This window comes from Cinclus cinclus, chromosome 5, assembly GCF_963662255.1.
Source record: "Cinclus cinclus chromosome 5, bCinCin1.1, whole genome shotgun sequence".
Classification (NCBI taxonomy): Eukaryota; Metazoa; Chordata; class Aves; order Passeriformes; family Cinclidae; genus Cinclus; species Cinclus cinclus.
Genome location: NC_085050.1, coordinates 50,923,777 through 51,035,214, shown reverse-complemented (window position 1 = coordinate 51,035,214; position 111,438 = coordinate 50,923,777). Strand labels below are relative to the sequence as shown.

The 111,438-nt window shown below is 40.8% G+C and overlaps 3 protein-coding genes across 5 annotated transcripts in view; 1 reads left to right on the top strand and 2 right to left on the bottom strand.

Annotated features, from left to right (window-relative positions):
- Window positions 1-22,245: 22,245 nt before the first annotated feature.
- Window positions 22,246-57,299, bottom strand: PPA2 (inorganic pyrophosphatase 2). Of its 2 annotated transcripts, XM_062492974.1 has the most exons (13): window positions 57,167-57,278; window positions 55,506-55,570; window positions 53,806-53,850; window positions 48,289-48,388; window positions 45,376-45,429; window positions 42,802-42,921; window positions 40,317-40,403; window positions 38,891-39,017; window positions 30,958-31,085; window positions 29,128-29,213; window positions 28,010-28,079; window positions 23,470-23,509; window positions 22,246-22,435 (listed from the first exon to the last, which is right to left on the bottom strand). In XM_062492974.1, exons 2-13 carry the CDS (start codon window positions 55,565-55,567, stop codon window positions 22,407-22,409), a joined length of 948 nt encoding a protein of 315 aa, XP_062348958.1. In that variant the 5' UTR covers window positions 55,568-55,570; window positions 57,167-57,278; the 3' UTR covers window positions 22,246-22,406. The 2 variants fall into 2 exon arrangements, with proteins under 2 accessions (XP_062348958.1, XP_062348959.1); XM_062492975.1 differs by lacking the exon at window positions 48,289-48,388 and having other exon boundaries at window positions 57,167-57,299.
- Window positions 57,300-67,380: 10,081 nt separating this feature from the next.
- On the top strand, window positions 67,381-103,886 carry ARHGEF38 (Rho guanine nucleotide exchange factor 38). The gene is made up of 14 exons (XM_062493807.1): window positions 67,381-67,570; window positions 78,307-78,563; window positions 80,995-81,118; window positions 85,422-85,569; window positions 88,534-88,551; window positions 92,538-92,737; window positions 93,238-93,371; window positions 95,057-95,161; window positions 96,336-96,458; window positions 98,907-99,227; window positions 100,994-101,134; window positions 102,269-102,467; window positions 102,647-102,906; window positions 103,638-103,886. The coding sequence occupies exons 1-14, from the start codon at window positions 67,384-67,386 to the stop codon at window positions 103,821-103,823; spliced, it is 2,403 nt and encodes an 800-aa protein (XP_062349791.1). The 5' UTR covers window positions 67,381-67,383; the 3' UTR covers window positions 103,824-103,886.
- A 6,146-nt stretch (window positions 103,887-110,032) lies between these two features.
- Window positions 110,033-111,438, bottom strand: part of INTS12 (integrator complex subunit 12) — a 16,933-nt gene continuing 15,527 nt past the window's right edge. For both annotated transcript variants that reach the window (XM_062493805.1, XM_062493806.1), the window contains one exon: window positions 110,033-110,936. In XM_062493805.1, coding sequence (XP_062349789.1) covers window positions 110,358-110,936 — 579 coding nt within the window. In that variant the 3' untranslated portion in view covers window positions 110,033-110,357. The remainder of the gene's footprint in view (window positions 110,937-111,438) is intronic.

The following is a 111,438-nucleotide window of genomic DNA, read 5'->3' as shown; positions in this document are numbered from 1 at the left end:
AGTGCATCTTGCCACTGGCTGACAGCTCTACAGGCAGAAAGGTCCTATCCCAACTCATCAGCAGTGACCTCGAAGAGCTGATGGGGATTGCAGATGGCCCCGGGGCACAAGGTGTTTTCTACTCAAATGCATTCTTTGGCCCACTGGGATAAGCAGAGGTGAAGATACTGAAATTCTCTTCCTCGAGTGTAAATCCAAACGGGCAGAAATCAAACCCCCCCTCCCACCACCACTGTGGCTGAAGGGCTGTTAACTTTAGAGCTGGACTTGATGGTCACTTGGTGGGATTCTGCAAAAGAATGAAGCAAATCTTGAAGTCTATAGAAAATATGTGGCCAAATACACTACAAACTCTTGGAACCTTAAAAGGTTTCAAGCTGTGCATGCTGAAAACCTTGTAAAGCCACCTGATTATTGGAATATAAACAGGTACTTCAACTTCTTTTTAACATCTCACATTAACTACCCAACACTCAGCTGGCCACTTTGAGAAGTATTTGAGTGCAGACTAACTGTGGATCAGATTACAGTAATCCATTTTCATACTTATTGAAACATCTTTTTTTTCTTCCCCCAATTAGAGATTTACAAAGTAAACATTTTTATACAATTTTTGATTGCTCACAAAACAGTCCAGATACATCCCAAAATTTAGGTTTTGCAGTGTAAGTAGTAGGGAGTCTGGGAACTCGTTATGAAATGCAGAGCTTTCTCAGAGCCTTGCTTTACAAGGCTGAGCTCAGCAAGTGCGAGCTGTTTCAGACACTGCTGCTTTGACCCTCTTGCCCTTTTAAGATCCAAGAAACTCTTGCGAAGCCTAGTTCTCCTAAGGTCCTTCCCAAAAGGCAATTCATAAAGTTAGAAAGCACAAAGATGACAGTGGATATGGGACTTGTGGGAAAGTTCCAGGCAAGACAATGCATCCATTCTGCAGAGTGCTACAGAACAACCACAAAGGTGTAAGAACTGACACAGGGGCGAGTGAACTGCACTCACCCTTGCCCATTAGTCAGCAGTACAACAACTGGGCAGTTTTTGCACAACTCCAGCCAGGCTCACCACAGTTTTTACTGCAAGATGCACACAAGCTACACTGAACCAGAAGCACCATCTGATAACTGCTACCAATCACAGTAAGACATGGACTGGGGATTTCTCAATGGATCTTATGTGCATGAGGAAAGGCTGGCTTGAAAGAAAAAGAAAAAATGCTTCATCTCATTCAGTATTTTCCTTACAGAAAAAGAAAAAATAAAACTGTAACAGGAATAGTGAAAAAAAAAGCACAATTCTGGCATAACACAGAAAGGGGAAGGAGAGAGAGGACAGTCTGAGGAGAGAAACTATGACTGTGTTTTGGGGTGGATGCAATTTCACCACTGCCTGTTACAAGCTGCAAGAGTCAGGCGGAGACAAAGAGGATCATTTACAATGCAAAGGCAACCTCCTGAGTGTCCGGTTTCTCCATGGGCCCCATAAGCAGGGACCTGAACACAAACTATGACTAGACAGCACTACCTACAGAGCAGCCCCTGGGAACCAAGCTCGGTGTAAAGTGCATCCATGGGAACGGCAGAGAACTCGATCCTGGCAGCCAGAATTCAGTTTTCAGAGCTGCAGCACGGGACTACCAGGAGGTCAATAAAAACCACAAAAATCTCTCAATTCCATAGAGAGCTCTAGGAGTTTCTACAACTTGTAAATTCCGCCAGGGATTTGACGATTTCCTTCTTTGCATCCATTTTCAGGTGCTGAAGAGATCTGTTTGCACAACAGGTTGGAAACAGATTACTCCTAACAGAGAAGCAAAAACCATTTCCCAGGTTGTTAACTTCTGCTTGGGAGACCCAGACATTTATGCATCAGTTACAAGACCTCTTACATCTTCTAAGAAATCCTGCATTCCTCATCCCTCAGTAGTCTCACCTCTAAACCTCACTGCACTGTGACTGCACTTCTGCAGGAGCCTTTCAGAGCCGTCCTGTCTTCTACCAGGCTCACCACTTTGACTCAACACCATCAGATGGCAAAGAAATTTTAAGAGCAAAACCAAAATGCTATTCTGAGAACTATTAGGTGAATTTTACTTGTCATTGTGCTATTTTTCTGTTCACAGTGGAATATTTTAATAAATTTTATGCTGTGCACTACCTTCCATCAGTCAGAAAAAAGCCCAGCTGTGGATCTTTAATACTATGGCCATCGATAATAATCCCAGGAAAGGAACAAAAGCCTTCAACCATCAACAGAAGCTCACATAGGACTCTAGAAGGGAACATCATACCGGCTTTTGCAGCCACCAAAATGCTTGTCAGTCAGAGTTTCCAGAAGAGTCATACCTATAAGCTCTCTTCATTCCCCTCCTCTCTTGTTGTTTAATCCCCTTCTACCCCCATTCACAGCAACTCAATCTGTTTACCAGGCCTATAGAAAATTATTATAAAAAGAATACTTGTGACCTGTAAAAAAATTAATAAAAAAGTTTATCTCACAAAGTGGCAAGAAATGGGATCTAAATCAAGATGCTATGCAGGACTCAAAACATGCATTGGGACCCTCTCACATCTTCCATCTTAAGGGAAACAAAAAATATGAACAATTAAACCCCTAACTTCACATAGTTTGAAAGGAGTCAGTGAACAACATTCTCTGGCAGTCCTCTCACATTGAAGCCACACGCAATAGTAAATTTTTTAATCTTAAGCCGTCTCAAAAACGAGAAAGTTAAAATGGACCTGGGGATGACTAATTCCCTTGGGCCAGAAGATGGCATGATGACTGGATCACTAATAAAAATAAATTATATTCAGAAAGTCTAGGGTAAAAGTAATACACGCTAATGTAACTAACAAACAGGAGGTAAGGAAAGCCAAGGAGCAAATGCCAGAACTTCCTCACACGTTAGAAGCAAGTCACTCTTCTTCAATGTCCTTCACAAGAAGAAAACACCTACACTTCTGTAGCCAAAACAGACCTCTTGTAAAACAGCCTGACTCATTCTGGATACAATCAGCAGGGAAGTTTATTTATTTGGTCAACTGGCAGTAGGTTGTGTAAACAGTGTAAGATCACCAAGCTTCTTCACCTGCTCCATGCCAGCTTTGCTCACATTGGGCTTGTCCCCCTTGGAACAGGAACATTCCGTTGCTTATGAGCACTCCGAAGTCTCCACCCTGCCCAACTGGGAGCTTAGTTTGAATCGTGCACTTCTAACACGAGGTGCTCCTTATCAACTCAGGGGAGAGGTTTCACCCTCCAAAGTAAATGCTTGCAAGCTCCACAGGAAGAGAACCTAAGCTGTGATTCCTTCTGCAAGGCACAGAAAGCATTAACAGTGTGAGTAAACAGGAGAAAGGTCAGTAGCAGACAGTTAATAAACTAATTCATGCTTCTTAAATGGAACTCAGTCCCAGAGTTAGTAAAGATCTAGCTGAAACCTGAAATATTTCCACACGCAGGCTCAGATTTCTCTTTGGCAACCTAGGATTCAATGGCATAATTGCCCTTGACAGTAGGTTTTACCTGTTTTCTTGGGGCCCAAGATACTAACCTAATTTAAACACACAAGTTCCTGTGGTCCACCAGGTGTTTACTGCCAAAATGTATTACACTAACAAAACAGTCTTACCATTGCTGTACTAATCAAAAAACAAAAACAAACCCAGACAATCATTAGCTGTAAGAGCATTTAATCACAGCCTGAAAAAGGTTAAATGCAGGAGCAGACTTGTCCATACATCACAAAAGTCCTTTTCAGTTTCCAGTGACAACACACAGACAAGCCTTCCACTTTCTCACGGCCCATTAGAAGAGCCTTAATCACAGCCTCACACTCCTTCCCTCGCCCAACAAATCACAACAGATGTCACACCCCTCATCACGCCCATCCTTGGGTTTGGTCACGGAGCACCTTCAGGCAAGGAGCCTTTGACGATATTACAGACCCTCTCCCAGACTATTCTATCACATGCGGAGCACAGAAAGAACATGGAAACACCACACCACAACCCAGAGTGATTTTATCACTTACCTGCTGGGTTATGTTTTTATTTAATGGGGTTTTTGTTAATTTATTTTTTTTTTTTTTAGAACTCATATAATCAAAACAATCAGCCAAAAAATAAAATCCAGCTATCCTTTATCAGTTACCAGGCGCTTTATTACACAAAGTATTTTCACATGTTTCAGTGATTTCTTTCCTGACAGTGCTCAGGGGTAACAGCAAGGAATTCAGGCACAGCAGGACCCAAGCAGCTCCAGGCAGCCTTGCAGAGTCTAACCAAAAACTAGGGCTTGAGTGGAAGTCGAGACTGTGTCAAAAGGATCACTGAGCTTACCCAAAGTCCAAAGACAATCAGGTTCCTCAGGAGATGCAGGCAAATGGCAGAGCCCAGCCTCCTGGGGGCTTCATGTCTTTATGAAGAAGCAGGATCACTGGTCTATTATAAGCATCCTCTGATTACAAGAAAACACCTCTAGACCTACTTTAAAGGCAGAAATCATTGCTTTTAGACCACAACTAATTTGGCATTTAGCTGAGATGTGGTAGATTAGGCCTTAAACCCTCTCCATTTGGGAAGGGATACAATTCTATAATTCTTAGCTCTCAAGAAAGCATCCTAACGCTTAAGCTAACAGTATCCCAGAGCCTGAGCTTTCTCCTCTTTTCCAGAGGCTGCTCATGCATTTGTCATTACATGGAGAAGAGCATGAAACACTAGAGGCTCCCTCTTCACTTCAGATACAGACACTCAGACTACAGATCTCTCAGACTGCAAGATTAATTCAAAAAGTTGGATGAAGGCTGCTCCCACTGAACAACCAATTGTTTCTACCTCACTGGAAAACTCCTACCATAAGGCACAAAGCAAGAACTTCAAGCCCTGAGCCCAAGGAAGGAGTTAAATTGCTGCCTTCTCACAATTACCTACTATCATAATCTCCTTTCCCCTTTTATTGAGCTTTGCATTTCAGCCACAGCTGCCATTTCATGATGGGAATTACACTTCCACAGCACCAGAGCAACAATACTCGAGATGGCCGTAAAGAACAAGTCTTGCTAAACCCTGTCAGAGCAGTCAAACTACAAGGAAGAGGAACACACACTCTGAGCTGCCAACATGGTGGAAAGGATAAGAGACAACAGAAAAGAGAGTTCTTCCTGCTCTCCAATACACTCTTAAAATCCTTCAAATTTTAAGCTTCAAGATTTCTTGCCAGTTACATTGCTCAATGCCTTCCACACATACCAGTAGTAGGTATTAAACTGAACTCACCTCCTTAACTTGTTTTCCCATAAAAACGACCTTGGAAAGAAGCCTCCCCTCCTTCACTCTAATTTTGTAACCTCACTTAAGAGGCAGCTGGTGCACCCTAGAAAGGTAAAACCCTCCCCTCCCTCCTGAAGAGCAGCCCCCAGACCAGCTCTGGACTAATCCCAGTCACACCCACTCTGCCCAGCTGCAACCCCTCTAAATCAGCTTAGGGAGAGCAGGTGAATACATTACTGAAAAGCTCTAGTGTTGTATCAAAACCAGAGCAGTTTCAGCTGGATGCTCTCCTCCTCAACAATGCCTGTCATTTTCCCCTGTAAACTGAAATACTGTGCCCTTGATTGATTCTGTCTCATAGGTGTGCCAGTTTACCTTTAAAAAAGTGGAAATGACAAAACCTGCTTTTTACATTCCTCACAGTTAATTGGATTTAACTGGGTGGGGAGGAAGGGAAATCTCTCTGCGCTGGTATGGTTACTTTCCATGTAATGGTGTAATTCAGCTTTTCCCTGACACTACAGAACGCAGCTGTGCCTTGCTTAGCACTGAACTCCCATTCTGGGAGTCCAGACGGTTTCTGTGGCTCCACAGCAGACTGTCTGAGACTGCTGTCTGGGGCACAGAAGCATAATTATACTAATTATGAGAGAGAAAAGATAATAGATACAGAAGTTCTTTTCCCTAATCAGCTCTAGGTCAAAGCTTTACCTACAGCTAACAAGGAAATAATCTATTAATGAGCCCACATCAGGAACCAGCATAGTCACAGCAGTGCAAACACAGAAAGTCATAATTTGCAACAGATGGGTTAGAGCTACATTTTAAAAAAAATTGCAGTCTTGGGCTTATTTAGCTAAAGACATTGTTATCTTTAAACTGCAACTGCCTTGGTTCATGGTCTTAGAAAGAAGGGATCCACCTAAAGCAATGAATACATTATACTGAAATTTTAGAGTTAGGGCTACCAGAATAAATGTTGAAAGTCCAAATCAACCTCTGAAAATGCCAATGCATTATACCAGGTATATGGAAGACAGTTTTTGTTATTTCTCCTGCTAAGCATGTTGCTTATTCAAGAGAAGGATGCTGTCTATTCTTGAGTGATTCTAATGCATTTATCACAGGACTCTGGGTGTTAGACCATCCCAGGCAGCTTAGAGCTTTCTAGAGAAGGACTGTTATTTTCTTGTACAACTTTTTTGTGTTGTGCTCTATACACAAATAGAAGACTAAGAAATTGATTGACAAAAGTATCAGTGCAGACTTTGGATACGCTACAGCTGGATCTTTTTTTGGTAACATCTGGTAGACATCCCACCAGCAGCTGAAGTGCAATGTGATGCAAGATGCTGACTGTCAGTGCTGTCACCTGTGCTTCTAAGAGCATGGTGATGCACGCATTAGAAGCTATCCTGGCTATGTCTCATAGCTGTTGCTGTGACTGATAAGCATTTCAGGGCAGCTGGCTGTAAGCAAGCCTGCTTTTTTGTTTGTTTGGGTTTTTGTTGTTGTTGTTGTGGTTTTTTTTTGTTTCAGGGAAGAAACAATGGCACAGATGCAAATCACAACTGACAGGTGTTCTGCAGGCAGCCTGTGGTGAGGGTGGGACATGGGGTCTGGGCTTTATGGCAGCTCCTCTAATTCTATTTCAACTGTCATAATTGAGTAGCTATTGGGAAAGTTAATGCATATTTAATATGCAGCCTGCTGGGAGAAAGGTTTGGGAAGAAAGCAGTGCCAAATGCTGCTTTTCCTCTGTACAAGCCCATACTTCCAGAGTATTGTGGTGTTAATATCCCCTAAGGAACAAATTGTTCATCTATTTGTGGACCTAGGTTTTTGGCACAGCAGGGCTGCACAAAAGGACATAAAACTATTGCAGTCTCCATATTTTGCAGCAGAAGCAACAGTTGTGATTTCAGCAAGTAAGTTCCCCCTGCAATGTGCAGAAAACAGCACAATCCAACAAACTGCACTGTGAGCTAGTTCAACCAGCACAGGGGAGCACCAAGGAGGGAGAACCTCCTTAAATCCCCCTCTCCAGGGAGCTCAGGCTATTCATGCAAGGCAACAGGAGGCCTTGTTTTTCATCTGCATTTCAGCATGCTGAGCTCTGCCCTGCCTACCCCTTTGCTCTCATAAGGAAGGGCAACATCTTTACTACACAGCATGAGCAGAGGAAGCAGCAGTTTCCTTGTCCTGCCCTAGTGGTTACGGCACTCATTCAGGATGTGGGAATGAAACATAGTTCCACGTGTACATGCTGGAACTCAGATCCATCTGTTCAGTTTTGCAAGGGCTGAATTTCTTCAGAAATTGGAGAACTGAACACTCTGAACCATTGTGTAAAATGACCTGTCTGGAAGCTGCTTGGATGGAGCACTGCAGGGAGAGAAGTTTGTGGCTCAGGTGACACACATGTGCCACAACACTTAGCCATGAAGAAAAAACAGAGGTGTTTCTGACAGTGGCAACACCAGGATTGTCCAAGGATTTATGTATGAGAACCAAGGATCATATAGTTTCCAAATTTAGATGGCCACAAGTGGGCTGCAACAGGAGCTGTATTAGTTCTTCCTGCAGACAAGTGCTTGTGAATTCCATGGTCCAGATCAGAGGCAGGACAGACAGCATCTCATGTCCATAATAATCAGGCCCAACAGAACAGAGCCCAAGCACAGGGCTTCCCAACCCATACATAAATAAATCATAGGACTCTCTGTTCATTCAGAAAATTAAACAAACAATATCCAAGGTCATGCTTGCTTCCCTGTTACTTACTAAAATTTCCCAAAAAGAAACCATGCTAAAACTGTGTATCTGCTAATAAGTTGCCTGTAACTTCCCATGTTTTTTGGCTGTCCAGCAATCCAGGATTGCAACCTGAGAAACACTTGAACAATGATGGTTCTTCAAATACTACCATCATTTTTTTAAAAAAGATTTAATTCTGAAGATAATGGGGAACAACTATCCAAAGCCAGGCAAGGCAGTATCTCATCTTAAGAAAAGTCTCACAACCTCATGTCAAAGCCAGAGGTCATACCTGTTTTGTTTGTGATCACAGTTAAGAGTTCAGAGACAAATAAGGAAAGCACTCACTGTAATGGAATTGTTAGGTTCAGCTGGGAGAATGGGAGAACTAGCTTACACTCTAAACAGGATAAACCAGCTCCTACCGGTTTACATAAAACACCCTAAATAACAATGCCAACACCACGTGTCAAATCACTGAACCAACAGAGAACAAGATCAAATTGCTGTTGGATAATCAACGGGGCCTCTGAGCCAGACTGTGCTTATCTTCAAAGAACTGGTATTCACCTACTGATCCTTTAAGGCATCTCATGCTCTTACACCCTTACTTTCATTATAAAATCTTAGAATGCCAAAAAGATGGTAGAGGGAAGGTACAAGCACAGTATGGAGAACACCTAATCTTTTCTGTTCAAATGCACTTTTTGTGGCTATCCACAGGACCCTCAATATACACAGGATGGTGCTAAGCACTGCACTCCTCGTGAGACCTCTTCTCACACCTCTGCATTTCTAGTATTATCTTCTAGACTCTCATCCAGCTGACGTGACCTTGGCTGGTGTGCAGAAATTACTTTATATTGCTACATACTGAATTTAAACTTATCTGCAGTGTGTTGTGTTTCTGGTCTGTCTGGCTCAGGCAGTGCCTCAGTATGTTACTATGCTTTTATTTCTGTACTGCAGCAACCATTCAATCACTGTACTATTCTTAAATATGATTCTTGAAATGACACAGAAGTCCATTTTTATTTGTACCAGCAACTACTGATCACTGCCTGCTTCTCAGCTTTTGGAGTGGTTTGCTTGTTCCTGAGTTTTTGGTGCTTTTTAGGGATAGGATTCTCTTTTGATTTGAAAACAGGAGAAAGAGAAGGGAAAGTAATTGTTAAGCTTAAAAATCGTTGTACATGAAAGCTGTGTGTTCTTTTTTCAAGTAATGCAAGTTACTTCCTGCCTTTTTATTTGTGATTGCAATTATTCTTATGTTGATAATGTAGGAGTCAGAAGCCATTCTGCTTGCTTTTAACTATGTTGACCATGCAAAGCAGATTTTAATCTAAACAATAAGCAGATTGAAGCCAGAAATAAATGTTGGTTTCCAAGTAAAGGAAGCCTACAGGATATTCCCAAAGTAATATTTTTCAGGATTGGTTCCACTGATATTTGTTAAGTGAAATAAATTTGCAACAGTTTCCTTATTACAATAATAACAGAAACTATTGTAATTCCAATCATGATTTCCATTTCTTAACTTTTATAGAGACCACCAGTTTTTTGGGCTTTCTGGCTTTTGTTTTTTTTTTTCGTAAGTGATTACACACCATAGATGTAGTTAAACAGAGGATCCAAAATGCATCTGGCCCACCATTGTCAGTGCTGCATTTCCCCTGACTTATTTAGTAGAAAACAAATTACATTCCAGATTTATGGGGTCTGAAAAGAAGCCATTAGTGAGAATTTGATTTGCATAATTAAAGTATCACCATGGAAAGTAAATCTTATTTATTATCATAAAAAAGCAACAAAATTAAAGTGGTGTTATTAGGTGTTCACTTGCATTGCAATGGGGAGAAAGGTCAAAAGCATTTAGCATTGAAAAAAAAAATCTTTAAAGTCGCTGACTTCCAAACACCTAATTCACTCCTAACAATTCACTATAGTTCCCATAATTTATGTATCCCAAGGATGCACTAAAACATCTGCAATTTCATTATTTCATATTTTATCCCATTAGCTTAAAATTTTGATGAGTCGTTGTGCAGGTAACAAGTCGAGAAGTTGAATATTACTATTGCAGGAGAAGCAATGAACCCAGCTGTTCAGCATGATCAAGAAAGGATTATTTCCTGTGAGAGGTCAGAGCAGAAGATTTTCTTGCTGTTGTTTAATACCTGCAACAGCTGAAAAAAACAGCTGCTTGGTTTGAACATTTCAAAATTCCCCAATGAGAAAATAACATTTGTTTTTAATGTCTTTTGTTTTTTGAGGCTTTTTGAGGAGGCTTGTTTGGTGTGTGTTTTTAAAGAAAAAATACAGAGTTCACAACCAACTCATTTGAGATCTTTGAAATTCATAAAATCCCATTCCTCTTTTACCAAAGCATAGCAGTCTTTCAGAAAAAACAGCAGGGTAGACATACATATCATAATAACCTCATGAAATAAACAAGGCTGGTTTATACATACATTTTATAAATACAGCAAAAGGTACTGAAAATCTGGAGTGTTTCCAGAATGGCAGTGAAATATTATGCAGCTAATAGTGAAGAGCCCCTCTCCTGCCCTTCCACAGAAGTGGCCACAGCCACCAGTAGGGCAGCATCCCTTGAGGATAACCTTTGCTTCACAGGACTTGCCTTTAAACAGGGTCTAACCCCTTATTCCAGTTTGCTCTCCCCTTGTAATTACAGGAAGTGAAGCTGATGTCTCAACTACTCTGTGGCTTTCAAATTCACACACTTTCTCTGGGAGTTGCTCCATCACAAGTCATACGTGCCTCTCACAACCTTTCCTGATGTGTTCCATGAAGCCAAAGCATTACAGCATCAGAACTAAATTAGCCACTACCCTGCCTGCTTCTACCTCCCCTACCCAATTTCTGCATTTAGTGTTGGACTAAGTTTAGAGAACGCAAACACGTTGTCTCATTCAGCAGTTCTGCTAATGATCACACAAGGAACACCACTACTGGTTTACTGCACCTAAATGGTAACAACTCATCTTAGAAGCAGCATTCACTTGTGGCGCTGTAGTTTCAAACAGGCTGAGAGCAGTAATTCACTGGCTTCCCTTCATCTAGGTCAGGACTTCCCAACCCGTGGTTTCCACACCATGCATGATGTGCAAAGCCAGTTCCAAGAGATATGCACTAAAACCAGACCCGCCCACAGTTGTTTCTGTGGAGGAAATAAGGACAGTAAATACTCCCCATGCAGCTCAGTACTTCCTCTTGTGCCTGCCAGCAGTCCCAGACCTGCCACCACGCCTCTTTGTGTGAAAAAAGTCAATGCTGAAGGTGGAAGTTCACAATATTTGAGTGTTTACTCATTTGGACAAGACTTCTTTTGCTGACCTCTAGGCCTGGGTTTTCACAGAACCAGGCTTTGTGCACAAAGGTATTTATTTCACCGTTCACTGTTTTCACTACCCAACATGAAGCATAGCACCAGAGGTTCTCCCATGCCACAGGACAGTGTGTCCCAGCAGTCCCTTGGCTTTCTCCTTCCCTGACTTTTCCTTCTGAAGTAACCAACAAATTACTTAGTGAGGATGTGAATAATGTGACCATGCAGCTATGCAGCTGTGCTCAGTCATCTGACTGCCATGTGGCATTAACTTGGAAGCTAATCTGGATGAAGTTGTCATTTGCTTTCCCTCACCTCTCCTTCCTTCCTTCCATACCTTACAAAAGTCTCCTATAGATTCAAATGGCATTTTCCCGCTCAGGGTATTGCAGCATTTGCCACAAACTCGTTTCAACATCAAGAAAGCAAACTTCATCAACCTAGTCCTGCACGGGGGTGGGAGAAAGAAAAGACAACGGCAGTAACTCCCATCTCCGCACACACCTCCATAGACAGCAGCACGCTCCCAGAAAAGCAATCCTGCGAACTGACACCCCGCTCAACTTCCCCTTTCCTCGCCGTCCCCGCACAGGCAGCGAGGGGGTGAAGCTGTGTGGTTGCTGCCTCGGCCCCTTTCTGCCCGGGAAGCAGGAGCGAGGCAGGGAGGGGAGCGGCTGCCGGGAAGCAGCGGCTGAGCTACCCCTGCTGCCGGCGGGCAGAAGTGCGGGGCGCGGCCGGCGCTGCCCCCGGGAGCGCGGGGAAGCGGCTGCCGCTCCCCAGCGCTCCGGGAGACGCTCCGGGCGTGTAGGGTTTAACCGGGAGGCACCCAAAGGTCACTACATGACTCCGAAGGCAATAAAACTTGACAGTCCTGACGCCGCAAATCTGCCGCTTGCCGAAACCGCTAAATCACGCATAGAAATCAACATCTGTAGTAAGTCTTCAGTTTCACAAAGCATAATCACACTTCAAATTTGGGAATGCAAGAGACAATTTTCCAAGTACTTCAGGAGAGAAAATTACCCCAGATTTGAGCCCGCTGTTCTTGATAGTTTTAATTTGGACTTAATGTTTATGCAGCTCCCTCCCCCAAACATATTTCTTTTCATTTGCCTGCACCACTGAACTGTGCAGGCCAACTCCAACCAACTTCCATAAGTGATCACCTTAATGAAATAAACCATTGTCTGTTATTACCTGATACAAGGAATTGGACCAGACCACTGGATATAGGGCAGTAAAAAAAACAAACAAAAAAAAAAAAGCCATTAACAAAAATTTGAAAAAACATGGTGAATGCATGATCAAAGGCTTCTGCAAACATGGAAGTGCTACTTCTGTTCCATCTGACATTTCCAACTGCCATTTTTCTTCCTGGGTCAGTGCCTGCATCCTACAGGATCTTTTCTTAAGACACTGTAACTAGGAAAATAACAGAGATTGAGAGCTTGATGGCTTGCAAGAAATTAATGAATCAACTGCTCCCCCTAAGATCATCCTCCTTTCAGAAGTGGTTGGGCCCTAAAATAATTGGTGAAGTTGAGGCTACCACCTCTCTAACCCCTCACCACAGTCTGACCATGTTCTCAGAATGAGAAACAAGCTGCTGTGGCCAATGTGTGTCATGGGGTTTTGCAAACGACACAGAGATGATGATGGGCTCTGAGACACAAATCTGGGCAATAGGGCCTTCTTTCATTCACTCCCGTTCACAAGTATCAAATCAGAACAGTAATGCACAAGATGAGAAAAAAATCCTTCACAAAATCTACTTCTTTCAACTCCACAATCTCTTGTTTTCATATATATCACCTTCAGCACCCAGACGACTCCAGTTCCAACACTTCCTACAAATCTATGTTCCCCAAAATGGAGCGCACAAGTCCTCACTTCCCTGCACACTCACTATCCCCACTCTCAGAAGCATCAGCTCAGCAAGGAGAAAACTCTCTAGAGCTCTACTGCTGCCTAATCCACAGGGCAGATCACTTCTTCCTCTGTGTAAATTCCTTAGCTTTTCATTCTCCACTGTGCAGCTTTTCTGCTGCCTTCTTGTCTAAAAAACAGAATGCCTCTGAAGGCAGACAGATTTAATACAAAATACACATGGGATGCCAAAGGTCCATCTTCTGTAGAAATCACTTGTGACTGGATCATACTATGGAGGCTAAGTCCCTGTCAGCCCTCTCCAAGAACATCTGAAATGAGCCTACCTAGAATTAACAACTTTGGAAGGGGAAAAACACAGAAAGAAAGAAAGAAAAAAAAAATGGCCTAGTGTTTGCCAACAAACCAACCATAAAAGTTCCGTTGAACTTCTCCTTTCTGCCTTCCTCACATGGTTCTCTTTTTTCAGATGGAAAGGGGAACTGTATAAAGAAAGACTTTTCTGATCCTCTTTCCAAAAAGGCTTAATGATCATCCAGGGTTTGAGGCTATTGTTAGGAGTTGGGTTTTGGTGTTTTTTTGAAGGCTGAATGTTTAATCAAATTCTGTACTTTATGGTCATATCATCCTACCACTAGCTGTCACCCCACTAAGTGATGCCCTATTTCTTACTATTTAAACCAGAGATTTTAATTCCTGCATTGCAGTTCCAGTTCTGACACAATCTATGAACAGATCATCTCCTCTGGCTGCAACAGGGCATAATAGATGTCCATCACTACCTGTTCGCACTATGCTTTGCTCAGTTACCACTTCCTTAAATCTGCTGACTTGTTTAGTCTGGTTATCCCTCTGATAGACATTTCTATCAAAAAGCCCTTGCCTCAGTTATACAATCAAAGCTATGAAACTTTGAAAACCTAATCTGAGAGGTGGAAAGCACATGAGGCATTTGCTACTAGTTGCATCAACAGCCTTTTGGGGACAGTCTACTCAACTGCCTCCATCTCACCCATAAAATCTCTCTTCCAGAACTACTGCTTAATTTAACATAGCTAAATTGTGCATTGTCAAAAGAAAGACACATAATATTTTCTAGTCCCCTAACAAGAGGGAGGAAGGTTGGAATAAAATTCTGGATATATACTCACCTTCCCATCCCTCCCTCTCAGGAGCTTCAGGTTGAAGCAGGATGCCTCTTGGCATTCCCCCTCTATACTGCTTAAAGTAGTGATTAGAGCATAATTTCTAACAAGGACAGATCTGCCTCAGCCCATTTGAAAAATCAGAGAGGAAAAAAAGCAAGATATACTCAACTGATTATCACAGCTGGTTTTTTTTTTGCTAGTAATACTGTAATTCAGACAATAAAGTTGCAACTGAGTTTAACTTGGCTCTATGTCCTTTAATGTAAATAATATGCTGCTGGCATTAAACATGTTAACATTTGAGCATATGGTTGAAACACCACATGTCTACTGAAACAAACATCATCAGCTTGAATAAAAAACCAAATACACGGACTCCTACACCAGAACATCTGATTAATGGAAAACTGCTAAAAAATATAGTTACTTATTGGGACTCTATGAATAGTTCAGCTTGGATGGCTACAGTCTCATAATACAAATATTTTCAGCCACCTTGCCAAAGGAATTGCCTCTAGTTTATACTTTCATTAATACACAAGATTGGAAGTAAGATGAAAGGACTGCAGTAAGTCTGCATTATGTGCAAAAGTTTGTGTATTAAAAGATTTTAACTTCCCAACCCTTCCCATGTGTGAGGTGTGAGTTCTCTGTCAGTGCTGTACAAGTATTTTACAGTAACACAGGCTAGGTAGGTCAGTAATGTCCAAGCCAGCTCAAAGGGTTTGCAAAAACAATTTAAATGATGCTATCTTAACCCCTGGAAGGCAGTGACTCTTCACTCACAAACTCTTCAGTCTGGTTGCATGTTAGAGAAATACACGAAGGTTGGTGTCATTCCTGAAAGCTCCGGGACTCAGCTGAAAAAACGATACAACAGATAGGGTTTAGTTCCGGGGAAAAGAACTTCCTCAAGGTGAGTCACACTTTTACCTCCTCTATGAACACAAGGCTTCCTTTTCTGGAATCTATGCAACATGTGGCATGTATGTCAGCAAGACATTAACATACAACAGCATGCATTTAAGGTCCCAATATCCTATATTTTTACTATCTAAGGTATGCTAAATTTATCCTGCTTACATGGCTGTTTTGTGTTACAAGCAGCAATTCTCCTCTACATAACACAGAACTGTCAAACAGTAGCACCATGGCACTGCAGTATGGAAGCTGAGGGGACAGGGTCTGTTTAGAGCTCTTTCACATACCAACCTCCGCCCCTGAGTGGTGGAACCAACTGGTGTTCCAGTTGTTGCTCCTCAAGTCCTCTCCACGGCACAACAGGAATAGCATTTAAATTTTCTACCATGTCTTACCTTTTTCTTATGAGTGTTAGCTCTTTGAGGTGCTACGTATATTTTGATGTACCTACTACAATGATCTCTGATCATGATTACAAAGTTCTAGTTGATGCAGAAAATGGTTACGGCTGCAAAATTAGGTTTCTCCATTATTCATATTCTGGAAAATCTCATCTTTAAAATCAGAAAAAACAGCTTTCCAGATGTTATACAGAATAAGCATTTCATTTTTATGGATACTCTATCAATGGACACTGTATCATTTGATGGGTCAGAATACTTCAGCGCAACATGCTTTTGAATTGAGTAATTTAAAAATAGGCATTTTTAAATAGGAAGATGTATAATTTAAAAATTCAGAAAGCAAAACCCAAAGAGAACTAGGAATGAGTCAGCCTCGTCTATTTCCTATGTAACTAATAATCATAAAGAAAGCATTTCTGCTAAACTTATTTTAATAAACTTACATTTAGAAACAGATTAGACTTTAAGTTAAAAGGAAAAAATCCTCAAGTTTTAGGAGCTGCCATGCATATGTTCACTAACTCCACAGCTTGCTTAATCCCTACTTGGAAAAGGACATATCCCCCATCCCACCACTCATCCCTATTTCACTCCCTTCTCTGAAGAGATTTCTTTTACATTGAGATCACCAGATCACACATTCAGTAAAAAATATCACGTGCTGTGTAACTTGCATACACCACACTTTCGGGCAGACCATAAGGATATTGATATGATTCAGATTAGCTATACTATGTATGCAACAAAGAGCCCATACGTCACAGAAATATCACTGTATTTTCAAGAACTTTGTCACTTCTTCCAAGAAGTGTGAATTGAAGAGAGAGATGTAAGACTCATTTGCATTTCAGTTGGAGGTACCTTGAGCCATTCCAGCTCAAGATAAAGTGCTAAGTGAATCCGAGAGCAGACTTTACAAAGCAGATTAGTAATCGGGGAAGAACACCCTTACAGGGCTTGTAAATAAGGGACAAAGAGGTTCCAGGGACACTTAGGTCCACAAAAACACATCTCCAATCTCTTCTTGTATTGGGACAGGAGATGCCATTTCCTTTACCACGAATGAGTCCCCGTGTTCTCTCCTCTTGTTCTCCCAGTTGCATGACTAGCTACAACTTTCTTTTCATACGCACTTCACAATAGCACTTATCCTGACTATTTTCTCTTGAAAGATTTCCCTTCTATGTACACACAGTAATAGAAACTTTCTTTGACAGGATCCTAAAATGCCTGAACACTTAGAAGCTTTGTGCTGCAAACCTACAGTGTCAGAGAGACATCTGTTAGTAATCAGATTTCTTTGATCTTTAAGGATTTCAAGCCACTAATGTCCACAACATTACTGTAACACAAACAGATACTATCCCTATTTACAGACACAAAAAGTGATTGAGAGGTTGGTGTGGTCTGTCAGTCAGAAAGCTCTTGATTCCAAAATCATAACATACAAGGAATCTAGATAAAGCAAGGCAGTATGAGGCAAAAAAGTGAATTTCAGTGAACATCTGTCAGGGGAATTTTGTCCTCACCTGACTGTACTTTCCCTCTCATTCCAGCTCTCCAAGGAAAGCAGGTTAGGTGTGATTTTTCACTATGCTATATATTTTTAGGTAGCAGGGTATTTTTGCTTTGACTTTTAAACCAGCTTTGTTCCCAGGTCTTCTATAATTTTAAATGCTCAAAACTCCCAGGTGGTCAGGAGTTATACTTTGAATTTGGTATTTCTGCACTCCAAAAAAAAAACAACAACATTAATAGGCCCATCAAGGGACTTAAAGGCCTGCTTAAAAATTGAGTCTAGTTTCCCGAAGAACTCACAAGAACAAGATGCTAATTTACACCTCGAAGTTCCATCACCACTAACGCGTCTTCAGTCAAATCCTGCAGAAAACATACCCCACTCCTCACTGTAAACAAAGCTGGAAGAATCCTGTGTTTGCTGAGACACAGGAAGGAGTTCCCCTCTCAATGCTGGGACAAGTCTCTATTAAAAATCAGACTGCTCATAAAAGAAGCTTTTCTACCCATTTAACAGGTAGAATAAAGATGACTTGGCCTGCTCAAGCCCAGGATGTACGCCCAAGCCCAGTATGGAGAAGCAGAATTTAATTCTTTGTACTCCAATGTAAAGCTTATTGACTACACATAAATGTTTACTCTTCAGCAAATTAAAAATGTGAAATATAAACTGCTTAAGAGAATCCCCAAACTTGTAGCTGGTGTAACAGCAGCAGGCAGATTACATAGCAGACCAAGCAGCTGCATAACATTCCACTACTCCTACCCTCATACACACACCAATAAATGAGAACAAGACAAAAATAGTTACAAAATGCAACCATTTCAGTGACTACATTTAACTCTCTTCATCCCAAAAGCCTACAGGCTTCATCCAGTGATCTATTAGAACCGGACACTGAACAGAAAAACAGATTTTCAGGTCTGAAAAAAACCCCCTTAGTTTACAGGCAAGTTTTACTACATACACAGAAGCAAACCACTAGGTGTGCAACTCAGCACACAAATTTGCTTATGTGCTGTAACACCTGAGTAATGCAAGTATTTTTCTTCCAAAGCTGATTAACAAGAGAGTTAGTATTAAACTTGGTGACATCTGTAAAGAATCTACAAACTTTATGAAGATGTTCTAAGAGAAAAAGCTAAAGGGCAGCAGTGCTCTGGCACATAAGAAATATTCTTCATGCACAGAACAGTGAAATTATTTTTGGCTTCTGCATTTTCCCTTATTAAGAGAAACCCTTTTTTGACCTTGCAAGTAGAGCAAATCAAGAGTCTTACATACTGACTTAGCATACTGAATCACTGACGAGACTCAGTTGTAATGTAGCAGATCTATAATGAAAATTTTTAAAAAACATGCAGCACTACTTCAGTTCTGCCTACAGCATGAGAACATTTTAAAATTTCTGCTACAAGTAGTGAAGAATTAACTAGCCAAAACTGACAAATAATTGCAAAGTGATAATCTACTGCAGTGAGCTTGGCTTTTTTTGGTCTACTCTCCAGATCCCATCTGTAGCCTGAGCAAGAGTGCAGCAGTAACAGTGAGCTGTGAGAAATCAGACACCGTGTGGGTGCATCAGTCAGTCAACTCTGCTGAGCACCCAGGTCGTATCTGCATAACCCAACAGACTCCCAGGAAGTCAACTCAACAGTACATACAGTTGCTACTTTGCATTATCTTCTCCCACTCAGGGTGGCCAAAGATTAAAGCACTATTCATGAGCACTTAAGGGATGCAATTACAGCTTTTATGTGGTAGGTAAATGTTCTTCCTTGACAAGTGCATCCTATTGACCGCTCCAGTTGCACGAAGCCAGCATTCCGTATTGCCCATACTTTTTAGGTGTGTTTTAAAGCATTTCAGTCACTTCTATTTAGAGTTCTATTCATTATTTTTATTTGCCCAAACCTCTTAGATTCTTTGTGTTCTCTTCCAGTGAGCTTTTTTCCTATTTGTTCTCTAAATCCCAGAACTCCTGTCCATAGGAAGTGGAACCTCGGTTGTCAAGCCTGATAGGAAATTACCTTACGCTTTACAGCAAGGGCAGAAAAAACAAACCCTTTGTACCCTACTGATGTAACACTGCTCTGCCTTTTCACTGGGAAAAACTGAACTACAAGACATTAAAAAGATTCAGTCCCAGTAAAAGCAAAGGGAAGCATGAAATACTTCAATCAGTTTAATACTGCATTATGCTGTAGCTCACAAGTGTTAAACACAGAAAAGTTATGGCAAGGCATAAGATCTCCTTACATAGTATCTATGAACAGTTCTCCCAAACATACCTCAGAATGACTTCCTATTCTTCTGGAGGTTTTCTGAGTAAATCCATTATTACTAACAGCATGAAAATAACATCCTGACAGGGACAATACCATCCTATTTTCACCATTCTTTTATTTTCACACTTTAAAAATAATGAACATTATTTCCACATAAGTAAAATTTAAACCCCACTTTCAACTGGGGGGATTGACGTGTGAACTCCGTGCCAGTGAAAGGTACTATTTTGAGCAGCAGCTAATAATTTACGTAAGTAAAAAGAACCCTCACTGTCACAACAGCAAGGGGAGAAAAAAGTAACTTATTTCTCTGCAAAGAGGAAATCAAGACAAAAATGTATCTTGAAAGAAGTTATGTACGTGTGAGTATTAGATATTCAACACAGAAAGAAATACAGTTAAGATGGATTTATTTCCTGAAGGAAAAAAAAAAGTTTCTCCTCATGTCCTCATTTCCAGGAGATATTAATATCAGATATAAAAAAGTTCCTTTCACAAAACTATTGAAAAGTGGACACTTCTACACTTACTTTCCTGCTAAAATGAAACCAATTTTAAATACAATACACACAAATAAATACAAACAGAAGACCTAGCCTGTGAAAAAAAGTGAAAATAAAAGAAATGCTTGTATCAGACTTTTTTCCTAGAATCTGAAAAACTAGATATTCCAGTTTCTCTGTTCCATCTCTCTGCAGCTCCTTCATTACAGCTAATTTCTGAAACCCGTTATCAGTGGCATTCAGTGCATTCTCACAGCAAGGCTACATCTAACAGCACATCTTTATATCCTACCTGAGAAAAATCTTCATAGAATGAACATGAACGTTTTCCTTTCCTTCAAATTACTTTCACCATGACAGTCATCTGTTTATATATTCAATATGAAATACTTAAAACATTTTCACATTTATGGTAGTATTAGGCATCTCTGATCACTTCAGTTTCCAGTTCCCCCAAGTACTATTTGTTATTTCCCTGAATAAAGCCTTATCTGATTTAGAAATTTACTTTTGGTTCTGAGATTCATAACTACATTCCATAAATACCGAGAGAAATTAAAGAATACTGCAAAAACTTACTTGAAGTAAAAATGAAGTAACTTACAGCCTACTCCTTATAGTTCAGCATGGGTACATTTGTAATCAATACTTGGTTTTCACATGGGTACAACTTTTCACTCTATGTCTAAAAAAATAGGTAAGAAAAATGACACCAGTGACTATGAAGATAGAAAATAATTAGATTTTGCATCGTGCCCTTCATTATTCAGCTGTCCTTAAGCACTTCACAAAACAGCAAGCCTCCTAGGTATACCACCATATGAGCAAATACAACAGCTGTTCTGCAAGCTACAAGAGCTCACCTCTGACCAGAGGAATCTCATCCTGAGAGGCTGCATGCGAACACAAGGCACTTGAGAAACATTTACGCTGTTTAAGAAAACCTGGGGGTATAATGCTGTATGTACTTAGAATTCTAAAGTACAAAATAAAGCATGGGAAATCAGTTCTGTAAGTGCATGTTGGATGCAACGCCTCTTGACTACAACAAAATAAAAGTAGCCTCTAATATCTGAGGTTTATGTTGCATTTCTCCTATCACACCTAAACCCTGTATATAAAACAATGCAAACCTCTATGCAGAGGGGAGAACTTCATCTCCTCCTAACTCCTGAGGGCCAGACTGACATCTCCAACTTAACTGGTGCTTTTATACTAAGCAGTATACTAGAGGAGTCTAAAGAAGAGAAATTGTACCCTAAAATCAAAGAGACTTTCCCAAAGGTGAAATCTTTCTTACTAAAAGCTTACTCTTTGTAAGGAAAAGTTAATCCTCTCTGGGAAGCCAACAGCCTAACTTTTGCAGCTGTCTTCCTTTTCCACTGAATGTCAGCAGTGCTAACTTTCTGTTTCCGTCACTGGACAAAGCAGACAATGCTCACCTTTGGTCTCAGTAACAAGTTGGATAAAGCTGTCTGTCTATATTATCATTTCCTCTCTGTCTACTTAACAGCTGCCTTTTTTGTCTTTAATGAACACTCTGGTAGAGATAGGCCAAGCATAATCCTGTAGTAGGAAAAAATGGCAGATATTTGTACCATGAAAGCACAAAGCCCAGTTCTGTATATTTTATTAATCTTGTCTCATTGAACAAATAATTATCAAAAGCATACACAGTTCTAAAAATGGAAGCTTTCCATAAGGAAAATCCTTCCTGTGTGATGAAACACAAGTTATCAAAACAGGATGTAGAACAGAGAGCACACGTGCATCCTTACTTCAATTGTTATGGCATTAGTCCTTCCTAGTTGAATTAATCTTGGAGGAATGCTGTATTTTTTTTTTTTAAAGCAAGCATGCTTGGTTCCTAACTCTATGAAGTCTGCAGAGACATCTGGGCACATAAGTGAATGCAACTCAGGAAACAGTCACCTATCAAAGAACATGGTAAACTCCTAAGCCTCTTACATAAAGATTACTGTCAACTTCAAACAGATTACAGTCAGGGTGGCCAGAAAAGCTCTGAGACAGAAATTAACACCCAATGGCTCAATTATTGCAAAATATGGAGAACAGGGTTGAAGACAACTTATCTCTCATCTCATTTGGTACACTTCATGAGTGGATAAGAGCAGTTCTGAGATTCAGAAACAAACAAGCAAACAAGCCCCTCCTCTTCCCTCTGCTCCACCCTACACAGACATAAAAAGGAAACATTCATTTTAAAATGGCAGTTTATTTACATGAGAGAAGGTTTACAGAAGTTGAAAAGTTGTTTCAACAGGAAACAATCAGTGCTTTTGTCTTCAAAGAAAGGGATGATTTTTAAGATTTGATGATGCACCTTCAGAAGATCTTGATCACTTGGGAAAAAAGTACCAGGAATCAACTAAAACAAACAAAAAAATATGAGAGTGACATTAGTTCTATATAAACAGTCATACACAAGCACTTGAAAAAACAACATTCTGCCCTTTCAGCCACCTTCCCTCCCATAATAATACTAATACTGCCATGTTAGCTCTATTCCCCAACCTGTCAAAGACATGGCCTCAAAATAATCTCTGGTCATTCTAACAGTTCAGCTGTACCAATCTTGCAACAAGTTACAACACTGTTGTCACCATCCTTAGAAAACATCACAGATCAGGCAGATGATGTTCAGTTGCCTGTCAGAGGTCTGAGATCTAATATTTTGGTAAATAAATGCTATTTATTGGCATGCCATATAAATGCAAATGGAATGCAACTTGCTTTCCCATGACATGGGATACACAGATGTTGCTTCTTCAACAATTTGGCACTTGGCTCATTACTAAGTTTAACTTAGTATTTCAGTAACTCCCTCCATCTCAAAAAGCACATATGTCTTCTCTATAGTTCCCACCAGTAGAAAAATCTGTTTTTAAAGTGGTTAAAATTGAAAATGTAGAATGCATTCTTATTTCTGAAAGAAAAACACATGTTCTCTTAACATGAAAAACAGTCATAATAGTGAAGGGATAAAATTTTGTCTTTAGAACTTACACTTGAAAAGTAGGTATGGTTACATCAATTTCAGGAAAAGGAGCTGTTTATCTGGTTAGTTAGCTACTGTGAGGAATGCAGAAAAACTAAGGAAAAGCAACCTATCTCCTTTAAAAAGGATAATGTCATACATTTGCCTTGCATGATCAGTAAGTGAAAAATTTTGTCTTCTTATCTTTTTATGTGGACTACACTTTCACTCAAAAGTAGTCTTCTCCCACAGAGCATCCATGAATTTCTGTTCACATTCTATTTAACAGGAGACAAGCAATACTATATGACAGGATATAACTATTATAATTTTCATATACACAAAACTGCCTTTTTGCAACAAAATAGTTTTCATGTTAATTTTTAAAGCCGGCAATAAGAGAAGTCATATGAGAAAAAAACTACCTTCTGAGGGAACAGAATCTCCGTTCATAAATGCTGGTGCCTAAAAAAGAGAAAAAAAAAACAGGCAAAAAACCCCAAACCAACATCTCAGTATTTACTCAAGGTTTCAGAGAGAGCACCCAAATTCAAAAGTATTTCAATGCTCAAGAGATATTAGCCAGAATTATCTGTTGCCCCACAGGACAACATTCTACCTTACAGATGTCACAACCTTAGTGTACAAATTACTTTGTTGTTCATAAATGACAAAACAAGCACAGGAACAATGAGTGATAGATTAACATTTTACCTAATGCAAAGGGGATTTTTGATGACTGTATCATCTTTGATAATAACAGGATTTGTTGCTTACATCTAAAGAGTAAAAATGTCTTTCTAGTTACTATACATGTTTCACTGTCAGGTATGTATGTGAATACATACACACACACAATTTACATTAAATACATGCAAACAACTTAAATGTGTGATGATACTCTTTTACAATTCCATTTTGACAGAATAATTCAGTTCTGTGGAAAGTGACTATTTGTTTTAAAATTCAGGTCTGGCATTTCAAAGCTGGATATGCCACTACTCAATCATAGGAGTGCACAGCCTATCTTGTCCTGTAACTTAAAGAACAAAATTAAAGACACTTTTAACACATCTGGAATCTCCCTGCCTCATGATGAGGATGTAACAACTTTCCACTGCCATTCCTTAGCACAGCAGCACTCAGGCTGAGCTGCACTGGCATGTCAAAGCCTTCCTGCATCTGAGCAGGCACAGGGCTCTAAACACTGAGGAGCAGAACTAACCCTGTGAGGAGGGAAGGAAGAAACAGGATTCTTCTTCCCACTTTACCCAGGATAATTACCTGAATGGGAGGTTATGTGACTGGTCTGAAAGGAGGTACCAGTATGACAAACATAACCCAGGTCATATGACCAGAACATCCCCTCTCTTTCCAGTAAAACCCAAGCTTTATCTCATAAGCAGGGAGAACCAGATGTCACCATTTATAAGCAGGTGCCTGCCACTTCTGGAATAACTGCTCAAAAAGCTCGAGCTGAAGACTCAGTACTTTCCCAACATGACTAGATAAAAATCTCATTTCCACTGAACCAGGAATCTCTTCACTACACAACACTTTCATCTGGAACACCATGTAAAAACCAAATAAATAAGTTAATTAATAAAAACAAACCACAGACTAACAACCCCAGTAACCTTTTGTTTCACAACTGGCAACTGCACAGAAAATTCTACCTTTACTAAATCCCAAATGGAAATGCCCTCAAAAAAAGTGTGTAGGGAGAAAGGCAGTCAACAAACTTTCCTGCTTAGATCTAATTATTCAAAACACATCAATAAATATAGAGATTCAAATGTGCTTGGAGATTTTTTTAAATTATCAGGAAAAGTCAAATATTTTTCCCTGTAGAACACTGCTTTGCATTTCATCAAAAGAGACATCATCTAAAAGCTTTCCTAGTTCACTTTCCAGTATTATAAGGAAAGAATTATGTGGTAAGTCTGAGAAACACTGCTCTACTAACTATATATAGATTATCTTGGAGATTTTCCAACTTGCAAAGTCCTAAGCAGCTTCTTTACAGACTAAGCAATTTTTAGGATTAATATTACACAAAGGCTTGGTGGTTCTGGTCAGTTTTACAGATGGCAACACATAAAAAACTGAAATAAACAGTGTTTCTTAGCACTAACACGTTCATCTACGAAGCTCTATTCCTCCCGGGTTTAATGTACAACACAGACACTGGAGCTAAGACACAGATGAAGCAACTTTCAGAGTCTAGAGAACACTAGAAATTTTCACTGTGTAGCGTTAAAATTCATCTAGATTTGTAGTTGCGGGGGTCTGGTGTAATCCTGGCTGGTTCAAATGTTCAGTATGTGCTCTTAAATGCACTGATTATCTTCTATCTCTTTGGAATTGACTGGTCATGGCAATTCACCTGCTGTTGAATCATTCTTAGTTTGCCCCCAGTACAGATGACAGTACACATGCCAACCATCTAGAAACTCACTCAGTGAAGTGGAAATTCCCCAACCCAGACAAGCCATTTTAGTTCCTCATCTGTAAAGCAACAAAAGGGCAAGTAATTCTGAAAACAACTGGACTACCTTGGGAACCACCCAGTCAAAATCTACAGGAAATTCTGATTAGCACACACTTGGTAAGCATTTGGTAAGGATTTGAATGTTTTCCATTTGGTTCTGTTACAGTTCTCTTGCTCACCACAAAAACTGTTCTATACCAATAGTGAATGTTGCCTTTTGCCATCTTCTTTGGGGCTTTTTGTTTTGTTATGGGGTTTTTTTGAGAACTCAATATGTATGATTTAAGGCAATAATCACTCACTCAAAAATGCTGCAACTGAAATCTGATGCTGGAAAAAGAACTGTAGGGAACCAGCTCTCACTGCAGAAATTCTGCAGCAGCTGAAATATCTATACTTGTATGCAAGATCTCTGCTTCAGCCTTCATTATTTTGTTTTTATCCAGGACCTAATAGATGTACATAAAGTAGAAGAAAATGTATCTGCTTTTACTTTAAATTCTAAAAAACAATAAAAACCCAAACAAAACCTTCTGCAAACCCAGGCAGCTTTCATTTGAAATCACTACCGCCATTAAAATTCTGCAGCCAACACTCACGTAGTTTCACTTCAGTATGAAAGAGATGAATGTCTGAGAACCAAAGCATGCAGTGTAGTGCACGAGACAAAAAGATACCTGCTTAAAATGTGCAAGTCAACCTCCCTGCTTATATTTAGAGTTCAACTGTCCACAATTCCTATTTCAAGGCCATTTAACTTTTTTTAGGTATTGCAGATCAGCAAATGCATGCAGCATGAACAGTATTTATAATGAAGTATTGCATATTTTCCCTGTCTGTAAACCACCAAGAGGCAGCACCCTACAGAGATGTAATTCAAATACTTAGTCTAAGTCTAAATACCTAGACTGAACTGAAACAGAATGATGGAAAGAGTATGTAGAAAGAACTTCACAAAAACACTATCACTTTAAAGAATGTGAGACACAAAAAAAGGGCAGGAAGTGATACTATTTGGTAAGAAGGGAAGCTTTGAAATAAAAAAGGCATTAAAGTTTGATACAAGATATCTATTTTATGAATTGATTTTACTAACTTCCTCCCCTCTGCAAAAAACATGGGGGAAAAAGAGATTTGTTATTGAGAAACAAAATAAGACATACTGCTAATTTAATAATTATTTATCCTGCATGCCTCAAAGTACAAGAGCAGAGAATGCAAAAAGAAATGCTCCTCTGCACATCTGTCACCATTCAAATACATTTGGACACGAAGTTTTAGTTGCAATTAATGACTCAAAATTACTGTAAATTTGAAAGTACAGAGGAGGTAAACACTTATAGCTATGACTGACATGTCTAAAAACATATTTGAATTGCAAAATTAGTTTTTCTTTCATTTAAAATTTATAGTCCCATTAATCAACATTCACAAAGGAACACAGAGATACTTTTAAAGAAGTGCTGAAAGCAAGGTATCTGAATAGGAAAAAGTTTGGTTTGACACATCTTAATGACTTAAAACAACATTTCTTTGCAATTCAGAGTCCTATATGCTTGTGACAAAACAGCATCTAGGACAGCACATTCCTACTAGAAATGCTGTTGGAATGTTAACTGCACAGGGGGATGGCGTGTCCTTTGACACCTGAACTTGCATAATTACTGTGACTCTGGAGGCAAAGCACTGGTGCTCTGGAAGCCATGCACACATGCAAAATACCTCATGTATTCATGAGCACATGCTCAATCACACCCTGTGTTTGAAAAGAAAAAGTAATACTTGGGGGCACATTTCTCCATGTAATTTCTGGTAACCTTGCCTAATTTTTGGCCTCCAAACTAGCATATTTTAAAATGGAAAAAATTCTTCTCCACTAACATTTGCACATGAAAGCATCAAACCTGTAGGACACCTTTCTTGACTGAACAGGAAATCTGTGTATTTTAATTTTATGTTAATTTTCAGAATATGACAGGTATTCTTTAAGAAACATTCAAATAAGCATCCCCTCTCTGAAAGCATTGCATTTAATTATGCAAGTAGACAAACAAAGGATCTGTTCAGTGATTAGGGACTACAGTCAGCTAGTCAAGGAGTTCTAACACTGGGTGGTAACTCATGGCAACAGGGGAGACAGAGAAGACAGCAGGCTACATGCAAATAGCAGTCCATCTTGCTATTCAGGATCAGAAGAAACAGCATTGCAGAAGGAGAAAAATCAAAACCATAAAACTCTACCAGAACAATAATGAGCCTTCCAGAAAGCACAATTGGACCACTGCAATGGAAGGTTTATACCACAATGCTTACATTTCCCCCACAACCTTTCTGCTCTTTGTTTTACTTGAATTTTTGGTTAATGAAGGACCATTTCAATTTAGCTGCTTTATTTCAGTTTTGGAGATCCAAACAGTCTTTTCCAATGAATCATTAAAATAAAAAAGGGGTGGAAAAAAAGTAAGTATCCTTACTGACTGCACAATCGATCGGGCATCCTCCTCACTGCAACAGAATGGGCTGCCATTCACCAGAACATTTGTGCTGAAAAACAAAATTAAAACATGCTTTATCCATCAGTGGAAAAGAGCTACACACAAGAAAGTACTTATGGGAAAAAAACCACTCTCACATATAGAGCTCAGAAATGTCAATCTGCAGGAAATGAGGAATTGAAAGCCACAAAGTAATGCTGGAAGGAACAGGTGTGTGGAAGTGTGTTCTTTGTTTCTTTGAGTTTGAGGAGTTGTCTAGGCTGTGTATTCCGAATTAATGCAAGCAGTGCTCATACTCAGTGCTTCTGGCTGCTAGCTTGGGTACACTGCAGAGCACCAGAGTCAAGAAGCTAAATCCCCCCAAGAAGTCAGTAGAATTAAACTGGTACTACCTGAGGGAGCTGAGGAACGCCTAGATAGCAGGCAGAGACAATGTGAGTACACCTCATCTCTTGTGCCGTGCATGATGGCCAGATTTGGAGGCAGATCATGGAAGGTTATTTCAGGTTAACAGCAGGTTACCTCAGCAACCGCCCTGCAGTAGCTAACAAGACGGAAAAACAGGCCAAAATTCTGCTCCTACATAAAGCAGCAGATATCTGTAGTATTTCTAAAACAACTCTGGGAATCCTTGGCACATGTGGAAAACTCTGCCACATCCCAGGCAGAAATGTTTCCCTATGAATCGATATCCTTTCACACTGAAAATTAGTTTGATCATGAGTGTTTAAAGTCCTACAGAATAAAATGCTGAACGTCAATTCCCCAAAGTAACAGAATGAACAGTGGTAAGAGGACTAAGATTCTCCCAAAACAATTCTGAACAATCACTCTGGGGCCATTTCTCAAAAGCTGAAGTAATGAATGTCATATCTATGTAAACAATATATTTCTGGAACCACTTACCAGTAAATCATCATCATCATACAAGGTGCAATTAGTCAATCATGCTTTATTATCAATTAATTATCAGACCCATGAATATTTCTGTCATCTCAAGGTTTTGAAAATCTAAGCAGTTCATGGACAGCTGCAATTTGTTGAATAGCACCAGTATAGTATAATATGAAGAGCAAAAGATGTGACTGGATACATACCACTTTATAGTACCTCCATCAGCTTTCTTATGAAGCAATGCTTTCCAGTGTTCATGGGTAGATTTAATAATTTCAACAGCAAAATCCTAGTTTACAACAAGGAAAGTTTTGTAAATTAAGATGTTATTAAACAGAAAAGAGAGCCACAGAAGTAGTTTATTAAAACATACTATTTCACATGTTATTTTAAGGCACCTTCTTTGAGGGCTCATTAAATTTCTGGAGAATGTAACACCCTTTTTTTTGTAAAGAAACAAACTTCACTATTTGTCAAATATACTGGCAACACATTCAGGAATTCCCCTCAGTCAGCAGCCAAAACACAAAACCTCCATGACAGAAACGAAATCAGCACTAGATGCTAAGGAGATCCCTCCCTACTGCAGTAGAAAATTGTATCAGGCTCTAAATGGGATCAAGTGTGTGAGCTATGGCTCCACCCTAACAGATGCAGGTCAGAGTCTGGGTTTCCCCTCATAGAGGCATAATTTGCATTTACTTCATTAATGCCCAATCATACACTTAAGTATTTGCAAAAATGTAACATGTCAGCTGCTTAACAGTTTCTGCTTATTTAAAACAAAAATAATATTGGGAGTGGGGCTGGGATGAAAAAGCTTCCAAATATTAATGTAAAATAAGCCCTCAGTGTCCAGACGATGACTGCTAGTCTTGCAAAAAGCTGCCAATTGAACATTCACATTTGTTAACAAGGAGTGACTTGGAAAAGCGCCACTGGAACATTGTGAACTTCACCAGAGCTGCTGGAGCACAGCCACAGCTGCCTTGCCATATCCTGGGTCTCTAGAAATGCCTGGGTCTCTAGAAGTGCTCCAAACCAGCTATCTCAGGGCATTTATTGCCTCCAGGCTGAACTCCAGTGGCCTGACAGGGATACACTGGTCTGCTGTCACTCTACAGTGCAGGAAGACCTCTAAGAGCAGTTCTTGGGAGATCAGGTTATTAAGCCTTACAACTCCACAGCTGATTGATTTAAAAGGCAGTTTTAGTGCAGAGGGGAGTTAGGGCATTTCTTTAACCAGAAAACACGTAAAGTTGACTGTACTGGTTCAAAGGCATTATGTAACTTTGATAGCACCCTGCAAGGCTGAACTTGGACATGACATAATTCATGAGAAACCTGTGATTCTTTGCCAAGATTAATCTACACAAAGCATGCAATACACAAGTTGAAAAGCAATTTTACTCAAATTACATCCAATTTCACTGGAAAAATTCAGATATTTCCTTCAACAAGGTTTATTCCTTTCAAACACCGTCTGTTTTTACTGTAAGTAGTTTAAAAAGCCATTCTTTTTTCTTAAAAAAAAAAAAAAGAAAATAATTCTTTAGCCTTCAAGCCAAATGCTTCAAATGTTTTTACAGATATTTACCGGTAAAAGTATGCCTTGAGCAAATACCAAATATGAAAAATTTGTAACCCATTGTCTTAAACTGCATGCCCTTAAAAAAAAAAAAAAAAAACAGAAAAATTTACCAACAGGACTAAAAAAAACACCTGAAAAGACAATCTATTCATTACTCTGACATGGAAAATGAAAATGCTTTGAAAAACACCTACAAACACACAGATACATGTGTAAATCTTATCATTTTTTCAGACTTTCTTTAATGACCTATGCATTTTCCCTGAACAAAATGGAAGGCAGCAAACACTATTTAATCCTAGCCTAATAAATTGTACGCAGAAGTCCCTCCCATCAAAATTATTTTCGTTAAGCCTCATCCTTTACAATTCCAAAAATTCTAGGATGTATTATAGAGTCCACATGACAGAATGATGCATTTTTAATTTTGCATTATCTTCACCTTGTTCTTAAACTCTCCATTAAAAGCAAAGTGATTTTCTGGTTTACCATCAGGGACTTTATATAATTGGAACCAGTCAACTGTAGCTTCAAGATAACCTGGTTTATGCTTCTTCACATCATCGATATCTGTAGGTTAAAGGGGGGGGGGGGGGGGGAAGGAAGAACATTAATATTTTTAATTTTCCTTAAGAATCTGCAGCAATTTGATTTCACTGAATACTTTCCACTTCATTACATTAGCTACTCATAGTTACTACCTTATGATTTCACAACCACACTAAGCAGGTAAACCAGTCATCTCCTGCCCTTCATTAATTAAGACCCAAAGGTACAATGAATGAAAGGACCGTATTTGTGACAGGAGAAAATAATTCCATATTCATCTCAGTAGGCTGCTCTTACAACACTTATATTATTCACTGAGGCAATTTTTTCCTCCAGCAACTGCAGAGGCTACAAGTGTTTTTTGATAATGAAAGAATAGCTATAAAAAACAATTTCAACACTTGAATCATTAAATCAGCACCTCTAAACAGGCTTGACTTGTCAACATGTCAACAAAGGGCATGCTTTTGCTCACATTAGTTCCAAATTCATCCCCTTCAAGACATGAGAGAGATGTGCCAACAGCTCTAAACACTAATTTTACCGATAACATTGTAGTATCTGTATATTCAAAGTGATAAATAATTGTATCTCTACAGTCCTGATGGACAAAGATGTGATAGGACACCAAGTGGATTGTATTCCATTTGTGGGACACCCTCGTGAGGCAGAGATGAACACTGCCATGGTGTCTACAGAGAGATGCAACATCACAGTAATTCTGCTTCAAGACTACGTTGCCATATCAACAATGCAGTTTTTGATCTTATACCCCTTACCTGCTGTGTGTCACATTGCAGCTGGTCTAAAAGCTGAAACCTAAAACTCAACCAGCCTGGCCGTGCGCAGGTACCTGGATGAGTGATGACAGGACGGATTTGAATAAATACAGAGAATCCCAGCCAATCCATTGATCCCCAAGTGCAGATGTATCATTGGCCAAGGAAATGAGTGACTGGGACCATAACCAATCACATGTGTAGGCCTGGGAAATTCAAACCTCCTATTTAAGGAGGGTGCAGAACAACAGAAAAAGCTTTTTGTCACATGGATCACAGACGGATGTGTCCTTTGTCTCCAACCACATCCCCAGTCAACATTATAGCTGTGCATATCAAATTTTAACAGGCTGTCCTTTGAGACTACCACCACTTCTGTCACTTGCAATGGTGTGGTCCTCCTATGAACGCCGTAACGAATTAACTCCCAGGCAACATGTTTACATGGAAAAGCTTTCAACACTGTTCTAATTATTTTGATGTAATAAAAGATTTTGTCCATCCCAGAATCCAAATACTTTGTAATTGGTATAATCTTCTATTTCCTTTCCACAGTTATTCCTGATGGAAATGGGAGCTGACTTTTTACTACTGTAGTCTACCAACTATTTCACAACCTCACTGCTCAGGCTACCTTCCATGGTGTTACTCTCCTCTAGTGTTTTGCAAGTCATTCACTCATGTCTCCCTTACTCATTCCTTCTCTCTCTCTCAATACTGCCTGGTTACTTCATTATCTTCTCCCATAGATATGCCTCACTTGAGGCATCTGATTGGCAGTGATTTCTGCTAAGATACTCTCCTGTCTATCCAGTCCTATAAAACCTGAGTCCTGATTGCCTAGTCCATGGAATTGATACCTAGTCATGTGCTTTCCATCTTTAAGCACTTAAACGTCTTTTAAAGTGAACCTGAACATTAACGTATTTATGAAGAGAACAGTAAGAGAAGAGAAAAGGTGTTGTGCTACAGACTATTCAATTTTTAGTAGACCACCATGAGAGATGACATGTAGACTGAACTGGGAGGCCAGAGTTATGTGAGAAGACATTCTGAGTGTTAACAGGCATGTCATAGATGCCACTCCCAAATTCCACTGCATTACCACCACCCAAAGAATAAAACATAAAGCCTTGAAAAACTCCATGTAAATTTTTGCTTTGCACACACTTAACGGGGCTATGTGTTTATGGGCTCAGAGTAAAACACATTTTGAACTTGGCTGCTGGCCATCTGTCTGTAAGAGATCAGGGAATTTCACTGGCAGAATCCCAGGAAAAAGCAAGGGCACATAAGGCTGTGCTAGAGGCAGGTCTTCTGGATAAAATACATGTTTAAGAGCACAAGAAGCTTTTCATTAGGGTGGGTGGGCGAGACCAACCAAGAAGGAATGATTTAGAAAAGGGTGGGATCTTGGTTGGAGGCAGAATGCTTCATTTGGGCACTAATAAAACTGCAGCTCCAATTCAAATCAGATTCAGGACTCCAATGTAACACCCTGTTCTTTCCAAGCAAGAGAAAATCCCTCCATCCCTCCTCCAACTTGAGCCCTTGTCATCTCTTCCTCTTGTGAGGTCTGAATTCACAATATCTAACACTTGTTGAAGACACAGTATCTCCTCAAGTCTGTAAAACACATCAGGCTGCAGCAGCAATTTCCTTGGCTCCCAGCAGTGGACAAACTTCAGACCTCCTTCTCCAGACACTACTTAAATTCAAGCATACTTTCTCACACTGCTACTCCTTTTTTCTGGTTCCTGTTCCAGCAAATATCTCTCCTAACTCTGACTCTCCACTCCCCCTACTTGGTTATTTACTTCCTATTCCCATAAAAACTGTTCGTTAACAGTGCTTTGCAGTCTATTAACTGGCACTTGATACTTCTCTCCTTCTGTTGTCCCTTATTTATAGGTTTTATTTATACTTATTTGAGGGACTCAAATATTAGGATAGGCTTTGGGACAGACTTTCATTATCTTCCTTTGTCAGAGATTCTATCTTCATGGATAGAATCATCTCCCTGAATTTCACACTCTATCCACTGAAAAATATCTTGTCTAAGTAAAATATATCAAAAAGTAAAAAGTAACAATCCCACCACAGCATTATATGGATGTTGTATATTAAGAAGCAGGGCATTGGTTGCTTTTATTTCCTGGGTTCCTTGCAAGTTATTCTCCTTCATCCCTATGCTTCACTTAATTTTTCTTTACTATAAAGGACAACTACTGAACAGCAAATGAAAGTTGAAAGCTTGATTTAGAAAAAAAAAAAAAAGTCTCCAGAACATCTGTATTATAATGCAAGTTGATGGGAAGCAGAAGAAAAAAGTGCAACAATGCAAGAAACAAACCCCCAAAAAGTACCAATGCTCTTGCTGTGGAGTCAGCATGTAATACAAAACACAAGGAAAACAGCAACTCTTGCACCACTCACTCAAGAACCTCTTCAGTTCATTAAAAGTCACCACAGAAAAACATGAAAGACAATTTGTCTTCCACTGTAATCTAAACAGCCTCCTTGGGACATCATGGGGGAAAAGAGAAAAACCACACTCAGAAAACAGAAAATTTAGCAAAGAAAGGTAAAAAAAAACCCAAAAAACAGAAAAAAAACCCAAAAAAACCAAAAAAACCCACAATAAGCAGTACAATAATTTACTACACTAATATCTACAGAAGATAGCTTCAAGTTATTATGTTTTTTAAAAAGCAAACAACTTAGGTGTCTTTTCTGCAGCAAACACTGTTAAGACACTCTTTTTTGACCTTGAGTGGTCATCTGCCCTAAGCTATGTACTCACACTGATGTTAAAAGGGGCAGGTTTAGGAGCAGCAAGCATGTAACACAGCCCAAAGCAGTTTCATCTCTGCCAGCAGACCCTGCTCCAAGTGGCAGAGCAGGTCAGGCTCCCACAGGTACACAGCATGTCCCCATGGGGCTCTAAGTGGGAATTTCTCTATACTGCCTGCATACAACCACAGGTCTGATTTTTCTGGGCACAAAGTTAAGTGCCAAGGGTTGAAAAGAGCCAGTGGATCACATTAAGGGTTGCAGTTCAGTGTCCATAAGGAAAATCCCTAGAGGCTGGCACCAAGAACTGCTAGCTCTCTTTTGAGGGAATGAGCCAATGCGAATGCAGATCCCAATCCTAGCTGGCTTTACAGAAGAGAGCAACAAAGGCATTTGTACAAAACTACCATTTTTAGTACAACAGATGCTGCTTCATCCAAGCAAAGCTAAAACAACATGTTTGCAGCAAGCTTTCTAAACAAGGTCTGTGGGAAGAGAAGACATATGTTTTTATTAACATCTTATAAACATTTACAGGAAGCAACAGCTACATTCCATATATAGGCATTTGGTGTATTTTGTGCAGGGGATAGGATGGAAGCCTTGGTAGAGCAAATTAATTTCTTCATACTGAGTGCTTACACAAACACACAACAAAGGTCTTCTGGGCCTCTGCTGCTTCTCTGTGAATAAATACATGCAAAGATCTGTAACAATTTATGGCACAAAATATACAATATGCCTTAGTTTTGCCATTTAGGGTTTGATCACTAAACCCTATCTTGACATGCATACTGTAAAAGCAGCATGGCAACCCAGCACACTTAACTACACCAGTGTCATCAAATGGCAGCACAATAAAGCCAGCAGACATCACCAGCTGCTGTTGAACAGATCCCAGCACCTTTCCAGTGAGCAATGCCAGCAAAAATGGCTGCTAAGACTCCAGGCCAGTAAATCACCTCCAAAATGCCATACACAATTAGTCCAATTTGCTGAAGGAGGGCAAGATAGCTATTTGAAAGCCAGACTTCATACACTGCTTCAAACACAATTCCTGTTTCAACTGCCAGTGATTTTCAAAACCTCTTGTCCAATATGAAGATGCCATATACATTCAGACCAAATCACAGCATAAAATTATCACTCATCCCTTCTGATCCCAAACTACAAAAGCATCAGATATACATCCTCCTGGCTATTTTACCAAAAAAAACACCCACCAAAAAAAACCAAACAAAACACAACCACAAAAACAAACGAACAACAACAACAACAGAAAGAAAGCAACCAGGCCTATTACACTACCAAGATTTAGTGTTCCAGTCTGCAAGGAGATTTTAGGTCTTTTCTCCGAGTTGCTTGGTCTAAAGTTGCTGCACTGGTCCACTAATGGCCATCTGCCTAGCAACTGCCTGAGCAGAAACACAACAGCCACTAAGACAGATCTTAAGGAAATAGATAAATCTGAAGATGTCTCGTCAAAGTCTAAAAGAACCTTCTCACACAGATGTCTGCGTCTGACATACAGCTTGTATTTGGTAAGATATTGTCCCCATTCCCACCAGAATTAAGTGCTATTATTTCAAACAGATTACCTTACAAAGTCAGTCCAAAAAGACACTAAGACCCTGCTATTCCTACTGATGACACAATTCCCACTTAAACAGGTGCTAAGCATTGCCTACCATTCCTGGATATTGTCACTGTAAACAAGAGTTTCTCACTGATCTGTGTGAAAGCGAGAGTTCTAGCCAGGGTTTCCAATTTAAACCAGTATTTATCAATACATGCCTGCACGACACAGTCCAGTGGAGTGTTATGAATAAACAATCAGAAGCACTCAGAAGCTGTGACTTCTCAGTTCTGAGTTCTGTGAAGTCTCAGAAAAATCAATTGCACTTATGAGAATGATCACAATCCCAGAAGGAGGATATCCCAGGTACCTGGGGTGTGTTTAAAGAGGCAAGAGGAGTTAACACATGGTGCGGGCCCAGGATGGGGTTTGCAAGTAATCACCACTCTGGTGTCTTGGAATTATCTTTTCCAAATGTTCACTGGGGACTCTGCACATACTGAGCTGAAAGCAAATGTGATGATTCGCAATGCTGCTGGAAATGTTTAACAAATGATGCAGAAGTGACTGGACAGGATTAGAAGGCAACACTTAGCCTCATCTTCCCCAGGAGGCCACCTCTGTAACACAGCAGCACATCAGTTAGGGAGGGAGAGACTGGTTTTATCCATAGCTGCCATCCTTTTATGCTGAAATAATTAACAACTTTGGGAAGGGGGAAAAACAAGTATAAAAGGACATATTGTACTGCCTGCTCTGACAGATTTGTTTGTTTTCAGACTGAAGAATGATTGTTGTTAAACACTGCAAGCCAGTCATGTTTTCTGAAAGCAGATGGGGGCTTTTTTCTCCCCCTTTTCTTTCTTTTGTAAATCTTGGGCTGCAACTCTAATCCCAAAGGGAAATCATATTAAACTGGATAAATATTTCCACACTTCTCTGAATCTCAGGACACTTCTGTCTTGAAGTTTTGCACATATTCCCTGATAAGAAAGGATGAACACAGGAATCAACTACAGGCAATGGTTTGCCCATTCCTCCCACTTGTTTTTCTTCTTTTATTAAGACTAAAAGCTCTTACTCCTCCCCTCCCAAATAAACTAAAGCTGTAATAGAGCTGATATAAATCAGTCATTACCTGGGGAAAAAAAACCAAAACCAACCAAAAAACCAGAGAGCACTTTCAAATACAGACAGTTAACCCCAAATAACAAATAATATTGGAATAAACTGCCACAGTTTTGCCCCTGCTTAATGGACTCCTTCTAAATTCTCTCATCCACTTTTCTGATCATATTCTCTCAGGCACTGCCAGGGAGAAAAGGTTAAGTCTTTAAGCAGAATAGTGTCTAGAAATGAAGTGCTATTCCCTTTTCTTTTAACTACTGACACTTGTATTACATTTTGCTGCACATTACAGAGTGGTTTAAATTGATACTGACATTAACAGCAAACTATTACTTACTCTTTCTTTAAGCTGAACTTCTTAATCTCTGACTGTCAAAGTAGTTAAAGAGTCATAAACACTATGCAGTAATTCATCTGCCCAATGAATTTAATCAGCATCACCCCAAGAGTTTCCTTTTCCTCATCTCCTCTTCTCCCCTTCCTTCCCCACAAGTCAAGTATTCTCCATGTGAAAGTAACCTGCAAGAAAACTGAGAATGAAGGACTACTCCAGTGATACGGTCTGCCTTCAGAAACCACGAAAAAACCACAGTGGCTGAGAAACACTCTTCCTTAAAAAGCTACTGGATTGCTCTATTTCTACAGAAAGGCCACTCTGCACCTTGATGCCCCCTTACCAACGAAGTGCAGGCTATCGTTTTACATACCTGATGGAATAAATGGTTTTTGGTCTCCTAACAATCACTTTTAGACAAACCTCCTCACTTAAGTCTCATGATTCCCATGATTCCCAGTAATACTCCATTTGAGGAAGTAAACCTCCATTTACCCATAGAAAAACTGCACTTAACCCATGCTATAAAAACTTAACTTCCTGCAGTTTTAACACATGAGAATTACACTCCATGTGCTATCCACATGGACACACTTCAGTAATCAAGTTTCATTTGGATACCAGAAGATTGATCACAGGGAGGACAAGTCTGAGCAGGATATTTCCCCCTGCACAGCTAGGCATCATCAAGGCTAATTAGGGTGAGTTGCATTAGCAGTTTACTTTGCAAATTTTCAAGCTAAAAGGTGAAACCCAACTGTTCATACTAAGTAACAAACTCCGGAAACAATCCTCTTAAAAGTGGCAAGACATTGGAGATTACTTTTCAGAATGCAACACAATGACTGCAAATATAAAAGCAACAAACACTTTCAAAAGGGAAAACAGTGTGTGCTACATAATGTAGAGTGGGTAAATAACCATTGTTAAACAGGACATAAGCCTGTAATTATTGGAGCTCACTTTCTAAGGCAGTTATGTTTCAGAAGTCAAAAAACTTCCTGTATGATGTTCTCTTGCAAATCCAAGCAAACCATTTTAGAAGCTTAGTGTGAAAGTGTGTCCTCCTTGAAGGAAGCACTTAAACAACAACAAAAAAATGAAAAGCCTTGCCTTTCCACTGTCTGCCTCTTCTTATGCTGGGGTGCCTAAACTCAGGTACCATTCTGCTCTGCAAGTTTCTGACATAACTGCATTAAGAAAGAAAAATACTTGCCATGGATTTTCTGAGCTTCTGGGTCATCTGCACTGATGGCAATTATCTTCCAATCTGTCTCTCCTTCATCAACAAGAGCTAAAACACCCAAGACCTTCACCTGAACAATCTCACCAGAAGAACGAATCTGAAACAGAACAATATGCCACAAAGATTTGGAAAACAACACACAGGATTTCTCTTTTACTTAAAAAAAAGTTTTACATTTTTGACCAGCAGGCTGTAACAGAATTGCAAGATAGATCCGCAAACCTAGTACACGTACGTCTCTTCAGTATTTCTAGCCTTTCTCCCACCTTTACTGTTCTCCAATCCTCTATTCTCCAGTCAGCACTTACTTAAGTAGACAAGTAGCTAAATTTTTTTTCCTTCCCCTTTTACTCTAGTTCCCCCACACTTTCTTGGTATTCCCTCCAAACTGCAAGTGAAAAGTGTCTCATACTCATTTTTTACTTCTTCCTGTCCCTTGACTCTACTTTCTGAACTCAGAGTCCTAATTACTGTCTTGCTATTCCTTCCTGTGGACTCCAGTATACACATATAAACACATAGCACTCCCCCAGAAATACCAACAAAACAATTTTTGCATTTTCTTTGGAAACTTCTCCATACCAGCTAATATATCCTCTTCAACTCTTTCTGGATCACTTGAAATTAATCTTTAGGTTTATTACTCCAAATAAAGCCACTTTCACTGAGGTCACCAATTAAATTTCCCCTTACCTAAATATCCTAAGAGATCTCTCTTTCAAACTCGTCAATTTGATAACCCCATTTTTGATATACAGCATTTCTCCATTCTTTGCTGCCTCTAGATATGTAGAATTTTCTTTCAGTGACCTAAACTTTTCCTTTATACCTGCTAATGGTGTTTGCTGCATCTCTTTTTCATCCATCCACTCCATGACTCATAACTCTGCAACACTGCAACAGGTTCCTGTCTTCTCTAGAAAAGAGGATCTACTCCTGTTTGCACACATGAGTAAATGCAAATGTACTTCCTCTGTGGGTCTGACTTTGTAATTCTAATGTGCATGATGCTGTCGTATTTCCTCATCTTTCAGCAACCTATTCCTAGCTCCAATACTGCTAACAGGGAAAAAAGAAATAAATCTCCTTCCTCAAAAATCTTAACCCTCACCTCCTTCACACAAAACTTACTTGTCCAGCTACACAACTTCAGGATGTTGTTCTTTTATTTTCCCTTCAACCAGTACAAAGACTACCAAATCCTACTTTCCACCCTCCTTTTTAAAAACCCACCATTTCCTTACCTATTCTCTCCTTAGATACTCGATGCTTTTGTCAGTCTCTAAAATTAGCAACACATTTTTTCTTGTTTTCCATCTGACCTTCTCTTTCAAAAGTTGCTACCAAATTATTAAGTTAACCTTGATAAATTAAATTAATCCTGATAAATACAAACCTTTGAACCTATTTCACAAACGTCAATAGGATCATTATCCCCACAACATCCTGTAACATTATCTGTATGGTTTGGATCTTCCCAGGTCTGCCAGGGGAAAGAGAACGATCAGTTACCAGCTGAACTGCAATTACAAGTCATCTTAACACTAAATTATAAAGATTAGCAAAAGCAACAATAAATCCTCAGCTTTCTGAAAACATGCTTGTTCAATGGGAACAGAAAAAATAAGCAGCCAGTGGACTGACACTGAGTAACCCATACTCAGGACAAGTGACATGAGGATTACTGAGGACATATTTTTCACGTGTCAATGACTCAACAGATACACTTAACCCAACTGCAGTGATTAAGGCATCAGAGGACCCTGAATATGTATTTTTCTAGTTGCTAGTGATAGTGGGATTAAGCTAGGACATCTTACAATTACATTTCTGTTACATTTCTGTTATACTTGTTAAATACCATGATATTAACATAAGTTGTTTTCTAAAACATCTAGGCTTTGAGCTAATCACACTCCTACGCACAGATTTGTCAGCACCCAATAAGCTTTTTAAAGATTTTATATTTAGGTAGGAAATATTTCTGAGTATTTTAAGACATGTATATTCCTTAGGACAGCTAAGAGTTTTAAACCAAAGAGGCAAGTTTAAACCCCTGCTCTGAGCACTGCACAAGCAAAGAATCCTAGCCAAGTTATACTAACTTAATTACTACACAAGTACTTGTTTTTACTTTTACTGGTAAATAATGAGTAACTCATTCTACAGTTGAGAAGCTTTTCTGTTAAGAACTGTGATTTCAATTAGGTATTGTTGAAAAGATTACTGTTGAAATGAAAACTTTCTTTTCCAAGGAGCTATACTACTAGTTCCCGCTGTCCATGATTGTAACTCCACCACAACCTTGTTCTTGACAACTTGACTGAAACTGGAAGGCAAAATGGTGAAATGAATATACTTAGGTGTTTAGGTAGCAGAATCATTACCAAAAAAGTGCTGAAGTGAAATCAAGAGAGAATTTTAATTCAGTATTTATTTTTCCAGTACTCTTAACAGAATCAACTAGGTTGGATGGAAAAAAGACCTTGGAGATCAAGTCCAACCTATGACCTAACACCACCCCATCAACTACACCATGGCACCGAGTGCCACATCCGGTCTTTTTATAAACACCTCCAAGGACAGTGACTCCACCATCTCCCTGGGCAGTCCATTCCAACACCAATTAGTCTTCCTGCAAAAGTTTTTTTCTAATGCCTAGCTTAAACTTCTCCAGGCACAGCTTAAGACTGTGTCCTCTTGTCCTTCCAAAGTGCTTTTTATTTAGGGCTTCATTATACCAGTACTTCTCTCCCACCCAGTCACACCTCTTCACCTCTAGGTTAGAAAGTAAGAATAGTATTGTTCTCTCGACAGCACAGCAACTTCTGCTATGATAGCAAATAGTCTAATATAGTAAAAATTAAAAATTACAATTATGTTCAGTCCTTCCCAGCTCACCACGTAGCAAGGGATGCCTGAGGAAAGTATTCGGAGTCCAAAATAACACACTTTTTTCAGGAAAATATTCACCTTTTCAAATAATTCTGGCTTTACGCTATGGAATATATGAATTTCAAAACTTTAAATGGAATTGCTGGTTTCCAACTATATCTACTTGGAAACTTTGTGTATTGACACTGTTGACTGGACAAGAACTTCACTGCTGTATCTGAGCACCTGCCTAGTGTCTCCTCTCCAAGGATCAAACACAAGCAGATTTTTGGGACTCAACTTTCATTGCTTAATACAGTTAAGTGCAAAAAAAATAAACTAGGTTTTTCAAGCTCCATCATGTTCTTCAGTACTAACTGAAGTCTAATGTGCTATTCACAGAAATGAAAAAAGTTTGAAACTTTTCATTATGCTCAAAATTTCAGCCACTACTCGGGCTTTTTCAAGGCTCAAAGTTTTGAATGCGTCATGATCAGTAAAGTCTCACGGTTCAGACAAAAGTTAAGGAAGGCAGCTGAGGTTTAATCTAAAAAAGAACAGCCTTTGTTTTCCTCTTTGTTAAAAATATTAAGAAATCCCAACTAAAATTTAAGCTGCAGTACATGAAAATCCTAAATGAGTTTTTAAATAAATACCTTGTTTAAGCAGAAAAGGTCTACTTGAGAAAGTATGCTTGAATGACAGACCATGATAATTTAATTCTGTCACTACAGTACAGAGACACAAGACTAAATATGTGAGATTTCTTGATCATTTAACTCATTCCTGAAAACACAGCACTTTATTTATTATATTTACTTCCACACCCAAATTCTGATCAAAATTTATGGACATAATAAAGTTCAAAATAAAAAAATCCTAATTTACAAATGTATCACAGAGAATCACCCCTCTTGCAGCTGATTTCCATTCAGGCAGTATCCAAGATTTACAAGGCAATTTACACAGAAGACAGAAAACTTTCACCATTATAACAAAAATGTTACCTGTGGGAGGGCACCATAATTCCATATATAACCCTTGTGAGGAAAGATATTTGCCACATATCGAAGCTTGCCTTTCTTTATATCATGTTTAATGGGATTCAACGGCTCCTCAGTGGCAATCTAAGCAGATCGTGAAAAAGGGCGGTGGGGTGGAGAAAGGGAGAGAGAGAAGGAGAACGTTAAAATGGAAGGCAATTCGTTCCATATCCAACCAGTGAGAAAGACCCATCTGGAAGCACATGCTTGTGGTTTGAGGATTATTAAAAGTATGGCAGCCTCACTCTAAATCTCAGGGGTCATATACAAAAAACAGCTTATTAAGCATTAAATAATGCTGTAAAGTATGCAAGAAAAAGATGAATCTGGAAAAGAAAGTAATAAATTTCTAAGGAGACTGTGATGGTCAAACATAAAACTGAAAGCAACTTAAGTCAGAAGCTCTTGTACTTTATAGTACAATTTCAACAGACATGCAAATAGTGGCACAACATCTTCCAACAACAGTGCCTTTGACAGCCCCAGAGGAAATGCTTCATGTTCTTGCCCTCTGCTCCTTGCTCTCCAATTGCTAACACCCCTTCTTTCCATCACCTCTCAGTATACAAATGCATTTTCACAAACAAGTTCCTCACAGTCACCAAATGCCAACTTAATGCAGATTGGGAACCAGTCAAGCTACCATTTGAAGAGGGCATTCTTATTCCTAAAAAAGCACTGACAGAAGAGCTGCACTACAGCTTAACAGTAACACCCCTCCCCCCACCCCCCAAAGCCCATACACAAACCACACACATACAGCCACAGCCTGAGTTACCCACCACAGCTAATTCACACAGTAACCACCTTTTGACACTCCACACCACAGTCCAACCCATGTTAGCTTGGCTCTTGCTTACAAGCACTCATCCAAGTTGCAAAACATATGTTACAGGCTCAAGTGATTACACTCAAGTGGTGCATAGCTTCCCTGCAAAAGCACACAGCCCTCAGTCCATACTCATTTTATAACCCTGTCCTTTACCTGAAGCACCGTCACCAAAGCCATCCCAAAGGAATTCCATCTTTTTGAACCACACCAACCTGTCAATAGTATATACTCATTCCAAAAGTAAACCCTCCCGAAGAGCTAAGATGAAGGTTCACACATTTCTGGCTTCACATCAGATTCTACCACCTTCTGGTCATAACCTAACAGTGAAGAGCTCAAATATGCCACCTGGGACACAGACAGAAGTAGAGCTCAGCAATGCTTTTTTGTTCATGGAAACTGGGACAGAGGAGTAACTGAGAGCAGCAAGGGAAGAAGAACAGAAACATGACAAGGCAATGAGCAGAGGATCCATTGGAGGAAATGTAACAGTGGGTAATATTCATCCTAATGCAAGGCTTAATGTCCTGCAGTCTCCATTTCATGCGAGAAGAGATCAGCAGACAAGATCTGGTAACAGCAGGTATTAGCAGCTTATCATGGTCCTGTCGGAAGCACTGCCAGGACTTAATGGCAAGGCAAGATGACTGCCTTAATGACTGATGCAGCAAATTTTAAGGATATTAGAAGTTAAATATTAGGGAACTACATCTAGCCTCCTCCATCAAACCCAAAAGTCTAACATAAATGATTTCTAAACCTAACAGGACAAACTTTTCTACCCTTGACATAATGTGCTGAAAGAAGCAGAGGGAGAGCAACCTGAGCTTTAGGCAGAGCTCAAGTAGCATTGTCAAAGGGATCCTCTGCAAAAGAGAACTCAGCTGCCACAATAAATCACGGGCTTAAAATGAAGGGTAAATATCTGAGGTAACCCTGCTTGAAGAGTAACAGCTGTGATGGCAAACAGTTCCATCATCAGAGAAAGGAGAAGAAATTCTCAAATAACAGACTAAGGAGGTTCTTTGGTATTATTTTCAATAATTAAAAGAGTTAACAGCTCAATCACAAGCTTCCTTAAAAGCATCTGGGAAGCATCCCTAAAATGAATACAAATTTTCAGGAAGACATGACATATCCTGGTGAAATCTGTTGTTTCACAAACACTACAGATGATTTTACTACTTGTAAAACATCTCCCTGCAGGAGTTCATACTTTCAATCAGTGAAGTCCCCGTTTTTTTGTTTTTTTTTTTTTTTTTTTGGTCACAAGGAAATTCTCCTTTAGTTGCCACTCCATTTGCTGGGATCTGGCCTAGCACACTATACAGTGGAAATGATGAATTAAATCATCATAGCGGAATGCTCCATAAGCAAGCAAGAGTTAGTCTAAATGCTGGAAAACATCCTAAAAGTCAGTACTCCAGGACTCGGCTGCAAATATGCTGCACTCTGATGTCAGAGGCTTGTCAAGAAATAGTGCACACCTGCTTTCCCTGTTTCCACCAAGAAAATAATTAGAAGCTCAACACTTTTTATAATTGCAAGGAAAGCGTATGCACCACTTTAAACCAGTTTTTTAATAGAGAACATTTAAATGTGCAAAGAGCAATCCAAACTGTGATTTAATTCTGCCTATTGGAAGCCACTGGAAGCCATTGTCGTAACTTCCACAAATACCTAAATAATCAATTTTTCTTAATTACCTCCATTTTTGCATTAGTCCAACGAGGCACTTCTACAATCATATTAAACAGAACCTAAAAAAAAAAATAGTGACAGAACTGAAAATAAATTCCACTTGGCAATTAGTATTTTACAGTAACACAAATTCTCTCCTGTGATTTCAGCAGCAACATACTTCACATTTCTCTGTTACAGCCACTTTTATTTGTACAGTTCCTTTAGTTCAACCTCCATGGTTCATCCTTTCCTCACGTCACCCCTTTAAGAATATGGACAACAAAAAGCAATGGAAATAGACCTGATGTTTTTTTGTCCCCATGTCAGTATCACCCTTACAAAATGTTCAGAATGTCCATGGAATGGCTTGCCACAAGGCAGTGGTTCAGTCTGCTAGTCAAAGACGATTTAATGTTTCTATAAGACAGAGTAAGCTCCCCCTAAGCAGTGGAAAGGACAATGTTTTGGGCTTTTTTCCCTCAAGGATTTATGCTTTCAGGCCCTCCTCTTCCTCTTTTGCCTGTTTTTTTAAAAACTCATGCAAATGACACTTCTGATTCTCAGTCAAATCCAGTTCAAGTGAGCCAAACTAATCCAAAAGTGATGGCAGGGGAAGGACATGGACACAGACACCTCACATTTGTGTTAGCCTTCTTCCTGACAGAAACAAAGTGAAAGTTTTTTAAGTAGCTGGTGTGGGAGGAAATAAACCAATAAACACGTAAACTTTCATGTTTTTAGAAGAAAAATAAGCAGTTTACATCATCTTACTGAGAAGGTTAAAGCACCATTTTCCAAAGAGAAAAATTCTGTGTAACTGTCACAAGATTTTTTTCTTATGAAGCTGAGTTAAGCGCTACCAAGGAGTATTACTGAACTGGGTAACTAGAACAAACCATCAAGCAAGGTCCTACAACCTGTTTTGGACTACTGCACTAACCCCAAATTATCACATTGCCCGGGACATCTCTTCACAGTCAAGGAAAACTCACACTGGTATTAGCAATCGCAGCAGGTCAGGAAAGATACAACATGTTTTTGCAGAAATTCATAAGAAAAAAATATAAAGTGAAGACTTGCACTGACTCTTTAACTATACCACAATTAAGGCTCTAGTGAGCCCTTAAATATTTGTATTCCTTCTCCTTGTACCCTGCAGCTGCAACAAACAAATAGCATTACCACGTCAATGTCACAGTCTGATTAAAGTAATTCCAATGGTTCTATGACCATCTCTTCCCAAACAAATCTGGAATGTGGAAAGCAAGAAAGCAAAGGAAAATCCCAACTGTCACTCAGCATTTCTACTATGAGATCACAAGCTGTGTACAATACTGACAGCCAATTCCCAATAAATTTAAACTATATTTGCCATCCATGAGTACTGTGCCCATACTGCAATCAGTGGCATGTCAGATGGAATCACTTCTCTCAATCAGGTCATGACCAAATAAAAGAAGATTTAAAAAAAAAAGAAAAAAAGGAGAAAGGTTTCAGTTAAGTCTCAGTTTGATAAAATACACCTTATGTATATAAGAACAGTTGAAAAGTAAGTAGAGGGCTCAAAAATGTCAACACCAAGCAAGCAAATAGAACAAAGCAACACACATGCATAAGCAGGTAAGAGAAGGGTTGGAAGAGAGCCAAATAAAGTCTGCACATCCATCTGGGAAACATTTGGAAAAGAAATACACAGTATGAAAGCCAGTGCTGACAAGAAACTCTTAAGGAACTGCCAAGCAGGTCAAATAATTGCTTGGACTGGTAGCTAGAGGCAGAAAACTTACAAACTACTGGAATTATACAGGATGTCTTCCCCTCTACCACAATCCTGCATTTTTGTTTAGATGCTGCCATATGGTTTCCTGACCATGTAGAATGCTAAGAGTTCAGCAGCTCTATGCTTGGTTTTGAGCTTCTAATTAGTCAACAGTTAGTCCAGGCCTTCACCAAATCAACTGCTGGGGCTGGACTACACTGGACTGAAATAAATGCAATGCTGCTCTCAAAAAACACAATAAAACCACCTGGATTCAAGTCAGCTTGAAGACCAGGCCCTCACAGTTTGTGGTATCAGTCAAATGTGAATTGTCAAGAATCTTAAATGTGACAGCCTAACAGATTAATCTGTATGCAAAAAAAAAAAAAAAAAAAAAAAAAAAAAAAAAAAAAAAAAAAAAAAAAAAAATCCCAAAAGTACTATCTCTAATGCTAAGCTGCCACAAGCATTTACAAAAGATTAATGACTTCATTCGGTATTTACATTTAAAAATAAAAAGTTTTATTTATAGGGCAATCAAATTTTCACAGCAGTTAGACTAGATTCACTCATGTGGAAAGCAGAGCACATACTACATATTTTGACAGACTGAAAGACAACTAGACTACCTAGTTTTTAGGATTTTTTTCTTTCCTCTTTCGTATTTTGTTTTCTTCCTTGGCTAAGTATCACACAGGAATGTTTCCATCACTCTTTTCCCACACCAAGCATCTATTCTTTATAACCACTTTAATGTTGTCCCGTATCCCTTGCTGAAAACTGTCCCTGCCGCAGCTTAAAACAGAAATGTAATTGTCAGATACCACCTGTCTTCACAGATTACCATCTGCACGTGTCATTCAGTGGTTAGTTTTGGCTGGTGAATACATCTGGTAATTGATATTTTTATCTTACATCAGTAAAATTAAAAATTCCACCTCACCAAGCCACAAAGTAAGCATTTCTACCCCCTCAAGCAATGGCAAGACTGCTTAAACAGCCCATTTGACACACCTTCAAATCACAGAAAAAAGACCTCTCTTTAAACAAAAATTACTGTTTGCAAAGTTTACCATTTAACTGCCTCAGTACAACAGCAGTCAACTGGCCTGCCTGTGAGATCACTGCAGTCCAATTTAACCCAGCTCTGCAAGTGCCTCATGTAGAAGGAACTCACTCCACATAAGAGTCCACTGTGCAACAGGCCAGAAAGAGGAGTTCCTCCAGGCAGTCTCATGTCAACTCTGCTGGCTGACACCTTCCTCAGGACAGTATTCCTAGAGAATGGAAGAAAATAGGAGGAAACTGTACTAGATTCAGAAAAAACGACAGAATCCATCTGCTAGGGAAAGAGAGCTGAAGAGCCCAGAGGGACACTCAACCCAGGGTATTGCGTAGCTTGTTTGACTTCAGGTCAATGTGAACATAAGACAGGTATTTGTACTCAAACTCTGTTGTACCTTGAAGAGGTGATGGGGGCAGGGGAGGTGTGGAATCTACTTGCTCAACACAGAGAAGTTAAAAGTACATTTCCTAATTCCAACAACTGTGTAAGAAAAAATCAACAGAAAATTACATCAGTAGGAACAACTAGTATGTCTAAATTATACCCTTCATTTCCTAAAAACTACACCTAAGTAGATTACATGGGAATACATGTAGGTTGTAACTGTTTGCTTAATTGGGGTGTTGTCTTTAACACTTCCTGGCACCTTGCTGCATTCCATTTCAGCTGAACATAATTTTTAATGTACTGTGATACAGTTTTTACTGAGACAAGCAAAAATGCCTTTCACACAGAAAACAGAAACAGTTTTTGGTTTTTGAAATTAAAAAAAACACAGAAAGATAAAAAGACTACAAAAATACTTCAGCACATGTTTGTACAGCAAGTACTGAGAAAAGCAAGGAAAATACAGATTGTTATACCCAGGTAAACTGTTAGTCATCATTCTCTCCTCTAAGACTGATGGTCAAAAAAAACCAACTAGTTCTGGCTGTACAGATTCCTACATAAAATAACTCATTTTGATCTGGGGTTGTTTTTAGAAACCTGAGTATCAGAAGGAAAAAATAATCCATGACCTTTCTCATGCCTGCCTTTCCGGACTGCCATATATCCTTCTGAAAACCAACTCTTTACCTAACTTTCCCTTTCTTGCTCAACTAGTTTCTTTCCCAGTCATTCAAAAGTTCCTTATTTCATACACTTGAGGGAAGGAGTTTGAATAGGTATGATTTTAATCAAAGGTTGCAACCTTTAATGCTCAGCTTTGAAGGTTCAGATAATTTGGAGTAGAAGTGGAGCATCCTCTATAGATTGCAATTTGCCATTAGCATGCATTACAAGAGATAATGCTAAAGCTTATAGTTACTTTGGTAGTTTTTATAGTAGAGTGCTTTAAAAAAATCTAAAAGCACTAGAGGCAGCATTTGGGAGCTGCTGACTCTGTCATAGAGAAGTTCTAAGTTCAGAAGAATGAGAAAAGAAAAAGCAGCTACCATTTCTTTTTTTTCCTGTCTGCTCATTTGCAATCTGGCAGGGATTCTCATCAGCCATCAACTGAACATGGCAGCATGCACCTGAGGACTAACAAGTATGAAAATCATAAGCTGCAGTCTAGCAGCAGTGTGAATAAAGGGTGACGTTTAAAAGGAAGGAAGAAAATAAAAGACAGAAAGGGGGGGAAAAAGGAGAAGCTAAATATGAATTGTCATTAAATATATCCAGAAATAAATGGTGTGAGACTTCCTTATAAAATGAGTAGCCATGTTATAAGCATTCCCAATGTAACACTTGCTGTAAGGTATTTGCCAATTAAAACAACAAACCAGATGCCAGCAACATCTGGACACCAAAAAGAAAGTGGAACTTCTCCAATATAAATTAACATGCCACATGGCAAAAGAGGAATGCAATGTCCAGCTTAAGTGCAGAGTGCCTGCAGTCTCTTCACAGTGTACTTCCCTCCTGCTATACTGGAAAGGGAACCATGAACACTGTGTAGGTACAGGTAGGTTTTACATGAAGGAATCTCACCGGTGTCAGGCATGTCCTCTGATAAACCAGTTATGAGACACATTCACCTGCAAAACTATGCAGTGCACAACCCTGACATGGATATACATGAAACGTTTGGCTTTCTCAAGTTTAAGGAACCATTTATTTGAAGTGAAGTTGAATCAAATAGTTCATGTAACTTTCTCAGTAAACCAACAGTATGCTGGGTAGATTTCAACTGGACTGAAGAGTGAAGATTACTCCTAGTCTCAGCATTTGGTCATCTGCAGAAACACAAAGCAAGGCTACATCTAATGGACATATCCATACCAAAAGTCTGGGCAAGTTCAAGCACCAGCATGAAAGACTCACTGATAACCTAGAATTTGGAACACAAATCCCTGACCACATAATGGACATGCCATAGCCCAGGTTACACATACTGAAAAATTGTCTAACATCACCAAGGACAGTTACAGAGACTGTAGTTAAGGCAGAATACAAAGTCAGCACAAAGCGTGCACCTGTTCTGCATGGAAAATGACAACAGCTTCTCCTTTCTTATGAAGCGTGCCAACTTTACCAAATGACATCTCTGACACCAGTTCTGAACACTGCTGGAAGCTCAAGGTCCTCTATCATATCACCAATTCAGACTCTATGACCAATCTGACGACCCCTTAAATCTCACCTGACTAATTAATTTATCAGAAGTTTTTGGCTCACAGAAGCATCTCAGCTGAAATCCCCAGGGGCATCCCAGCACTGCACAATCCAGAGGATGCAACAAAACAAAAGCCATCTTGTTTTATTTCGATTTTTGTTTTCAAAGGCTCTTGTGAATATCCACAAGTTAGAGGACTATAACCACTACATGCTTGGACAAACTCCTTACCAGGGCCAACACATAAAACACCTGGGTCCTCTGAATGACACCATATCTAAATACTTCTCCAAAGGTATACAATGACAAGTAGATTAGAAACCCTTTCACTACAGCAGGGAACAACATGTCACATTTGCCTTGAAAACAAAATGATGACCTCTTCAAACCTTCTTCCTGCCAGACAAGGAAGACCATAGCCACCAGTCAAGCTCTGACAGTTCTGATTGTAACCCTAGTGGAAATATGCACTTTTCCAGAAAGAGATGTGGAACTTTTGAAACCTGTCACAGAGATTTACTTGGGCAGGAGTGGATTCCAAGTGCTTGCAATTCTTAAGGCAATGCAGGGGTTCAGACTGCAAGCTGCTAATAATTTAAGATTGGATCTGAATATTACTTCTTTCGGCACAGTTTCTACCTCAAAGTAACTTCTTTTTTGTCCTCAAACAGCAAAAATCATCTGCAAAAGCAAAAATAAGGTCAGCTGTCAGCAGTGTCTGCAAAGCTAAATTTAACTAAGATTTGGGAAGGTCTAAAATGTTACAAAAAATGGTTGAACTAGTGAAAACAGCTAATATAGAAACACACCAGTGTTTCCCTTAGAAACTACAAACTGAGACTGCAGAACAGCTGACACAGACTTGTAGGATGTGTGTTCTCTACAAATATTGAAAGCTGAAACTCCTCTACTTTGAAACCTTCTTTTCTGGCATCAGGAACACCAAAGACAATTCAAAATAGATTAGACTGACTAAAGACACTCTTCCAAAATTATCTTCATTTTCCATAGCTAGTTTGCAATCTGATAAACACCAGCTCAGCATAATTTAACAAACTTAATTTAATTTAACTCTTAAAACAGCTTGCTCTTGTCCAGAGTAACAAATAACTGCCACCCTAAAAGTGTAAGTTTCAAAGATGCATTTCCAGGGCAAGAAGAACTACTACTTTTGAATTCCAATCAAATTCAGTGCAAGCATCAACTCAGTAACAGCTATCAATGCAGCCTTTGCATTCCTAGACAAGAACAAGGAGTCCAGGGCTTCAAAGCTCTTCTGAAATCAGTATATGACATTAAATTCCTCATTTCCCTTTACTCCCTGATTAAGCTATGCCTTCCCTGCATACAAGCACACAGGGATGTGTCTCTCATCAGGCAAGATGAGGAAAGCTGCTAAAGAGCCCAGTGTAAGAAGAATCTGCTTTCCTGAACACAAAGATCCCCTTGTTTTCTCTCTCTTCCCCAAATCCCAAAGATCATGATGAAAAAGGTGTTCTCACATTTCACCACCTAAGTAAAGACCATGCATGCTCAGGAAACTTAACAGCCTGCACATCTGTTTGCCTAATTGTATGCTAGGATTGAAATTCACATTTACCTTTGCTCATTTTCTGTAGTCCTTAAACCACAGTGCAGAGCTGTCTCACAGCAGAAATTATGTGAAGCAGCTCTGGAGGCTACACTGGCCAAGGAAGCAAGAGCAGCTCACCTTCACTGGCATTCTGCTCCCCCTTTCCATAGGCTACTAGAAACATGGTTTTCAACAAACTACCATACTTCTCACAGCACAGACAAATGCAGTTTTGAACTGTTTCAGACGCTGCATGAAATGTCTTTGCACCAGTCAGTATTTTTAAGCAGCTAAGACACAGAATTCTTGACTTGCCAGCAGGAGCTGTAAGTAAGAATTGATGTTGCAAGACTATGATTTTTTTTATAGAAGTCTACTGGCACATACTCTTTCTCCTGAATAACTCCTCTTTCAGGCATGATTCTACATCTACTAAACAGTACCTAAATGGGCATCAAGCTACAGGAAATCTAAAAAGCACTACTTGGGCATTGTACCTTGAATGAATCACAGAGCAAAGGGAGAGGAAACAGTGCAGGATTGTGTGAGAACTGCTGTAAAGCACAAGAACCAGTGCACCACACACTGGCTGCAAAACTATGAGAACCCAGACAGTTAGGACAGGTCTTTCACATCGGATGGGTAGCTACAGTTTTGCAATAAGACTGGCCAAACAGACAGGAGAAGATAAGGATTGGGACACACATCTGCCCACCCACATATCATGGTCTTAAAGCATAGTTTGGCTCCTTTTTTTCTATCACACTGTAAGTTTTAGATGAGTCTATGCCAGGCAAAGCACAGCAAAAAATGTTTTATTTTGGAAAAGACACTTCCATAAACAAATCTTTTTTCACAGAAAAAGCCTGAGTAGATCTTCCATGTTTTCTAGACTTCTATTAGCCTTAACTTCAGTGCTAGATAATATTGAACCATTGGCAGACATGGTTATTCTCCCTTCGGGCTTCTCAGCTGAGTACAGGAAACAACATAAACTCAGTTCCAAAAACCAGATAATCAATATAGTTTCTGCCCTAACATATTTAGATTTTTGAAGTTCTGTAAACAAACCAAAGATTATCCACAGCCAGAGAACAATGAATAATGAACCTTTCATTAAGGAAGGTTTTATTGCAAATATTTTTGAACGCAACAGCAAAAAAGATAACATATCTACAGTGCAAAAGTCGTAACAAGCCTTTGAAACACTGGCGTGTTTGCCTTTGAGAACATCTTGATGAATAAAGGAATTCTGACATTTCTGGTCCATTCAAAGAGGAGAATATTAAATTCCTTTAAATCTTCTCCTAAAAGACTTGCGTTTGAAGATACGTCAACTGTATTCACTGACAACAAGTTCACTCTGCAGAAAAGTGATGTTGGGAAGGAAATAAGAGGAAATAGTTGGGGGAAAAAACAAAACAAGAAAAAAAAAAAAAAAGAAACTTAGCAGTACCTCAGATCCGGTAGTCTTTGACCTCTTTGCAGGAATTTCTTTATCCTACAGGGAAAGAGTGAAGTATATAAAGAACACTATATTCACATAAACACAGGCAACAGTACTTTGAAATGAAATTGAAACATCCCTTTGTGAGCACAAAGGCCTAAATTATAACTTTTAAAAGTAAGTACTCAGTTCTGTTTCACTGTGAAATTCTAACCTTCAACACATTAACAAAGAAAGATAAAAAAATGTACAAGGACACATTTATATTCTCCCAGCTACCAAGAAATTTAAGCAGCAATTTAGGTGTGTACTCAACTGATTAAAAACAGTCATCCTTCTGTACAATTGAAGACAACAAAAAACAATCCAAAATAAACAAAACCAGCACGAAAAATAAGGCTGGACTGATTCATTATAAAGTCCATAAACCTTAGACAACGGGATGGAAAGACTCTAACATACAACTCCTTAAGTCATTCTCTTGCAAACAAGGCAAAATTAACAGAGACCTTAACCATGACTTCCCTTCTTGCTCACCTTCAAGCCCTATACTGAATTGAAAGCTATTTCACACCAAAATGAAAAGTCTCTCCATACTGATTAGACACTGTTGTACTCTAATTTAAGCTACTGACAAAACAGTGGGTATAAAATACTCCCACAGACTTTTAACTCTAGATGCAGGGACAGCAAGGTCTCCAGGAAACATGTGATGAACACTGCTTTTCCAGCAATAGCATGGATTGAACATGGTATCACAGTAATGACACTCTGAATGACCTGCCTCTTCCACTGAGGAGCACTTGGGTCTACCGATCAAGAAGGCTTCATTCAGATTTTTAATCTCTTGGATTTAATAATTCAAAGAGATTGGTTCATCAGTTCAGGAGTCTCCATCTGAACATGCTCAAACTAGTGACCTTTCGCACCACTCATATCACCCATAGAGACTCGGCAACAAAACAAGAAAACTACTTAAACTCCCCCAGCCTGTTTGTGTCACAAGCACCCTGTGATAAGCAAACCTCAGCCTAAACCAAAGACTGGCAGTTCTCCCATCAGTGACAGACTAAACAGCCGTTTCATTATTGCTGTAATGAAACCCCAGGGAGGGTGGCTAACAAGAGTGACAGTGCTCAGCTGCACCTCGCAGTCTGTGAATCTCCAAAGGTGTGATTAACACTCCTCTCCTGGGCATTCCTGCTGTTGGCTTCCAATTCTAATGCTCCTTTTTGGAATTAAAGATATACACCATAAGTTATGCAAGTGTGTGCTGTATATCCACAACAACGAAATGTACACTTTTAATGGCAGGTGTAGAAAACTGCTAATTCAAAAACAGTAACAGTAGAAAATTAATTCAAGCACACATAAATACAAATCTAAACACAGAGAATTGTCACAATATACAGTGAGGATTCTCCTGCCCTCAATCACTTAGAGACTTAAAGAGACACCTAGGCTTGTTATAAACAGGAATCATTATGTTTCACTCTAAGTTACTAAACTCAGCAGAGAAAATTTGGTGTACTCATTGTGCCTGTATTTCATAAGGCATCAGTCTGGGTTAGAGTGGTCCTTTCTGGCACTATACATTTCTCTGTTGGTTACCCAAGCAAAGCTTTTAAAACCTGAACTTTTATTTAAAGAACACCAACAAAACTATTAGTATTTTGAAATTAATCATGTTTCAAGGCATAAAAACATACCTCTTTAGGTTCAGCAAACAGGGGAATGTCATGGAATGGGGAAATATATTTACCATCTGCATTCTCTGAAAGACAAAACGAAGTAGTATGGCAAACCTAAAGATATGGCATAAGATGTTGGTGTTGCTGAACATCACACTATACAAAAATGTATTAAGTGATATACAATCATAGCATATATACTTTTTCTGAAGTTTAATTTCAAGTACATACCTACATGAAGGGCAAGGAATTTGATGGTTTTGACAAGGATTCATTAGAATCAAAGTTATTGCTTTAGCATTCAACACTATGCTTCTCTTCTACCTGGCAATACAAGGATAAGATTCCTTCATTCTTTTCTACTCCCTGGCTGTACTCGAGCATTAACAAATTTTAAAAAACCAAACCCAAAGGAATCTCATTTCCATCAGCAGTAAGTGAATTCAGCTGGGTTTCTAGCAATGTTGCCCCCGTTATTTCACTGTATTTCTAGTAAACTGAATTTCATCACCCCCTAATGTAATAGGCCAAAGTCTGATTAGGAGTAAGTGAGGGATGGGATAATTGTTCTATGTCCTCGATATGAAACACCACACCCAGAAACCGGAGAAATTGATGTTAACTTAGTGGGGGGGCCAATCTGCATCTCAGGCTTGCTCCCACTCTAGAAAGAAACAAATTTCACTGGAGTGTATGCTTAAGTTTTTCAAGTCCATGTATCACATCAAAATAGTGCAAACACTAATTCAAATCCCAAGTAATTTCTCCTCTGGTAGCACCCCTATTCATAGTAAAGGAAAAATAAGGCACCTCACTTAGCTTTGGACTTTTGACCACCTCAGCAAAGAAGAGTCAATGGAGTTGATTTGCAATTCCTGGAAACCTCCAGATGCTCCCCACAAATAAAACAAAGTTTATAGGTAGGCTGTTTATTCCCACCAAATAAAGTGACTCTCTCAAGATGATCTCCTGCGCTGGCAGCCCCAGGAATGAGCACAAGGGAGCTCTGGCAGTGCTGCCAAGCGGGCACACGCCGCCTCCGCTTCTCCCACACCAGCAGACGTCAGAGTCGACTCTAAGCCAATGGACCAGAAACGTACAAACCAGTGCAATAGCACAGGCACACAAACAACACTGTTACGAAAATGCGTAATACTGAACACGGCACACCCTCAGCTGAGGCTGGGTCTTGAGACACCTCTTGGAGCGCTGCCCGCGCCCTCGCACTGCCACTTGCTGGTCCCCGCTGGGGGCTGGAGCCCCACAGTTTGGATGTCAGCCTCCCGCCTCGGTGACGTGTCCGGTGAGAGGGAGGGCTGCCCGGTCACAAGGGACACGCTGGGCTGTCACACTATAGAGGCTCTCACCCCCCGGGCCGGCTGCCGCCAGTGGGCACCGCTTCATCCCCTGCCTCCTCCGGGGCTGAGCAAGGGCACGGCTGAGCCAGGGCTGAGCAGGCCCAGCATCCTCTCCAAAAGCCGGGAGGTCTACAGGATCCGCCCTCACTCTCCACAAAAGCACCGCTCTCCCCGTGCAGCGGTGGGAAGGCTCGGGGGAGACACCTCAGCCAGGCGGAGGAGCCTCCGCGGGAGCGGGGAGCCACCGCCGCCTCTCCCCCTCCGTGCGCCCCACGGGACGGGGCAGGAAAGGGTTTATGGAGCCCGGGGAGTGCTACTTACTAAAGTAGAGGCGGTAATCGGGCGAGTTGGGCCGGCCCCGCTGTTCCGTGCTGTAGCGGGACATGGCGCCCAGGCGCCCCCACCCCAGCGCCGCCGGCAGCAGCCGCGACAGCCCCAGCGGCGCTCGCATGATGGCGGCGGCCACGCGCCGCCCTCCCTCCCCTTCCTGCGGCTCCGGCCGGCCCTGCCCCGCCTGCTGCGGCCCGGCCGGGCCCAGCGCAGCGCCGCGGGGACGAGAGGGGCTCTGGGGCTGCCCAGCCTCAAGGGACAGCTCGCCCGGGTTGGCATTAATGGTGACGAAAGCCAGCCCCTCTTCGAGGTGGCAGGTGACCCCCAGCGGGAGCCAGGCAAGCTTGGTAGCCCAGGTGTAGCCAGGCTGAGGTGCTCGCAGCCACCAGCGCTGCCAGAAAGGGGGATGCCCAGAGAATGGAGCCGGGCTCTTGTCGGTGATGCCAAGCAGTAGGACTTGAGGGAGTGGGCAGAAATTGACTCACAGGAACTTCCACCTGGACAGAAGGAAGGATTTCTTTACTGTGCAGGTGACCAAGCACTGGAACACATTGCCCAGAAAGGCTGTGGAGTCTCTGTAAAAGGAGATGGTTTAAGAGCCGTCAGTCAGGACACGTCTTGTGCCGTGTGCTCTAGGCTGACCCTGCTTGAGCAGGGTGCTTGGACCAGATGAGCTGCTGTGTACCCTTCCAACCTGACCAACTGTGTGATTCTGTGAAAAGTGTTGATGCAAAATTAGGAGTGATGGTGCCAAGTGTGGCTATCCTTACCTGAGGCCCACGGCAGAATGAAGCACAGAAGAAGACCCTACCCTCCTGCTCCCTAGGTAGGGAAATGTTAGTTCCTTGGCACACATTCAAGCCACTCTGTGTCTGCTCTGCTTATAGCTGGGCTATTTGCATGGGTTTCCAAACAGAGATCAATTTTCGTATTGAACCCTGATGATATTTTGGTTAGATTCTGTATTAATCTTGTGCTGGTTTTAAAGCTTAATAGCTCTCCATATGATCTGATTCCTTTGCATTCCATAATCGATCCCTGAGAATGATTCCAAATGAATTTCCTCTGTCAGTAGGGATGGTAGTTCTTGAAGTAGCGCTTCTTATTTGTGGATCTTTAAAAAATTCCTGAAAAAGGGAGAATATCACTATTTGCATTTCACTGTTGGAGAAACTGAGGCTGAATAACTTTTGTTACATTATCACTCTTAAATCCCAAGCTAATGATCTTTTGAATTCATCTTGAAAGGTGGTCAATATTAGCTTTAAATGTTAACTCTGATTTGAATTCCCCTGAAAGATTTCTGCAGGATAACTCTGTGTTACCCTCATTATTTTATACATTATTTTGAATGCTATTGGGAATTATTTATTAGCAGCAGAAAGGCTAAATCAGTATCTTCCTTCAGATTTAAACAGCATTTAACTACTACTCATTATTTGTTCCCTCTACTACTTCGGTAGATCAAGCTTCAAAAGAGTCAGGATTGTCTGCTCAGTGTGTGCAGCAAAGGTGCAGAATTATTTTGCACTAGAGCAGGAGATTTTCATGATGGCCTCACTACTGCTCCCCCATGTACTCCTCTGAAACGTGTCGGTGCTCTGGATCTTTGATGGAGCTAGTATTCTAGTGTGTGGATTTCCCATTACAAGAAGGCTCTGGGGAAAAAAAAGCTATGGTCTCTGATTTGTGCCACTGCTGTATTTGTGACAATTGACATCTCCAGGAGAGCAGAGAGTCAATTTTGCAGGCCCGTTGCCCACTTCTGCAGGAGCTACAAAATAGTACTTCATATTTTACCGGAGGAGTTGGCATCTGAGTTCACCAAATATAAGGTTTTCAGGGGTACTACCCTGAATTGAACATTAGGGGTGAAATAACTTCTTAGAATCATAGACCTGGCAGAAGGGTCCTTAAAGATCATGTAGTTCTCCCCTGCCATGGATAGGGACACCTTTTACCATACCAGGCTGCTCAGAGCTCCATCCAACCTGGCAATGGGCACTTCCAGGGATGGGGCATCCACAGCCTCTCTAGGCCACCTGTTCTGGTGTCTCACCACCCTCACAGTAAAGAATTTGTTATATCTAATCCTGCACATACTCTGTTTCAGTCTGAAGCCCTTGTCCGATCTCTACATATTCCTGTAAGAAGTTCATCTCCATCTTTCTTCTAGGCTCCCCTCAGACACCAGCAGGTCTCTGTAGTTCTAAATTTTTAAAGTTTGTCTAGAGGGCAAACAATCTGTTTTTCATGTGGAGTAATTAAAAAAAAAAAAAGGAAAAACCTACATAACTTTTTTTTTTCTATTATAATCTATTATGTGCTTTCTTTGAGTTGGCCTGCTGCTGAAACAGGCAAGATTAAAAGGAAACACGTGACATAGACCTAGCATTCTGCCTCTGCTTAGTTCTGAAGAATCTGGATTTCATTTATGGAAGGTCAGAGCCTTTGAAAATCACTTACTGAGAATACACACAGGATTTTTACACTTGCAAAGCTGACAGATTGGTTTAAGGTTATTCTAGTAAGAGTCCAATTCATATTTATTTCTCTCTACAAGCTGGAAAGTAAAATGCACTGTAGTGGCCAGGAGTTCCAGAAAGATGCACAAAGTCTGAGCACAGACTTCCCCATTGCCTTGTGTTGTGAACATGGTCTTACCTGAAACTCTCATCTGTGAAAATCAGCTGTGAAGCACTTAGAATTTATGAAATATAAATGAGTTTCTGTGCAGGCGCTGTTTAGATGCATACATCAATGCCATCATGTTACCTATCAAGGGTAGATGATACAGCAGAAAACCACACTGAAACCCTGCTAATGCTACCAGAGCAGAGGACATGATGTTTTAGTAGTCTAAGGAATCAAAAAATATCCTAGTACTGCAGAAATATGAATGCTTTAAATAGGTTTGATTGTGTTTTTGAGTATTGTGCATTATATTTGACAGAACTTGCCTGAAGTCTGCCCAGTACTCCTCAAGTCATGTTTGGGTAAGACCAGCTCCCTGCTAAGGATAAATTCACATACCATCCTTGAATCTTTGAAACAAATGAATGTTTTGGTTCCAAGATTTACCTTGAGCAAATTCTCCAGAATTACCAAGTCTTTTACTGCCAAGGGATTTTTTCACATTCATTCCCAAGCATTTTGCATCTAACTCCTTGCATATCATTCCACTTGGGCTAGCAAAAGGCATTTATAGGACTGATCCCATTCATTGACCTTGTAACAGCTCCCACTGAAAAACAATGAAAATATTGCTATTTATTTCAATGGAATTAGAGCCAGGTCCTTAAGACTTAAGTAGAACTTACATGGTGCTTAGGTTTTATGCCCTCTGCACAGGGGTGAATCTCATTCCAGCAAAATGCCACTGGAGTATAGCAAAATCTCAGCAGCAATATAACCATCTAAGCCTGAAGGACGTCCTTATTTTAAAAGTTTGTACTCTACAGTTTGTACTCTACAGTGTACATTTACATTGATTTTGGATAAGTTTTTATATATGCACATGAATGTTTAAAAATTAATGTTTTGCCCATTAAAGTGCTGTGCAAATTAAAAGCAGAAAATATTATTTATATTATAATTTAAAGAAACCCATTCTCCTGGATGAAAATAATTTTAATCTTTTCACCTAATAAAGCTTTGAAGAGTTTCATTATTACCACCATGTGCTATTCAGTGCTTTTGCTCTTGACTGGTGATCACATCATTATCATTAAATTTTGCTGTAATAGAAGTTCTATCTCCATGGCTTATAAAACTGTTAATCTGAAGGAATCAATTCCTGCCAGCCTTCTGTTTTGCTACTGCTGTGTGCAAAAGTCACAGCCAGGCTTCCTCCCTGCCCAGCCATCTCTCTGGAACAGGTAGGGTTCCCACAGCTCCTTGTTCACTCCCTGGGGCTGCTGGCCAGTGCTTGCTCCTTCAGCCGACAACATCTCCCCCACCTGCCAATGGATCAGCTGGAAACAGTGCTCCCCAGGGCAAATCAAGCCAGGCAAGGCTAGCTGAGGCAGTTTAGGGACTTTGGGCCAAGTTATTCGGGCTGCTTTTCAGCCAAAGCAAGTTAAGGGCTATGAACAACTCCTGCAGGTCTTTGCACTGGCAGTCCTCAGCAGGAGAAGGATGCCGAATCATTTGAGTCAGTGACCTCTTTCATTGGCACAGCTGGATTTGGCAGAGGATGCCTAGAGGGGATGTCTGCTAGCAGCCAACTCACATATGGATTTATATGTTGCTCACTGATGGGTGCCTGATGGCAAGGAAAGACTACATCATCTAACTGAAAGGAATCGTTGTGTTTTCAGTAACTAGAATTAGATTTATCAGATTACATTACTTTCCATCTCAATGTGAATAAGAGCAGAGGCTCCTACTCCAAAGACACCAAGTAGCTTGGGTCAGACTGTGAGCCCTTGTTTTGTAGCAGTGAACTCATTTCAGTAACTCTGTTGCTTTAAAGACACTATCTTCTGTATTTATGCAAAATTTGGATTTAGTCATAATACTCATTACCATTAGGAAGATCTCAAGTTTACACCATTTTTCCCTGAATAAATTGTTTGTCTGAGCTGTTTTGTCTAAGCTGTTTGCTTTTTTAACCATGCTTTTTGTTAAGCTCCCCCATAAATTATGTTAGGATTTGCTTGCCAGACTTAATTTCTCTGGACTTCTGCCTAGAAAGTGATTTGCCAAGAGGCCAGGATGCCACGACTGAGTCTAGTTTTGTCAGATCTGTCCATTTCTTCCCTCCTAGGCATCTGTACTGAGTTAATTTTAAGTTCTGAGGATCAAGCATTTTCAGCCTATCCTAACTCCCATTAAACTTGTTTGTGAGTATGAACTGAAGCTTAATTTTTTTTTAAGACTCTTATCTTTGTTACTCCAAGGCAACTCCCTCATCACAAAACAAAAATCACCAAATAGTGTTCTCTCTGATTTATTCTTGCATTCGTTCTTTCACAAATTTGCACAAACAGCTACATAGAGAAAAAGAAAAAAAGTCTCCAGTTCAGCTATAAAAATACTGTCTGGAAATACGAAATTTTAGTGTGAAGCTGCAAATCTTTAAGAATTCAAAATAGAGACCCAGAAGGAAAATCTTTCCAGTTGCTCATCATAGTCCATTTTTAAGTTCCATTCCTTTCTTGATTGATTCTTGAACCAGACAGAAGGTTCTCAGATAACCTTCTGAACCACAGAAAATATTTCATCTTGGTAATTTCTATGCCCTCTTATTTTGCATTGAAGCACACCAATAATGAAGAATCATCTTCCTGTTCTTTTACCTATGCCTCGCTCTCGTTTGTCTTTCCTCATTAGCTTTGATATCACAGTGCCATCTACTTGATCAACAGAGTCAGGTTATTTTCCTCAGAAAATTACACATCTATAGCACTGAAGAAATCAAAGGACTGCTCTATTTCCTGGCAAGTTCTCTTTCTTTCTCACCTCCCAGCCCTTTCAAAGCAGCACTGCCCTTAGATGTCCCCATTTGGGAGCTGGCCCAGCTCCAAGCCTGTTGGACCTACACAAAGCCCTGGCTGGATAGTGACAGATCTACAGCACTGCAAAGACAATTTAAGCCCTGCCGACCCTGTTCTCAGCATCCCTTCTCCTCTCTGGCAGGTGTTTCAATTTGAGAGATGGGTCCCCCTCTGTAGGCAGAAAACACGTCAGTCAGCCTTTTGTGTGTGTAAACTGGAGCAGAGGCTTTGTTTGGAGTAAGAAAGCAGCACAGCAGTCAGAGGAGATGCATTGCATAGCTTGAAAGGTTGAACCATGCCTTCTTAGAAATATCCACAGCCTAGCCTGAGCCCCAGCAGGCATGTACTTTATGAATTTTTCCTACAAATATTTAGACAAGAAACACTGTAGACAGGGCTAAAAGAAATTATCACTATGCACTTACTTCTAAAGACCTGTTTCTCTACAGGAATCACCAGTCTGGCAAGATCAACAGTAGGAGTGAAGGTGAGACTGCCACACTAAATAACTTCACCTACAAGACAGGCTTTTTTCTCTTTTTGTACTATTGAAAGGTGTTTGAAGTTTGTTCCTGTGTATATTTCAAAGTAATTTTGATTCATTCATTGTGAAAAATCAGCATGTAGGCTCCAGTTTTACCTGTCCCTAAGCCTTATCTTTTTATTGCTTTTTTCCTCACCTGTCACACTGTTGTTATCTCACCAGTACTGTTGTGAACAGGTAGAGTGTATGTACCAGCCACTTTCCTGTGCTCAAAGTCCTCAATGGGCCTTACACAGGATTGTTCTTATCAAAGCTCCACATTTTGTCCCTCAGAAGACGTGTTTGCTATGACTCGAGCATACAGGCTGAGTGACATGGTACAGCCTTGCTTTTATGTGCACTGAGGCTTCTCTGTATGGAGCTGGGGAGCTACAGAGACATCTGCACTCTTTGCTGTCTTGCTCCACCTGTGGGGAAGGTAGGACAGCTTTCTGCAGCAGTACTGTGGTACCTTTCTGCTTCTCCATTGGCTGTCAAATGTGATCTCTACATAGATGAAGTTAGCAAAGTCACTCTGCAGCTGTGGACTGAGACTTTCTTTCCTTGGTGTCTGTGCTGGCCATTGCAGTGAGCAAACTTGGAAATGTCAATCCCATGCCATTGCCACAGGACTCCAGCAGTGGTCTGTGGATCTACTCAAAGGGAACAGGCACAATAGTCAACCAGCATTTTTTGTATAACTTCTGGAACCCTAAGTTATAAAAAAAAATCTTCTGTACCAGCTGCAAGGTATGACAAGAAAACAAATAACTGTTTGCTTACTTAATGGCCATCAGTCTTTATGGCCCTTCTGGTTCATTTATAGCTCAGGACTGAGATAAAGATTGGCATTGACCATACAACAATCAACTCTTGTATGTGGCCAATACAGTTGCTGGGGAACACAATGCTAATATTTTCTATATTGACACCAGCACCTGTTCTGTTTCTTAAGCAGAGTGGCTTCCGTGCAAATAACTCCTGAGAGTGTTTGCATCAACTGGATTCCAGTTTGCTCTGTAGAATTGAGCATAACAGAGTAGTAAAAGAGATTACCCCATTCATTGTAAAAAGAGCATTTTGTCCATGTAGATACCAAATATTCCTCTTGTTTTATGGATTAGTGACTTCGGTACCACTTTCCCATCGGTTGCTAATGGAGCCAGAAGAGAGCAGCAATAATTTGAAGTAGAGAGAGGGCTGCTCCTACTGTTATGAGTGGCAGTGAGTATTTCACACACAGTTCTGACCTGTGCTTTCTGTGGCATTTTGTTACAGCCAGTAAAGATGAGCAGCCAGTAATAAGGGTTTATAGGGATCTTAGTCAAATGCACACCTGACTGTTTTTATGTAATCCCCCTGCTGATTGCACAGGCATAGCCCACTGGTGGAAATCCGTTACGGAATTTAATGTGATGATGGAGAAACCTGGTTGTGTCTCAAATCTCCCTCCCTTCAAAGGATATGGGGAAGCCACCAGACCTGAACATGTCCCACTCATTTGGAGTATCACAGAAGATACGGTAATTTCAGCCTTTCCTATGTTGGGTGGCACAGAGGAGATATTTTAAGGTTACACTAAGTTCTCATCTACATTCTAAACTATGGTGTAGGCCTGCTTTGGGCTCCTGGCTGCCTCCAAAATAATGCTGCTGGCTAAAGACAGGTAAACCATTCCAAGTAGAACAACAGCAGCAACTACAGCTGACTTTCCCCACAACAATTTTGTTGCTGAATGAGCACATACCTTTTTACCCCCTGTGACTGAGTTGAAGAGGAAGAGAAAGACAACTTTTGCATGTGGGTAGATTGCTGTCACAATAAACACCTGAGCAAACTTTACTATATCCTGTTTTGGCTGTAACTCTGCACATGTGTCAAAACTTACAATGCCAATAATTCTATTAGGTTTGTTCTTCTACCTTCACCTGGCCAAAATACTTTCCCAGTTCTCCTCCAAGCCATTTTAATTGAAATAAATACAATGAAATCTCATATAAAATGGTGGGACCTCTGTTTTCTGAGAAGCATGACACTAAAATCCTGGTGGGAAGAGATAGCTTTTCTTCTGGGTAATTCTGGCTTAAGCAACCATCAGCCCTACTCACAGCTGCTCATTTGTGCCCTGCGTCATCCTCTGCTTCATGCTGCCACAACTGCTTCCGTAGCTAAATTGGGAGCACAGATCCAGATGGAAAATAGCCCAGGGAAAAGGGGCAAGGAAAGGAGTTTTCTGCCAGATCAGTTTCTCGATCTCATCTCAAATGCCTGTTTTTACACCCTGCAGCAATAATGGGAACAAATTCATCTGGGGAAGGGGGGCAGTCAGGGTGGTGACTGTTTAAACCAGTTTTACCACCCTCGATGAATACCAAGCTGTTGCTTAAAAAAAAAGCTCCTCCCAAAGTCCTCAGTGTAAGGAAATTGATTGATTTCCCTCAACTCCCACTTTAGTCTGTGTACTACTTGTTGCTGGAGCTTTGATGCTTGTCACAAGTGTGTCAGCAGTCTGTTCCTGCCTACACCTCTCCCTGCTGTCACCACTGCTCTGCCTTTCAAGAAATTTTTGTGGTCTGACTTGCAGAATAGAGAATTTCTTGGGAAATACCAAAGAGGAGGCAGGACGTAACACATGAATTGCCTATGTAATATGTGACTGTGCAGTGTGAGCACAGTCTTCCCGGTATTCCCCTCATCCCTTTACTCCTCTCCCAGACTGTGTTTGGGTTGGACACTTTGTGCAGCACTGGCATGGTGCTACAATTTGACATAGTCTATTGCTTAACAGTTTCATAACCTCTTTTTTTCACTACTGGGTAGAAATGAAGGGCTTTGATGAGGAGATTGCATTGCAGGACCAGTTTTGTAAAGAAAAAACAAAATTTGGAAATGCGGTTACGCTACTACGTCTCATCCCAGCTTGTTTTTTACTAGACAGTCCTTCAGGGACACAGTGTGGCAGTGCTAAAGCCAAACGCTCTGCCAGCGTCTGTCAGAGGGACATTAGTCGTGTCCCCTGGCAGATGCTGTGGCAATGATTGTGCGTGAGACTGACACCGATTAGGCTGCACCATGGGGCTCCCACCAGGCATTTCCTATGGCAGCGAGGGCCTCAGGGTTGGGTATCACGGCAGCAGCAGTGATTGCTACTGATGGCTGTTGGGGCTCTTCCCAGGATAAGTCCCGTCCAAGCTTAGATGCCAGCAACTCCTGCTATTTTGACATGAGCTTGATTAGACCGGCACTACAGAGGATCACTAGACAGTACGTGTGTGCCAGAGGCCATTGCTGACAGACAGGATAATAAGTGCTCTTGCAGGGGGCTAATCCAGAGGTATTACAAGCAAATGTTTTGGTGTCCACTCCCCTGGCTATCACAGCATGGTGGTTGGCTGTGGTATCCCTCGCAGGTCCTTGGCAGGCTTTTGCCTTGGCCTCTGTGTGTAGTGTAAAGCAGGACAGAGCCTGGCTTGAGACAAGCATCAGCTCCACGCTGCTTTCTACCTCGTGGAGGAGCTTTCATGTTCTCCTCAGCCCTTTTCTTCATTGTCCTGCGGGATTGGTCGCCTTTCAAACCTGCAGATCCAAAGTTTCCAGCCCAAAAGCTACCCCTCTCAAAGGGGACAGGAGACTGGTAGTTACAACTTGTTATGCGAAGGGCTGGAGTCCTGACCAGGCTGCCGGAGTGAGGGTCGAGTGGGTGGCTGGCCTCCCCTTCCCATTTGCCTTGCCCTCTGCTTCCCGCTGCCCGGCAGTGCCGACAGGGAAGGGGTCTGCCATGCCGCACTGGGACATCTCCCTGCCAAGCCGGGAGGAGGCAATTCCCGCTCCTCTGGGCCGGCAGCCCCAGCCCTGCGGCGGGGTGAGGAGCGTGTCCTGCAGCAGGAGAGGGCCCGGGAATGGCTGCGGTTTGAGGCTGGCTCTGAAAGCGGCCCCGCCAGGCGCGCCTGCACACAGGGTAGGTGAATGCAAACGCTGCCTGGGGCGGCAGCTTCCCGGGGGTGGAGCTGCTCCGGCACAGGTGGCAGGGCTGAGCCCGGGGCTCTGCGGAGCCTGGCGAGCCCTGCTGCAAACCCAAGCCCAAAGCAACCAGCCTTCACCTGGGCAGAGAGGTCATCTTCCTGAAAATCAAGCCATTGGTCCCCAGCCGCCACCACCACCACCAAGCAAGGCTGTCCGTGGCGAGCATGGACCGTCCGGGGAAGGAAGGCACCGGGGGAAGGAAGAGGAATTTGACCCTGCTGAGGAACAAGCTGTACATGGGGCAGAGGAGGAGGACGGAGCCCGTGGTAGAGAGCACCACCGCTGCCGGGGACCACGGCAACTTGAGGAGGAGTCAGTCCGATAGGACAGAGTACAGCCAGAAATTGCAAGGTACTGGGGAAGCTGTTTTGGTGCCCTGCGGCCAGGGATGCTCTGAGCTGGGGTGGTGTCTCCATGCCCTCCAGGCTGCGGGCTTCAGATAAAGAAGGGAATGGCAGAATCTGCCCCCCCACACCCACAGCTGGAATGAGCAATGGCCCCTCTCACCCTTCAATGCTTCCCCACCGTCAAACTGTGTGATGTTTCCCCTAATTTTTCTAAATAGTGTTTTGTAGACGGGACACAAAGTATAATTGAAGATTTTGGTGAGTTCCTGCAGAACTCGTAATGCAACCAAAATCTTTCTCATTCACCAGAATGCATTTGCAAGACAAACAGTGATGTGAAAATAGCATGGCTCCATCCTAACTGTCTTTGGCTGTCCTATTAAGTGGGGTATGTGCCTTGCCAAGTCATTAGAAGCATCAAGGGTGGTTTTTTTTTTTTTTTCCTCAATTGAAAATACTGTCGTCTATAAACTGTTGCATAGATTGTCCAAGCCTGAACTGAAGTATGTCCAAATACATGTTTGGACGGATATACTGGTGCAAATTATACCGTTCTGTGGTTATGTAGAGAGTTGCTTTTCGAATAACAAAATTGTATATGGACCACAAATTGTAGTAAAGTATGTCAGAACTGGGCTTGTCAATCAAAAATTAAATGTGATGCCACAAATTGAGGAAAAGCATGAAGAATGTGAATGGCAATTTCTGGGAATGCTCTGGAACATCAACTGATGAATTTCTGTGGGTTTCCAGGGTCTTGAACAACAGTTTGAGTGTTATTATATGATAAGCGTGTATTGCTAATAGTGCTCTAACTGCTTAGTGACAGTCATTCTTGCAACCATAATCCTTTATGAGGAAATAAAATAGAAAAATACTTTGGATTGCTGTATTGTGGTTTTGATGCATTTAATTAGGAAGTAGCATTGCTTCAGAGAGACAATAAAAGAAGAAAATAAAATAATAAGCCCGAAAATAATAGATTTTCTGTGGGGACTGCAAATGCTGAGAACAGAGAGGTTTGTCAGTTGTGCTATTCCCCCCTCATGACAGCTAATCAATGAGAAGGTGAAAAATACACCATTAAGTCAGGCCCAAGATTCAGGAATCTGGCAGGGGTGTTTCCAGGCACAAACATGGATCACTGTGGCAAGCTCCTGGCATATGTCCCATCAAAACAGCAGATTTTAACTCGTGAATGGGGTTGGCCAGGTGAGGTCAAGGTTATCAGAGAAGTATCCAGCAAAAAAGTGTGAAATCTTTCCGTCCTGTGTCAGCTGTATTCAAACCATGAATGTCTTCTGTTAAAAATCTGAAGCAGAAGCAGTGGGGAAGCCCAGGAAGTTATGGCGGAGTGTGAGGTTATGTTTATGGCAGCAGTCCAAGGAGACAGTAAATCCAGCTTTACAGCTCCTGCCACATGCTGAGGCTGCCACGGCCAGGTATTGCAAAGCACAGTCAGGTATCAGCTCACTCTGTTTGCTTGTGTTTGTTTGAGAAAAACAGTGATGGGTTAACAAGGTACCTGCAGGCTTTGCATCGGATTAAAAGTTGCCTGTCCTCAGAGTGAAAATACAAAGGCGGTAGAAATTCCTATGAAGTGTATTTGCAGTCGCCATAGAAATGCAGTTGTGTGCCAAGGCCTGACCTGGATCAAATTTTCTGAGGTAGATGTGCCTGAATCTGATAACGATCACGGATCCCGGACCTAATGTTGGCTGCCTTCCAACAGTGAAAATGTGCTGTGGTTATACACCTTTGTGTTCTGCATTTCTCTCGTAGCACTTGGATGCAAAGCAGCCTTCTGCAAGGTTAAGGAAGTCGTTTCGTTGACACAAAGCTTTTCAGTTTTCTATTCTTCTTAAGAAAACCCAGCAGCTCCGTTGGTGACAGCTAGTCTGGTGTGTGTCACCTGGTTGGGACTTTCTGATCACCCTAGAGTTGTAAATGCTTTGTAAAAAGATACAGATGGTAATTTGCACTTGCTTCCAATCGAAATTGTGGGAAAAGCTCTCTCTTTAGTCGCTTCTCTCTTTGATAGTCTCCTGTTAATATGTTCTCTAACACATAATCTGCAGACCTGGGGTAGGTACTAGTGCAGACAAGGATGTGTAAGAGAGATGCAACAGCAGCAAGCCCTGCAGAAGGAAATCTGTGAGTGGGGCAGGTTTCCACAGGTAAAAGTCAGGGGCTGCAGGACCCCAATCTGTGCTAGTGGCAGGCAGCCTAGCCAGAGCACAGGGACCGAGGTGATTTTACACAGCCCGGTGCCTACATCAGCATTGCAGTGCATTTGTGCAAGGTGAAGCATGGGCGAGGCACCTCTCAAGGGCCCTTCTCATCCCCTGCATATTCTAAAGGTTTCCCTGAGTAGGAACCGGGTTGTTGCCCTCTACAGCCATTTCCAGCAGCTCTGAAGTATATGCTCAAAATGTAGCTCAGTGTGGTGGAAATAGAGGTCCCCAGATAAAAGCTTGTGAATAGAACAAAACAAAAAGCCCAAGAGAGCAAGCAGACAGGCATATAAACTCCTGTAAGAATTCCAATTTCTGCGCTTGGATTTCTTTTGTCTTATACAGTAAACCAATGTTTTCTATGAAGAGTGGGAAAGAGCCTTTCTTACTCTTGATCTCCAGGGTAATCGAGGTGGTTTGTTCTGTCAAGTCTACAAACTGCAGTACGCAATAGCATTGCCCAAGGTGAAAACTTCTGTAAGTGTTTTTCACTTTAAGGATTTGTTAAGACACAAGAAAGCATTTTAATGGTTAATGACTGTGGTAGATGCATCTATTCAATAGCTTATCTGTTGTGAATGGCCATGCAACACTTCCTGACTTTACTTTTTTTAAAAAGGAAGTAAGATGCAAAGTAACTATTATGTTCTCAAGGAGCTTGACAAGCATTCGTGCCGGTACCTCAGCTCATCCTGTGAGATAACGAAATGCCTACCAGCCCCATTTTAGATAGGGGAAAATAAGGTGATTGGCATAAAATGCCAGGTTCGTGGTAAAACCATGCTGTCATTTAGAACTCAGATTGTACTTGCATACTTGGAAGAGTCTAGGAATACCTTGATCAGGCCATATATACATATATATTTCTTTTCTGAAGAGGGAAGAGTGGGGTTGAGGAAGATGTATTCACTAGCATCTGTGGTGGAGATGCAGAAATAATACCAAGGATCATTATAAGAGCTAAGGCAGAGCTCCTGTGACATTTCTATGCATTGCTCTGCTCTACATTCACTAGAAGATTCTGCAAGTATGCTCTTTCAAGACGAACGAAGAAGTTGCAAAACAAAAAGTGATATTTAGCATCCCTATTTTCAAATGTATTATCTTTAGCTCTTTTAAGTAGTAGGAGTTAGCTTTTCTACAGTGAAAATCCATCAGTAGCAGTTTAAAAGTAATTATATTAATATTTATGTATTGTATGAATGTTGGGTTAATGTTTGCATTAACCCAAAGCTTCCAGTCTGTAAGTACCTGTGTATTTAGATAAAAGGGGTTTGCTTGATGCAGTTATTGGCATATAAATGTTTGCAAGATCAGGGCAGATTAATATACAGTGTGTCATGGGGATAGATGCTATCAACTAAAAAGGACACACCATGAAAAGGCATTTAAAGCATAGTTCACTGTCTCAGGTTTTGGGCAGATTGCTGGGTTTGTATGCCAAACTTGTGCTTGCTGCGAAAAGTGAGCTATAGAAAGTGGGTGGGTTTCCTGAAGGAATCAGAGATCACATTTACAGTGCTCAGTGAGACAATTCATGCCTCAAAAAAGCACCTTGTCTTACAAATGATTGTGTATTAACTCCCTACATATTAACAACGTTGGCTGTGAATGGGTCAGCTGCCCTGGTATATGATTTGCACACCCTTCAATTTAAAATGTATCAGGGACCTACCTATATTAGATAGTGATTCAAATCACACAGCTATCATAATACACTGCCTCAGAGCTCATGTCTGAACCCTGAATGTCGTGGTTTTTTTCTGTCTAATGTAGTTATGAGAAATAAGTAGCACCAGTAATGATGCAGGAACCAGCAAAATTATATGAATTATTGGAAAGCTACTATCCCTTCGTGTACAAAAGCCCAGTCTGAGGCAACTCATCCACCTTTACTCCATCTCAGGCAGGGCACCTTTCTCCATCCCATCCTCCTCCCTGCTCGTAGAGCACACCACTCCTTCCTGCATGGGCTGCCCATGCTCTCAGCCTCTCGCACCTCCCACCAGGTGGAAAGATCCTCTGTGCCACTCCCCAGTTCCTTATTTGCTTTGTGCTAACTTTCTGTGGACTACAATGCAGATAACATTTTATTTCACTGCAGAATGTATTGGTCCATGGTTTGCTGAAGTACAGTAAAGAGTAAATTTTAGATTATTTCCTAAAGTGCAGGAGATGGCTCGATGAAAGTTCTCCCTCCTGTGCCCTGTGATGAGAAGTGACGATCTAACAGACTTCTGTTTTCTGCCATGCAAATTTAGGCTCGGGGGATCTAATTCTGGTAACTTGTGCTGCAATAAAGCTGGAGTTATTCCTCGGACTTATTGCAGTGTCTGTCAGGCTGGGAAACGAGCTCATCTTTTCAGAGCAGAATCCATTTTGTGCCACAATGTTTGCACAGCACTTAGCACAACCAAGCCCTGCCGTGGGGCTGGGGACTCTCAGGAGCTACCACAGCAAAACTGGGACCCGCAGCCGAAGGGAAGAGTGGGACACAAGGAGGGTCACGTATCCTCCTCTGAGCATATTAGCAAACATTTTATTAATTGGGACGCTTTGCGCTGTGGGCCACACAGCCCTCAGTTCATACAGGTAATCCATGCCAAATCTTGGCGGTGCTTGTGTCCCGGAGGAAGCCGTTCAGGTACAGCCCTTCCTCAGTTCCTGCTTTATTAACATATTAGCTCAGTGCCAAAGCAGTGGTGTACTTATACCGGTATGTGACACCCTGGAAAGGTTTATTTGTAAGTATTGGCGCTAACAATAAGGGCATTCTGTCACCTGGTGATGAGCTTTCTTCCCTTCCACCACGGTCACATGGGAGCTCTCTGTAGTCCTGTCAGCACACACATAATTAGAGCGGTCTGCTGTCAAGGAATTGAAGAAAGAACCTGCGTGTTGAATGTAAATATGCTCTGTATCTTATGGAACAGAAAAATTATCAAAGATCGAATGACCTAATTGCTCGGAAGTCTCAGATGCAGATTTTACAAGCAAACCTGTTGCCCAGGAATATGGGTGCAAGGTCATTCTGGTCCTGCAGCGTTTCCGTCCTGGGCTCAGGAAAGGGGCTTTTTGTATGTCTTGCTCACAGCCTGTGCACGGTAAACCTGCTCCTCAGCAATGCTGCTGTTATGAACCTCTCAGTAAAAGAAAAGAAAACAAAAGGTTTTCCTAAAGCTCCACCCAATACTTCTGTGTTTCAATGCCCAACTTGATCTTCTGTGGTCTAATTCACGCTGCGTTGCACCACATTGTTGCACTGTAAGAACTCTGGTGGGAACTGTAAGGACACCCCATGTAGTCCCTCACAAAGGGAGGGGCATCTGGAGTAAAACTCTTGTGTGTTCATGTGATGCTCTTGGTCTGCACACAGTGTCACCCTCCATCCTTCCCCACTGCTTGTCCTATTTCAAGCTCCCTCACTTCTGCAGATCCTAGTGTCTCCGTGGCCTGCAGCCTTCCCAGCACCTGAAGTGGATATGCGGATGTAGAGAACAGAGCCAGAGTGACAGCATGAGGAGGCAGAGGAAAGCTGCCACGGCAGCAGTCTCTGAACTTGGCTGCCTGCATTTCATTCCCAAATCCAGCTGATAAAAGCCAGTGTACATTCCCGTGTGTAATAGCTAGGTTATCTGAGGGTACAGGCTATCTGAGGACTTGCTTTCACAGAGTAATAATTTATCCAGGGTGATACGAGACTCATGTTTCACATGTGAAAACACAGTAATTCTGTAATTTGTTTGTTATACCTTGATAACTTATGCCTTCACCAGTCCCTTGTGCCAGGCAAAATCCTTGTATCTGCACAGCACAAGTGCAGAACTTGATTTCCTTGGCATCTTTCAAATGCTGCCTAGGTAAGAAAAAGGTTTGCAACTCACTCTCTGCACCAGCATCACTGTACTTATTCTGAGCTTTTAGTACCTTTGGTTCCACATGGGAAGCACAGGATGGGGAGAAATCTGGGTCCCCACGCCAAGAGCAAACGCAATATCCAATCAGAGCATCTTACCTAGTAAGAAGGATAGCTAGAACAGACCTCTTGGAGCTGCTCACTCCCTAGGCATGAAAACCAGAGAGATTTGTGCACAGAGATCTTGCAGGCCTGCTGTGGCTGTTCCTCTGGTCGCTTGCTCTGGGTCCCTGTAGTGAACAAGTAAAATATAAGGAATGTTTCTCAATTACCTCTTCGAAGATTAAGGTTTGAAAATTAAAGTATTAAGTTACCTTTAACAAAACCTTTAGAAAATGCTGCATTTTAGAAAATGAGGCATCCTGTTGAAAGTTATTAATAGAGCTTGTAGTTGATACACTAAGCGAGCAGCAGACTTTTGAAACACCAGAGGAATGAGCAGCAAACTTTTGATACATTAAGTGAACAAGCAGCAAACTTTTTGATACAATGGGGAGCCAGCCAATGAACTTTATGAAGGGGACGTGACGATTGCCACTCTCAAAACCCTCTAAAAGCGAACGCCTAAGCTGTGACGGGGGGGCTGTGCTGCAAGGAATCCTCACAGTGCCGGAATCTTTTGCTGTCTGTGCTGTTCTTTGCTGTCCTGGCTGCTCCAATGAGGCTGCCCGTGCTCCCCGTCCCGCTCTGGTCCTGCTGCTGTGGCCCTTCTCCCTCGCTGGGTCACTGGACTGCTCTCGGAGAGGCTTCACTGGAGAAAGACCCATTGCTCCCATGCGGATCTCCGCCATCGCACCCTATAAGCCACCGCTGGACCCATGGTGCTGGTAACCCCTTTCCCGTGCTTCTTGTAATCATTCTGGCATTTTCCTACTTTTCTGATTTTCTCTCTTTCTTACATCTTTTATGAAAAATAAAGTTGCGTTACCCCTTTGGATCCAAACACTTAGCCTTGTTTGTGTTTTAATCTCGCTTTCAGGTATGTTTAGAACCTGGTTACTTTCTGCAGTTGTGGATTGAGGCAAACCTGCCTCTCCTCCCTTTAAGCAGGTTGAAACAGTCCCCCAGTACCTCCCTTAGGCCTAGAAGAGAGCTGCTGCATTTGCACATTGCAAGCTCTGTTCCTCCATGCTCTCCCCACATTGCAGGATATCGCCATATGGGGGACATCTTTGGACTTCATTAAAGACTTGCAAGAAACTGTTTTTGTAAGACATGTGGCTTCTTTGTCCTTGTCCTCATGTAATGAACCTTTTCTTTCATGCAACTAGAGCCATGTACTCCAATCCACAGTGAAAAACCCATCTCCAAAGCAATGTCCTCCAGAAAGGCAACTCCTGCAGATAGCTGACATCACAAAAGTATTAATTACAAACATTTCCTTCTTATTCTTATGTCTAGTAAAATTGCCAGTTAGTTTTTTGCAGACTGGGCTTAAGACACAATGGTTTAATAATCTGTTCAACGGACTATTTTTCCATTTTTCTGTACCTGGTATCTCTGAGGACAAATAAATCAAATTCTTACTGTAGCAGTTAGTTCTCAGTGATGTTTTTCCCTGCTAATTCTCTCTTCAACTGTTCCAGGGCTGGTACACATTACCAGGTAGAAACAAGTCTGATTATATTCCAGATATGCACTCACTGTTTGTGCATTCATTAAATTTGCACTTACCCCACAAGGATTTCAGCAAACTACTAATGTTCTCAAACTGGTCAAAAGCAATCATCTGAACATGGAATCATACATTTTGGCTGTAATCATCACTTCAAGATCTTGCTGTTGCATACTGTAGAGACAGATAGGGCTGAAATGAAAAAGTGAAAGTATTGAGTGAAAATGGAAAATTATATTACACTTAACAAAAGGAAACATATTAAAAAACATGTTTTCTATAAGGAAACAGTGTTCTTTCTTGTGATTGCTTCTTCCTGTAGAGAATAGTTTTTCTTTCCTGGCATTATCATCTATCATGCAATAATGGTCATAGATGAGCCATGACATAATTCAAAAATCAAATTTGATCAGGGCTATCTAATGACACAAACTGAAAGAACAGCCTCACAAGGGATTGTGACTTCCAGTCTGAAGTGAAATACAGTGATTTTATTTTGCTCATATAATGGCCTCCCCTGCCACCAGTATAAAATATTAGAAAGTTCTGTTGTACAGCATCTTGTGTTTACCTTAAAATTCCATCTGCTATTATAACATCTGCATCTGAGACAAAACTACACTTCTGAGATCTTCCTCTCTGTTCTTTCTCAGGAGTTGCCCTGAACTCTTCACACACAGTTACATGCACGCAAACATTTTCACACCCAATCTCAAGAAAAATCCTGATTTTGGTGCAAAATTTGAATAGAAATCGATTGTTCATGTGGTTCCTTGTGAATTTATAGATGTGGTTATGTACTGTAAGTTTTTAGAAGAAAAACTACCTGCTGGTTTAGCATGTCAGCAGCAGGGAAGGTGGTCCCATTCAGCAACCCTAGCAGTAAATTTCTCTTGGGGAGCTGTGAAGTGATACTGGTACCAGTTTTGCTCTCCTCCTCCCTAAAGGGCAGATTCTCTAATATCCAGCACACAACACCTTTGGTGGGTAAACTCTGCAGCAGTGCAAGCTCTTGAGCAGTTCATGCCCTGACACCAGCACAAACTCACCAGGACAAGGCTGAGCTTAAAATTCTTTTGATAGCTAAGGCCTTGCAGAGGGGAGACATCCTCTTCATGTTTCTATTTTATTGTCTCTGTACAAACTTGAGGACAAAATGTTCATGCTTGTGTTATACACAAAATTCAAGGCTAAAAAGTCCAAGCTGAAAAGTGTATCTAAATACAAAAATTTTGAGAGAACAGTTCCCCTACTCCTCTGCCTTCCATTCCCTCTCCCAAGTCTGTTTAGATTCTTGGTCCTCACTGTTTAAAACTACTGTAGAGATAGAGGTGCTGTGCCAAAAGAAGCTATTTAAAACTATCTGTGGTTACATCAATCTCACTTGAAAACCTGGTGGCAGAGTCATTAATAAAAAACCTTTCTGAATTAGCAGTGGTCAGCATAATTGTAGAAGGAGTGGGTGAAGATGATACATTTGATGTATTGTATTTTACACTTCTTTTGGGAAGATGGCCCAAAGGCCTCTGTCCTGAATGCTTCTTGGCTCCCACAGGTCCAGCTGTGGGTTATTGTCCACAGCCTTGGCTGGTATTGTATGGGCGAGTTGTGCTGTTTGATGCTCACTGGAGTGCTCATGACCTTACCCTGAACAATCAATTCAAATAACTGCAATATAATCCTGATACTGCTTGTTATTACCTCCTTCAGTACAGTCTCAACAAGAAGCTGACATGAAGGTGTAGCAGTCTGACCATCTCAGCAGAGATTCCTATCCCTTGCTGCTGAGCAATAAAAGCTGGTGCTGTCAAAGCTCAGCCTGAGTGATGCAGACTTGAGCACGCTAATGATATGTCCATCTTTGTTGGTACTCTGCACCATCTTGTGGCTAGCAGAAAAACACCAGAATAGCCTCTGAAATATTTAATTTGTTGTTTTGTTTTGTTTTGGGTGGGGTTTTGTTGTTGTTGGGGTTTGTTTGTTTGTTTGTTTGGGGTTTTTTGTGTTTTTTGTTTTGTTTTGTTTTTGGGTTTTGTGTGTGTTTCTTAATGAAAAATGTAAATTGTTAGTGTACACAGATAAAATTTAGTGCCCTTTTTACAGCTTACATGGATACCTGCAGGCTGACTTATAGACCAGCAAGTGGGAAGACCATCATTACAGATAAGTAGGTTGTGTACAGGTCCTGTAATGTACATAAATTACCCATCTGAAGAAGAGTCACTTGCATTTTCATGTATTTGAAACAAATCAGATATCCTGGGTGTTAAGTACTGAAAAGCAGTGAAGAATGTCCTAATCCAAAAGGTCTCTATTGTTCCAAGAAACGTTGTTACTGATCATGAAAGGTTTTCCCATATTCTCCTTGAATTTGTTTGTCTCTTTCAAAAAATTATTTTTAAACAGAGCTGGAGGATTCATCATCGTTGTTAGTAACATTGTCTTCACTTGAAAGTTTGTCATCCAGTACTTGCAGTCCTCAATTTCCCATGATTAGACTCAATGTTACATTGTACAGAACAAAGGTTATTGTTGTGAAGCTTTTTAATGGTAAACAGCCTTTTTCTTTCACAGGAGCACATCTTTTTCCATCCTACAAATCATAATAGATGTCAGACCATGACTATGTTTTCAAAGGAGTAGAAGGGCATCAGCTATCCTTGAATTTCAGTGTGACAAGAATCAGACTCTCTGGTGCTCCGTAAAAAATTTCTGCCCTATACATAACTTCTAAGCCAGGGGAGTCAGTGATGGGTTATCCCCTTAATGCTAAGTGGATGAGTTGCTTTGGCATACCCATATCCACTTTCAGAAGAAGGAGATGGGATGACACTCAGTCTGATTTGGGTTTGCTATTTCTTATGCTTCTTTTCCTGCTCACCATGGCCATTTGTCCACCCATGGTCATGCAGGGCAAGCTGGGTGAGCATGCAAAATTATGAGTCTCCTCACAAATCTCTTCCTTTTTTAAACAGAAAAAATGGCTCCACAGGTGGTGTCTCCAACCCCTGCCACCCCACCACAGGAGGATGAAGAAGAAGAAGAAGAAGAAGAAGAAGAAGAAGAAGAAGAAGAAGAAGAAGAAGAAGAAGAAGAAGAAGAAGAAGTCAGCAGACACATGATGGCCAGGAGGGTGAAAATCATTGCAGAACTCATGCAGACGGAGAAAGACTATGTCAGTGACCTGGATCTCTGCATCAAGGAAGTGATTCAGCCCCTGAGAAACAAGCAGGTGAGTGCTGGGGCCCAAGGATGAGGCGGTGATGCCAAGGTCTCAACTCAGCCACTTTCTGCTGTAGACAATCTCCATGCAAGCACTATGTCAGCACAAGAATGACGTGGTGCTGGGAGCGGGTCTGGAGCCAGTGCTCCGGGACGTGATGTGTCAGGACTCTGGTGGAAGGTCACATATGCTCCTGAACACTTGTGCTGCACTTGTGTAAAGCCTGCATTGAGGTACTTGTCCAGAGGCTAACTTGGATATTACATCCCTGCCTATGGGCTGCAGTAGCACCTTCCAGCTCTCCCTTCTGCTCTGTAGTTATAACCCTTGTTACATGCCATGGCAGATGTTTACTGGTATCTTGAAAATGAAGGGTTTTTTTCCACAGCAGACACTGGAATGGCATGAACCTCTGCATCAAGGTTAAATTCAATTGTTAAGATAACTTTGTCCATCCTTTCAGACAGCTGTGGTGGATAAATACCATGCTTGACAGGCCAGAGAGGACTTGGGAAATTTGTATTCCACACAAAAGAGGTACATTTAAATAAGAAGGCTCATAAACCACCTTTCATGGGAAAGATCTTATTAGGCCAATGATACCTATTTTCTTTTTCAGCTGAGACTTCAAAGAGCATCTTTTCCTCAACAGTATTTCAATTTGTAGAAAAATGGTGCTGGGAATAGAGGAGATTGTCCAGAGAAAGACTTGTTGTGTTTGTGAGGCCTGAAACATAGAATTCACAGAGGCTGCACAAATTACATCTGCTGCAAAAATAGAATAAAAATAATTTTAAACAGCTCTTAACCCACATGTTCTTTAGGTGGGATTTTGTGTTAAACTGGTGACAAAATGCAGGTGCAGAGGCAAAAGTGTCTTTAAGTGACATTGGTAGTTCCTCTTAACCTGTTCTGTTAAAACTCCTGCAGGACCCTTTTGCTTTCCTAAAACTCTGTCACAATTTGTTCCAACCCATTTTCAGAAGAACTGGCATCTGCTGACATAAGTTTAAGGAGTTCTTGACTTCTGCCTCCCTTATTCATTCATTCATCCACTTAGAAGTGGTCTCCACTTGACTTCCTCCCCAGCCTGGCCAGCACTGAGCAAGAGTATTCCCTGGTTGAACTCACTGAGATTTTTTGACAAATGTGCCATATTCCATCATTCTTTTTTACTCAACCAAAAACTTTCTTTTTGATTCTGTCCTTTGTCACTGTGTTAATGTGTGGAAGTGTCCATGCACAGTGTAGTTCCAAATACTATGTAGACATGCCAGGGAAGAGGTCAGAAGTCCTATATGAATACAGGAAAAGTAATCTAGATATTATAACTGTCTTAATTTAATAACGTCTGCATTTTTGAAAGGCTTTCAGGAATGTTATATGTTTTTAATGCTAGCTGTCCAATAAGCCACCATATTGAAAGTTTGTAATGTGCTTAGAAAATTGGTCTAGCAATGAATCTGTTTCATATTTCCAAATTGATTAAGCATGTTTTAGGCCCTATAATCCTTATAAAGAAATTAGCTGCATCAGTACTGAAAGTGAATTTCTGATTTTGTTACAATAGCATGCAATTTGATCCTCTGGGCATCTGGTAAGTTGCTATGTAAATCAGCAATTCTCTCCCAAATGGAGAGGTAGGTTCAGAGTGTATTGATAGGGTAATGAAATTGGTCTTGTCTTTGTTCTCAGTATGAGCACACTACTGCTGGTTATCTCCAATGGCCCCCAATAGTAACTGTTGTCCTGCTGTGCAATGAAAAGTATGTGTCCTGGAAATCTTTCATTTCCTCTAAAATGAGTAGGGACACAGAACCAAATTTTATTATGGTAGAAATTGATACAAATCACTGTTGTGTGCCCAGGTTCTGTAAGAAGTTCTGTATTAATATCCCAAATTGTAAATGTGTTTGTTTTAGTGGAAGTTATGTGATCTTGACTTGGATTTATAGGACAACTAACTTAGAATGGCACCAGCTATCTAAAAGTCTTTGTACTTGGTAGCTGGCACCAAAGTGCCAAGCTCTCAGTTTATGCAGTGGCCTCTGATAGTGAGGGAATAAAACCCACTGTCAACTATTGTTTTCCCCGGTGGGAAAGTAAACAGACGTTTCAAAGCCAGCTAAGGATCTTTTCTTTATTCAGATGATAATATTTTTTTCCTTCCTAGTTAAGCAGTTTCAGATTAGGGATAGTTCAAAATAAGGTAAAAAACACTTGATAACACACCCTTTGTTAACTGCATCAACCATATTATACTAGTGTGAAAATGGTGTATATGTCCTTGAAGTCACGAGGAGGATGTTTATATGAAGTTTTGCAGAAGTGATGCTTCCTGGAGTGTTGAACACTCAGGGCATAGCAAGCGAAGCTGTGTAATACACAATGTCCTTCTTTATCCTTTGTCAGTAGCTGCTTAATATTTGTATTCCATTAGATTGCTCGCTTTGACGTGGATGGCTTGTTTAGCAACATTGAATTGGTCTATCAGCTATCAGCCAAACTGCTGTCATTGTTGGAAGAAGCCACAACAGATGTGGAACCACCCATGCAAATAATCGGTATGTTTACTGTCCTCTTGAGTTCTACAAAGCTGCGTGAAAGAATAAACATAACACTCTCCTGTCCTCTACTCTCATCAGACTTAGCTAGTACCCCTCTCAGAGGCTGGCATGCTAGAAGCTGTCCAAAATGACACAGGAAAAATGACATGTGAAACCTGTCCAGTTGCTGTACTGTACTTGTATGATTATGATGCTTTTTTTCCCCATCCATCTGAATGCTGAGGGGGAGGAAGGAAGGAGAAAATGTGTTTTTAGAAGGGGTAAAACCTGTTGCACTGTGTTATACAACTTACTGCTGAGATCTGTTTCATCTAGTTTAATATCACCTATCTAAATCCACTTACACTGACTAACTCTTATTTTGCATACTCAGAGTTGTGCCATTCAGGAAAAGCATTAAAAATATTTGGAATAACAAGCATGCCAAACCCCAACCCACCCCAAACTCTCTAAATATATCTAAATATCTCTCTCATATATCTACTGGTGATACAGTTTATGTAAGATGTGGTTAAATGTGTTTGACAGGGACATGGACAGTAGAGAAAGATGTAACGAATCTGAAGTTTGTAGGGATTACCGGTATTTTCAGCTAACAGGTTGGCCCTGGATGTGTCACAACAATCACAGGTTCTGCAGGTCAGGTCATGAACATTAAGGCTGTGATTCATGTGACATTCTGGCACGGGCTGGAGAGATTTAAGAAGTTACCAGCACACATCAGCTCTCCCATTACTGCTTTGTCATTGCAGAGGCACCTTAAGGTGAGCCACCTTAAGGGATCAGGTGAGAATTCTGAACTTGCTTCAGTGCAATGTCAGAGGGTTTAGTTTAAAAAATTGAATAGTCCATCTTAAAAATCTTCCATCTGTGATTCAGAGGTCAAGAGAGGTTCTCTCTCTCCTAACCTGACCACATAACACAGGTCACACCTTAAAAAGTCCCCCTCTTCTCTCAAATAATCAGGTAAAAAATATCAGTTGCCACTTTACTAAGAAACAGGATATTAAAGCGTAAGAGGCTTGGGAAAAGTGTTAATCCTCGCACATCTCAATCTGGTTTGCCAAGGCAACAGCTTAACGTAGTTTGATACGTCTGTGTTGTTTGGCGGTATTTCAGTAAAAGTGCATCATGATGAGTCATACTCTTAATGAGCAATGTTCTATTCTAGCAGGAAGTGCCTTTCTCACAGCCAAAAGAAACACTCTATTAGTTCCCTGCCACATTCAGAAGTAAAGACAAACAATTTCATCATATTAGAGTGTGTTTCTCCAGAATCAGACAAAAACCATGAAAATGCATGGGGTCATTGATCATGGAGTTGGCTAACTTATGACAGGAAAAAGGTTGTCAAGTAAGGTGCGAGACATTCTTCCAAAGGCTGAGACAAAAATAGGGAGAATAATTTCATCACTGTAAGCAGTAACTCAGTAGGTTTATTGTCCTCTGAAAGTACATCAAAGTAATAATACTGTTTTCAGGATCTTCAGTGTAAAAGTTGTTGAAGCCAGTCTATAGAAAAAGCACACCCATCATATTCTGTCATGTTTAATGTATTTAAAAATCTTGCATTGAAATATCTTACTTTGGAAGGCAATCCAGTCATGCTGAGGAGGTTCAAAAGAACTGGTAATTCACTGCTTTGAAAGCAAAACAATGTGGTTGCTCATATTCACATCTTATTTTAGTCAATGTTCTCCACACTTTATGCAATATCCAGACGGACAAGTGGTAATGTCCAGTAGGAGCAGACTTACAGGGTGAGAGTTTGTGCTAAAGATATGGTATCCAAACTTCACATTTTGAGAAGTCTTCAACTTTGCTGTAGCCTGTGCCTGTGGATTGAGATGCTCCTCATGGTTAGAGTGCATAAGATGTGCCCTTGGAGCGTGTCTTCTGGTAATTATCATCCTCAAAGGGATCCAGTTTGTGTCACTGTGACTGCTCCACCACACAGCCAAGGCATGGGAGATGAGGACTAATGAGTGATCGGTTTCAAGACCCATCTCCTAATCTGAGCAAAAATAGGTTAAATACCTTTTGTAGTTCTTTCCTGTTTTTTTTTCTCCTCTTTCTTCTGGATACTTATTCTTTGTATTCCTCTGTATGTGGAGGAATATGAAGACTTAGCTTTAGCTATTAGACTCCTTCCTCCCTCTACTACTGCTGTCCACACTGGAAGCACCACTGAGAGCAACAGGGAGAAACTGTTTTGTTACTCAAGCCTTCCTCCTAGGAATTTCTCTTTAAGACTGACGACCACCATACTCCAGAAGAGGCATCAGGGAGATTTGTATCTCTCAGAGTATTTTTAAAGCTGTGCCAAATATAATGTGGTTTTGGTCCATAAAGCAAGCTCCACAGTGATACCTCATCTGATTTGGTCCATACAGCTCATCTGATTTGGTCCATACAGCTCAGAACCAAGAAGGGTTTTAGGTTTTAGAAATTCATCTGCTGTTAAAATGCCCTGTTCATGAAATCAGCACATAATTTTCCTCATCATTGAACATCAATGGAAATATCTGTCATTGTGGCACAATAGTTCAGTGAACAGAACTTGCCCAACTCTTTCCTCCTGGAGAAGATAATTTTCAGCCTGTATTATACACTGAAATTAACTGTAAGGCTACATTGCATTTTTCCTACTGAAAATGTGACCTCACTTGAGGGCTTAAGCATAATACAGACCATGTTAAGCACTTGGAGCTCTGCTTAATGTTAGCGAAAATTGTGAGAGCTCATGATCTCTAGAATCGTGTGTCAAGCTTGCAGGACCAAGGTTAAGGCTTGTTAAGGTTTCCCCTTACAGTTGTTGGCTAATAAAGACCTGAATAGAGTTCATGAGAAAGCCAGGATGTAATGTGCATTGTTAGCCATCAGCATCAGCATTAAGCACAAGGCAGAGAAGACAGCTGAAGAGCATTTAACTGTAGGATGCTGGTGCTTTTCTGACTGTGCCCTTACAGTAACTAAAATGTACTGTGGTGGTCTTAGCTCCTCATTGTTTTTTCCCTTATTCACGCCTGAAACCAACACGCATTAGACAGCCCAGTTAACCTTCACTGCTAGGGGAGAAAACCCAGGGCTGTGTTACTGTGGTAACTGAATCATTTTTCACTTTAAGATGGAGCAGTTCAATGCAATGTATTATGGAAGAGCACACTCCGGTCAGGATGAAACATGCAGGATGCCTGACAGCTCAGCGCTTGCTCTGTGAATGAATAGAGGGCTCCCAATTAATGCACTGCTCAGCTTTTAACTTTAATAATCATTGCTATAGCTCAACAGGAATGTGTATAAACATCTATTTGGACTGTTTGCCGCATAGATATAATTTTCAATAAATGCCCGACAGGAGTTTTCAGCATTGCTGTTGTTTATTATATGCATTTCCAAATATTCTGATCAGGGGCTTCTGCGTAAGGCTGTAAGAACCGAACTAATGTCTCAGAAGAGATGAAACATGCCTTTCCTTCTCAGATTTCTTACATACACAGGAACAGACACAAGAGTTTTAGGCTGAGAGAATTAGACTCCAGAAGTAAATGGGAAATGAATGTAGGACTACTTTAGTGTCTCTAAAATTCCCAACTGTTCTTTATGGGAAAATGTTAGTGTGGAGGATTGGAAATTGAAGTGTTCTCTCTCTTCAGTTCTATATAAACCTAGATATGATATAAAAAAATGGCTGTAATCCATGGTAGTTTTATTTAATTAGGGGAAGGGTGGTGGATTTTCTTCTGTCGTGTGGAGAAAAATCTCTAGTCTATGTCATAACAATTGCCATTTCAGGGTTTTACAAAACAGATAAAATTGAAATGGCTAATGGGAGATAGAGTCATTATTCCTGTTATTACTCATTTAAGTTCATATTCATGAAAAAAAGTCAAAAGGAAAACTAACAGGCTTACATTCATCCCTCCTGCCAGTCCATGACACAAAAATGGTCTCCCTTTATTGGTTAAGCTCTCCTGTGTGTTTTCCAATGAAGGGGCATTAAGCTGGGGCAGTGAATTAAGAGGTTGTGTTTGAAGGGGTGTGAGGTATAGAGATTTCATGCTTTTCCCCTGAGGGAATTTCTGTGCATTAACACTGATATAATGGTGCCTGGCTATGACAAAGATGAGCAGCTGAGAAATACATGTAATAAATAATGCACATAAACACGCAAGATCATTTCTAAGGGAAGTAAAGTGGAAGCCAGCCTTTTTAGCTCACGGCTAATGTGGTGGAATAATAAAACTCCTTCTGAGATGCTGTTGTCTGACTTGACACGCTTTGTTTTTCTCCTTAACAGGGGAAGTGTTCTTGCAGATTAAAGGCCCACTAGAAGATACATATAAAATCTATTGCTATCACCATGATGATGCACACACCATGCTGGAATACCATGAAAAGGATGAAGAACTGAAGCAGCATTTAAGAGACTGTGTACAGTCCTTAAAGTAAGATCTTTTCAAATGATGATTTCCATCCATAGTCAGTTGCCTGGCAGGGAACATTTTAAATGGATGTAGATGAAAGGTCCCCTGTAAATCTGGAGTTTTATAAGGCTTGCTGGGAGCTCTGGCTTATGCCGCTTTCATGAAAAGATGACAAGCCAGAGGCCATGATTAGATTTCTTTCTTTCTAAGATGGCCAAAAATACAAAAAGAAATGTTGCTCTTTGCTTAGTTTCAGTGCCCCATACTGACAAAACAAAAATAAAAACACCCCAAAAAATTGCTGCATCATATCATGGGCTATTGGGAACACCTTTTCCAGCTCCCAGGAAATTTGCTGCCCCCTGTCTTCAGCAAGTCTGCTCCTTGAATTGGAATAGCCTGTTATGGAGCTACTCAAGTGCACTGGCTGTTCTGGGCTACTGCTACAAGGCCGCAGGATCTGGAGGTGCTGTGTAGTTCCCAACTCCTCATGATGGGGGTATTTGAGAGGAAACAGTGGTGGAGCAAGCTGCCAGTTCCCACCAGAGGGAGGTGCTTTGTCCCATTGGTTCCAATGCCAGCCCCTTGGGAAAATGTCTAGAGAACTGGGGATGTTGCCAAATAACAGATCCATCTATCTTCCAACACAGATTCCTCCTGCAGCTAGTGGCAGGGACCAGCTCATCCACTCCATGGAGAGCGCTCCTCTTCCCACCCATAAATCCCCTTGCCCCTCACTTTCCCAAAAGAATCACACAGATCTGTTAGGTGACCTGTCAACATGCCATAGATCCAGACCAGAGATCTGGCTCCAGCTCCAGCAAAGGTCCATACTGCACACTTGTAGGAGAGATGTAAAATTATCACAAATAAAGGAGCGTACATCAGCCTCAGATATTTCAGCCACACCCTAATTTGTGATTGGTCTGCAGAGATGTGTTAAGACTTAGGAGTTGGGAAGTATGTCCAAGTGAAATCTGGAAAGAGTGGTGAAGGAAAATATTAATAACATTAAAAGAGAAATATTTGCTTTGAAGACAGGTTATGTTGAAAATGAAGTTATCTTGTGCTACATGTCTGGCTATTAAATATATAACAAAGTATATGTTATATATACTCAAGTTTTAGCTACCCTGGAAGTTAAAAGAAATAAATTTTCATATAAACTCAGGCCTTCAGGCTAATAGATGGCCAGGTATTTCTCCTAAGTGGGTGTTTTAGTGCTGATGCCTACAATAATCTTTCCTGACTAATCAAGAAAAGCCACTACTGTTGTTCATTTATCTGTGCTGCTGAGGCAAGAGGACTTGGAAGGAAATAAAGATAAAAAATTACGTCCATGTACATCCTAGGGTGGATATTGCCACTTGAATTCCAGAGCCAGCAAGCGGTGCTCCTGTTCCAAAATCACAGCTGGACTTTGTGAAGAGAAAGGATATTTTGTACTGAGCCACTGTAGCCTTTGCTAGCAGGAAGTGACAAGGACTTCCTTACAATGAAGCCTTGTTTTGTCTTATTCTTTCCTGATAAACCTTTAAACAGGAACCAGTGATAAAAGCACTGGTGTGTGTATATTATGCTGTGATTTTTTCCAGTGTTTTAAGATTACAGTCAATTCAACTATGAAGACCTGAAAGTGCATACTTCAGATTCAGAACTGTGGTCATCTAAAACTGTTACTACCCATTGCAGAATATTTGCCTTAGGAAGAAAACTATGCAGGATTGTTACCAAATAAGTTATAGGCTGCTTTCCATTGTGAGACATAACAAATGTGGGGGCTGGTGCTGACTATCTTTGAAAAATACTTGCTTGTTAAATATTTTCCTATTCCCTTGGAAAGAATATTGTTCCACTTTAAAAAATCTTAAATGAGCTGACATTAGTAGGGGCTTCTGTTCGTCCACTGAGTAATATCTGACATGTGAAAAGCAAGTTCTATATCAGGAGCAATTTGAGAGTGGCACTCTGCACATCTGTACAGACAAATCAGATTTAATTAGCTATGTTGAAATTCCTATTCCTTTTGACTGAAGAGGAAAAAATCCATCCCAAAATGTAGGTGTCTGCATTGGAGACATGTGCAGATCCAATTTCCGTAGAGTCACGTGTTTCAGCAGCGATTATGCAAACTGGGGATGCTGTTTGCTAGCCTAGCCAAAGAAATGCAGCTGGTAAAAATGAAAGGATGCTGGCAGCTACCTGCTCAGCTTTCAGCCTGAAGTAGCTCGGTCAACTATTACAGGGGCAGAGGGACGTCCTGAGCACACAAAATGCTGACAGTGCAGAAGCAATGAAAGCAGCAGCTTCCAGATGCTCAACTAGGCACTGGTGGGCCAGGAGATAAGAGTTCAGGCAGTCAAAAAAGTGAGGCTGAGGATGTGATGTCAGGAAAGCCTGATGCAGAGATGGAGAATTTGAGTGAATTCATACCATATGAAAACATCTTATGCACACATTTGCAAACTACAATTATAAGTCCCTGATGCTTTCAGTGTATGTATCAACATCATCCTACTCCAGAGAGATTTCAGTTGATGTGTAATCTACAAAAAACTTCACAGATTCATTGACTCTACACCCTAAAAGGCTGAAATGTATTATTTTTCTTTTAAAAATACATTTCTGTTTAAAGACAGTAGAGAGAAATGTATGTATGGCTTGATGTTACCTACAGTTGTTAGCAGAGTGATCTAAACTTCCTTCTCTAACAGTGTGAGGACAAGGCTGGGTTTCACAGCCAAAGCCACGTTTCTGACAATCCTTTCTATTTGGGGCTGTCCATTCAAATAGTGGTAGGGTCAGATTCACCAGTACCCTCTGGTTGTTTTGTGCAGTTCTGCTGACACATAGCAGCCATAAACCTAAGTTAAGTGGCCAGTCACGGCTACTCTGTGTCACTGATGTGTACCTGAGAATCTCCTGATCCATGTAAATCCTTTTAGGAGGAATCTAATGCATGTTTTGTTTTCTTCTCTTTTGCAGAAAGAGATATGAAGAAGAGTAAGTACTATGCCTTTTTTTTTACATGTAAAATAATCTTTAAAGTATCTTTGATTTATCTTTAGTATGTTTAAAGCTCTACAGGTGGAAATTCTAAGAACACAAGTTTTTGTGTCAGAATAACCTGGAGAATTTTCCAGGATATATGCAGAATGCTCTGAGGTTTGCAAGAGTGTTTGTCAACAGCATAGTGTCAGTCTTTGAAATCCATTTTCCTGCTACAATTCAGGCAGGCCTGCAGGTAAAGCTTTTTCTAAGCTGACAACTCCTTCAGTAGCCCTATACGAGAAGCCCACCTTAGGATCTTCCCCTAACAGTGGCTGGAAGAACATCAGACAAGAACAAGCTCATTGCAACTTAGCCAGAAAACTCCCCCAGCCACTGATGAGTTGCGATTAAGGGATTTCTGTGCCAAATGTGACATCTTTGAAAAGCAGTAAAGGAGAATTTATCACAGCTGCAGTGTCTGGACATCCAGCATGTTGGGTTCATTGAAATTCAGCACTGCCTGTAGTTACCTGCAGTGAGAGGTCAGAGGAGGGGTTGTGTGAACTGAAGAGGAACAGACAAAATGTTAGGAGAAAGGAGGAGCAAGTGTGGTCTGTGCTGGCAGGAGAAGAGCAGGCCTGTACAGTCAGAGAATTTGTTAATCAGTCAGTCATTGCATGTTATAACTATGATCTGCATAAAATACACTTTGAAAGACTTGTATGTTGAAACTCTACTTTTGTGGGTGTCAATCTTTTGTCTGTGATAGGAAATAGTTTTTTGGCATTTTGTTTTGATAAGGGATATTCCTGTGTACTTCTGTCCCACAAGGAGTGGGACTCCAAGATATACAAAATATCCCATGGGTCACAATATGGTCATGTGAGACAGCAACCCATAGAAATCTGCCTTGTGTAACCTTAATAAGACATGAATGTCTGGTTTTCTCCTTCAAACAGCTTCCAGTAGTGTAGGAGACAACTCGCTTTCTTAGTTTCAAAGGACTCTTACAAAGCTGTGCAGAGTGCAATGAGCAGGTTTAGCTGTGAGACCCTTCCTGAGCCTGGCTACCTCACTGGCAGGGCACTCAAGATGTCCCATCACCTGCAAATCAGAGATTGCAGAGTTGCAACAGCCCTTGGGCAGGACAGCACCCAAAAATCTGATTACTGTTGAACTGGAAAATGCAGTGTAACTCCCTCCAAATGGTCTGTGGTGTTGCTGCCCCCAGACTGCTTTTCATTCAGGCATGATCAAGAAAACAATAACATAAATACCAGACAGCGCTGCCCTTTGCTAGCAGCTCAATAGGTTAAATTCTGCTTGGCTTAACAACTGTGCAGCCTCAGTGAATTGCTTGGGTTTGCTTGAGAGACTTATGGCACAGTGAATTATTTGCCCTACATGTCTTATACTAAAATAAAGCCACACACAGTAGACCATGAAGCCCAAGATTCTGAGTCCTGGTGCAGCCTGAATCCTGCACACCATTTCAGAACTGGCAGCTGCATATCACACCAGCCTCAGCCTGGCTGTACCGTACTGGCTGTCGTGTTTGCCACTGGACTAAGCTGCTTTGTAAGTGAGAGCACAAAAAGGTGAAACTAAATCCTGCCTCACCTGCTTTTGTGTAGCTCACCACCACGGGCTTTTTAAACAAGTGGGAATGTGTTTGTATTAGTGACTGTTTTGTCGGGAGGCAGGAGGGAGGCTGTGCTGTGAAGCTCAATGCAGTTTGCCAGCTGCATTTACTACAGTGCTATGGTAATAATTTGCTGTGAGATTAGTACAGCTACATGTGACTTAGAATACTTGCTAAATTCAAAATAACATGGGGGGAAGGCTGAAATAGCATCACAAATGAATTATCAACTTAATTTTCTGCACAATAGATATCACAAGGCGTTACTCTCCTGCTTGAGTCGAATGTCGAGGCTGTGTCCTGCCCAGCGGCTGGTGGGTCCTAACAGGGTGCATTGCAAATGGGACTCATCCAGGGAGAGTGGCTATCTCAGCTAATCTTGCTGGGGAGAATTAGATGAGTCGAACTTTGTGGCATTTAGTGCCCTAGGGAGTCATTATCTTATAACAAACCTGCTATCTCTCACACCATATTGCAAGACTGTGTCCTGCAGATACAAACAGAGGGCTGTTTATCACTTGGGCAGCTGTCCAAAGTGCAACTATATAAAGAGAAGACACTTGAAGATTTTTCCATTCATGAGGCAGCTTTTATAGATTTGCATTCTTAGGGCTTTTCAGAGAAAACAATAACAATTTAAGATTTTTTTTTTTCATTATTGCTGCCAGAAGCTGAAAGAAGGAAAAACAGTTCTCTATTTAATGTAAGATACAGGGAAAATGAGGGGGATTGAAATGATGAGAAGGTTCTGGGACATGAAGAAGCCTTAAAAGGCATCTACTGTTAATTTTTTTTTCATGCAGAACTTTTTTACAGATAATGCCTGTTTGAAATAGATGGTTTAAATATGCAGATGTCTCTTCTCAAAGGCATTCAAATTGTTAGTTAATTAGTCAGCAAGTAAGGATTGGCTCTTGTACTTTTTACGCATATAAAAGTAGGAATGAAGGGTTTTTTTCTTTTACACTTTCTGTTGCACAAAACAATAGATGTCAGCCTGCAAAACCATGTGGCTGTTCTCTAGTTTTTTGTACTTTCCTTCTACATTGTGTTATTTCATCTCTTCATATGCAGAAATCCTTCTTTGTCTACCCTTAACTCTTGCATAGTTAATGTCATAAAACCTTTCCTGCTCTAAAAGAGCCTTTTTGGGCATGGAAATGGAAAGCTTGCTCTGCTTTATTGCCTTCCACCCAGCAGCTCATGTTTAATTTCAATGGGGAGGTGCCAGGTAGCTGGTGCTGGAGCTGAGCCTGGATTGCTGAAGGTGCTGTCATAAGGGGAGGCTGTGGACATGTCTGTCCTGCTGCTGGAACCTCAGCAGTGGCTGGCCCTGGTCTTGGCCACCTGGTATTACCCATTCTGGGGAGACCCCATGTTTCTATCAGCCACATGGAAGGTAATGAGGGCACATGTGGTTCAGTCCTTTCCTGGTTCCTTCGAGGCAGTTGTGACAGCCCACAAACTGGACAGCCTCTCCCATTCCAGCCTGGACAGTGTAAACAAAGGCTTTTGTCCGGAGCAGGGCTGGAGTGTGATTTCAGCTGGCTAGGGCCCAAGAGCTCAGGTCTTCATGGCCTGGGCCACTTGAATGCCTGGGGATACTGCTCTGCTGCCCCTGCCCAGCCAGTGGGGATTGAGCCTAGAGCCACAGAGCATCCCTGTGCCCGTGCTGGAAGCTGGGACTGTCCTACTCTCATCCTTCTGCCACCCTGGCCAGTTGCCTGCTTTGCCTTTATGTAGAGGAGTCTTCCAGCAGGTTGGATAAAGGCTGTATGAATATCCTGTGTGTTCATCATTTCCCCAGTCCAGATTTGGTACCTTTTGGAAGCTGAGGCTTCATTAGAAATAACTGACTGGCAGTCAGCAACAAAAAAATCACAGGTGAAAGGCTGTAAACCTTAAGGGTCACTGTGCCAAGACAGGGATGTTCTGAGAAGGGATGGACTGTGAACAGGCATCCCAGTTACTCTCAGCATGGAGAGGTTGCAATTTTAAGCCTGAGGGCCCAGAGCAGGATGTAACAGCTATGCTCACATGTATTTCTCAAACTTCCTGTTATTTGTTCTTCCACCTACATCTCCCTTCCTGGGTGTTGTGATGTGTGAGTTATACCACGTGCACCTTTAAACTGAGTGGGACAGTTTCAGATCTAATGTCTAAGTAATAGTCTGCTAAGTTCTGAGAACAGAAAATTCAGAGACCTGGGGTGTATTTCACATTGAGGGGGTGACAGGAAGGTTTCATTTCCAACACCCCTGTTCCCTCACAGATGTATCTTATTTTTTGACTTGAGTGGCAATTGCAGTTCAAGGAATTTCTGATTTTGTGACAATTATTTTGGTGTAAATTACAGAGGAAAGCCAAATCTAATGGACCTGGGATCTCTGCTGATCAAACCAGTGCAACGGCTGATGAAATATCCCTTGTTACTCCGTGAGCTCTTGAACTCAACTCCTGCTTCTCACCCTGACCACAAGGCACTAGAAAATGCCCTTTTCACTATGAAAAACATTAATGTAAACATCAATGAACTTAAAAGGAGGAAAGATTTAGGTAAGAAAAGGGCACAGTAAGTTATTTCTTTGTAGGTTTGGGCTGGCCATTACAAGACATGTTTCAGCTCCAGATATCTCACTACATCAGCTTTGGCTGGTGCCACCCAGGTTGTGTAATACATCGAGTTTCAAGAGGGTAACAATGCCCTAAATGTCCCTTGTCCTCAGCCAACTACCTTACCTGACCAGTAACTCCTGTATGAAAATAGGGAAAGAATTAATGTTATAGTGTCTGCAATGCAGTTGCAAACACTGATAATAATTAAGATGCAGTAATAGTAATATTTTTTTTAGACATGCCAGGTTGAAGCCCTAACTCCATTCTTCCCAAGGTTACTGTTGATAATGGGGTTTTCGTCCTCTTGAGCATTTTCACACAAGATTACAGGAAATGACATCAAAGTGTGTGCTCTCCAATGGTTTCATATTTGTGTGCCTGTCCCTGTTAAAAGTCCTGTGAATACAGATTATTGATGTAATGAAATTCTCTGTCTGCAGTGATGAAGTATAGGAAGAATGATGATGATGAAACCCTTAAAGAAAAGTTTTCCCGACTGAATATTCACTCCATTAGCAAGAAATCCAAGAGGGTCACTAGCCATCTGAAAATATTGACACGGGGAGAACCTCAGGTACTCATCCAACTGCAGATTTGCATTGACAGCTTCAGTTCTGCTTTTGCACTGGGTGTTTTTCAAAACATGTTGGAAATGGAGCTTGTGGTACTGTGTTTTTTTCCTGCCTAATTTATAAAGTAATTTTCTGACTGTCACAGAAGACAGGAAAGATCTTTGTGATTGAAATAGAAAATACAGTGTTCCCCACCTTTTCCTTTTTTACACAAAAGTTTCTCAAACTTCTGGTCTTCAGCAGAGAGGAAGTGAGCAGTAGTTTTGTGAAACTCAGCCTGAGATCAGCATTTTGTAGGTACCCTGGCAATAATTATTGTCAGGGCTGAGAACGTGTTCAGTCCATCTTGCTCATGTTGTAGCATTAAGGTTTGGAATCCACTAAGGAAGATGAGCAATACCTCTAATTAGGAAAGGCCACAGGATTTGCCTCTACATGTGAAAAGACCTGGAATCATCAAAATTACAGAGACAAGGAACTCTGTGGTGAGTCTGATGGATGCTGGGCAGCCAAAAGTAAAATGTTCCTTCATAATTTCAAAGTTGTAGCTCAAAACCTAGCAGGATAAACATTTTCAGGAAAGCTTAAATCAAAATCCCAAAGAAAAAAAATTACAAATGACCTTGAAAGTGATATGCAGCGCACCTTGCTGCATGAGATGGCAGATTATACAAGGTCACTTGCCTTTCTAGATGTGGCTTTACAAGATATATGCCATTTTTTCCTGTTTTGTTTTTTTCAGTGTTTCCCCTCTTTCTCTGATTCAAACCACCCACACATTTTTTTCTGCTCATTTACTTATACAGTGGAAATTTTTATATTCAGAAGGTGACAGACACCAGCAAGGCTATAAAATCAGAGAAAAGGAGAATTAAATTTGATTAAGAGGATATGTGATTTTTATTTTCCTTTTTTTTTTTTTTTTCTTTTGAAACTTCTGGTTTATGGTGGTTTTTTTGTTTTGTTTTGGGTTTTTTTTTTGTTTGTTTTCTTTTGTTTTGTTTCTAAATAAGCTGAAAACATTTGAGGATGACTTTAGTATCAGAATGCATCTGTTAGAGATTCAGCCATCTCTCCTGCCTAATTAGGCTGAGAAAGTTCCCAGCTCACGTCTTGGAACAGGCTGAGACCCTGACGGCAAAACCACTAAGACGTGACTCGAGATTTCTGAATTCCCTGCAGGAAAAGACGGGCAGAAATGACCGCGTTTGCAGGGTGTTCCCACACGGCATAAAGAAGTTTCCCGAGGCCATTCCCGGCTGCCGGCGGTTCCCAGAGGAGAGGCTGGCACGGCTCTGGGATAACAGCTCCATCTGCAGCCGGCCTGCGGGAGAGCGCCCCAGCCCCGCCGGAGCGGACGCCAAGGGGGAATTTTCCCCCTGCTCCTCCTCCCTTTCCTCAGGCAGGGCAGCAGAACGCAGGAAAATGAAGCGTTTTGCCGGCACACGCCCGTGGGCTTGTCGTAAAGCAACTCCCTGCTCCCACAAGGATTAAAAATGAGATTCTCTGCCGTGCTGCCCAGAGGTTTTGACTTTTCTTGAATTACAGCTGGAACTTGGGAGAATTAGGGGTTCATCTGTTTTCAAAGGGAGGAGTTCAGGGATTTTTCTAGCAGCAGTCTGGATGTTTCTTTCATTAGCCAGGCTCTTTTGGGCTGCCAAAATAACAGTGCAAACGTCTTTTTTAGGTGAAAGATCAAACTTTTAATAATGAAGAAAAGTTGTTTCAAAGTCTAGAGAAGACTGTGAAATTGTGTGTGAAGAACATTTCACTCTGTTCACAACATCTCCAGGTGGGTACAGTCTTTTTGCAATATGTGGCCATAAACCTTGTCCATAACCAGTTTGACACACATTTAGCCACCAAATTATAAATAAGCAGGGCTGTCTACATCAGAATATTGAATAAATGTGTTGGCAGTGCATTACTGAGCCGATGACAAAGAAGTTTTGAGGCCCACACTTTTGCATTTTCCCCCTGACAGAAGCAGGTTCTGTGGAGACCCACAGGTGCAGAGAAGAAGGTGCTGTCTGGTGGCACAGTCAGGACTTTCTATCTCTGTGTGAAACTGTCCCCCCCACCTGCTCCAGCAGAGGAACAACTGCTTCTCATTAAAGATTGAAGAACTGAGCTGCAGCCACACAAATTAAAATGTCCTTTATAAAATACATATTCTGGATGGAAGGACTCCTACCCTTTTCCTGTGTTTAGGTTGTGTTGAGGACTAGCATTAGATGTACAAAATGCTCAAGTTCTCTAAAACGTCTTTAATTCAATCCTCCTCTCCAGAGATGAGGGTTGGCTTGTGATTTATCAACCTGCCCCTCCCATGGACTACTTGCCAGCTTTGTAGATGGCATGAGGCCTGTCAAAGTGTAAGTGTTCCTTAAGCAGGCAGGGAGGTTGATGAGAGATAGTCAAGATCAATAACCAGCTGGCTGGGGCTTATCACAAATGCACTTGTTTGGTTTGTCTGCAAAAAAGGATAGGCCAGGGAGCTCAGCCAACGAGGGCTGTTGCCTGGAGTAGTGCTGACAGCTCCTTATCCAAACGGATCGGATCCACACTTCATTAAGATTTAAATTCTGAATGACTGAAATACACCACTGTAGTCCTACTTAGTCCCCCAAAAGATACTTTTGAGGATGCATGGTAAGCTGGCTTCTTGCTGAGGACTAGCTGATTTCCAGTGGGATATTCATTAGTTTAGGACATAGTTCTTTCAGTTGAACATCAACAACTTGATTCTTAAGTAGTTTACATTGAAAATAGACAAAGCACAGGAAAATACTGTCAAAGTAAACAACCTCACAATGACTGGAAACTGCACAGCAGCTGCACAGGTGGAAAATGGATGTGGAAAATATTTCTAATTCCATCAGTATTATCACAGTAGCTGCATGAGTGAATGCAACGTATTAAAATGGACTGTAATAGGTTCATCTTCCTACTGTCTTTTCATTTAGGATTCTATACATCTGGCTGGCCAGAATATAATTTGGCTTCAGGAAATCCTGCAAGATAAAGATGACAAAGTCAATGACTGTTCGGAAAAACAGACCAACACTGCAAATCTATGTGAAGACATCGTAAGTTAATGCAATGTCCAGTGTTACACAGCTATCTGTATGTCTGAGAAAATGGCTGTATGTGAGGAAGACTAGGACAGAAAAGAGGGGAAAAAAAACCAGCTTAGGAATCTCTTGGGAAACATAAGTAGGGGTTTTGGTTGAATTTCTGTAAGAACCAAGATAAAATACAATATAAATGCATTGTGTTTTCCTTAAAAGAACTAAAGAAAACTTGTCAAGTTAAATTCCTGGATTTATACTAAAATCTTTGTTTTAAATTTTTATCACATGAACTTCAGAAAAGAGCAGCAGATTGTTGCCTTGCTACTTTTGTTACCAGCACTTGCAGTTTGAGTGACTTTTGTGATTGATACTGTGCTTGTGTACTGTTAGCTCCTGGAATCACAGATCAGTAAAAAATCTCAGATTTATAAGCTGGGAAAAGGCCACTCAGATTATCAAGTCCAGATATTAACATAGTGCTGTCAAATTCTTCATATAGGGAAACCATGAAAAATCAAAATATAGCCCACAGTAACTGAAATTTTAGCCCATAGTAATAAAGAAATTTTAAAAACAGTTTTTCAACTAGTCTTCTGCTTTCAGAATTAAAGTGAAGTCTAATGCCTGGCTCTCATAAGATACTTAAATGTCTCGTCAAAATAGGACAGGCTGCTTCTTCAAACAGCCACTCAAACTGGAAAAATTCAGAGGTGGAGTTTTCTTACACTTACCTAGTTTAATGCTGACTCAAATATAGCCATTCAGTCCTTTTCAAAACACTGAAAGCAGAGTCTGCCAAGAAACAGAAGGCTCTTTGACAGACTACAACCTCCAGGATAATGGCAGGGAAGTAAGATGATGTATTTATTTTCCTTTGGAATTCCCACATATGAAAAGTATCTAAAAAATTAATCACAGTAATTGAACGATATTTTCAATGTCTTTACAGTGAATGACTGCATAAAGTGCAAAATAACACCTATCATTGCAGTGATATCATTGCAGTGGTGGGTGTGTCCAGTATGGGAGCTGCCCCCATATTCAGAAACATAAAAGAAAAATAGAAGTAATTCCACAATAGATGAAACAGAAAACTTCTTTTTAGAAAAACAATTTTAACAGCTACTCTTTCATGACCTAGCTACTCTGAAGCTCTATATAATTAAAAAAACAAAAAACCAACCAACAACTTTATTTATTTTAACTGTGGACATTTTAATTAACAATTGCTAAGTTATACTTAATATCTGTTTATTTTTGTGTCTTGGATGTACAAGACTAAGAATTCCCTATTCTGTGCATATGGGTTTTTAAAAACAGCCTTGGCTTGACATTGTACAATGAGTAGATGTTCTCACTGAACAACCCATAGTGTTCCTCACATGTTTTCCTGAAAGGTATTTTCAAGGGAAATCTCAGCAATGGGCTCAGGTTAATAGTTCATTTTTTCCCCCTTTTGTCAATAATGTATACCTTCCTCTCTCATTAGATTTTTTGGAAATTTTTCAGGCAGAACTTCCCAGTAGTCTCTTTTTCAGAAATCAGGTCCAGCAATTTGGAAGAATTGTTTTCTTAATGCATCGAAAATCAGTTCTGCTAAACACAGCCCAGTTTTTCAGGTGGAAATAAAATAGGAGCTATTTAGCCAGTGTACATCATCTTGGCCTTGGAGAACAACTCTGGGGCTAAAATGGATCTGTCCTCAACTCTCTAATGTTTTTAAGAATGCAGAGGCAGCTGCTTTTTTATTCTCATATCCAACCCAACAACTTCATTCACACAGAATGTCCAAGATCTTTAATATGATGATGAATTTCACTCACTACAAGCCTGTGCTCTATTTGAACAAATGACTTACAAAAGTAAATTTTATTTCATGCAATATTAATCCCTTGAGACAATTAGAGACTAATGGAAAAGTCTGAGGAAGACTGGTTTTTTACCAGGTGTCTAATTTTGTTGATTACTAGAGATAAAACCAACAAGCATAACCTAATTTAATCAAATCAAGTGATTGTTTGTGTTTGCTTAAACAGGAATTGAGTTACAGCAGTTTTCAGGAGAGGGGAAAAAAAAAAGAAGAAGAAAAGCAGCTTTGAGAGTATTCAAGGCTGCCACTTAATAAGACCTCATTTGCCTTAGACTGTATGTTGTATCCTTCCAGCTAAGGAAATGCCAGTTTTATTTGATCACTTGACCAATCCTTGCTGTTTTCTCCAGTGACAGCTCTCTAGGGGTAGTACCTGGGGTTGCCTGTAAGCTGAAAAACTGATACCTCTCCTGTTATGGAGGAGTCATGCTGTTAAGTCATGCTGGACCCTGCTTGAAAGTGCCTCTGGCAGCAACACTTTGTGAAGAATGATTAACAGTTTGCTTGATGGGCTGCCATCAGGCTCAACCCCTTATGGCATCTGAAGGACTGCATAAATAAGGCAATGAGTAGGTCTGGTTTATACTTTCCAGATGGCTCAGCTGGACAAGCTTGTCTTGACTCCTCTCTCAGCACTGCAAGCCCTGTTTCCAGGCCCTCAGAAGCTCATCCAGAAGCGCTATGACAAGTTATTGGACTACAACAGCTGCCTTCAGAGGTCAGCTGGAGAAGAGCTGGACCTGGCAAAGAAAGACTATGAGGCTCTAAATGCACAGCTAGTAGAAGAACTTCAGGTATTCAACAGAGCAGCCAAAAAGATTGTATTGAACTGTCTACATTGCTTCATCACCATCCTCAGGAATATTATGTTTGCAGCACTTCAATCCAACTCCGCTGTCATGGTGCCTGTTCCAGTAAGTACATTAGAAACAGGTATAGCTCTGACTTCATTTGTCTTTTTTTCTTTCTGTATGCTTAGGCTAAAATTATGTAGGACACATATCTACAAAGCTACACTGATTTACTGATTTTGTGATTTTGTTTGTTCTGCTGAGCACAATCAGATTTGGGTTTCTTCCCTTTGCAAGCTAACTAAAGATTAAGTTCATGGAATCAAAATGGTTCGTTTGGATAGGGCCTTAAAGACCATCTAATTCCAATTCCCTTGCCATTAACAGGGACATCTTCCACTAGACCAGGTGGCTTAAAGCCCCATCCAACCTGACCTTTAAAGCTTCCTGGGATAAGGAACCCACAGCTTCCTTGCAGAAGCCATTTCAGAGCCTCACCAGGGTCACGGTAAACTAATGTAAACCTGTCCTCTTTCCATTTAAAGCCATTCCCCCTTGTCCTGTCACTACATGCCCTTGTAAAATGTCCCTCTCCAGCTTTCCTGTAGGCCCCCTTTAGGTACTGAAGGCCACAGTAAGGTTACTCTGGAGTTCGTTTTGAGAAACTTACTTTCTGAGCTTTTGTCAGACCTGGGCTTTTCATCAAGAATGATCCTAATGGAACTGTTCCTGCTGTTGCAGTGATAGTAATGGCAATAATATTACAGGAAGGCAATAAGAAGGCATTTTGCTAGGATTTCTTAGCATGTATCCTGACAAGCCCAGAAAACACAGGAAATTATAAGAAAGTACACGAACACCTCCTTTGCTGCTAGATCTGTGGATTCACAGATGACTGCAAAAGAAAAACAAGTTAGGAGATCCGATTAAATAAATTTTATGAAAATCAAGTTGCTTTAAAACCCAAATACGATGCAGAAATTCCTGCAGCTATCTCTTGGCAGTAATGAATAGCCTTGCCTGGAGGACTTGAACCCCTGAGAAACACAAGAATGCCTTCCACACATACAAATCCACTCACCTGAACAGAAGCAAGGCTCTTTGGGAAACACACTCTAGTAAGGCAATTCTGGAGTATTTCTTTCCATCAAGGCTGGAACAGAGCACATTATAGTAAGGGGCAGCTGAAAAATTAAGCAAATGAGGTCAGGATCAAAACATAGAGCTATGGTGTTTAATGGGAAAATGAAGGCTTTTTCGCATGAAGAAATTTCATCCCTGTAATTTGATGTTTTCATGTCTTGAAAGCTGTTGTATTGGGCATTGTTTTTTCTGGAGGGTCTGGCTACAAAATTACCTTCTTTTTCTTTTTTTCCTGTTTATATCAGCAAATGCATTTGGTATGAGGCATAGATGAAAAGCACTTATCCAGTGCCACAGACAGAGACTCGGTAACCCAACAATTTTTCACCTGTTGGCAGCTCTCAGTTGCACAAACACACAGCTGTGGGGTAAACTACTCCAAGCCTTGCAGCACATTGGCCACTCTGATAGCTGCTGAGATGCACATTTGCATCTAAAAGCAGGTGGCTCAGTAGCATAAATGCAAGGCTCTTAATTTTCATCACCATTTAGAATATTTTTAATGATTAAACTTCAGTGGCTATGTCTTTTAAATGTAATAGCATCTATCATAAACTTCCTTTAAGCAAAGACCTTTCTCTTTACATCTCATATGTAGAGAGTGCACTGCTTATAGGCTCTGCAGAAAATAGGCATAACTTGTCAGATTTCCTGACTCCTAGCATTCAGCCAATTAAATTAAATCTGCTCTCTCCTATTTCCCTACCATTTTGTACATGAGATCTAACCCACATTTGTGTTTGCAGCTGTCCTCCTCAAGCATCTGTGAAGTGCAGAGTCAATTGATAGAGGAGGTTTACAAACTGCATTTTGTAAAAGAAAACAGCAATGCAACCTTTATTGAGAGAAAATTGAGCTTGGAAAAAAAGAAACCTGTTCCTTCTCCGGTGAGTACCATACATCCAAACTGTAGGTGAAGCATCCTCTTTTAATCAATTTTAAAACAAATCTATTTTTACGCTGCCTAAAGGTTTGGGCTTTGTCTCTTCACTGACTCTGAATCAGGTTGTTGGAGTGAAGTTTTCATTCACCAGTAACTTCTGAAGATTTTTCACTTTTTCTTCATGTTAATGTCTTGAAAATCCACTTGAGATTACCTCTAATTGCCCTTGTACTGCCCTATGTAAACTTTGGTAACTTCGTTTGTTAAATACTCTTATAGTGCATCTTCTAATTCAGAAGATATATTTTCCTTGTGCTCAGCTGTGGTTATGTGTACTGGTGTTTAACACATACATGCACAAACATACACATCCACAGCAGAAGATTCAGAATATCCACCGGGAAATCTGTGTTCCCAATCTTAGCAGATGTCTCTGGAGGTTTTAGGAGTTTAGTTTACAGTAAAATAAGGACTTGGGTGCAGGTTTACAGGAGAAGCTGGGGCAGTTGTAGAATTCCTTACAATATCAGTGAAGACACAGGTGCTCTTGCTTCTTTGGTACATTAAGATCCTATTGATGTGCAGCACCCCCCTCCCTGCCCTCTAATCAAACCCTGAAATGGATATGCTCCCAGCAGTTAAATGAGGGCATCTTGCCCTCATTTAGAGAGGTAATTTCACACAAAAAGTAGCAAGTTTGGGTACCACTGATTTTTTTTGCCTAATGCCTTATCATGCAAGTTGTTATGTGGTCATAGCACACCTCAGACCATTTTTGGATTATACTTTTTTTGGTGATATTGCATAGGAATACAAAGGTCATGGCTATGGAAAAGCAATTAAGCAGGAGACAGTTCACATACAGAACGCCACCTCCTTGAGAGTAGAGGACAGGCTAAGAGGTGTTTAATTAGTGAAATTCCTACATTTCTTTAAAGCCTGCCCTTTATTGCTCACCTGTTAATATAGCAGTGGTACAGGTTCTTCCTGCAGAGGAGATTTGGTCCCCATGTAAGTGACTCCTTGGTCTGTGTGTAAAAACACTGGGTCAGTTGCCACAGGCAGCATACACAGATTTTTATCTGGAAAGGGCCCCAGCATTTCTGAGGACAAGTATTAATTGTTTGTTTGTTTTCAGTTGGAGTCCCCACGCCAAACAGAGGGCGACAGGTCCAAGCTGTTGTCCACGTACAGCACCGAGTCTCTGTACCAGGCTAAGCGCAAGTGCAACGCCGCACAGGAATTCGATATTGACTTGCATGAAGGAGAACTGGTGGCTGTTGTGGAGCAAAAGGACCCCTTCGGAAGCACAAGCAGATGGCTTGTTGACACAGGAAGTAAGTTCTCTGTACAAATATCCCCGTAACAGCTTCCCTTTGGGATATCAATTTCTTCATTTCTGGCCCCATCTGTTTGCCTCTGTCATACTGACAGCTGCATAAAATGGTTGGTTTTGAAATTATTTTAGTGGTGTTTGCTGTTCCTTTGTTTTCTGTCTCTTTATTCTGGTTTCTAGTCCTCACAGGGTATGTGTATTCCTCCTTCCTGAAGCCTTACAATCCAGCCAAAGCACAGAAGCCTGTAGCAGAAAATGGCTTTGGTGATGATGATTTTGATGACATCAGCATCTTTGTCTCTTCACGGATCCCTACTGACAGCAGCACAAGAAGTCCAGGGTACAAGAAGAGTGACAGCAGCTCACCTTTTCACTTCAGGGAAAATCCTGCAATTAATGGCATGGGGACTGATGCTCTTCAGGGTATGGATGATCAGCATGTAAGTATGATACACACTGTGTTTGTCTTCTTGTTGTTCCTATTTAAAGTCTAAAATTCTACTGTTAGTAATTTAAATGGTTTCCTTTCACACCAGAAAAGAGTGGCACCAGTCTGTCAGTGAGAATTCATAGGAATTCATTATTCTTTGCTCTTAAATAGCTGTGAGGTAGGAAAAGAGAATCAGTTAAACTGTGAATTGCATTCCTGTGTCACAGAAAACACACTTGCATTAGCCCACCCCACATATGCCTCAAAGTTCTCATATGGAGCAGAAACTTGTGAAGTAGCTCAGTTTGGGGGATTTTTCAGTTTACTGTTGATAAGAAAGCTGTGACAAGAACGCTGATCAGCAAGGCACAGAAGTGACCCATGTGCCACATTTGAGTACAGATGCTTTAGGAAAGGCGATTCTCTACATGAAAGCCTTGCTGAAAAATTCTTCATCCATTCAATGGCCCCTTGGTGTGAGCTGAAAACTTTACCAATATTGTAAGGTGATGAGGTCTTGGAGATTGGTTTGTTTGTCATGTGGAACTCCTGCAGATGATTTAATTTTACTTTATATTTTGGCCCTGTCTACACATTGCAGGCCATGTAGTTGAACACTGGTTTGTACATGTTATTATTTGTTTTCTGTATGCAGGACTCCTACTGATACACAGCTACATAGTAACACATGGCTATGCTTTTCAGTTCTGATTTTTGTTTATGTGGCTTTCCTTTTTTCAGATCTTCTATGCTGTTTATGCATTTCAAGCTAGAAGTGATGAAGAACTCAGCCTTCAGGAGTACCAGAGGGTGAGGATACTTCGCTTTTCCGACCTGAGTGGGAATAAGGAATGGTGGCTAGCTGAAGCAAAAGGTCAGAAGGGATATGTACCATCTAATTATCTTGGGAAGATGACATATGCTTAGCAGGGGAAGGGCCTGTTGAGCCAGACTCTCTGAAGCAGACAGAATAATAATCTGTTGGGTTTGCTTGCAAGCGAAGCAAGCTCACAAGTGATTGACAGAAGCCATGGTATCTAGCACACATATGATGCTGAGAACCTCCATTCTCCAAAAGCCATCACCTTGTCAAGACCTGAGGGAGGAAGCATTTAACAGGAAGAGTGATTCTGATTAACGTGCTGAAGAGCTTGCTTTTCTATTACCCCATAATTTTCTCTTTTGTCAAAGCATCGTACATCAAGACTCAACCTACAAGTACAAATCACAGATGAAATTACATTGTTCTTCCATGATATTTAGCAAGTAATATTCAAGATGAAGAGAATTAGCCTTGAAAAAGGACAAATTCAGTCATCAGGGATACTGAGGCCAAGTTGTTCCTGAACTGTTATCTCAGTGAACACAGACACATCTTAAAACTTGAGCTTTTTTGATTGTCTGTTTTTATCCTCGGCTGCTTTTGTGAAGAACCTTTTTTCTCAGTGGAGATTATTGGATTGGGAAAAGAAAAAGGGCTTCATTTTTAAGGAAACATTTCAAATTAAAACATACCAGATGTGGTGGTACCAGTGACTAGTCCCAGGGAAGAAGGTATGTTTAGTTAAATTTAGAAATGCAGGAAGGGAAAGAGGGGACACTAGAAACGGGTACTGTGACATAAAGAAGTTATAATTTTCAAATTAATTACACAACTGCTTCATATTGCAGAAACAGTTTGTAGCAATATGGAAGTGCCCCAGGTTTGAAATCCACGTATGTCTCCACACTACCTGCTTTAGTGGAAGATCTGTGTAAGTGAAATGAAACCTGTGTTATTTGTCTTGGGAAACTTATTGGTTAAAAAAAAAAGCTAAAAAAAGAAAAGCCAAGTGGTGCCTTTCAATGAATATTTAGTGCCACTCTGATTCCTTAAGTCAGATGCAGGGATCATAATATCAAGTGAACAAGTTTCTTTAGCTCACTTACTGCAGCGATTCCTAGGTCAGGCTGGTGCCCGGCACTTAAGATAGACAGAACGGTGACAGCAAACATAAAACACCTCTTTGTGATTCTCACTGGTATCTAAGTGCTCATCACAAGGTATTTCACCACAGCAATGCCGAGGTCCTCCAGTGATTAGTGAAGACCTGGTGCAAATCACTGCAAAAAGGAAACAAAAAAGTGATTATGCCCGCTGCAAATAGTGTAATCGAAAGTAAACTGTCAGGTATTTTCTGTATTGCATAATTGTTTGTACTGATAACTAAAATGACAACACTGATAAAATCAGTACTGTTGCTGATCTAAGGTATAAAGAAATTGTTTTGAAGCTTTTGTCTGAGTTTCTAGTTCCCCTAGTTTGAAGAGTGGGGTTTGAAGACAAAATTATTCAAAATGCTTAGTAAGATGTATTAGAAAATAACCTGTCAGCAAAGAAAGGATGAGAAAAGTTAGGGCAGTTGCTACACACAGTAGTTTCTTCTATGCTAATGAACCTGGTTTCATTTTCTTTAATGCCCTCAATTTTCAGATTATTTTCATAAAAGGGCAGAAAATGTTGTCAGTCTTTCTCAGAGACTGAATGCAGGGGATCACAGAGATTAAACCTGAAATTTGTGCTGGATTAAATCATATGATAGAGAAACTTTTAGAGTTCTCAGAGATAGATATCCAGAATCTGGTGTAGGAATCTCTGTGAACTACTGCTATGCAGTGAACATTATTTTGCCTTACTGTACATCACCTCAGGCACTTAAATCTTGCTGTCCCCATAGCAAGCAAAAAGAGTTCTTAATCATGTTATGAATGGATTTAGCTGCTTTTATGGAAAGCTTCTCCTTTAGTTAAATGAAGAAAATAAAGTGCAGAGGGAGTATCAGCCTGGAAGGATGGACTGAAACACTCATTCCTACCCTTTTACTGCTTTGGCTTTTATATTTTGAGATTATAGGGAAGATACACACAAGAAGGTTTTCAGCTCTGTCTTACAAATTAGAATATTTTATTTGGAGATGATCTATACTTTGTAATGGTTCAAACAGTTTTAGAAATGACTGAGTTGTGCTTAATAGGCTTAATGCAGTCATGTAAGCACAATGATGAAGTTTTGTATTTCAGACGGTGAAATTAATTAAGGCAAAGAGTCAGGAAAAAAAGATTTCTGAAGTCTTAGCGCTGAGAACTCAGCTTGAGTCACAGGGAGAGGTCAGATTTTGAATGTTAGGTACATTCCTCATGGAAAATCAGATTCTGTGAAGGTGTCTCAAAGTGTACTCAAATGCTATTTTCCAAAATATTCGCCAGGTATCCTGATCCTGAAGTAACAAGGAATGAAGGATGAATATACTGGAGTTGACCACCTAAATTTCATTGAATTTCCGGAGGGACCTGGGAACTACTAGTAGGCCAAATGAAAATCCCAGTGTAGGATTAGGATCCATAATAATTTATATATCGTGGGATAATTATATGACTTTATTATGGCCTTGTAACTTGGGATCCAGTAAAAGTACGCAATTAGGTACCCAGGTGGAGTGGCTTACTCCACTCATTTCAGAAATTCAAATTTAGCCATTATCATTTGATATTATGACTATATCGCAAACTTTTACTTTTGTTTAAAACAGATGGATGGAAACAGCAATTGCAGAAAATTAAGAGATACTTCTTGAATCTAAAGTCTTCCAAATTAAAGAGATTGACAATTCATATTAGACTTGCTCAGTAACATTTTTGTTAAAATAGTGCTTTAAATACTAGAAACTGAGCTGGCTTAGGGCTCCAGAAATTCATGAGAATATGCAATGGATTTGCCAGTGGATTTTTTTGTAATGTAGGGAAGGTTTCAGTATTCTAAGAGCTTTCTTATTCTCATTAACGACAAAACTAATTTATTGATTGAAGCAGGGATAGGCTGCAGTTTACTGGATTGATCTTGCATTTGTTCAACTGTGTGTTTTGCTTGAGCTGTTGTGACAATAAATACGTACAAGTACTTCCAAGATTGGGTATACTCAAACTGAAATGCTCCTCCATTCAGGGAATATTTTTATGTATTGCCATTGATAACCTGGAATCCAGAAAATGTCCAAGCCAGTACACAGCAGAGTCCTAGGCTCTGACCTCTGGCACCTCTGTGCTTCACCATCTTCTCTTTGGCTAGATGGTGCTTGTGATCTTTGAGCAGGGGTTCAGCTTTTCAATGCAAACACAGATTGAAGAATTATTCCTTCTGACTTTTTATCTTTGGAAGCTTCACTGAGTAATTACCTCCTTCAAACACTAAAGTATTTTGTTGTCATTTAAAAATAGCTTTTAAAAATGAAGATAGATGAAGTGGACCTACCACCTGCACTAGGAAACACAGCCATAATAATCCTTGTTCTCATAGATCTGTTACTGATAATTCCAATTACAATATTGTTTGCTGAGAAATAGTAAAAACCAAAATCTTCTTTTAAATTATTGTAATAATAAAAATGTATTTTTGTAAAGATGTTTCTTCTTATTTATTTTTTAAACATGGTGTTTTCCAGAAGCAAAGAGCTTTATATCCTATCTAAGCTCTGCCTGAAAAGTTAGCAGAGGAAATAGTTGCCACAGATAAAATGCTGCATTTCTAGGATGCATCCTCGTTTATTGATTAATACATTTGAACTTTCCAAGCACTATCAAAAACACTAAGCAAGTTTAAAAACTTCAAGGTTCCATATGTCAGCATCACTCTGTTCTTTTCCAGCTGCTCCTGAGATTGTAACCACTATGAGCTGCAGTATATAAAAGTTTGTAAATCACAGAGCCTTGTGTTAGACCTTTCTTTTTAGACTCAGCTATCACCAGCATTCCCTAGTCCAGCCAAAATGAGCACTCATGGAACCAGAGTAACCTATCATTTCACATTACTGGGAGTATCAGAAGTTGAGCATTTATGAAAAAAATACCATATTTAAGTGGAAGTAAATACTACCACACCAATTTCCAAAACATTTAAGAAAAGTCAGGTAGCTATTGTTAAAGTGAAGCACAGAGCAATATGGTTTGGGGATAGAAAAGTAACAGGACTATTTTCCAGTTATTTTTACTAAATAGCAGGCACACTTCTCAAATTTCAGATGGGCATTCCTTCTTCCTGCCCTACACTACATTCCTCAACCTGACACACGACTTCAGTCAAGCAAGTCTGTAGAACAGACTCCTTTCCTGAAAATACAGTTGTTAATTCCATCCTAACTATAACATCAAAGCAGAAAGCAACTGTTCCCTTCAATCTTCTTGATTTTTCAGTAGTGCCTATCTAACATATTCAAGCTAAACACTTGGTCTGTGCTATAAATCCTTTCTGATATAATACTTCAAAGATTCACAATCCTAACTGACATTTTTATACCAACAGAAGAAGACTTTTTAGGAAGACATTTAGGAAGCTGGGAAAGTTACAGTGGAAGAAAGTCTTTTGCTGATGCAAACAGCACCTGTATTGCAGATTCTACTAATGCAGTGCTATCGATGAGTGCAGCCAGACTTGGCCTTATTAGAGGGAAAAAAGGCACGGCCTCACTTATTTCATACTGAATGGAGGGACCCTAAATTCAATCCAGGCCAGAGTTATAGATGCAAAGAGATCAGGGCACACTTGAATCAGGTCCGAGGAGTATTCTAAATGGCACTAGCTACCACAGTTTATAAATAAGGATCATTATTTTTTTGCCTGTGTTCACCCCATTGATGGTACCTAAACTAATCAGCACAGTTGAGATGTAAGCTCCTGCACTCTCACAAGCAAAGTTTTTTGTATGTTCAGAGGCAAGATAGAGGCAGCTAGCACCTTGAACACTCCTCTGGGAGTAGGTTTTACTACTGGAATGAACACTTCACATAGGAGCACTTGGCCATTTAAAGAACCTATCTTCACACTACTTTTTAGCGTAGGCAAGTCTTCTGATTAACACTTAGGAAGAAAATATGCCTTCTGTTTACAAATGGAAACTGCTTCAGTGTCCTTTCCTATGCTACCATTAAAAACCCTCTATGCTGGAAAGGAAGGATGGTCTGATCAAAAAGCAGTAAAAGTTCTGGATTCCTCCTCCTCATGCTGTTATTTTTACACAGCCGTGGAAGCTGCAGGCACTACAAAGATAAAACATTTCTATTTTTTTCCTCCACAGGAAATAATAGCTGAAAAAAATGCAAATTTTCCAGGCAGCTGAGGCAATCCTGAGTAAATGAAACTATTCCTTTGGCTGTTCAGGGAACTTTAGCCTAAATCTTAATTGTAGAGAAAGGAAATGAGGAATGGGAAACAGCTGCCACATATCAAGCATTACACACACTTAAAACACAGGATGGCAAAGCAAAACAGTAGCTTACGCCTACCTATGCCTGTCTGTGTGGTGGATTGACCATGGACAGACATCAGGTGCCCATCCCAGTTGCTCTGTCACTCCCTTCCTCAGCTAAATAAGGTGGAAAGGTCATAGGTCAAGATAAGGTGAGTGAGAGATCACTCACCAATTACCATCATGGGCAAGACCCAGCTTTGGGAAGATTTATGTGACTTATTACCCATCAAATCAAAGTATGATAAGCAGAAAATAAAACTGGCCATGCAAACCCAATACAGTCCAAGATGTTTTCATGTTTAGAGATGCTCCCCTCTTCACAGAAGGAATGGAGGGAAATTGCCACGTGCTGGTCACGGACAGCCAGATTCAAGGTCATTTTCCAGCGCCCACCTTGAGCCAATTCTAAGATGAACAAAACCTGGAGTAGCTGGGATGAAGAGAGGGAGCACAAACTGTGAAGAACAGCTCAGGAGTAAGACTGGAGAGTTGGAGTACCTGATATTTCTCAAATACAGTAGAGTTCTCTACCTTTAAAGAAAACTTGAAGACAGTTTTGACTCTCTTCTGTTCTTTTTAGTTGAAGTTTCTCACTGTATAAAACCAAAGTAGGCCAATTTAGCCAACTGCCAAACCAAAAATCTCAATTTAAATACACTGTTGTTGAACAGTTAAATTTTGAAATCAAAGTATTTTTCCCCTAACAAGCTTTATAATTTGAGGTAATAAGCTCTGCACAATAGACAGCTTTGAACATCTGAAGCATTCTAAGTAGTGGAATATGGGGCAAAAGAAAACTGGCAACAACTTCCCAGATTAATAATTATTTTATTATTAACATTTAAGAATGATGGTTTCAGCAAGTTCAATTTATTAAGTATCTACACAAATATGGAAGGTTTAACATTAAAAAATACCCAAGTTTTACAATTTCAAGTTTCAGTGCTTTGAGTTACAGAACCAGGAACATGTAACAATGAATTCATTTAACATATTCAATTCACTGTTTTGCAAAGGCAGAATGAATACCGGAATTATTAAAGTCTGACCTTATGCATGACACAGGGTTTGGGCTTCCCTGATTTAACCTCTTTCAGTCCAGTACCTGGAGGATTTTCTTTAGGAAAAACACTGATGCCGCTGTCTCGCAGAACACAACTGACATCAGCGAGCAGCCAGACTACTTCTTGAGCTTCTTTTGAGCAGCCTTCTTCTTGACCATCTGTAGCCTTTTCATGGCGTTGAGCTGGGACTCCTGTGAGGTCGGGCCTTTCAGGGACGCTGGCTGGCTGCCGGTGTCAGGCGTGGCTTTCCCGGCGCCGCTGCCCGTGGAGCCGCCGCTGCCGTTCCCGCCAGCGGTGCCGCTGCTGCTGCCGGAGCTGGGGCCGGCGCTGCTGGGGCTGGGCAGCCCGGCCTTGCTCACGTTGTCGCTGCTCACCGAGCGGCTCAGCGTCGTCTTCCCCAGGGTCAGCGGAGGGGGCGGCTTCAGCTGAACGGGGTTTGTGCTGTTGTTGGCAGAAGCTATTTTGGCCCCCAGTCCTGTTTTTGAAGTTGCCAGCCCTGACAAACCCACGGGTTTCTGGTTATTTGAAGAAGCTGCAGGTTTCCCGCTGGCACTCTGTGCTGTCGATCCCAGTTTGGCAGCTGATGGGTTGGCAGAGGAGGTTTTGGCTGCAAAAGCAGCCCATCCTGTAAGGCCACTCGTTGCTGAAGAGGAAACGCTTGTACTGGCAGAGTTCCCCGAAACTGCTGCTGAGGTCTAAAATAAATAAGCATTCTTATTATAGCAGCATCTATTTGTGTAACACATTGCAGCAGGAATACACTGAGTCTCTGTTTCAGTTCTTTTCCCAGGAACACCCAGTGGACAGTATTTAATCGGTGGTCACCAGAGTTGAAAAGTACTAACAAGAACAGGAAAGGATGCCAGGTGCAGCCAACTTTTCATCTCCCAGGCACACAGAAAAAATAATACCTTTTCTCCCCTTTCTTCTGTACACCTACCAGACTCCCACACAGCACTGTAATCCCTCCATAAACAATAAAAGCCCAAATTTGTGACCTATATAAAAGGGGCAGGCTTGCTTTCTTTTTTATTAGTTTACTGTTGTTACCAGGTGTCACTTTTTAAAAGGCTGGCAGATGCTCAGACAAAAATCAGATACTGAGCAATTAAGTATTGCATTTATTACAGTCTTATTGTCAAAGTAGCAGGATCTAAACTGTTTCCTTTCTTTTTGGTTCTTAGCATGTTGTACCAC

Excerpts from the sequence above, each read along its gene's own strand:
- PPA2 (XM_062492975.1), bottom strand. The coding sequence starts at position 57,296 with ATGCGAGCGCCGCTGGGGCTGTCGCGGCTGCTGCCGGCGGCGCTGGGG. Across the intron at positions 55,571-57,166 it reads CGATTACCGCCTCTACTTTA|AGAATGCAGATGGTAAATAT; the intron begins GTAAGTAGCACT and ends TTTGTCTTTCAG. Across the intron at positions 28,080-29,127 it reads GATGGAGGTACTATAAAGTG|CACAAATGTTCTGGTGAATG; the intron begins GTATGTATCCAG and ends TTTGTTTTTCAG.
- ARHGEF38 (XM_062493807.1), top strand. The coding sequence starts at position 67,384 with ATGGACCGTCCGGGGAAGGAAGGCACCGGGGGAAGGAAGAGGAATTTG. Across the intron at positions 67,571-78,306 it reads GTACAGCCAGAAATTGCAAG|AAAAAATGGCTCCACAGGTG; the intron begins GTACTGGGGAAG and ends TTTTTTAAACAG. Across the intron at positions 95,162-96,335 it reads TCTGTTCACAACATCTCCAG|GATTCTATACATCTGGCTGG; the intron begins GTGGGTACAGTC and ends CTTTTCATTTAG.